This window comes from Liolophura sinensis, chromosome 12 (genome assembly GCF_032854445.1).
Source record: "Liolophura sinensis isolate JHLJ2023 chromosome 12, CUHK_Ljap_v2, whole genome shotgun sequence".
Lineage (NCBI taxonomy): Eukaryota > Metazoa > Mollusca > Polyplacophora > Chitonida > Chitonidae > Liolophura > Liolophura sinensis.
The window spans coordinates 2,046,158-2,176,678 of record NC_088306.1 but is presented as its reverse complement, the minus strand read 5'-3'; the positions used below and the strand labels follow the sequence as shown (position 1 = coordinate 2,176,678).

Here is a 130,521-nt window from a genome sequence, read left to right as displayed (position 1 = left end):
TGGCCTTTTCATTTTAGTCAATATATATGTAATTGTAGCCGGACTGATGTGTTTCTTTTTTCTCACATGGTTAGACCATCTAATGAACAACATATCTTTACTTTTCCAACAGGCTGGTAAAGAAATGTAATATTCTACTTTCAACACTGCTAATATCTGTCCCAAATTTTAGAAGAATTGGGGTGCATGTAGCGACACCTGAAGCCCTTCTACTCTGGAGTTGTGGCGTACACGCTTGATTGCATTTTTTTACTGTAGTTTTCCACACACATGTAACATAATATTAATCTCAACAGCTTTAATATGTAGGTACAGACAGCTGATTTTACGGTATAACCTTGTGGTCATTGTGACATGAGCAGTCAGAGCAGGAAAGCCACAGTGTATCTAATACATTATACAGGGTGTCCCAGAAGTCGTACACCATCCGGGTTGAGGTTGAATGCTTGAGCTACAGAGCGGTGTGTTGCCCCATCTCTTCCAAACACAAAAACCAGTTCAGCTCTTTCTTGTACTGTTGGTTTATTAGCCTTTACATAACTCTTAAAGAAAGAAAAAATTTAAAATCAGTATTAAATCTGAAACACAGAAAAAAAAAATGAAAATCAGGATGGTGCACAACTTCTGGGACACCCTGTATATGTCATGATGTTTTGTTAAAAAATACCTCCTTGCCATACTTATTTTTACCACACTTTGTTCAGCAGTTTCCGAAGAGGGTATGCTCTTGAATATGCAGATGTACATGTAATTGAGCATTTTATCACTGATTGATTTTCATTGTTTGTAAGGGCCTTTGTGACAGTAATATATGAGGGCACTTGTAGGGCCATTTTGTGCTGTCTTACCTTTGTTCAAGATCGCCTGGCGCTAAAATATTTCCTTTAGAATTGTTGAACAAAGAAAAGAATTTATACTTGCCGTTTTATCAACCTGGTATGCACTGGACTTCCATTCCAGTGTTTGGTAAAGTTTAGCCACTGTAAAAAAAAGTACATGTAAGTCTAGTTCTTCATGGATTGTAATTTGAACTAAAACGGGTACTTGTTTCCAAGGTGACCCCCGAGAGCAAGATATGTAATTACAAAGTGCAATGATTCAACATGCAGTATATGATCTATTTAATGTGGGGGTTTATGCGGATACCGTAAATATTTAATGAAGCAGCATGTGATTTACATGGGCAGTAAGTCCCGTCCTTTTTCTCGACCACAACAAGATTAGCTGTTGAAAATTTTCATCAAATAATGATACATTTTTTAGTAGGGTTACCATGGTTACTGTATGTATATTCACCAGACATCTGCTGAAGTCTGATTTCGCCTCCCTCAAACTGGTTATATGATATAATATGATGATGGATTTGAAGGCCCTTAAAACAGGTGAATGTGCGCTGAGAAATACTGTATGAAAACTCCAAAATTCAAAGGTGAAAAATGAAGTTGTATGATGAACACCAGGTTATAAATTCTGTCTCAGATAATTCCAGCGGTAAGCTAACCTGGGCTCGTGCTGTTGTTGTATTTTCTGTGACTTCTTGTTTGTTTGTTTTTGGTGATCGTTGTGTTAAGTTTTGTGAAAGCACTATATTTGTACATAGAAATGTTTCCTTGAGTATGACTGTGAAGGACTGTGTTACGCTAACTCACACATATTTTGTGACAGTTTTGTGATACTTTGAATCAGAATATTGCGGTACCTGAACATTTCACTTGTGATAGTTTTTTTGTTTTTTGTTTCTTGACCAGTTCTTACGTGTGGTTAATATTATAATTATAATGAGGTGGATGTCAATTCGTTATGGTATCAAAGTGCATATACAGGGTTGTTTGAAATAAGGAATCAAAGATGTGCAATGGCTGACTGAAAGTTTTAACAACTTAACATGAAATAGTTTGTAAACTTCCATGCTATCAGCAATATTTTGTACACATACATGCACTGATATGTCAGTGTCGTAGTCTCCAAAAAGGAAAAGCAATTGAGCAATATCAAATATAGAAATAACTAAAATTAAATTTACCATCGGCATTTACATTAAAGTACAGTACAACATGTTTGATAAACACCTGTGCCAAAAAAAAAAAAAAAATAGAAGTATAGATTATGACAAAAAAAAAGAAATTCTGAAACCTCCAAATTTTGGATACAATTTAACAGTACAAAAGAACTATACTGAAATGTACATTTTAGAAGTAATTTGTGCATGCACATGTGTGGCCAGCACTATTTCTTTTTGTGCCCTTGGCTATCAGCCCAATTCGGCGTCTGCAACTTCAGTACAAGGTTGTCAAAGTTGTCAAAAGACGTCATTTAGAAGAGAGTAGCAGAGTCAACAAGTATAAACCAGGCTATAAGTACTGTCTGGCCACACTTACGGCATGCCAGTTGCTTGCCAGCAGTGTGTCTGTGGTGCGCATGTGGAGTTGGCAGAAAAATTGCTTAGTTTGTGATTCACGATTAATCATAATGGTCGACTGCAGGTAAGCCAGTGCTGAAAATGCACACTTTTATCCAAATTAATGTAAAAACGTTTCTCAATAAAAATTCCTTAATAAAACATGTAAAAGAGAAAATTGTAACACTGCAGTAAATTTTGGATAACTTAATTTTGCAGGCATAGAAGATGGAGAAAGGCGTTTTGTATTTTGTGAAACCTTTTACCCAAGAGAACTGTAAACCCCATAACACAGATATAATAACATGTATGAAGTAGACTTTTTAAAACTTCACAAACCTGCTCATTGCTCTTGATCAATCTGTTATGTCACGCCCATTTCATCTGGTGATTATATTTATGCTTATGTCATCTTACATGAATGTTCTATGACAATGGTTGAAATGTGTCAGATTTGCAAGCCCTAATTGGGTGTGCTTGTATATGTGTGCTACTTTTGAAAATACCTGTATTATTAGGGCTTTCTGAGGAAATATACATGTATATTTTTTTACCTTTTTCAGACAACAATCATCTTTATGCCTTTGTGCACAGCATGTTTATAAACTCTGTTTAAAGTTAGTTAATTTAACAATAATAATGGTAACAGAACATTCACGTAGCTCTAGTTCGAACAACGATTCTTCACATCAGTATTCAGTCAGTTTTCTGTTTACGACACTTTTGTTGTTGGAATGGCAGAGTTGCTTATGTTGTATAATTTCTGTACCGGTACAGTGAAATGATTCTGTTAGTCTGTGGCTTGTTAGAATTCTGTTGTAAAATCACCAACTGATGACAGCATGTATGCTGCAGCGGTGATTTTGTGGCTCATTTTGCAGCTGCATGATTGTCTTAAGAGACCTGTATTTAATATTGTTAATATTTTGTCCATTTCTTTTTCTTATCACAGGGTCATTTATGTTAGTTTAGCTTTTTTGATTGAGTGCTTCATTTGTTCTGTTTTCTAGTTTTCATTTGCATAATTTTGATGTTTTGTAGCGGGGAACTTGTAAAACACCTTCATGCATGAACCAAGATGGTCCAAAGCTGTGAGCTCATTTGTTCTTTCCTTTATTGTGTCACAGTTATCGGTTTACGTGCACTTATAGCACACATATGAAGTAGACCTACACACCCACTGACATGTCACAGAAGAAAACAATGTGTTCTGCTGTCATTTGGACGTGCTGTGTATCTTGTCTTCGAGTCCCCCATTGGCAAATCACTGCTCAGTGTTAACCTCCCGATAATGTGACGTGAATGGTTTGTGCTACCTGTATTAAAATGTCGTCGTATTGTGTTTCTGATGAGAATGGTATTAGTCTGATGCTTAAATGCTTTTAGCCTCTTGTTAATATTGCTAGTTTTTATTTAGTTATTTTGTATCATGGGGATGGGAGAAAACACTCCTAGATCAAATGGGCTGGACATCAAAAAAAAAAATCAGAAAAAACTGTCGTGTTAATTACTGTTGAAATTTGAACCAGAATCGTCGGGATATGTTATTTACTGGGCTGCGTGTGTTAAAGTAGGGCTGCTAATTTCCAGTGTTTTTCTCAGAATTTAGGAAATTGTGTGGTACCAGAGTGTTCACAGTGTGCTTGTTGGGTGTTCGAGATCGGCATCCCTGTAGCCCCCTACGCATGGTCGGGTTTTAGAGTGAACTCACAGTCTGTGGCATAGCAAGCTCGTATTTTAAATGCAACGACAGTAAGATCCAATTTCAGGGATCAGTTGTAGGCAGAGTTGATTGTAGCCAACCTGACTTTGTAATCCTGATTGTCCTAAACATATGGATGTGTACTGGCAATTATAACCAGCTTAGTCTGTGATCACTTTCTGATCAGTTATAACCAGCTTAGTCTGTGATCACTTTCTGATCAGTTATAACCAGCTTAGCCTTTGATCACTTTCTGATCGAGTCCTCAGGTAATACACCACCACAGCGGTTTCCATCTTCACAGCTTCCAGATCTTTTAGTTGTACGTCAGTTGACATGCCTATCCCCAGTTGTAGCTACATGTAGGTACTGCTACCCCAGTATTTTTTTTTGGGTTTTGCTTTTTTGAGTAACTAGCTCCAACAGAAGACCACTAACAGCAAGGTTATCTCCCCTTATTGTTCATGCCAATACATACTACTGGAAGTGTGAAAGCGTGTGCGGATTGCACATGAAGTTTGCGCACTGACATTGAGAAGGTGGGTGTGGTTTCATGTATGCATGACGAGGGTCTATGTATTGGCCAATGAGATGAAGTTCCACTCCTCTGATGCAATGGTCGTTATCCATAGATATATGTGAGGAGTTGTACCTATAGCTGTACCCTAGATCTGTGTCTTACTAGATGCATGTCCGTACAATCATAGAACTAGACAAAAAAAAAATTTTACAAATATTTTTGTCTGCTTCTGTGGCTGTACATGTACCTTAATGAAAATGTACCAAAATCCTGTGTGTATTATTATGGTGTATCTGATACCGGTGCTTCGTCGTCATGGGCACCTCGGTACATGTATAGTACTACGTATTTCAGTAGTGTGCTCATTATCTACAACACGTGGGTTGCATATTACCATTTCTTTTCCGACTGGAACTGTATTATGTATGAGGGAGAATACAGGTATCTGTCAGATAAATACTGTTGTGTTGTTTTTTCAATATGTAATGGGAAACTGACTTCCATACATGTCATAAATCAGGTACGTGTGCCCTATGATAATATAACAAACAAAAAACTTTCAAATCAATAAATGCACAAGACCGTCATCTTTTAGACATGGCTTGTGATGATTGTGCTACTGAAGGCAAGATGTGCATGGTTACTCTCATTATTGATGATGTTGAATGTTGACGAAGCTGTTGACGACACCTGTGGGCCCTTTTTACCCTAAACTACTTGTAGAACTCGTCTTCCACCAATAACTAAGGTGTGCATACCTATAACTCTCGTGATTATGGAAAAGTTCACCACAAACTTACCAAATGTTGGTGGTTTATCCTGGGCTATCTGGTGGTTTCTTCGTGAAAAATTTTTTAATAGGGTATTTAACAATCATATTAAAGTCCACAAATTTTGGGTAATTCAAGAACAGTGACGTCTAAAATATAGAACCTTTCTGCACCTTCTTTTTAACCTAACTCTGCTTAACCCATGGTGCTAGGGGACATGTATTTTGCGACTTTTTATGCATTTGCATGAACATTTAAAATAAAACCCTAACAGGTAAAATGACAAGAGGCCGTGCTTCACCGGTTTTGTATGACCGCTTGCCAACTATCACACTGTCGTCACTGCTCTGGTTTTTCTCCTTGCTGTAAGTCGTTCAGTTTACATGTATCAATATGATCATACATATAACTCTGGAGCACAGCACTGGCTCAACAATTTTAAAAATTCACACTTTGGTGCTTCTCACGTCTTTGCAGGGTTTTTCCAGCATATTCCGAAGGCCTGTCTCTGTGGAGGCTGATAAAATTATACTATTTGTGAAGCCCTGAAATGGGCCATTCCAACCAATGTAGTTTTGTCTCCCAAAAGCAACTGTAAATGTGCTTAAATTATCCTAAAAGCTGCTTTTTCATATGCAAAAAAGTTGAGGAATTAGGGTACCTCTTTGCTGGACGCTTTCAAACTTGTGTGAGGATTTACATTTGGTGTCTTCCGTCCTTGAGATACAATTCATGCAATCCTAATTCCAAAGTATCAACGTAAATTTTCTGCAAACTTAAAGGACTAACATTTGACAAGGAGTGTACTCGATAACATGCAAATCTCTCTGTAAAGTGTGATTTTGTCTGACGTCCATTTCATACCAATTGACCTGTGCAGTGACCTGAACACATCCAGATTTAGATATGAAGCTGCAGTTCTCACACTTCAGATTGATCGAGGAAAGGAGGTTTTCCAAGCTTGGATAATATGCAAAGTAGATTAATAAGCTTGAACTTGTCCGTTTGTCTACAGCCATGTGGAAGAGGTATGTCAAGAGCTCAGGCTGCTGAAGTACAGTGGTTCTCTCTGCACTCAGCTGTACCTGGTTTCATCCCAAATCCAATGTAAATAATTGAGTTAGTTGAACAGGAAACTGAACAGCAAGGATAACTAAGAATAAAATAAATCTATATGTAAAAAAGTTACGTTTTAATTTCAGTGCTTTGCATTTTGTTTTGAACTCATTTTGGAAGGATCTTCTCCCGATTACGGAAGACTAGTAAAAAACACACTCCCAGGTGCATATGTACATTTTGCATGGCGGTATCTCACATATCACTACTTTACTATTTTTTTGCTTTCTGGAACAACCAGCCCAACCTTAAGACCATTAACAGCAATGTTATCTCCTTTGCAAATATTGTATCAACTTGTAGGTATATAGTATAACATTTTTTTGTTGACTTTGCACATATAAATACAATTTTGCTCGAGGAATTGATCATAAACAGGTTCCTTACTTGCAGCTCACCCCACCCCACCCGTATTCCCCACACCCACACACGATATAAAGTCACATGTTAATACAAACAAAACATGATATAACATTTTTATATTACATGTACATTACTTCCTCCTACTTAAGATCATAACATTTTTATATTACATGTACATTACTTCCTCCTACTTAAGATCTATACTTCCGTCAATAAAAATGTTGTTGTTGTTGCATTGTAATGCATTGCACAAGATGTCTTCCTTCAGTTATGTTCACAACATGCCATTTGAAATGCCAACTTCTAGTCAAATTTGATGACATCAGAACCACTCCACATTGGAATCATTTCAGTCCACATGCTACACCTCGTTTTGTAATCACCTTGTTCACATTTCACAGACTAGTTGACAGAACAAATGGTCGGCTATGCCCAAAGTCTGAACGGTAGAACATGTCGTAAGAGGTCATGAGTATACAAAGTTTGTCACAAAGAATGCTCAGCTTTTATATTTAAATGTATCCAGCTAATAATATAGCGAGATAAACATCAGCTTAAGTTTGATATGTTACATTTGCACAGTTAATTCACACAAAACAGCATGTGGGACAGGACTGCATCCACTAAACTCCCTCACACACAAACATAAGCAAACACAAAAATAATCTAACATTCTCCTGAGAATATCTTTGATCACATGTAGAACATTTGTTTAAATGAGCGACATTTAGCCCTGAGGAATTGTAGATCGAGCATTTTTATAAATTGGCTACATTAATTAACCTTAAATGTAGGTGTCATAAATGACTTTGTATGTCTACAACATGAACATTAAATGTACAGTACTTGCCTAATTAAAGACACATCCATGGTAGGAGCTCTATAAAGCTTTAATTCGCTTGTATAAATAATACATATCAGCAATGCTTGCTTGTGTATATCACATATACTACAGACACCTGCATGGCGGCAGCCATCAAGCCTTCGGTTGTATAAATAACATGTATCAGCGATGATTGCTTGTGTATGTTACATATAGTACTTTTACAATTACAACTATTGTACAGCTAAGTTCTTCTGTCTCAAAACCCGAGGGGGTGAGACTGAACTGTGCCTCCGTTCTGAATGACGTCATCTGAGATCTCCGCAAGCCGGTTAAAGTTTGTGATGGATGAGGAGCTGTACGTGGCTTTGAGATTGTCACGAATTCTGTCCGATGCCTGCAAAAACAAGAGGTTAGTCAGTAAACTAGAAGAGTCAGAAACACCTGCGGCACATACATGTATTTACTTAGCACACAGCTCCAATACACTCAGCATTCTGCTCATAGCCACTGAAAAATCACAAAGGGCCTAGGTGCAGAACCCATGTACAATGGGTGTTACTTATTGCTTAGTGCCTTGTTTCTCACCTTAGCACCTTCTTTAATATCTTGAAATGTACTAGTATAATTTACAAGAAGGTCTTGTGAAAAAAATCTTGAGTATGGCTTTAGCCGCAATCCAAAACATATATACCTTAATTCCTCAACCTTTTTGCATATGAAAAAGCAACGTTCAGTGCAATTTATACATGATGAATAGCCTACGTGAGTTTTTGCTGTTGAACAACGGGGTATTACATACATATAACTTAACATACTTCATTGCTGATGCATTTCTCACTTGTAATTAATCCGCATGTGTAAAATGATGTCTACTTCTTTTTCTTTTATTATCAATCTACGAGACATTGAAAAAAAAACAAAACAAAAGAAAAACACTAAGATGGCCTCACCTCATCACAGTAAACCTTGCAGATATTTGCCTCATGACTGGCCGAGCTCTGACCTTGACTTAACGACCTTGAAGCCCGAGACAAAATGGAGACCATGGCGTAGATGTCAATGGCGGAATTTGCCACTCGATTCAGAATGAACTGCTCCTCTGAAAAGACAAAAAACGCATATTTACATGATGCGTTTTCTACAGGTACCAGCTTACATGTGTGATGGTAGCCAGCTGCAAGGGTAGAGAAGTTGGCTGTTCCTGTTGCAACTACATGTATTTGTATGACTTTTACTAACCTTAAAGAACTACACCAGTTCCAAGACAAAATGGACTGAAGTAACGTGAAGGAAGCCTTTTCAACATGTTCATGATATGCATGTAAATGTATAACACTGTTTAATGGGTTTGACTGACGTGTCCGCAAAAACAAAGTCTTTGGTAGTCTGTACACAATTTGCCTAAAATTGGACGTCTACTTATTCCCCATAAAACTAAGGCAAGTTTTCTGGAAGGATTTAAAAAGTGCTTGTATAGGATTATTTGTGCCTGTTCGTTGTTGCTTGATCAAAAAAGCGAAAATGACAATAACAAAAAAATACCTTTTGTTTTCACAAAATCTTAGACAAAGACATACAAAATGTGCAGTGATTGCCTGTAAATTATCATTTAGCATTGTACAAAATTGCAGAAGCTTAAGACATTGGGCACCCACCTAAACGATAAGAACACCATTATGCTATAAACAAGCCTAAAAAATTAGAAGCCTGCTTTCCTTTTTTTGGGTTGTCTCAAGGGAATGAGCTCCTCCAGAGCTATCCTCCACACCTATTGATGAAATATAGTTCAGTCAATCGTTCAATCACTTGTTCATTATCTCGTGAAACTCTTCAGGATATTCTTACCCACAATTCCCTTGCCATGCTTCATGAGTAGGTCTTCAATGATGCCTCCAAAGTCTTCAATGGATTTGGATGTCTGAGTAACAAAAGTTTGAGGAAGAGATCAGTGCATGCAATACGTAACCAATATGGGCGTGCTAAAGGGATACAGAATCACTTCTTATTGGCTTATGTGAGAGATGTGCAGTCCAGGCTATGCCTTGCCTAAGCTAAATTTTTGGTACATTAGTTTAAGCATGACCAAGGCAGCAATACGTAACCCATGCAACCATGTCTCCACTGTCAGCCAATCAGCGTCGATTTGGTATCTGTTTAAGATACATGTACATGTCGAGGTACATATACAACTTCTACCATGTAACGTGACTTTAACACTGGCTAAAACTCTTTTTTGCTGATGGGCATAACCCTACACTAGCTGGAAAAAAAGATGGGTGAAGATGGGTATTAGGAAAGCTTAATATTTATAATAAAGCTAATGACAAACTTCAAGATTTTAAAGAAATGAACATTGAGAGAGAGGGAAAAAAAACCCTCAAAATTCAAAAAAATACTTTAAATTAGGATCAGTGGGGAATACATGCATGAGGATACAGAGGTATATGTACAGCGCTACGGCATAACACCAAACAAGTATAACTGAACATGTAGATCTTTGGCTTAGAGAGGTAGGATGAGCTATTAAATCAGGGTGAACAATACACTGACGAAGAAAAATAGTTGAGCCAGATGCCTACCTGACTAGCTGGTTTTGCGAGATCAGCATGAACAAAACTCCCCAAAGCCTGTCCATTGCTCAGTCCAACAAACCTGTGGATAAACACAAAGGTCACACAAATCAATTAGGACATTCAATATGTCATACATGTATCCACATCCTGCAGTTATATAAGTACATGGCCATCAAAGTAGATACATGTAAAATACATCCTATAAACGGTATAAACGGCATATAATTCCACAAATATGTCAGAGTAACTTAGCTGATCACTTACTGTCAGCAAGGCAAAACAAATGGAGAATAAATTCCAAGTCCAAGGCCAGGTTTGAACCCACATTCCAAGGCCGGGTTTGAACCCACATTCCAAGACCATGTTTGAACCCACATTCCAAGGCCTGGTTTGAACCCACATTCCAAAACCATGTTTGAACCCACATTCCAAGACCATGTTTGAAACCCACATTCCAGGGCCAGGTTTGAACCCACATTCCAAGGCCGGGTTTGAACCCACATACCAAGGCCAGGTTTGAACCCACATTCCAAGACCATGTTTGAAACCCACATTCCAAGGCTGGGTTTGAACCCACATACCAAGACCATGTTTGAACCCACATTCCAAAACCATGTTTGAACCTACATTCCAAGGCCAGGTTTGAGACAACATTCCAAGACCAGATTTGAGCCCACATTCCAAAACCATGTTGGAACCTACATTCAAAGGCCAGGTTTGAACCCGCATTCCAAGGCCAGGTTTGAACCCACATTCTAAGTCCGGGTTTGAGCCCACATTCCAAGACCAGGTTTGAACCCACATTCCAAAACCATGTTTGAGCCCACATTCCAAGACCAGGTTTGAACCCACATTCCAAGGCTGGTTTTGAACCTATATTTCCAAGGCTGGTTTTGAACCCACATTTCCAAGGCTGGGTTTGAACCCAAATTCCAAGGCTGGGTTTGAACCCACATTCCAAGGCCAGGTTTGAACCCACATTCCAAGGCCAGGTATGAACCCACATTCCAAGGCCGGGTTTGAACACATACCTCAAGTGTCCTAGCGACTGAAAGGCAAACAGCTTGACCACATGAGCACAGCCCATTCCCAATCTTGCCTTATCAATGTGCCATTTTTGTGTTACATGCAAAATAAACATACTGAAGAATGATAACACAGAGTATTGGCAACCTTACTACATCTATGTATTAAACTAATGGGGGACTCATAAAACTCTTTCCTGCCTGTATCAAGACAGTCTACTACCTGCTAATTCTCCAGAAAATGGACCAGATAGCCACCCACTCTGACCAATTCTCCTTTTTTCACTTCATCTAATTCTCTGTCAGGTAGCTGACTACTTATCCAAGTTAACCTTCTGCTCAAAATGATAATGATAGTCCAATTTTCTCTTCCTCCATTATCTTTTAATTTATATACATTTCACCTCCTCAAAGCATAGTTGGATTAAAATTACAGGTACTAGTAAAAAGATGTACCGTTTTGCTCTCTTTGCTCCTGCATCAAAGATTAGTCCCAAATTTGCAGCTGGATTCTGGAATGCGCGCTGTAGTTCTTTCAAATGTGAGCCGGCATACTGGAAAGAAAGAGCAGAATATAAAGCACAGTCACACCTGGAGCGCTGACAGTCACACCTGCAGGCTTACAGCGCCTAAAGTCACACCTGCAGCGCATACAGTCACACCTGCAGTGCCTAAGGTCACACCTGCAGCACCTACCTTGAGTTCATTTACATATTTGACTGAACATCCTTGAGCTCATATCTATCAATCCCGATTATACATCGATCACACTTTGCTCTGAATGCGTGATTGTTAAAGGCATCTGTTCTCGAAGAAAAGTATTTATTTTAGCATATAAGCTGTTATTCTTCAACCTTTTCCCATGTTTACAAGGTGTTTGTTTAAGTATATTCTGAAGGCATTATTCTGTGTAAACTGATAATATTACACTTTTTGTGAAGCCCTGAAACTGGCCAATCCAACCAATGTAGTTTTGTCTCCAAAATCAACATGAAAAGGTGCATAAATTACGTTGCTTTTTCATATGCAAAAAGGTCAAGGAATTAGGGTATATATGTTTTGGATTAGATTTTTTCACTGACTCATATGATGGTGATCAGGTTGAAGAGATCCGGAAACCATAAGGAGCAAAATGTTCGTCAATTTAATATATAGATGAACATTTTGCACCTTCGCTTTGATTTGATTTGATCTGTGTTTTATGCCGTACTCTAGGAAACCAGTATTTCACAAATGACCGTAGGCAAGTTGCGGGCAGACCCTCCAACATGAAGAGCATGAACTGGACTTAAACCTTTCAGCGACCACATTGGTGGCCCTCTGGATTCCAGCACACTAACCACTCAGCCCAGGAATCCCCCGCAGGATGCAAACTGTGTTTGACACGTCAGTTTCAACATCACATTCAATTTCTGCATCTACTTACCTGGATTCCTGTCAGAGCAACAAACAGCCTCAGGATGTCATTTGTTCCCTCAAATATACGGAAAATTCTAAGATCCCTCATCACTCTCTCAATGCCAGCTGACTGAAAACACAACAAATCACATCAATGACATAGTTTTACATGTATATATATTGCAGTATATGCACAGACATGAAAAGAATAAAAATGTCTGCGTTTAATTCTGATAAAGTTACCTAACACAATTCAACACTCTACACATGCATACAGTAACTTAATTATTTTGATTTTTATTTATGCCATATTCAAGAATAGTTTACTTTTACACCAACAACCAGCAATGTGGTTGAAGGAAACCAGGAAGAGATCAAAAGAAAGCACCAACCAGGGAGAGATCAAAGAAAAGCACCAACCAGGAAGAGATCAAAGAAAAGAACCAACCAGGAAGAGATCAAAGAAAAGCACCACCCAGGAAGAGATCAAAGAAAAGCATCCAACCAGGAAGAGATCAAAGAAAAGCATCCAACCAGGAAGAGATCAAAGAAAAGCACCAACCAGGAGGAGATCAAAGAAAAGCATCAACCAGGAAGAGATCAAAGAAAAGCACCAACCAGGAAGAGATCAAAGAAAAGCATCGACCAGGAAGAGATCAAAGAAAAGCACCAACCAGGAAGAGATCAAAGAAAAGCATCCAACCAGGAAGAGATCAAAGAAAAGCATCAACCAGGAAGAGATCAAAGAAAAGCATCCAACCAGGAAGAGATCAAAGAAAAGCATCAACCAGGAGGAGATCAAAGAAAAGCACCAACCAGGAAGAGATCAAAGAAAAGCACCAACCAGGAAGAGATCAAAGAAAAGCATCAACCAGGAAGAGATCAAAGAAAAGCACAAACCAGGAAGAGATCAAAGAAAAGCACCAACCAGGAAGAGACAGCTCACCTTCATGTAGCCTGTGCCTGCCAGGATCTGAATTCCCTCATCAGCACAGAACCAAGCGGCTTCCTGTAAATATACCAGTATCAATACTTGGTGTAATTTATGCAAAAATGGCTCATAGTATATGAAATTACATGTACATACAATAATGCTCACTAACAGTTTAGCTGGCAGATAAGGAAAAACACCATCATACCCAGCATATATACGGCAATTACCAAAAGGTTTTAAGCAAAATGGCAAGCACTGGCTGTTACACAGACTTCACTGGAAACAACTGGTGAACATCATGAAACAACAGACACAACCCAAACTTAAGAAACAAGGAACCTTTCCTCATGCAGACTTACTGAGGCATATATTTTGCTGATGGCAGCTTCAATCTGGAATTCTGTGGAACCCTGGTCCATGTTGGCTGACACCATGTAGGCCATCGACTGAAACGAAGAGCAACATAAAAAAAATGAAATTTGGTTGAAGAATTGAGGTTCCCCTTTGGGGTCATTCTTATTAAGACTTCTCCTAATACTGATAAAGGAAATTTAATTTAACTACATGTATTTTGCATTCATGTAAAAACCTTAACACCTGTACATGTAACAAGAACAGCTGTCCAGTGGCTATACTAGCAGTTGCTAGTGAGGGAAATCCGAATTCAAATCCCATAAAGACCCAAAAAGTAAGTCTTTCAACTTTTACAAGCATTCATTGTACATATATAAACATGTGCACGTATGTACAGTTCACATTAGAGACAACCTTGTGGTGTTTGAAGAATTTCTAAATTCACACAATGACCATGTATGGGAAACTTGTCCTTGTTGCTTTTTGTAAGAACATTTAATCCAAGAACGAATTATGTTCATCTTGAGTTTTTCTAATCTAAAGCCAAAGATTTGGCTGGAATATTCAGCTGTCCAAGTCACTACCCGTTTTCTACAAGGCAGCAAATGGTTCCTCCTCATCTAGTCGCCTCATCCTCGACTCCTTGTCATAATATGACTGAAAAGTTGTACAGTACAACGTGAAACCCCAAGTATAAACCACGTGCATATTACACGTACAAACATCCCTTATCTCGTCTTGTCTGAGCTCACCTCTGTCACATACTGAGCCATCACCATCCTTGCAATCTTCTCCTGAATGGCTCCAAACTGGTGAATCTTCTTCCCAAACTGGTTTCTGTTTGTTGCATGATCCACCTGAAGGGATATATATGTATATATTTATATATATATATATACATATTAACTTCAGTGAGGAAGATATACATATATATATATCCATACATGAAGGCTGATCTACTGCTGACTGACACACTGACCTGTCACATTTATTTAGATGAGCATGTGGTTTAGAGAGTCACTAAAGGTGAGGACGTTTCAGTAACTTGTATCTGGGGATCTGGGCCCAGTTTCATAAAGCCAGGTACAATTTCTTTTATCGTACATTTGTCATACAATATTTTATACATCACTATTACCCTACCATTGTCCTGTATGTGTCATTATCGTACATGTACGACGTCATTGTGAAACTGGGCCCAGCTGTTCACAAGTGTATTAGCTCTTATTTATTTACATGTATTTATTTATTTCATTGGTGTTTAATGCTGTTTTCAAGAAAATTTCGTTTCTACAATGGACGCCAGCACTATGCTGGGATGTAGCCCTGCACAAAACCAGCCAGAACACGGGGGGAATTCAGGATCAACCGCAGGCTGCTGCAAAACTTCCCACATTGGCCGGAGAGGAAGCCAGAATAAGCTGGAATTGAACTCAGAGTGACTGGTGAGTGGCTCCTGGATCATTGCACTATGCTAGTGTGCTAACCATCTCGACCCGCCTATTAGCTCAACTCAAATCATAACAGTAGTAGATTTAGATCATATTTAACATACTGTTTACACAATCATTTTAAGGTCAAGTGCAACAATAAAGACTTAGCTTACAGTTAAATCTGGTATTAAGCCTTTAGACAGTTTGGAACAAGTTCATGAGTATGGAAAACCAAAGTACCTTGGAGAAAACCACGATTGACCTCTGGTACCCAAACAACGGGTTGGTGCATACCAGGAAGCTACCTGACAGGGACTGAAGCCTAAAAGGATCTTACAGGACAGCTGCTTAAAAGTTCATCCACAGTATACATGTAGAAGGATGCTCTTATAATGGTAGCCGAGGAAATCATGAAATCATGGTTTCATGAAATGGTACCGACAGGGTTGAAATAGAGGCATTTCAGGAGCCAAAATCTCCTAAATTTCTTTGCTGGCTCCTAAAAAATTTGAACAGTTAAACCCTTATATTTCCACTCCTGACCCCTACAAATCCCCCCCCCCCCCCCCACCCCCTACACACCCACACAAAAAACAAAGGCATTATTTATTTATCTATTTGATTGGTGTTTTACACTGTACTCAAGAATATTTCACTTATACAATGGCAGCCAGCATTATGGTGGGTGGAAACCAGGCAGAGACCTGAGGAAACCCACGACCATCCGCTGGTTGCTGGGAGACCTTCCCACGTACGACCCGAGAGGAAGCCAGCATGAGCTGAACTCACATTGACCACATTGGTGAGAGACCCTAGGGTCATTACGCTGTGCTAGCGTGCTAACCAACTGGGCCAGGGAGGCCCCTTACACAGGAATTATGTGCCAAACTTACTGCAGAGTTGATGCAATACTTCATGGTCCCAGAGAGAGCAGCAGCCATCCCAAAACGACCGTTGTTCAGAATGTTCATGGCCACTTTGAAGCCACCTCCAACACCTGCCAACCACAAATCAGTCATCTGTATACAGTCAATACAGGTATCTAACACTGGAGCTTAACACTTAACCCTAGCGATTTTTTAATTGCCTGACCCTGTAATTAATTGATGAATCTCACGGTTTTAAGCTCTAGCCAATCCAGAGACAGCTGGAAACCCTAATGACCAGGGACCAAGTAAACTGAACAGAAATACATGTATGGTGGTTTACTAATAACAAGTTAAGTTTTCATACAGATTTCTTTAATACACTGACATGAAACCTCTTAGAAAGCATCATGAGTTGCACTTATATAATTTCTTAGTTATGTAGTTATAATGTCACCTTCTGGATCAGGAACTTCATTTTTCTGAAAATGGCTGCTATGTACATGTACCCCTGACTTTCCACTACGATCAAAAATGTGCCACTAAACATTTGATTCCCAGGAACAAAGACACCAAAAAACTGACAAAATTGTCAAAAATTTTACATGAGACAAAGAGCTTGATCAGCTTGTGATAGGTCAGTCATTAATCAGGCAAATTCCTCGCAGAACTCACCCCCTAGAACATTCTCCACTGGGATCTTCACATCCTCAAAGTACACCTCAGCCGTGTTAGAAGCCTTGATACCCATCTTCTTCTCTGGGGGACCACTGTAGAACAATCACACTTCATGTATCATACAGGACACCCAAACTTCTCAATCTTAGTATACATGTACATGTGTGGTGGCTGAATTATTTACCCTTTGGGCTCTGATCTGCATATCAAAAATCCACTGAAAGTTCTACCAAGTGAGCTAAAGGGAAAGTCCAACACACTTTTGGTCACCACAGGATTTGAAACTCTGATCTCCATATGACAAATACAGCACTCTACCAACTGGGCTACAGAGATATTCCCAAAATAACTGCCCTAATTCTTCAATCATTTCACATACTTTCAGTACAATTTATGCATGTTTTTTATTTGCTTTTCCATACGTGGGAACGTCTGTCAGCAACCTGTGGATGATCGTGGGTTTCCCCCGGGCACTGCCTGGTTTCCTCCCAACATAATGCTGACCGCCGTTGTATAAGTGAAATATTCTTGAGTACGGCGTAAAAACACCAATCAAATAAATAAATAAATAATTGATTTTGGAGACAAAACCACATTGGTTGGATTGGCCAATATCATACATACATCCCTTGACCAAGTATAATTCAGTCCATCAGTTTCACAGAATAATGCCCTCAGAATTTGCACGAATAAACACCTTGTAAACATGTGAAAAGGTTGAAGAATTACAGTACATTACCTGCTAGTGTAAGCACTTGAAAAGGGGCTCCCATCACATGCTCCCATTTAACTGACAAAATATGGGGTAACCAGGGCTTGTCTGTACCTTAATCTCTGAAGCTCCCTTAAATCACCGTTCTTTTTCGAATTGAACGTATGCATCATATTCCCCTTTTGATAATGTTCACGAATTTATTTATTTCGTATATTGGAGCTTTACACCCTAGTAATTGGTATTTCACTCATAGTACGCGACGGCGGCCAGCATTCTGGTAGGAAGAAACCATGCTCGGGAAACCACGACCATCTGCAGGATGTTTTTTGGCCTTCCCATGTACGGACTTGGGCCTACAGTGATCATAATTGTGAGAGGTTCCTGGTTCATTGTGCTGTTGTAGCACCGTAAACACTCAGCCACAGAGGCCCCCATATTCTTCATGAAAGCAGTGACTCACTTGGAAACTCCCCAAACTGTCTCTCCACAATGAAAGCCGTCACCTTATCCTTCATTTCTCCTGTCTTCTCATCTTTGAACGGTGTCTGGAAAAGACAATATGTCAACAACCTGATGATTCAATATTTAAAATTGACAGCCATATGAAGATAATATAAAAAATAGTCTCATTGTAATAGCTCTTACTGAGCTTGTACTACAGTTTACTTACTCTCATACAGGTAAGGGTAAACTACATGCATAACTTAAACACTATCAACAAGGAACGCTGTGACACACAACCTGAAACCAGAAATTTAATATCACAAGTACACATAAATGTACAATACTTCACTTCTGCAACATTGTATATAAACACACATCAATGCAATGTAACTCTGATATAAAGTGATATAACATGATAGACAAGGGCGACCTTCTATTCAGATTTTACTTATCTGTATAAATATCTTCCAGTAGGCAGGGTGGAACCTAACTGCAAAAGCAGCAAGCGATTTCCGAAGAAGTGGGGGGAAGGAGGAGTCTAGTGGAGGAGGGAAAAGTCTAGCGGGGGCGGGAGGACTCTAGTGGGGAAGAGAAGAGTCTAGTGGGGAAGAGAAGAGTCTAGTGGGGGAGTCTAAGTATCAAATCAGTCCAGTTACACCTAAATATAGGGGACTGTTCCACACAAAATCTTCCCACATGCACATGTATCTCATCAAGCTCCTGAAAAACCCTCTGTTCAAGAGCCTGAGGTGTCAACTAAACCAGACTACCCTAATACTTCAACTTTTTCATCCAGTATTTTGCAACATTCTGACAGAACTATAGGGTGGGGAAAAATACTTTGCACAGTTTTATGAAGCTTTCATCATTGTAATGACACAAAAAAATCACTTTAACGTCATTTCCATAATACAAGCTGTGTGCATAAATTATACTTTAACAATGTGCTTTAGTGGTTGAAAAAGTTGAAGGTTTGCAGTATATGTACACTGATTGTAAAACAACAGTTACAACTTTCAATCTCCTCTGTCCCACCCTACCCCCAAATACCACAACAGTGTTCAGCTGAGGAGGTCCTACGAAAATTACTTGTGCAAACACTGTGAACATCTCAAACAGGCCTCCATTACAGATCCAGATCTTAATGCTCAGGGTAAGAGAGCTAAAACTCCCACTCTGCCTGTGCCCCACCTACCCCTGCCCCCTCAAATGTCACAACAATTGTCCTGTGAAAATTACCTGTGCGAACACCGTGAACACTTCAGCCAGACCTCCATTACAGATCCAGATCTTACTGCTCAGGGTAAGACAGATAAAACTCCCTTTCTCCTCGCACCCCATATACCCCCCCACCCCCTTCTCCTCAAATGTCACAACAATTGTCCTGTGAAAATTACCTGTGCGAACACTGTGAACACCTCAGCCAGACCTCCATTACAGATCCAGATCTTACCGCTCAGGGTAAGACAGATAAAACTCCCTTTCTCCTCGCACCCCATATACCCCCCCACCCCCTTCTCCTCAAATGTCACAACAATTGTCCTGTAAAAAATTACCTGTGCGAACACTGTGAACACCTCAGCCAGACCTCCATTATAGATCCAGATCTTACTGCTCAGGGTAAGACAGATAAAACTCCCATTCTCCTCGAGCCCACCTCAACCCCCCCACCCCACTCCACCCCCCATGTCACAATATTTGTCTTGTGAAAATTACCTGTGCGAACACTGTGAACACCTCAGCCAGGCCTCCATTACAGATCCAGATCTTACTGCTCAGGGTAAGACAGATAAAACTCCCTTTCTCCTCGCACCCCATATACCACCCCCCCCCCCCCCCTTCTCCTCAAATGTCACAAACAATTGTCCTGTGAAAATTACCTGTGCGAACACTGTGAACACCTCAGCCAGACCTCCACCACAGATCCAGATCTTACTGCTCAGGGTAAGACAGATAAAACTCCCATTCTCCTCGCGCCCCACCTACTCTCACCCCCTCAAATGTCACAACATTTGCCCTGTGAAAATTACCTGTGCGAACACTGTGAACACCTCAGCCAGACCTCCATTATAGATCCAGATCTTACTGCTCAGGATAAGACAGATAAAACTCCCATTCTCCTCGCGCCCCACCTACTCTCACCCCCTCAAATGTCACAACATTTGCCCTGTGAAAATCACCTGTGCGAACACTGTGAACATCTCAGCCAGACCTCCATTACAGATCCAGATCTTACTGCTCAGGATAAGACAGATAAAACTCCCATTCTCCTCGCGCCCCACCTACTCTCACCCCCTCAAATGTCACAACATTTGTCCTGTGAAAATTACCTGTACAAACACTGTGAACACCTCAGCAGGCCTCCATTACAGATCCAGATCTTACTGCTCAGGGTAAGACAGATAAAACTCCCTTTCTCCTCGCACCCCATATACCACCCCCCCCCCCCTTCTCCTCAAATGTCACAACAATTGTCCTGTGAAAATTACCTGTGCGAACACTGTGAACACCTCAGCCAGACCTCCACCACAGATCCAGATCTTACTGCTCAGGGTAAGACAGATAAAACTCCCATTCTCCTCGCGCCCCACCTACTCTCACCCCCTCAAATGTCACAACTTTGCCCTGTGAAAATTACCTGTGCGAACACTGTGAACACCTCAGCCAGACCTCCATTACAGATCCAGATCTTACTGCTCAGGATAAGACAGATAAAACTCCCATTCTCCTCGCGCCCCACCTACTCTCACCCCCTCAAATGTCACAACATTTGCCCTGTGAAAATCACCTGTGCGAACACTGTGAACACCTCAGCCAGACCTCCATTACAGATCCAGATCTTACTGCTCAGGATAAGACAGATAAAACTCCCATTCTCCTCGCGCCCCACCTACTCTCACTCCCTCAAATGTCACAACATTTGTCCTGTGAAAATTACCTGTACGAACACTGTGAACACCTCAGCCAGGCCTCCATTACAGATCCAGATCTTACTGCTCAGGGTAAGACAGATAAAACTCCCTTTCTCCTCGCGCCCCACCTACTCTCACCCCCTCAAATGTCACAACATTTGCCCTGTGAAAATTACCTGTACGAACACTGTGAACACCTCAGCCAGGCCTCCATTACAGATCCAGATCTTACTGCTCAGGTAAGACAGATAAACTCCCTTTCTCCTCGCGCCCCACCTACTCTCACCCCCTCAAATGTCACAACATTTGCCCTGTGAAAATTACCTGTGCGAACACTGTGAACACCTCAGCCAGACCTCCATTACAGATCCAGATCTTACTGCTCAGGATAAGACAGATAAAACTCCATTCTCCTCGCGCCCCACCTACTCTCACCCCCTCAAATGTCACAACATTTGCCCTGTGAAAATTACCTGTGCGAACACTGTGAACACCTCAGCCAGACCTCCATTATAGATCCAGATCTTACCTGCTCAGGATAAGACAGATAAAACTCCCTTTCTCCTCGAGCCCACCTCAACCCCCCCACCCCACCCCACCCCCCATGTCACAATATTTGTCCTGTGAAAATTACCTGTGCGAACACTGTGAACACCTCAGCCAGGCCTCCATTACAGATCCAGATCTTACTGCTCAGGGTAAGACAGATAAAACTCCATTCTCCTCGCGCCCCACCTACTCTCACCCCCTCAAATGTCACAACATTTGCCCTGTGAAAATTACCTGTGCGAACACTGTTAACACCTCAGCCAGACCTCCATTATAGATCCAGATCTTACTGCTCAGGGTAAGACAGATAAAACTCCCATTCTCCTCGAGCCCACCTCAACCCCCCCACCCCACCCCACCCCCCATGTCACAATATTTGTCCTGAATTACCTATTACCTGTACAACACTGTGAACACCTCAGCCAGGCCTCCATTACAGATCCAGATCTTACTGCTCAGGGTAAGACAGATAAAACTCCCTTTCTCCTCGCACCCCATATACCACCCCCCCCCCCCCTTCTCCTCAAATGTCACAACAATTGTCCTGTGAAAATTACCTGTGCGAACACTGTGAACACCTCAGCCAGACCTCCATTACAGATCCAGATCTTACTGCTCAGGATAAGACAGATAAAACTCCCATTCTCCTCGCGCCCCACCTACTCTCACCCCCTCAAATGTCACAACATTTGCCCTGTGAAAATTACCTGTGCGAACACTGTGAACACCTCAGCCAGACCTCCATTATAGATCCAGATCTTACTGCTCAGGATAAGACAGATAAAACTCCCATTCTCCTCGCGCCCCACCTACTCTCACCCCCTCAAATGTCACAACATTTGCCCTGTGAAAATTACCTGTGCGAACACTGTGAACACCTCAGCCAGACCTCCATTATAGATCCAGATCTTACTGCTCAGGGTAAGACAGATAAAACTCCCATTCTCCTCGAGCCCACCTCAACCCCCCCACCCCACCCCACCCCCCATGTCACAATATTTGTCCTGTGAAAATTACCTGTACGAACACTGTGAACACCTCAGCCAGGCCTCCATTACAGATCCAGATCTTACTGCTCAGGGTATGACAGATAAAACTCCCTTTCTCCTCGCGCCCCACCTACTCTCACCCCCTCAAATGTCACAACATTTGCCCTGTGAAAATTACCTGTGCGAACACTGTGAACACCTCAGCCAGACCTCCATTATAGATCCAGATCTTACTGCTCAGGGTAAGACAGATAAAACTCCCATTCTCCTCGCGCCCCACCTACTCTCACCCCCTCAAATGTCACAACATTTGCCCTGTGAAAATTACCTGTGCGAACACTGTGAACACCTCAGCCAGACCTCCATTATAGATCCAGATCTTACTGCTCAGGGTAAGACAGATAAAACTCCCATTCTCCTCAAGCCCACCTCAACCCCCCACCCCACCCCCACCCCCCATGTCACAATATTTGTCCTGTGAAAATTACCTGCGCGAACACCGTGAACACCTCAGCCAGACCTCCATTACTGATCCAGATCTTACTGCCATTCATTATGTAGTGTTTGCCGTCATCTGATAATACAGCTTTTGTGCGAATAGACTGTAGACATAAACCATAAGCGCATATAAATGCACATCCATCTTTAATAAAAAGAATGAAGAAATGTTACTGACAATGCAATACATTGTATAAATTTATGTTCGTTGCTTGCCACCTTTAAGAATGTGTGGAATAAGTCCTCCAGTTAAGTACAACCCGTTAAGCCAATGTAGCCCATATTAATTACAACACACATGTTAAATATCTCAGGTAATTTCTTACAAACAGAAGTCACTTTTCTTCAAAAATCTCAAACTGTCTAACAATTCTTCCATCTAGGCCTGAAATTCATTTTAATCACAAGGCAAAATGATGCGAGTTCACATTGAGAAAAGGCATTTCCCAGTAGATGATAAGGAGCATGTATCACTCACGCTGGCATCTGACCCACTGGACGGCTCTGTCAGGCAGAAGGCAGCCATCCTCTCCCCCGAGGCCAGCGCTGGCAGGTACTTCTGCTTCTGTTCTGGTGTTCCAAACAACAGTATGCCCTTAAACCCGATTGACTGGAACGTAAAAAGATGATGGAAGTTATTGGTTAGATGTACCTTATCTTAGGGTGTCAAGCTTCATGTAGAATACTATCAACTGTACCAGCATGTTGCATAGGTATACCACCCAATACTTCATTGATCAGATCACTATTTTCACGTTGGGCCGCAATGTGAACTAAAAATTTGAAGAGCTTTTAACACAGAAATCAACGACCAATCAGAACGAAGGAAATCATTGCATACGCAAACTGTATGCACTGATACTGCATGAACTTGATCTGAGGTTACAAAATAAAAATAAAAAATAAGGAAAATATTTGGAGGAGTTATTTTTCGGAAACCAAAGTATGACAGACGTACAGACTCCTATCAATATTCTTAGCATTTCTGAAGCATGGAAAATAGCAACATTTTAACAAATCCTGTAATTACCTGGTGAGCCCCAAGTGTTATGCCCACCCCCAGGTCATGTGCTCCTACGATCTCCACCATACGGGCATACTGTGTATTGGACAGCCCCACACCACCTGCAGCAGCGAAACATGACCAGATTGAGTTGATCTCATTGATTGGTATTTATTGCTGTACTAAATAGTCTGAACATCAATATACAACATCCTCCATGTGACTTTAAACACTGTGATACACTTAATTCACCAAAAGCCTCTACGTGCTTTGTGTATTAAAATAAATACTGGAATCTCCGTGGCCTTGTGGTTAAAGTGCTCGCTCAGCACAATGACCCATGTGATCACTGGGAGTTAATGTCAGCCTACGCTGGCTTCCTCTTGGGTCGTACTAGGAAACATCTGCTAGCCCTGCAGATGATCAGGGGTTTACCCCAGGTTCTCTGCTTTCCTTTCACCTGATCATGATAATGCTGGCCGCTGTCATACAAATGAAATATTCTTCTGCACAGCATAAAACAAATAAATAAATAAATGAAGTACTTGTTCCTCCATCATTATTTTTAGCTCCACACAAACAACATGTATCTTTCTAAAGAGACACACTCACCCAAATCCTCGGGAACCTGCAGACCAAAAGCTCCCATTGCCTTCAGTCCCTCCATCGTTTCATCTTCCACTTTCTCCAATTCATCATTTTTGAACGCATTGTTTTGTTCCTGTGCGAAAGAAATCAGTTTAGATCATAGAGGGTAGAGGTATCTGGTGTGACCTGACCTGGGTATGACCTCAGATTCCCCGAGTTCCTCTTTCAAATAGGCTGAGCAAGATTTGTATATACATACACATGCATTTATCCCATAAATGTTCATTAACTCCGCGTAATAAATGCATGACACATTGTGTTGATATATACCACATGTAATATAAATTTCAACATTTTCATTGGTTCGTATATCTTTCCATTCATCAAATGAACCAATCAAAAGTTACGACTCAGTTGTACAGGCACTACATTTTTTTACAACTTTTTTCATTGTCTGCAAATGTCAACATGGCCGACGTGTTTGTGTAATTGAATCGTCATCCGAATCTTTTAAAAACACTAGCTGACGCCTAAATTTGTCTATTTTGTGAAATCTGTTTAGTTTTAAACAGTAATTTTTTCTGTAGTAAAATGTATATTTTTTTGTTATAACTATTAACATATTGAACGATATCTTGTAGAAAGCAAACTTTTGGCATATCTGTTGTGTAAAAAAGCCGTTATGTAAGTAAATTTTGTCTGCACTATATTACACTCCGCCATGTACGTGTCACTTACTGATGACACTTCACTTGACCTATATATGTGACATCACTGCACGCTTAGACGTTGGCGCAGTTTCTGAAAAGCTTAAATCGTAATAATTTTTTTCCGCTATAAATTTACAATAAGGCACTTATGGGATACATGTAAATAGGATATGAAATTTGTGACCCTCGATATCCAATTTATTAAACTCGAGTAGTAGTTTTCTTTAGAAGTTGAATACCGCTTAATATTATGTTGGGTTGAGGTTGGTTAACTATTAAAAGAAACCTGGATTGCAAGCAGGGCATCACAATTTTGGGGCAATTTTTGGTGATGTGAACACTATACAATACATAAACTTGGAGCTAATGATGTGTCTCCTCTTTGTATTGGGTACATTTGCGCACTGTGGCACATGTCCTTTGTGTAACAAGGTACAGTGAACTGGATATCTACAACTGGAGTAATGTCAAATTCCTTTATGTCTAGCGGTAAAAGTGTAGGCTGCAGTCACAAAGATTGCTGTTTCAAGCTCAAACAGATGTTTCTGTCACACATGTTTTGCATACAACCATGACATAACTGGGTTTGTGAACCCCTACATATACCTGTACACGTACAGTATACAATGAATGGTTTGATTGTGTAGGGGACCTAACCTAACTGCCTAATCCTAGACCAGTGTACACATATACATGTTACTAGCAGCCTGTACAGCTGGTTTTATCATGCTGCACACTGTTGTGTAATAAAACCGGCCACATATGTACATGTAGGCTATACAGCCATGAATGAGCCAATTCCTGTTTTCAGGTACATGTATGTGTACATGGATTATCTTTAATTCTAGTCCCAGTGCATTACAGTATAGTGCTAATCCACTGACCAACAGCCAGACAACACCTGTTGTGTAACAACCATGACAACTGTACTCTTGTCAAGTATGCCAAGGGAATCAAGCCAACCTGCTTTAACACTGAGTGATTTGTTACTGTTATGAACAGGTACTTGTAGCCCTAAGATTGGCTGAGCTGGGAAGGTCATGCAAGACTGACATTGCTCTGCCCAGCTGTTGTAACAGATGAACTAAACATGTGCATTGTTTGCAACGATTCATACATCTGCTCTGATCTGAACTAATCATCAGTAGACTACTCTGGTCCTGTGATTAGGGTATTACAGGTGAAATGAAAGTCAATTTAGCCTGGGTGAAACATGCCCTGTGTAAGACTTTACGATAAAAACTGAAAAATATCCTGGACAAGTAATCAGTAGCCTGGGTGAAACATGCCCTGTGTAAGACTTTACGATAAAAACTGAAAAATATCCTGAACAAGTAATCAGTAATGTGTCTATCCTTCAATATGCTAGTGTCAAACTTCTATAGGAATTGGCAAAAATCACCATTTAACTTTGTTATTTATCACCATCTGCTTTGTAAGCAGTCTGGATGATCAAAACCACAGACTGTACATTAATATCAATTTTAGTTTATTAACTACAAAATTAACATATATAATTATATACATATAGCTTGTACACAAGCATATGTACATAAAACACAGCTCTTTTACTTAACCGAGTCGCTTGAACATGGTTAAGTACGAACAAGAAAACGCCTCCACCCCCATATTTTTCTCCTCCACCTGTTGTCTCAGCTCTGATTATACCATGACTGGGTTAGGCTCTGAGGGCATGAGCTGTCAACTTTTCAAATCTCTTTTTACATGTACCTGCACAGTCATAAGGAAAAAACAAACTTGGATTACCCAATACCATTTTGGGCTACCATTATTATAATGTTTACATTGTTACATGTGTGCTGACCACTGGCCAGTCACAGCTGGTTTGTTTTGTTAAAGGTAACATTATGTGAGTACACAGTATGAGGCATCAAACCATGGCTCAGCAGTCAAGAAACTTCAGTATACATGTATGTGTTTAAATTTAGATTTAAAAATCTACCTCCATTATTTACTTTGGCAATAAGTTGTGAATTTTGTAAATAACAGTAATTAATATAACTGAGAGCATTTAACTCAACATTGTTTTCACTGCATGTGTTAAATATGTATGTGGGTAAGAGGGAGAAGGTATGGGAGGTGGTAGTGTTGGTAAGGGTGGGGGAGGGGGGGGGGGGGGGGGGTGCTGAGGATTACAGGTAGCTTGATTTACTTCCTTGCACTTTCCCACAGTAGATAATGTTCACCATTTTCGTTCAAGTACACATGTAGAAATTCATTTGTAATTAGTCATACATACATGTAGTAATAGAGAAACCAGAACTGAATAAGAACATAACTCCTAGTTCATGTTCTTCACTGCAGTTATGCTCACGCTCACATACAGCGTAGTCTGTCCCTAAATAAAGCCATTACTTGTAATTACATACAACAATACATCGCATTTTCTACATGCAGAGCATTTCCTGTTTTACTTAAAGGTACTCATAAGTTATGTTTTTGTGTTCTATTTTTACCTTTATCACGTACATGCACAGGTGTGTATACTGTCACATAAATGCACATGTACAAGGAAATGTGGTCATGTTTTAGGTAGGGCACTTAGTGACCTCAATAGTGGTTAATACGGTGAGGTCAGTCTGAGCCTCTTGAGGGTACTGAGCTTTGTCCCATTAATGCACAAGAAGCCCAAGTTGAAATCAGGGAAAACAACGTACACATGTTTTTTTACCCGGATTGCTATAATAGCAAACGAACAATAGCAAATAGTGATGATCAACTTAATCCTACAGCTACTTTGTGGAACAGCACTTTGTAATGCATGAATGTTTGAGCCCGTCAGCAGAAGAATCCCAGCCCAAACCTTACCAAAATGTGATACTACTACACACTGAACTGTCCAGCACTATGGACATTATGTAGTAAATGACAACTGTCCACTATTAGATCACACTGGACACTTGCAATGCCGCTACGTGACACAACTGGTCGAATGGCCTACTCTCTGAGATTTATTTATTTATTTATTTGATTGGTGTTTTACGACGTACTCAAGAATATTTCTCTTATACGACGGCGGCCAGCATTATGGTGGGAGGAAACCAGGCAGAGCCCGGTGAAAACCCATGACCATCCGTTGGTTGATGGCAGGCCTTCCCACATACGGCCGGAGAGGAAGCCAGCATGAGCTGGACTTCAACTCACCACGACTGCACTGGTGAGCCTACTCTCTGAGAAGACGTTATGGTGTCACAACCAAGAATGGTCAGGGCAAGCCCATACAGAGCCATGCACGCCAATATTCTCTATGTATTTACATGCAAATTTTCCAGCAACAATTAGTGCAATTACACTGTATGCTACAGGTTATGGATTGTGCTAAGTGGGCCTGTACAAAGAGTACTTTTCCTCATACCAAATATTATTTACAAATTATGCAAAAGTTACACTGAGTTCAAGAATGCTTAATGTAAACATGTACATGTAGCCTAAACTGAGAAATGTCAAAGTTCAACTTTATCCATCTCACTGAAGGGAAGTCCTCACATACTAGTGCATGTATTATAATGGATATCTGGCTGCTCAATGAACCGCACATGTCCACTGTATAAAAACATGTACAGAAATATGGCCTCACCTGGAAAAATTTGTAGCATGGATCCACCAGAAGCTGGAGGGTCTCTCGCTGTTCTTCAGACAGCACTGAAAGGTAACGGTGGACAGGACATTCAGCTCATTTTCAGGGTGAGAGAAAATGATTAATATTTTTGCCAAGATGTACAAGAAACATGTTCTTAACAATTTAAATGTTCTTCAAATTTTAACGATTTAAATAATGAAATAAACTCTTAGCAGAACTGTGCCAATAAGAAATACTTAAAGAAGTAGAAAATATAAATATCAAACAAATAACACTGAAGAGAGTATGCACTTCCTTGCAGGTGCATGCCATAAAAAAATTCTAACATGTACCTCCAGTTGATAAATTATAAATAAATTCAGCGCCAAGCGTGAGACTTCATTTTGTCTAAGGACTAGTCCTGAAGTCTTCAGTGTTAGGAAGAGAAATGCCGTCGGAAATGGCCAAAGTGCAGTTCGTACATTTCCGGTAATACTCTTCTTTCCAGAAGGTACTGAACAGTACAGTTCGTTTTCTGCTCGACCATCCGGAAACTGAAAATGTTGGACGTAGGCTCCGAGTTTACACAAACAAGCCAGCAGTTTTAACGACTCTCATTGGCTGAGATGCAACACACCCCCAGCATAAATTACAGGGTGTTAAAGATGGAGGACGTGATGGACTCAGCCATTTATGCCAAATTTGCACTTTTCGGGCTTTACGTGTATGGCAAGGAAAAAAAAAAAAAAAAAAAATATGCAGCAGGCATCGTCAGGAAGAAAATATGTGCTCTTTTCAGCATATAGTGTCATCTTTTAAAGTTTTCTTCTCCTTTTAGGCTTCCAACAAAGGAATTCAACAGTGTAGTTTTACACTGTCAAGACTGTAATTCTTCAAGGTTTTCCCATGTTTGCAAGGTGTTTATACAAGCATTTTTCTGAGCAGACTGACAAAATTATACTTTTTCTGAAGTAGTGAAATTAGTCAACTTAACCAATGTAATTTTGTCTCTAACAGCAAATCAGCAAATCTTACTAAAAGTTGCTCTTTCACATGCGAAAAGATCGAGGAATTAGAGTACGCATTTGTAACTGGATACATCATGTCATTTTTTTAACAAATATGTCTATATGTTACAGGAATATATTTATGATTTTTGAGTTTTTTTTGTGGTAAAATATGGTAGCATGTTAATGGTAATGTAATTTAATTATTAGACTGATGACAGCTTGGAAGATCAGTACAAATAACACACCTTCAGGGAAAGGGAAAACCTGATCAGCATTGACTTCTCCCCTGAACAAATTCATGGCAAAAGATTTTGACTGAAAAAAACAAAGAATTGGGATTAAAATATGAAAGAAATGATTCTATCTAAAAAACATCACCAGGAATGAGAAGGAAAGTTTCTGTTTTATTTACTATACATGTGGCACGTGTTGAATAACTGCACTGCGAAGTTTGAAAGTTAAATATGAATTACTTATTTCATGTTGTAGCAGTTGGACGATGAACTCTTTAATATGTCTGGAATGCGTGTATCAAGAATTCAGAAATTACCAAATATTTTTATGTCAAGCATGATGAGGGCCACTTACAGGTTTTTTCTCTGATGAGCTATCCTCTGGCCTTTGACAAACACCAGTGACCTGGCAACAAAAGCATGTATACACATACATTACTCACACTGATACAATTCTTGTAAGATTTCAGCCTTTTTGAACTGTGGCCGAGGGAGATGACCCAGGAGCCTTCGCAACCTCAAGATATATGTGGGCTTCCCCTGGGCTCTGCCCAGTTTCCTCCCACCATAATGCTGGCCACCGTCGTGTAAGTAAAATATTCTTCAGTATGGCGTAAAACACCCAACAAAAAAATAAATAAATTTTACAACTGCACGTAAGCAGAGTAATTGTGAACACATTATTAAAATGCATGAATCAATATAATTTAACAAATTTCACACTCTTATGCTTATTTCATATGGGGCCAGTTGTACTGAATGTTTCACGACTTCTCATCAATTTTTTAGGTGCAGAATTCTAAAGTTATAAAGTATAAAATGTATATGATAAGCTTCTATAAAAGGAAACTACATTACTATTCAATTTTTGTCCATCACTGAACTGTTCTACAAAATAGTCGCAAAAACACGTCTGGTATAACTTCCATGACAACATACAATGCAAAGATGTGTCACCATGGTAAATAGTACCTTATCAGGAATGATCAACTGATGCACTTTTCAAAAGCTAACTACATGTATTTAGTGTTGGCATTATCATAAAGAACACCAGGATCAAACGATATGAAATGTAATATCCTTATAACTACAAGCCTAGATGCTTTATGGAAATGCACTTAATATAAAACAGGTAAAAGTTTATGTAACTGAATTACTTAATAATCAGTTAAGGTTGGTGAATCTAACTTACAGCTTGTAATGACACTTCCATGGTAAAATAAAATGATAAAAGTTGCAACTGGTTAAGTACTACAGCACTACCTCAATTGTCCTGTTCAAAGTCCTTTTCTTACCCCTATTTTTCGTTTCGCAGTTAATTATTTTCTAAAAACAGTGCAGTAAAATGAGGAGACAATAACCGATCTCAACTGCAACAATAACCGTTCTAGCAAATTATAAACAGTGGAATGCCTAAGTTGCATCTAATTTTGTTAGTTTGACATATACTTGACATAGCAGTAACTTTTTTCTAGCAGACGATTATGTAAGCCTCTTTATGCCATTTTCAAGCCTTAGGTTTAGCAGCCGACGCGGGCAAACAGTTCGATCTCAGACATCTTACCCCGTTTTTGACAGAAATTTCTCCGTTCCGGACAATTTCGTCAAGGCAGGAAGTATTCTCACTGATCTCAACATGATTTCTGCTTCGTTCACAGTTCCTCAATCGAAGAAATGACGGCCTGGTTCCTTCCAACTCCGCTACGGCGCTGTTATGGTGAACTTTGGACCTCGGCGGAACGTGCTGTTGCGTAAACAGAGACGTACGCATGCGCTTGTTGTGACATTTCCTAAGGAGGCTTAGTGTAGAACGTCATCAAAAACAGGGTATGTCATTGCAGTCATCAATCTTTGTGTATTATTCACATGGCGGAAGATTGATTTTAACTTTCACGTGGTGAGAAAGCACAATGAGTTTAATGGAAAAAATTCGTCAGCTTGAGCTGATTGAGAAGGATATCGCTGCAGCAATCAGTAGCGCTGGTAAGAATTCTACAGTTGTAAGGCTCTGTGGCTTTGTGTGCAGTCCGGAAAATCACGCGAATCAAAGGCTTTTGTTGATGTTGTTGCCTACAATTGCAAAGGAAGTCTGCTTGCCAATTTTTGCATAGTTTGCAAAGGGAATTAGTAAAGTTGGCGTGCTGTTTTGGCAGAGGATAATATTAAATAGGCGAAGTCTAGTACGCACGCAATAGATTTCTTAACACAATGAGCTAGTTATGTAAGCCCAGTCGGCGTTTCAGGAGTCTCGCGAGGTCACGTGGATGTCTTCGGGACAGGTGGAAGGCAGCTAAACGACGGGATTTTACGTTAGGTACCAACGGTGCCATCCGGCCACACACCCCAATAATTTCCCATAAACGACAATGTTAACGTTTAGCGCTGTAGCTCAGCGCCAAACATTCCGTGGCCAATAAGCTGTGGTGAATACCTGGCCCAGCCGGTGAGAAAGAAGCCATAAAAATCTTGACATAGGTGGACTGTCAAAATCTGGACCTTTCCATGCTGGCAGCTTGGAGGGGAGCTTAGCAGTGCCAAGGGGATGTCATTCGCAGCCTCATCACCACCTGTCTCCTTGTGTCCCTTCTGGCAGAATTTCAAACTTGCATCATCAAAATTCATACCTGCCCAAAGCTTGGACAATTTCCATCATTTTGATACCAAGCATGCATATGTACACCAAATTTGGCAGGCTGACAGGGAAAAAAAAATGTAAACCCTAAAATACACAGAATTACATTCGCAGGCTGGCAGCGAAAAAAAGACTGTACACCCTAAAGTACACAGAATTACATTCATCCCTCTCAAAAAATGGAAGTTGTAATGGGGTACTGTGTCCATCCAGTCGACAGACAGACAAACAGGAGTGGTCACATACTCCTTACAGAGCATGCGTCACTCACTACATTTCGCCTTACATCACTGCCATCAGCAGAAAAGCTTGAGCTCTAGAGCCTGGGAGATGCACGTTTGGACTTAGCCTCATCACCTGTGTCCTCCCATGGAACTATTTAATCAGCATTCATCAATAAAATTGTTTTAGGTGTTGTTTAGAATCATGTTGCACATTCTGTAGATAAAGAGAATGCATGTAAAGAAAGTATTGTTACAGACAAATGTTGAAACAGATTGTTTCGTTTCTGGCATCATTTCCTGCCTCATCACCTTGACCCCAGTGACCTCGGCGTTGCTCAATATTTCTGTACAAATTTTGCTATTGGTGGCAGTATTGTAAAGCAAAAGTTAGAGAGTGATGCATGCACTGTGAGGAGTGTGGTGTATTCAATCTAGCAACTACTATACATTAACTTCTGTTATTTTCGTTAGACTGTGAGATCTTCCATCTGTCTATCAGGAGCGGTAGATCCAGGGTCAATCCTGGGTTGAATCACACCTAAGTCCTGAAAAGGTTATAACTTCCTCGCTTGGCGTTCAGCATGAAGCAGATAGTACGACTGGTTGACCCGTATCAGTATAATGGTTCGGGCAGGGCGGCTTTCTTGCCTTTGGTAAGGCATCTCAGTGAAGCAGCACTAGATAAAAGAGCGGTGGAAATCTGTCCTGCAACAGGAGGCACATTACATGCACTTTAAGGAATCCTTCGTCATCATATGACTGAAAAATTGTTAAGTACGACGTTAAACCCAAGCACTCACTCACTCACCTGTCTTGCTGATATCTGCGCAAAGACCCCTGAAATGCTGATGGGGCTGTTGAATTTAATGTTCAGGTCAATTTTCATCAATTTCTGATATTTAATTTACCTACCTCAAGCATCTAATCATTGAATTAAAAGATCGGACCTTTAAATCCACACGCCAATTTCTGTGTGTATTAAGGAGAATAGGGGCTTTATTACAACTCCTGCAAATGTGAATCCTTTCATGGCTCAAATTGTTGTTGAAATCCATCTAAGAAGACAAGACGGATACCATGTAACCAGTCTAAATGACAAGTTTAGTGATGATTTCATCAGGGATCGTGGATGTAGAATAGAAACAACAATTTGACTAGACAGTCAAGGGAGAAAATCGAAAAGCGGATATAATCGTAACCTGAGCAGAGTGTGCACCAGTTAAGGTGTATCGATGATGTCATTGCAGAATATTTCTGAACATAAAATATGCCTCACAAATGAGTTTTTTTCGTCACATTTTGTTTAGCATACCTTTCTTCATGTTCCTTGAAACCTTGGTGTTTGTTGGTGCCTTTTAACGCTTTCTTTAATTTGTACATATAAATGGTAGATGGAAGTCCTGTAAGGAGAGCTTCTAATTTATTAATTAATTAATTGAAGCAGTCAATTAAAGACATGTATTTTGAACCTAATGTCAAATACATCCATGAAAAAAGCATATTCAGTTCATCTGTGCATTTTTTCTCTTGGTGTGTTTCTTGAATAGGGCAAGGCTTACAGGAATTATCAAAAGATAAACCTGGAAACAAACATGTGGAAACTCATACTACCAACTTCCTCAAGACACTGGAAGGTGTGGAGACGGGATTAACAAAGCAAATTAATTATCTGACACAGGTGTCTACAGGTGGGTGAAAACTGTGAACAACACAGACCTGTTCTTTTGAATATCTCTTGTTTTAACTGAAGTTCATGTATATGAAGGCATTTATGCCACCTGTCTAAATACAGGGAAATGAAAAGTAACATCCAGTTGGAGTTGGTTTATCTCCTCGCCTTAGACTAAATTATCCTATTAGTGCAAATAATAATAACAATAATAATAACAAATGAACATTGTGTGACTACTTGTACTACACCTCAGAAAAACTTGTGCTTCAGCTTCACTCTCATACTCCTGACAGAGCTGGTTTTAATGACTTCCCGAGTTTCAGCAACCGCAATTTTCTACCACGGTTCTATTCTCCTTGCAAAGATTGTCAGTGAGTGTCCAGTTTTCAACAACTGCTATTTTGACCACACTTCCATACCCTACATATTGCAGATTTCAGCGATAGTCTAGTTTTCAACAATAGCTACATGTATGTTGTTCAAACTTCCATTCTCCTCTCAAGCGGGAGTTGGTGACTGTCCAGCTTTTAATGATTTTGGTCAGAGTTCCATACTCCTCACAACGGAACCACTGTGAACGTAATTGGCAAAGCAACATATGTTCATGTGATTACATCAACACAAGAAAGTGTTCAAAGTTTGACTGATTATTAACGTGTACCCTGTACATATATATCTAGGTCAACCTCACGAAGGCTCTAACTACGCAGCCCAGAAGGATCTCCAGATGGCCATTCACCGGGTGGAGCACGTCAAGTCGCGTCTCAATGAGCTGGAGAAACTGAACGCTGAGCACACACGACCACGACCACCTAGTGTTGGACAGAGGAGCTTCTCAATGCCACAGACGGATCACATGACCTGAGATAGTGGTGACTTTGTGGTTGTAGCACGTGATGGGATAGCTCCACCGTGCAGGTGTTGAATTTGTGGTTGTAGCATGGAACAACTCAAGTGCACAGTTGACTTATTGGTTGTAACATGGAAGATCTCGAGAGTGCACAGTTGACTTGTGGATGTAGCATGGAACATCTCCCCATTGCAAAGTTGACTGTGAGGCTCTATATATGTAGTATGGAACAACTCCACAGATTGTGATTGTCTTGTGGATGTAATATGGAACATCTCCACGTTGCAAAGTTGACTGTGAGGCTCTATATATGTCGTATGGAACAACTCTAGAGATTACAATTGTCTTGTGGATGTAGCATGGAACATCTCCACATTGCAAAGTTGACTGTGTGGCTCTATATATGTAGTATGGAACAACTCCAGAGATTACAATTGTCTTGTGGATGTAGCATGGAACATCTCCACATTGCAAAGTTGACTGTGTGGCTCTATATATGTAGTATGGAACAACTCCAGAGATTACAATTGCCTTGTGGATGTAGCATGGAACATCTCCACATTGCAAAGTTGACTGTGGCTCTATATATGTAGTATGGAACAACTCCACAGATTACAATTGTCTTGTGGATGTAGCATGGAACATCTCCACGTTGCAAAGTTGACTGTGTGGCTCTATATATGTAGTATGGAACACCTCCAGAGATTACAATTGTCTTGTGGATGTAGCATGGAACATCTCCACGTTGCAAAGTTGACTGTGTGGCTCTATATATGTAGTATGGAACACCTCCAGAGATTACAATTGTCTTGTGGATGTAGCATGGAACATCTCTACATTGCAAAGTTGACTTTGAGGCTCCATATATGTAGTATGGAACAACTCCAGAGATTACAATTGTCTTGTGGATGTAGCATGGAACATCTCCACGTTGCAAAGTTGACTGTGTGGCTCTTTATATGTAGTATGGAACAACTCCAGAGATTACAATTGTCTTGTGGATGTAGCATGGAACATCTCCACATTGCAAAGTTGACTGTGTGGCTCTATATATGTAGTATGGAACAACTCCAGAGATTACAATTGTCTTGTGGATGTAGCATGGAACATCTCCACGTTGCAAAGTTGACTGTGAGGCTTTATATATGTAGTATGGGACAACTCCAGAGATTACAATTGTCTTGTGGATGTAGCATGGAACATCTCCACATTGCAAAGTTGACTGTGAGGCTCTATATATGTAGTATGGAACAACTCCAGAGATTACAATTGTCTTGTGGATGTAGCATGGAATATCTTCACATTGCAAAGTTGACTGTGGCTCTATATATGCAGTATGGAACAACTCCACAGATCACGATTGACTTGTGATTGTAATATGGAACATCTCCACATTGCATAATTGACTTTGTTACTTTAGTATGGAACATCTCCTCATTGCAGAGTTGACTTTTGGTTGTACATGTAAGATGGAGCATCCCAATAGGGAATCTGTATATCTGGCCTAAGGCACATTCATACATTCCCATACATCTGCTGCGTTGTTCCCACAGAGTTGCTGCGTTGTTCCCATACAGCTGCTAAGTTGTTCCCATACAGTTGCTACGTTGTTCCCATACAGTTGCTGCGTTGTTCCCATACAGTTGCTACGTTGTTCCCATACAGTTGCTACATTGTTCCCACACAGCTGCTAAGTTGTTCCCATACAGTTTCTACGTTGTTCCCATACAGTTGCTACGTTGTTCCCATACAGTTGCTGCGTTGTTCCCATACAGCTGCTAAGTTGTTCCCATACAGTTACTATGTTGTTCCCATACAGTCACTATGTTGTTCCCATACAGCTGCTACGTTGTTCCCATACAGCTGCTACGTTGTTCCCATACAGCTGCTAAGTTGTTCCCATACAGCTGCTACGTTGTTCCCATACAGTTTCTACGTTGTTCCCATACAGTTGCTAAGTTGTTCCCATAAGGCTGCTACATTGTTCCCACACAGTTGCTATGTTTTTTAATACTGCTGCTGCATTGTTCCCAGAAAGCCCCTACAATGTTTCCACTCAGTGGCCGCATTGTTCCCACGTGGCTGCTACAGTTTTACATTTGCTGGCTTCACAGTGTGGGCATTGCATATTTTTTTTTAATCGAAATGGTATTGAATCAAAATGTAAACGGGGACAGTGAATTGGTCAGCCTTGTGTACCCAGTAGTAAGTCAAGACATGAACACCAGGTCAAGATGTGACTGAGGATGTGACCTGATAGAAGGCTTGTAAGGGAGAATATTACAAGCCTGTAGGCCTACAGGTACATATGTACCACGGAGTATGGTGTACATGACTCCGTAAATGTTAAGGACTTCTCATTTGTATGAATGTTCAAAGCAGAGAATGGGACAATAAAGTCGTTTTGGAAAAAGCAAAAGAAAGTGTCATAAGGCTGTAAACGCGAGTGTGGAATCCTTGATTGTAAGGGAAGCAACATATTAAAGTACAATAGTTTTAGCTGAATGATGTGAACACAAGAAATCCATGACTTTAACATGAAATAACTTAAAATAGTAATGTACAGGTATAACTGTATAAGTCAAGATCGAAATCACTCCAATGAAATTAAAATGTCCGATGAAAAATCAAAACCAATGCCTTTGCTTGTAATGTAATATGCCCTCAATATGACTGTCACCCTGTGTCGGGAACCTGTGTCTGTAACCTGCGTCGGTAACCTGTGTTACATAGTCTGGCCACCTCTAAAGTGTTGATGTAGTGTGTGTGTCCTATGTTAAATGTTCACGTACGTAAGCATGCTAAATTCTATCATAGCTGTGACTGGGGTATCATGGTTGGTGTCCGTATACTTTGACACCATCATGTTTGATGTTAATACACAGTTTGGGGCACTGTACACTGTGTAGTCTCAGTATACTGTGACTTGGTGGGGCATCATGCCAGGTGTCCGCAGACTGGCTAGGTGGGGCATCATGCCTGGTGTCCGCAGACTGGCTGGGTGGGGCATCATGCCTGGTGTCTGCAGACTGGCTGGGTGGGGTGTCATGTTTGGTGTCTGCAGACTGGCTGGGTGGGGTGTCATGTTTGGTGTAAGGTTAGTGTGACAGTTTGGGGCATCAAGCATAGTGTCAGTATAGTGTGACTGGGTGGGGCATCATGCTTGGTGTCTGTAAATTGACTGGGAGGAGTGTCATGTTTGGTGCCTGTAAACTGACTGGGTGGGGCATCATTTTTGGTGTCACTATACTGTGACTAGCTGGGATATAATGTCTGGTGGCAGTATACTGTATACATATTTGCCATCTGTATACTGGACTGAGTTGGACACCATGTCGGGTGTCAGTACACTTCAACTTAATGGTGCATCATGTTTGGTGTTCGTTAACTGACTGGGTGGGGTACTATGTTTGGTGTCTGTATACTGTGAGTCTGTGATTGGGTGAACCTCATGCCTGGTGTCAGTATGCTGTGATTGGGTGGGGCATTATATGTATGTCTGGTGTCAGTATAATGTGATTGTTAGGGCATCATGTTTGATGTCTGTATGCTTGACAGGGTGAGGCCTTCTTCTCTGGCACTTGTTCACAAAGACATGATGGGGTCAGGACTTGGTGAGGCATCATGTCTGGTGTTTGTACACAATGACACGATGGGGTCAGGACTGGGTGAGGCATCATGTCTGGTGTTTTTATACAATGAAACGATGGGGTCAGGACTGGGTGAGGCATCATGTCTGGTGTTTTTACACAATGAGACGATGGGGCCAGGACTGGGTGAGGCATCATGTCTGGTGTTTTTATACAATGACACGGTGGGGTCAGGACTGGGTGAGGCATAAACCCCGTAAACCTGGTGGCCATTTAGGTGAATGATTTGTGAGTACTGCCTTAAGCACAAGTCGAATAAATACATATATACGTTTAAAGGGAAAATTTAGCACACATTTAAAACTTTGTAGATAAATTTACACTGGACTAATTGAGCTCTACAGCTTGGTGACAGGCTGGTTAGAGCGTCTGTCTTGCACAACAATGTTTGCACAAGGAAGACCAATGTCCAGCCCACACTCCAACACTATATAATCTGGACAAGGCGTACACACACACAATCCCGGGCGATAAACGTGCAACAGTTTGACAAGGCAACACAAAAATGTATAATTGACTGTAATGTCTTCAATTTGTACACTGACAGTGTCTCTAAAGAGTGTCCAGCTGTATATGATTACCTACCGTGACCTATATATACACAGGAAATCTTTGCAAATATCTGAAGAAAATATTTGTAAAGATAATACAGGCATTATGATAAAGGAAAATGGTTTCATTTGGTTCCGCTTCATTGAGCAGACAAATGCCACGGGGAATACCCTAGTTGCTGTCGCCTGATCCTGTAAGCGTCGTGCGTGACTATATAGAGCTATTGTCCGTCAAACACTGTCCATTCTGTCCGTTTCTTGGATAGAAAAATGCGACACGTGAAAAGCTCTGCATGGGCGAGAGCAATGGCATATGCTAACAAACCCCCTCACCTGCCTCACACAAAGTGTTGTAGCCGGTATATCACGGAATACAGTATGAGGTTAAGGAGTTTACCTAAAATATGATGCAGCTCTACAGACAGGTATAGTAATTAGTCGAACTGACCGAATAGCGGATTAACCGATTTTCATTTCTTGATTGATTTCATTTTATAAATAATGTTTGCAAATGCATGGGCCATCTCGTCTTAAATGGAGAACTGTGTCTAGGTCGTATGTTATTTGTGTGAGACATTCTGTGTGTGTGTGACAGTTGGTTGCGTGTAGAGATATGTTGTGTTTGTGAGTTAACTAGCCCGAGTGCGACGTTCTTTGTGCATGCGACAATTTTGTACGTGTCTGTTGTCCGAAGAAACTACAGATACATCTTGTTTTTATTTCAAAGCGTGTGGCATGGTTTCTAAAAGCAAGAGCATATGTGTGTTGTACACGTGTTACATGGTCGAAAAGGGAACTACACTTTCACGTTATGGACGCTTATGACCTGATCTGAAAAGCATGTACAGTTGTATGTTTTACGCATTTCGCCTGATCTTCATGTTGTACTCATATGACATTTTTTGGAAAGCTTTATAATGTATTTATCTGATTGGCACTTTTACGCCATAAAGGAAAATATTTCATTCGCTTTTACGACGGCGACTAACATGATAGTGAGAAAAAACGACATAGCCCGGGGGAAATCCACTAGCACTCCAGGATTAACGGTAGACATTGGTGCTTTCCTTCGGTAAGTCGTAACTCAGTGGAAGCAGCACTAGATAAAAGAGCGGTGGAATTCGTCCTGCAACAAGGAGGCCCACTACATGCACTGTAAGGATTCCTTCGTCGTCATATGACTGAACAATTGTTAAGTACGACAGTAAACCCCACGCACTCACTCACTCACTCATTCATAAAGCCACGCCCTATTATCGAGTTGGTGACCCAGGAGTCTCTCACCAATGCGGTCTCTGTGAGTTTAAGTCCAGCTTATGCTGGCTTCATCTCCGGCCGTACGTGGGAAGGTCTGACAGCAACCTGCGATTGGTCGTGGGTTTCCCACGGGCTGTGCCCGTTTTCCACCCACCACAATGCTGGCCGCCGTCGTATAAGTGAAATATTCTTGAGTACGGCATAAAACACCAATCAAATAAATAAATAAATAAATTTTATCAAGTTGGTGTAGAACTCATGACGCCACACAATTTTTTTTCCCGAGTTTCCGTAGTACTCCTGTTCATTTCCATCGTTCTCGTGTTCATTATCACGTTTCAAAGTCACTGTAGAATTAATTCCGTTATTTGTAACAGATTGATCCATATAATTTATTTACAGGTGTTCATCGTCTTGAACATCTTCAGCCTGGCCTTAATTCTGGTCTACCTCAGCACGTACGTGGAGCGACTCGTTCCAGAGAGAGCATGTGGATATGGGAAGAACCTACTGTCCAAGCATCTCCATAAGCTGTTTGGGCAGACATTCAGGAAATACCTAGTATATCTGTGTGACAATGGGCCGTGCGGGGAATGGACGGATCGCCTACAGGGTATCGTCATGTCCTACTTCCTGGCGAAACTCACCAAGCGCAAGTTCGCCATCATGTCTACGTCACCGATCAAGCTGGATAAGTTGATGGAGCCGGTTTTAGTCAATTGGACCTTCGACCGAAGCAATGTCATCCACGGCTCATGCGCTGTTTACGACTTCCTGTCCAACCCTTCCGAGCTGCTCCAAAAACTGGAAAGCGTTGATCTCGACCAGGAATTCCCGGAAGATGTTGTCTACTTTCGTCTGTCAAAGTTCTCCTGGTCGCGATTGCACACGAACCGAAAGTACCGCGAGCGCGTGGACCACATTGGTAACGGGACTGCTAAAGCCTTCTATCAACTCATCCACGATATTCTCCGTCTTAACAAGCGGATGTTGTATCAGTTTATCGTCTACAAGAACCAGTTCAAACCCAAAGCTGTGGATCGTCTGGTCTGTGCCGTGGTGGAGGGGATAGAGGGGCCCCTTGGGGAAGCAAACACAAAGGCTCTTTGGGGGTTTCTGGACCAGTACAAGCATGAGGCTCGCACCAAGGTTGTGGTGTCGTCCACAGACAATAAGTTGCTGGACCTTGCTATTGTCCGCTATACTGACCACTTCATGTCCATGCCGGGTGTCCTCAGCAAGTTTGACACTGGGGAGGAACTCCGCTACCGGATACTAGACAACCTCAGACAGATTATCCTCGACTTCTACACCCTTGTGGAGTGTAACACGCTGGTCCTGACGTGTGGTAGCGATCTAGGCAAGCTCTCCGCCATCACCCGATATGCCCACGCAGATGTCCACTACCTCCACAGCGGCAAGGTTTGGCCAACAACCGTGGAAACTCTGGGCAGGGATTTTGAGACCGGAAAGTGTACAGTGATTTAGGTGTTAGTTTTTCTCACAGTGGACCGCACTTAAAATCACAATTCGGGAGTGGTAACGTCACAACAACAGAGCGAGCTCTCTTTGTTGTATAATATAAGAGATACAGCTTGGGGAGTAAAGCCAGAGCAGCGACGACAGTGTGATAGTTGGTAAATGGTCACACGTATGACATCGCTTTGCCAAAATGGATCTTCATGCAACCAGTTTAACATGTGTCAGCATACAAAATACTGGAAAATAACCAAACATGCCCACAGAAGATATTTAACAAAATCCAATGGTGACCTCAAACTGATAATGTGTGATTGTATGATGGAGGAGATGCCTCGCCTCGTCCCTTACACCTCGACCTAAAACTTGTAAATTGTTCCGGAGCATTGTCTTCTAAATCGAACGACAGAGGGCGTTTTCATGGACATACATTCTGTTCCTTTATTTCAAATTGAAGAGACCAAGCTCACGCGATGTCCGTGAACAAATGTCAAAAACTGCTGACTTTCAACATGCAGCTCTACCCATCTTCACCAAAAGACGACTTGTTCAGAAAGTAACGAGCCCTGCAACTGTCCAAGAAAATGGGCATTACATTTTGGGCGAGCTAATGTTGTACATGTAGGTACCTTTTAGGTGGAATATAGTGGTCTAAAACAACTGGAATAAAAAGCCAGTCGCAGATAAATTGTTAAAATATTTGATAAACTGGAGTCATGAAGTAAATTATACTAATCGTCGTTGTTCCTTGTTTTGGCTCAGGTGAATTTCCCACACGTTTTTTCCCCAAGAAATTCAACCGTGTCTTCAAATTATCACTAATACGTAGCTTTTTTTGCGTCTTCCCTTTTTGCCACTGGTCGTCGTCATCCTAGTTGCTCTATGCTTTGTTTTGATTTGATGTTTTAAATCTTTTAAGGGATGTTGCATATTTTTAACCAAATTCAGCAAAATCCACGGTGCTAGGGGGCGTGTAATTTGCTACTATGCAAATATTTACATGGGCAGTTAGACTAAAACTGTGACTGTCGGACAAAACAAATGCTCTGAAGTAAAACATAAAACCAACAACGCACTCATTCGTGTATCGGCCAGTAAGCCTGTTGTTGGAAGATAACTCTTTCTGCATCAAACACTAAGTATGTGCACAGCTGTCCTACTTTTTCCATCTTTTACTTGCAGTGTGTAGACACTATCGATATTATTTCGTTCGTATCACTTTGTAAAAGGCCGTCCCGAAATGTTAAGCGCAGACCACCACAGTACTCAAGAATATTTCACTTATACGACGGAGGCCAGCATTGTGGTGCGAGAAACCCGGGCAGAGCGCGGGGGAAACCCAAGACCATCCGCAGGTTGTTAACATACCGTCCCTCGTACGGCCGGGGAGGAAGCCAGCATGAGCTAGACTTGAATTCACAGCGAACGCATTGGTGAGAGGCTCCTGGGTCATTACGCTGCGCTAGCGCGATTTCAATCAACAAATGTTTGAACAGGACAATCATTTTTATTGAAGAATCATTTTACGGCTGCATGCGAGAAGGGCGTTTCTTCAGACTCACAGTTAATGACAATGCTGTAGCTTATGTATATCTTATTTATTCATTTGATTGGTGCTAAACACCGTGCTGAATTGTTTTCATTAATGTGATCGCGGTAAAGTTGATAAGTGGAGAAAACCGGAATGGCCAATGTACAAACCACTGGATCACTGCCACATAAATAGCTCACAAACGTTCTAACTTAAAGCCCCAGTGGAAGCGGCGAATCTGGGTTCGAACAAGCGACCTTAAACAAAAAATAAAAATAACGACTAGGAAGCGAAATATATAGGAATATAACCTATCAGAAAGCTAACACAACATGCATTCCAGTTAATTACGTTCTGAGCACTGAGCACTTGGAAAATAAAAACAACACCAACGACGTGAAAATATGTAACAAGTGTAATAAAACAGCCGTTCTGAAAGACTGAGAAACACAATTCTTAAAGGTGGAGAAAACATAAAAATGACAAAGTACAGATGAAAGAGTGCGAAAAGTTGTCCTTAAATGTGGTCTTCAATGTTTTTTTTCCTTAAGGAGAAAAAGAAACTTGTAAATAATTTTTGTTTGATGGGTATTCTGGACCATTTTTTGGTATTTATAGGCTTTGTTTAATAATGTCATACATGAGGATGAACACAGGTTTAGCCAATATTTTTGCACTAGAATTTGTTCTTTTCAGCTAACAAATGTATTAAACCTCAATTTGGATCATATTTATTTTTTAAATATGTTCATAAATATTATCATAATTTAGGTTAAATGCAAATGTTTCGATATAAACAACAAATTTACATTGAAATAAATTATTAGACAAGCATCACATCCTTATTTAGAACATTATTATGCAACAACGATGAATACGAAAAGTTGGTCCCAAATATCCACCATACAAAAATATTTTCAAATACCCTTTTCTATTGAAAAAAAAATATTAAAGGTCATATTTGCAAATAAGTTTCGACGCTCTTTCATCTGATTTTGGCATCATTTTAATGTTTCTTCTTCCTTTAAGTAATCAGACGAAGGTCATACGATTCCTATATAGTGTCTGAGAAATGATACCAGACAACAACAACGTTCCAAACTGTTACAAACGCTTCAGAGGCCTAAAATAAGTGTTAATGCAGTAGCGTATCGGAAGTGTTCAGAAAGCGAACGGTACGTTCACAGACAGATCGGAACAGTTCTCAGGCCGAAAAAAGTATTTGTTGGAATTGCTCAGTGGCCAAAAAGAATGGTTCAGAAATAAGAAGAAACTGTTCAACGGCCGTAAATAGACTGTTCATCCAGGTGCCGATTTAAATTGCTCAGCTATGAGCCGATTGGAGCTGTTCGTAAGCCCACTGGAACTATTCATGAGCCGATTGGAACAGTTTAAAAGGTGATTTCGGTGTTGAGCACAATTTGGCACATATCCACGTAGCTCTGTACGACCTCCCGAGCGAGCAAGGCGGCCACGGTGGAGTTGAAGCTGAAGCTACAGGCATCAAACTGACAGTCCCGGTAGTAGTTCAGGCTGTTAAGGCGACGATCTTGGATGCAGTTCCTCAGTGGACCCGTCCCGTCGATCAGAAGTCCGCAGTAATTGGCCTGCGTCACGTCGATTGGCTCACAGCAAGGGATGTTGGTGCGCGCCGCCGGCCACCTGGTGGGCAAGAGGAGATAACCGTATTAATTGTACGAGTGTATGTATCAAAAGTAAAATGGAATCAGTGAAACACAACCCAAATTCACATTCCAAAATCAGTTTCATGAACTGGGTTAGTGTTAGTACAAATCTTTTTTACCTGGTTTCCTATTTGTAAAGACACGAACCATTTTCAATAACTACTTCAGTCTTTACTTTAGAGATATACAGAAGCAGTGATCGAACACAGAAAAGAATAAAAAGAGTATACCTCTTGGATGAACTTGTTTTAGACAGGCAATGTTCCCTAATGTTTAGTCATAACTTGCCTAAATGTCTAATGTTACAACTTTACGAATTTGACCAGTGACATTTAATAAATTGTAATTAACATCACCGCAGCTTTTTAACCTAATTCGTCTTAAGCCATGGTGCTAGGGGGCGTGTAAATTGCTACTATTTATGCATTTACATGAGCAGTTAGAGTAAAGCGCTGACTGAGGTAAACTGAGAAGAGGGCGTATTTCACCGGTTACGTGTGACTATTTGCCAGCTATCACAGTGTCGTCGCTGCCCTGGTTTTACTCTGTATACATCTTTAATTATATTTCTTGCTTTTTGACTAGATGTTTTCGTTACAGTAATGAAGTAAGAATTCGATGTACTAGTATTTCATGCCAACATATAAGACACCACTGCAGACGGTCCACAGGACATCGTCTCTTTTCGAAGTAAACCACAGACCTTCGGCAAATTACTGACTAACTTGTGCACGTGTAAGGTAGATATACACCATTTTGGTGGAAGAAAGGTGTTGTTCATGTAGAGGCAACAAATAATCGAACATTTCCACTTACTGGATGGGAATGTCTCTGAGATCGGGAAAGTCCGGAGCTCCCGGAGGAACATCCACTGGGTTTGTCAGACTGGTGATATTACACAGGCCGTCAAAAGCCCGGAAGTGACGTGTGGACGCTGGATAACATATCCTGGTCAAGCTGCCGCCATTGAAGCAGGTCCTTGAAAACACAAAAGATAACAATAGTAAGTTGACGGACGGTAGATTTACAACAATGAGTGTTTGTAGGGAGCTTTGCACAGATGGTTCATTTACTCCATTTTACTTCTCATTATTAAATGAGGAATGTATTTTTCATCGATCCTGCACACGGCGTTTTCATTACCTGTAGATACATGTGAGTAAAACTTGTAACTTTCGAAACTGTTATAAGTGCACGGGGCTATTGTTGGCAGGCAAGGCTGCCTAGTATAACGTTATGATCGATAGGTGTTGTAGAAGAATTTTTCTAGATCAGTGGCATCTAAATAAATTGCAAGTAACATCCCCGCATTTATTACCCAATTCTGCTTAAGTCATCGTGCCAGGAGCCATGTAATATGTTGCTTTGTACGTTTACATGGACAGTTATTTACCCTGACTGAGGTAAATTGACAAGAGGTTTTATTTTACCGGTGACGTACGACCATTTGCCAGATGCTGGTATCACACTGTCATCGCTTCTCTGGGTTTGCTCTCTGTGCTATAAGTTTTTTTATAGTGTACTTTATGTTTTGGCACCTTGGTTGTTAACCCTCTGCCATGCTTGTCAATGAACAAATATTCACGACCAAGCCTCTGAGTGCTAATTCTGGAGGCTCTCGTGAGATTCTAGAGGTTTTCGTCAATAGCGCCCATCGGTGTAAAGCATGTTCTAGACAAGGTACCGTTGACAAATTACCAACATGGGGTAAACCCGTAACTATTTATTCAGTGATGCTCATTCACAATACTTACAACAACTAAGTAGAGACCTGATGGACACTTCTGTGCACGCTCTGTTATTGAACTGCGTGTTCTAATGAGGGAGAGATGTATAATGTGGGTACAGGTTATTGCTGGTATTACCTAAGCCCCCAGATGGTATTGACACAGACGAAATTGTTGCGGTAGTTATACACCCGGAATGTCTCCGTGTTATACGGTAACCTCCGGATAGGGATCGTCCGGCCGTTAATCTGAAACCGGAGAACAGACAGTGTATTCACTATACTCTGGAATATTTCACTTATACGACGCCGTCCAGTATTATTGTCTTCACTGAATCCAAGTCTCTTACATGAATACGCTAGACATTTTGGATCAACCCTTCTTGACGTCTTGGACGCTGATGAACAGATAATGGTTTAACTGAATCGAGACGTCTTACATTAGACGTCTTACACCGATCCCTCTTGATTTCTTGGACAGGGACTAATAGATGTAAGTTAAACCGAATTCAGGCGAATTAAAGCTATACAACAGGCTAGTAAAGGGCTTTAGAAGGCAGTCAGAAAGAGGCTGGGATCCTGTCTGTGGTTTGTATGTAATGCATATGTGGAATGACAGAGGAATGCTCGTGGATATATTATACTTCTTTGTTCACAACATCAAAAAACATGCGTCGAAACAGACACCCGAACACAGCCCGTTTTAAGACGACTATACTACATTACACATCTCAGGCCCCAGAACCACGAAGCGATCTTGAACTTATGTTTGTGCCTAAAAACATATATTTACAGTCAAAATGTATATGTATTAATGTACATTACACAAAGTACATTACAAGTGTCAATAAGCACAATGAAAGGTTTTCAAGATCTATAAGTATCAATATGGTTTACATCATCAATCAAATATTTAAGTGAATTTAATTCGATTTAAGAAGGTTTTGTCAAAGTAGCGAAAGTAGAGGCAGTTTCCAGCAGAGGGTCTAATGGAAACGACGACTTCTTTGTTCTTGACGTCTTGTAGTCTGTTTATTTTTACGCCATACTCAGCGATATTTTACTTATACGACGGCATCCACTTTGGTGAGAGGAAACGGGGAAGAGCCCAATAGGAACCCACGACCCCCAGGAGGTTGCTGAAAGACCGGAGCAGAAGCTAGTATGAGCTAGACTTGAACTCACAGCAACCACATTGGTGAGAGTCGCCTGGGTGATTTTGCACCTGTTGGCACGTTAACCACATCGGCCTCGAGGCCCCGACGTCTTTTAAGGCATAGAAAACAATGTAACCATACCTACATTGTTGCACAGCATGTAAAAGAAAGAAGCAGTTATATGAATCCACCAAAATGAATTTACCGCTACCTGTACGCTGCGACCTTGCCCGAGAGTTACGGCGTATCCGAAGATATAGACGGTGACCGAATCCATGTATGTAACGGTCCTCAGTCCGTATCGGTACACGTTGTTCCCGTAGACGGAGAGCCGCGGGGTGCCGCAGCAGTTTCCCGCCATCAGGTACGTTCCCTCACCCATGAAATCAAACCGACGCCCGTCAAAGGAGAGATAATGCGGGTCACCGCTGGCCTGACAGCAGATCTCATCGTCAGTGTACGGGCTACCTGGAAAGACACCAGGAGCAAACGTATGGTGAATTTTAATTAATTAGTTCTTTATTTGACTGATCCTTTACGCCATACTGAAGGATGTTTCACCGATACGATGTGGGTCCAGTTTCTTGCTTGTGATGAAACCGGAGTGCCCGGGGTAAACCACTGACCTTTGACAAGTTACTAACGAACTTTTCTCATGTGACCTACAAATATGCACACTATATCGGTGGGACACAAGGGGTCTTCAATAGATGATGTACCACGAGCGTCATCGACAGCTTATTGTCACTGACGCCCCACAAACAGTGAGAGCGAGGGAACTACAAATTCCCTGTCCAAGGCCGGGTTTGAATCCGCACCTCGTGTGTGCTAGTGGTTAAAAGTCAAGCGCTTCCAACCACTAGAATTACGAGGTATTTTATACTATTAAATGCTTTCTGTGGCACAGCAAAAGAGAAAAAAAAACATCTCGTAAAACTTAGAATGGCCTGGAATTCGTCTCCTCATTTCCATTCACTTCAAAGCACGTATCGAAAGTATAGGAAAAACAAGTGTATCAGCTAAAAAAAGGATCTATACACCGATAAACAATACTCACTTTCCTTGATGACAATTGTTGCTGAAAAAAAGAAATATAACAAACTATTAGCACTATTTGCAGATCAGATTTAAAGCCATGTTCAAACGACAGTCTTAGAGGTTCTCATCTACGTACAATATATCAAAATTAGTCGTACGTGGGAAGGTCTGTCACCAACCGGCGGATGTTCGTGGGTTTCCCCTTGGCTCTGCCCGATTTCTTCCCACCACAATGTTGACCGCCGTCGTGTAAGTGTAATATTCTTGAGTACGGCGTAAAAACACCAATCAAATAAATAAATAAATCAAAATTATTCGCATGTATTTTTCAGAAGAGGTTATTGTGTCCGAAGAGTCCGATAAAAATGAACCATCTCGTGCAAAAAAGTTTCTCTCTGGAATGTAAAACTTAATGATTTTTGTGATGAAACGCCTTGTTTTCTTATCGTGTTTTCTTCATGGATTTGCATTTATTTATTTCATTGGTTGCAGTTTTAATCTATATTTAAAAATATACGTGGACTCAGTTGTATGTGTTGAGAAAATTAGCACAAATAGAAATAGTTTAAGTACGGCGTGATTGCTTGTGTTTGTTATTAGAGTTCCAAATAAGGCGTGTCACAATTGTGTAAAGGTATATCTTTATGTGCGTAGGTATACAGTAAGGTATACATTATTTGTGGAGGTATGTCAGGCCTTACCTTGTCGCTTTTCTACCGATGTAGCGGAAGTTACACCCCAGACCAAAGTCGCAAAATAGAATAGTAGTAACATGCTGAAGCCCTGAAAGGAAATATTGCAGTATAGTCCATGGGCCAAGGCCCAAAATCACACTGGGTGGCCAAATCTCCTCCATATTTATAAGTCGGTACAGGACTTTTGTTCATGTCTTGAAATGATAGCCCTCGCCGATGGGTAGCTTTGTGCGGGTTATGCCCCCTTTAATAAACATACTTATCATTCAATGTGCTAACTAATATATTACCAACAGTCATACACTAACAGCATCATCCGAACCTCCAGTCAACTCAGACACAGAGTGTTTACCTTTAGGAATACTTCACTAGTTCTAATCTTTTAAAACATAATGACAAATTTGTTGATCAAAGATGATATTTTAGCACTCTCTGGGTTGGGACAGGGGTGAATTACAGGTGCTAGAGGGACTGCATCAGCAGATTTCAGAAAGAACAGAAGACATAAAGTTTATGTTGAGTAACGTTTCAGGGCATTCCATCCCGGTTGTGTTGACAAATAACTGTTGACTTCAGGTCTAAATATCCAGATGGTAATTCTAAATGGCACACTTTCTTTCCATGACCTCACCCCCTCCCCCCCCCCCCAAAAAAACAAAGGAATGATGAAGAATTTTGATTCTGTCAGAGGGACATTCGCACTCTTATTTGTCTGTCAGCGGGTGCCATGGATGTTTAATCAATACCTTGCTCCTTATTTTGATATTTTAATTGCATCGTGGTTTTAATTACTGAATGGCTCTGTTCAAGCAAGTTTGTACATTTTAATGTAGTTGTTAGAAGACAGCATTTATGAGTTTTAAAAGCAATTTACTAAGTTGTAAAAATTTGATGAAAAATTATTTCGTCTGACATACATTTCATAACAGTGTTTTTTTTTTGTTTTGTTTTGTATAACATCAAAGTAGACATTTACATTCTGCAAAGAGTATTACGGAATAATTTATCCCTTAATCTTACTATTTAGCAGAACATTTAATTACCAGTATTATAGATGGAAAGTCTAAATATCTGATCAAAGGTTTGCTCTGACATTGTAGTTTTCAGACTTGTAAATCAGAGGTTTAGGAATGACACGAACGTTTACTTACCTGAGCTAATCTACCTTAACTCATGGTAATAATGCGTGTAAATAAAAGTACGCAGCTGGGCATATAAACTGGGCATGTAGATACTGTTATCAACCAGCTGAAGGCCTTTCAAATCTTACATGTAAATATACAGGACAATTGAATATTCATCTAATAACGTCTATGAAATATAGACAAAATGTGGGCTGCTCATGATATACTGACGTTTCTCTTGCTTTTTGTAATTTGCGCAACGCCTTGTAAGGTGACTTTTCATTTTATCTTGGTTCAGTTTTGCCTTATGGCTTAAATGACAATGTTATGGGGAATGGCAATGTAACATCTAGTCAACCACACGATTCTAATATAACACAACTGTTTAAGAGCCATCAACGCAACCATGCGAGGGTGAAGTTTCTCGCGTCGATTGATAGCAACATAACTGGCAGCTATGTGGTAGGTTTCTCTAAAACAGCAAACAGCATGCACGCTCTACGTACAGTATTATATACACTTCCTCTTAAAATATTGAGTGAAATAGGTACAAAGGTAACATTCCCTTCTACATTTTCTGTACCAGCCCATAACACCCATGGATGTCAAGACATATCCTATTTTTGACTTTATCATCCAGTCAGGCCAGTCCATACTGCTAAAAATAGACTGTTCCTAAAATTTAAGTACCTAGATAGGGGTCTTGATTTAATAAACGTACTACGGATTTTAAATGATCGAGAGGTTTGCAATCATTTCAACATGCGAGAGCCCCTATGCATTTCCTACCAGTATACAAAATTAATGGCATCCAAGATATTTGATTACACGAAAGCAATTAAAGATTTTAAGATGTTTGTTTATACATCTGGTAGATACATTTGTGACTGTGAATCGTCAGACTTCATTTACAATCCATGTCAACATGTGATTACGGGTAACCTTTATATTGTAAACAGCGATGATCTACGAATTCTTTTGGTGAGAAGTGCAAAGTATAGAGAGCCGATAAAGATAAATATGACAGCTAATAAGATAGTCCTTTCAGCGCTGGAAAATTTGCAATAAATCTGGTCTAGACGTGGGGAGGCAGAACTTTCAGTCCTCGATACTTTGCTTGAGCAAATTGAGACAACGATTGTCCACCACATCAATGCTAATGCTCATGTGACAGTCAAGCAAGTTCTGAAGGATCCTACCGTGCGAAAAGGTACTTAACCGCCTTCGTCATTGTTCCTGCGGACCAGGCCTCTAATAATATTGTATTTGTCTGGAAGAACTGTTAATACCAGGTTCTTGTGGAGGAGCTTAATATCACGACAACTGCCGCAACATCAACATATTCCATGACAACCTATATTCTGGAGGAACTATTTAAGAAACATTAGTCCTTTCTCAAACACAGGAGTTTTCCAATACCTCCCCGTCACACCGCCTTACCACAACTTTACTAGATTCCAAAAATGCATAAATCCCCATACAAAGCTCGCTTTATTGCCGGGTCAAAAAGCTGTACCACCAAACTTGTATCAACTTTCTTAACGAAAGCACTTCAAGAACAAGTACAGTTGTGCAATTGCAAAAAAAAAAAAGTTTACAGAGTGGATTTCTCCACTCTGTAAACTACACTTCTTAACGCGAATTTAATAGTTACAATTTCATCGTTAATTGTTTTGGTGTTTAATAAAACCCGTCATCGCTACATTAATGTCAAAGGCAAAAAAGCCTTCCTCAGTTCCACAACATGCAATGGTTGCCATCTATAGCATCTATGTGAAATTCGGGAAACCATATATCAACGGTGTATAGGTATTCCGATTGGTACAAATTGTGCCCCCCAACCCCACCTTTTGGCCTACCTATACCTGTTCTCATATGAATACGACTATACTCAGAAAATTTTAAAGAGTTATGGTCACCAGGCTTGATCTTTCTCATTCACTAAACGATGTATTGATGATCCGCTGGCTTTAAAGAATCCATGTATAACGTAGGCTGTGAAATATATTTACCCACCTTCGCGGGATTTAAACGATACCGCAGACGCTCCAGATAGTAGCTTTTATCTGGATCTATATTTGTACAAAAACCAAAACGGTTTCCTCTCTCGTAGATTTTTCGACAAGCGGGATACTGTCAATTTTGACATTGCAAATTATCCTTACTTGGACAGCAATATCATAGTGCCGTGTGACGATTTTAATCAACGTCACAACATATAACTGCAAAAACGTGCGTAAAGGTTATTGCGTCAAACGATAATTCGAGAACTGATATTCTATCATTTGAATGCTCACTTCACTCAGTCACCCAGAGCGTACCTTGCGTCTTTCCAACATCATTTGAAAACTGTTGACTACTTTTCTTTTCATGATTCCGTCCCATTTTTGTATTTAATATACTTTTTTAGTTCTTTGGTGGTTTGTGTTATGCGTCCTTTTTGGTAATTGGCCTTTCGATTATTGACCTGGAAAGTCCTTATTGGTTGACTGTTGGTATACGAATGTCTGTTTCGACGCATTAATTCATCGCACGCGTAACTGATTTGGTAAGACGAGGAGGTGATTCTCACTGGACAGGCAACTCGTTGGTTCGATGAGAAAGTAATGCTCATTGGGAAAACAACTCATTGGTTCAACGACAAGGTAATGCTCGTTGGACACCGCTTCGGTGACCTCATGGTTAGAGCGTCCGCCTCGAAGTCGGGAGACCCCGGGATCAAACCCAGGTAGGGTGATACCAAAGACTTTAAAAATGGTACTTGCTGCATGTTGCCTAGCTTGGCGCTCAGCACTGAGAGGCTGGAGAAAGTAAAGGTGACTGGTGGACCCGGTGTCAGTATAATGTGACTGGGTGAAGGTGGTGTCTTCTGCACGGTACTTCAGTGGCGGCAGCACCTTGGCGATATGGACTCACCGTGACACAAGAAAAAAACAGTGTATGTACACAAACATAATGATTTCTCGTCGTCATACGACTGAAAAGTTGTTAAGCACGACGTTAAGCCTCAAGTATTCAGGCATACGTATATGTACATTGGTACGATGAGAATGCGATACTGGCTGGACACGCCACTCATCGGTCTATCAGTTTACAGCCAAAAATTCGACTCCCATGAAAATGGAATCCAGAAAGAAAGTGGGCATTTGGTTCATCATTTCTATTACTGGGAGTAATAAAATGATATCGAAAAATACCATCCTTGAAAAAAGTATACAGATAGTTCAAAAACAGCCAAGATAACCAGCAAATCACGGGAAAACAAACCTGTCTTACCTGCAGTGTGACGGCTGATCTAAGCGATGAGGCCGGGGATAATTCGTCTTTCACGAGCGACGTTACTTTCTGCTCGTATACACTCTTATATATCCGGCTGTTCTACGTTACAGAAATTCATATGTTAATCAGTTGCTAATTAAAGGTGTGGTTGTCTCAGTACCTAGCACGTACTTGTGGCTGCTGTCCATCGGTTTCTAACATAACGAGAACAATGAGGTCCTTCCCACTCATGGGCGTTTATCTCTTAGAGAAAAACAACGGAACCGCCCACCTGTCTCTGTCTAGTCCAGAAGTTCACGAAGTTTCTTCTCGCCTTTGTTTCCAGTTTGAGTGCATTTAATGTTGATTACAAAATCAATCTTTGGCAGTATTTAATGACATACTTGAATTTTCTACGGTAAAGGTTTTATGTACGTGAATCCGCCGTGACATATGTAGCAATGAATCAGCTATTTAGTTAAATTTACACAAATATTGCACTCAGCAACGAAGAACAAATTACATTGATATTTATCGGAATATACCTGAATATAACACACGATTATCTTTTCAAATCTAGCCATCCCTCCAAAATCTTAAACGTCGATTCAATCGACTTCAGCTCCTTCAAATACATATATAAAGCTGCATTCACATCAAAAACGTATCACGTGAGCGCAGATTTATTCAATGCTTTATGAATGACTTACAATGGCATTCGAAGAATTTAGACTTTCTTTCCCACCACATACTTCTTGATTTCAGATCGAGTATCACGTGAAGGCAGATTTATTCAATGCCTTGTGAATGACTTAGAATGGTATTCGAAGAATTTAGACTTTCTTTCCCACCATATACTTTTTGATTTCAGATCGAGTATCACGTGAACGCAGATTTATTCAATGCCTTATGAATGACTTACAATGGCATTCGGAGAATTTAGACTTTCTTTCCCACCATATACTTCTTGATTTCAGATCGAGTATCACGTGAACGCAGATTTATTCAATGCCTTATGAATGACTTACAATGGCATTCGAAGAATTTAGACTTTCTTTCCCACCATATACTTCTTGATTTCAGATCGAGTATCACGTGAACGCAGATTTATTCAATGCCTTATGAATGACTTAGAATGGCATTCGAAGAATTTAGACTTTCTTTCCCACCACATACTTCTTGATTTCAGATGGAGATTCTAGTCATTGGTGATACAGATTTAGTTCAGCTAAACGTCGATTCATTTTCAGCATTCATTTCTTCCAAAAACGTCAATTCATTTCGGAAAAATGCCATTTTATTTTCATCCGTCATTTCCTCAGCAAAACTTGCTTCCATTCAGTTCCATTGTGAAATGGTTGAGCAAAACATTTCAATTCCAATGTTTAATTCTTCAGTGAAATGTTGATTGTAAGCCTTTAATTGATGAGCAAAATCTTGTTTAGTTATCTCTGCACTGATTCATCTCACTTAATATTTTCTTGTGGTGAGGACTGGAGCCTGTAAGAGGAAAACCTTATTCAGCCCCATTCTCTTTACTGTCAATGTAACTAATAGTCTGTTCATGTTCTCCTGGCAGTGAACCCAAGTGCTGTTGAGTGGGAGAGAGTAAAAGTCACGTAAGTCAAGGAAAGTCTCGTGTTAAATCACGAGAAGACAAAACCTAGGGGGCAGTAACAAATACGTGATTAAGATTAGCGAGTTAACATCAGAGGTGGAGTCCATTGTTATGGACACTGCGGGGCATGTCGTACATCGGACGTGGAGAGAAAATTGTACAAGAGGTGAACTTGTAGGCGAAGCTTGCGTGACGTAACAAATCCATTATAATAGGATCACAAAGAACTGTGTGACTGAGCCTTGGAATTTATTCGATTTCCGACACAGATTTTACAATGGGACCTTAATCATGATTAAAACTTAGAGTGAATGATGTCAAATAAAATGAAAAGAGCATGAGCAGAAAGACCACGTATTAAACATACATACTTTTCCTGCTTCAACAGTGATGTGTAACAAGAATACTGTCGTTATTGCATGTGTCATCAGCCATATGTAGCCAGACGAGTTATTACATTGTCTGCGCGGCTTCATCAGCTGTGTGTGGCACGATTAGAGTAATCACACTGTCTTCGTCAGCCATGTGTAATCATACAGAACGGAGTTATCACACTGTGGTCGCTGCTTCGTCCGCCATGTGTAACTATATAGAACGAAGTTATCACACCTGTCGTCTCTGCTTCGTCCGCCAGGTGTAACTATATAGAGCGAAGTTATCTCACTGTCGTCAATCCTTCGTCCACCAGGTGTAATCATACAGAACGGAGTTATCACACTGTGGTCGCTGCTTCGTCCGCCAGGTGTAACTATATAGAACGAAGTTATCACACCTGTCGTCGCTGCTTCGTCCGCCGTGTGTAGCTGTATAGAACAAAACTATCACACTGCCGTCGCTGCTTCGCCAGACATGAGTAACTACAAAGAACAGAGTTATCACACTGTCGTTGGTGCTTTGTCCGCGATGTGTAACTCAGTAGTCCAGAGATATCATACTGTGGTGGCTGCTTCCTCTGCCATGTGTAACTATATAGATCGGAGTTATCACATTGTTGTATTTCCTAGACCGTCTACGTGTAAGTAACTTATCACACTCTCGTCGTTGCTTGGTCGACTAGGTGTATAAACCAGAAGGTATAAAGATTGTCGTCGCTGCTTCAGTTATGTGTGGCCAAAAGAGAGTTATCGACTGTCGTCATTGTTTGGTCGGTTAGGTATATAAACCAGAAGCTACATGAGATTGTCGTCGCTGCTTCAGTTATGTGTGGCCAAAAGAGAGTTATCGACTGTCGTCGTTGCTTGGTCGACTAGGTGTATAAACCAGAAGGTATAAAGGTTGTCGTCGCTGCTTCAGTTATGTGTGGCCAAAAGAGAGTTATCGACTGTCGTCGTTGCTGGGTAAGCTAGGTTATAAACCACAAGTTATATGAGATTGTCGTCGCTACTTCAGTTATGTGTGGCCAAACGAGAGTTATCGACTGTTGTCGTTGCTGGGTAAGCTAGGTTATAAACCACAAGTTATATGAGATTGTCGTCGCTACTTCAGTTATGTGTGGCCAAACGAGAGTTATCGACTGTTGTCGTTGCTGGGTAAGCTAGGTTATAAACCACAAGTTATATGAGATTGTCGTCGCTACTTCAGTTATGTGTGGCCAAACGAGAGTTATCGACTGTCGTCGTTGCTGGGTAAGCTAGGTTATAAACCACAAGTTATATGAGATTGTCGTCGCTACTTCAGTTATGTGTGGCCAAAAGAGAGTTATCAACTGTCGTCGCTGCTTGTTCGGCTAGGTGTATAAACCACAAGAGAGTTATTAGTTGTACCATGACGTTTTATTAGTTAAGTGACTGGAGGAAACCGGAGTGCCCCGATTAAACCACAGACCTTTGGTGAGTTACTGTCCTGAGGGGTGTTGTCATGAACATGCAGTTAGAAGACAACAATTGCCTTTTTCAATAGTTATGTGTGACCAGCATCTAAATGTTGGTTATAATGGCTTCGAAAATGTTTTATTTATACAATGACGTTCATTTTGCAGTTGTTGGAAGGATGCGAAGTAAACAACGGGCCATTGGAGAATTACTGACTAGCTCTCTCAATTGTGTCTTACTGTATTCCTTCATAAACCAGGAGTCTGTCGGTGGACTGAGCATCACCGAGGCCTGGTCCCTTTGCATTGTTTTAATGCTATCGTATGTTAAATGTGATGACAACACAGCATCTTGAGTAATTCTAGATCAGTGACGTCTAATATATTTTAATTAACATCCCTGCATATTTTTTCCCTAATTCTGCTTAAGCCAAGGGGCTAAATTGCTACTATTTATGCATTTACACGCACGGGTACTTACATACCTCTTTGTACTGTAATTCTGCCAATGTGCATCTGACTTCTTCTCTAGTTATGGTATAACACATCAAATATATTCCTCCAAAAGCTTTAACTTTTTTGGTGTCAAAAATTTTACTCCAACAATTTATTGCCCAGGTTTTATAACAGTGTCACATTCTAATGTCAAAGGTTACAGCTCAGAGGACAAAACCAGAGCAGTGACGACATGGTGACAGAATGTCTTAGAATGGCTCTAATTCTAGACCAGCCACATTGAATGAATTACATATAATACCAATTTATTCTTTTGATATTTCGTTCTACTTTAGTCATGGTGCAAGATGGAGTCTAAGTTGCTACTTTTAAAGCATCTTCAAAAAGAGTTATATATAATGAAACCCAATCGAGTCAAATTGACGAGACCATATTTCACCTATTACGTGTGAATATTTGCCAATTATTACACTGTCCTTACTGCTCCATGCTATAAGTTTTAGATATCGATGTCTTTGATAATCGGCTGAAGCCTATTAAGGCTATACTTCAGATGTGTTCCATGATTAACATTTTCCAATTCTTGCTATTAACTCATGCTAGAAAATAAAATCTCCTTGACATCCGATTGCCAAGTCCTAAACCACTTCCACTAAGCATCGCTGACCTTTAAACCTCGAGCGAGAATCGCGGTCTTGTTTACTTAACGTTACATTACTGCCCATCGCTATGTTCTTGAGCGTATCTATTTTCATCGTCCATGCATATCAAATGCTTTAATGGGTCTGTTTGGACTGAAAGCGTACAATAAGCGAACAGTTTTCTATGACTTGTCGTCTTGCCACAGTTCGAGCTTATAGTCCGTGGTCTGCTTGCAACAACAGAGGCGTGAGGCGGGTGTTGATAGCTGAGCATGCATGGTAAGCAGTTTGAGTCAATGTTTAATACAAATAAGGGGCCCCTTGGTGGAAAATGAGGAGTGTGGGAATGGGCTATAACACTGAAAGGTCATTGTGTTCTAGACGCTTTTAAGTCGATAATAAACTTGCGCAGCAAGAGGATGATGGAGTCGGATTTCACACATAATTGCCAGACGTGTGTAGACACCGCGCAGGCAATGTCCAGGTTCCCGCGCTCTCATTACATTTGCGTATATGATAGGGACTTAGTGACAATAAAGGGTGGAAGACGTTCATCTGGATCATTGTGCAGTCGCACGCTCGATAAAGTCTATCTGTCGGCCGCTAAATGAACACGGCGTGCCAGTAAGTCACACGTGTGGAGAAGTTCGTCAACATCTTGCCAAAGGTTGGTGGTTTACCCCCAGTACTCCGGTGTGTTCCACCCACAAAACTGACAAAGGGCAGTCAATCAGCCACTCAATCAGTCAGTCAGTGAATCAGTTCTGTGTCAGTTTTGTTTATTTCCTCGAAGCTTAACGTCGCTTTCATCAATACTTCTGGCCCTATCGTGACAACGTCTCCCTGTAACAGGCTTGTCTAAATGCTAACATCATGCTGCAGCCTCACTAAACTGCTACGCCGAGAACATCAGTCATGGCGTCTAAACGCTATGCTCTGAGGACATCAGTCATGACGCCTGAACACTACGCCGAGCACATCAGTCAAAACGCCTCATGCACTAAGCGCAATATCCTGCGTCAGATTCCCACAAAGCTGTTTCTGACTTCAGACAGAATCTACAGTACGACTTAAGGCCGATTCCACAAAGTTATTTCTGACTTCAGGCAGAATTTAAAATTCGACTTGCAGGCCGATTCCACAAAGTTATTTCTGACTTGTACGTGGGAAGGTCTGTCATCAACGTGCGGATGGTCGTGGGTTTTCCCTGGGTTCTGCCCGGCTTCCTCCATCGTAATGACCGGCCCTCGAAATGTGAAATATTCTTGACTACGGCGCAAAACACCAATCAAATAAATAAATCAATAAATCAATAAATAAATTAGTTAATTAATTAATAAAGAAATTCAAGCAGAATTTAGAATGCGACTTAAGGGCTAATTCCAAGCGGCCATTTCTTACTTCGGGCAGAATGTAGAGTATGACCGAAGTGCTTATATTGGACCCTAGAAAGCCTCTTAATTGTCAATATAAGACAAATGCCTTACAATTTCATCATAGGCATTATGACGAGATTTTAAAATCGACTTAAGCACGTACAGGAAAGGATTTATTGGAAATGGCTCTAGGAAAATATCAAGTTTTTGGGTTGTAAAATTTGCCAAACTCAGGATTGAACCGTTGTTTCGCATTTACAAGAATACATTTTTTGTTGATTTATCTGTTTCTGAGTACATTTGTACATTTCCTAATAGTTTTGTTTCACGCCATACACGTACACACGAAGGCGGAGCGTATATAGTATAGGTGGAGGAGGCGGAATGTCCGGTGTAAACCACCTAACTTGATACGTTACACTGAAGAACTTTTCCACGTGTGACATATGTCATACAGGTGGAAAGCTAGTGGCCTTCACGAACTGTATGTAATTCTACTCCAAACTAGATTTACATTAGTAAGTATTATTCATTCGTCGTACATACCTGTGCACATCTATTTAAAAAAATTAATTTAATTTTTATTTAATGTTTGATGATTTATTCTTATCATATACTATTTTGTAAATTTTGTAACTTTGTCAATTTGACTGAGGAGTCCGGACTCCTCGTAGTAATACACAAAAAGACGGTTGGGAAAAGGTTTATCAGTACGACAATGACGGAGTCATACAGTTAACAAAAGCCTGATCTCGGGTCCACGAAGCGATCTTTAATAGGCTTTCAAATCGCTTTTAAATTATTATTTCTTACTCAGCAGGGTTAAAATATTGCTTGACAATGTAAAATCTTTGTAAGTGTATAAAAATTTTGTGCTAAAATAAAGGAAAGGAACATACCAAATTTAATGATTGAAATTTTGACCTAAGTCTAAGATCGCTTCGCTGTCCCGGAATCAGAACCCTGAGTGTCCTATAGCACGTAACCAAGTAAATATTTATACACTTAAAACCATTAATCTGTCACAATATGTCTGAGTGAAAAGAATTCTATGACATACATAACAGAATTGTTCTGCATGTTAGTAGTAGAAAATGTTGCAAACTTGTCGCATTAGGGAGGTGGGATTCGGGAGCTGAAGGCATAACATCAGCGCATGAGCGTACGTCACGCGAGGAGGGCCAACGGACTTTGTCAGGAAAATTCAGGCACCAAGACCGACCACGTGATCACCCATGGGTCAATTTGGGCGCCGAGGAGCTGAAGGAGACGATATTAGTTTGGCGCGACATGGAGCTTAACCATGGGTCCCTTTTGGTGCGACATAGAGCTGATGGCGCTGCGCTCATTGGTCCGTTGGCGCTTTGCGTGACGTGCAAGCATGCGTTGACGTCATGCCCATGCGCCTAGGGAAGCGCGGACTTTATGACACACCTCCACCTCCCCAATCCCAACTCCCAAATGCGACACGTTTGCAACATTCTCTACTACTCCAGCTATTCTCTACCATTCTGTTGTTCCAACAGAATACCCATGTTGAAGTACCAGAAACGAGGCATGGATTTATTTATTTATTCGACTAATGTTTTGCATCGCACTCAAGGTTTTCACATATGTGCATTATCGTGGGGAGGAAACCGGGTAGACCCCACGGGGAAAACCCACAGCCAACCGCGCAGACTTTGGGAGAAACCCACAACCAAACAGACATTAACCGTGTGGCGAATAGAGGCGGGTAAACCGTGTGCCTTTCGTGACTTGTGTGGGATTGATTGAGAGATATGCACGGGAGGGTTTGGTAGTTTACTGATATTAACACCACTTACATTTAGGTCAGATTAAAGTCGAGTATTGACTGAGCATCCCCGTGATTTGTACTATATACTAGTATCTTTCCTTCTCCTCCCACCTACCCTTAACCCCCGAAGTTTATCACCTACTTGTCCATATATATCACTCGATATACAAGTACCGCCCACGACCCGTTGATTTCGCTGAACAAAGGTCAACGGCACGTACTATGAAAATCGTGTTAGCAGTGGAGCATATGTAGACGGGAGATCGTAGAGATTAAATAAACATATGTATCTCTTTGTACGGTCAGCCACAGTGGCTATATATACAGTTACAATTCTATATACAATTATAACGTGCAACTGCGTACAGTCCTGGCTGCACATATACTAGTACACAACCAGAGTAGTGAAGCAAGCATAAACGTACGAGAGCACATCTTTTCTCGAATACTCCCGCAAGACCAGACGTCAATGTCTCTGTATGTTATTTTAACATGGTCCCCACAAAAAACACTTTTCATCGTTAACTTCATGTATTTGATGTCGGGATACATTAGAAATATGTATTTCTCTATTTCATTTAATTGTAGTTTGAGCTCATTTATTCCTTCTTATATATGACTGCATACGAGGAAACCGAAGCAGCACTGTAAGGAATTGTCCGTGACTGACTTGCTGGCTAACAGACACCCTGATTCAAAGTCGCAACAAACTATGGCAGGAGCTGGTTTAGAACTCACGATCGACCATATGGACCAAAGGCCATCTTGATAGTCCTTTTGTGAATATCAGACGCCTTGGCACGCTATGTATTGTTCGAAAAGTAGAACAGGACGGTTATATCCGGTCTTACTTTGGGTAATTCCCGGTCGTCTTGTCATGAAGACCGATCAGTCACGTCACTGATGGCCTGTTCCGGCTTCCATACTGTAAGGCCATCCGGGTTGCAACCATTGGTGCAACAGGCCTATATAAACATGATTTTCATAGTCATTTTTACGAAACTGGAGCATGGGCGTATTATATATATATATATACCTGGGGTGTTTTTAAAGTATCTAGTCGTAAACTCTAAACCGACGGGATATGAAATCAAATTTAACTTGAGCTTTAATAAGGCTCTCAGTCATTCCTAAAGCTCCGGTGGTATATTCCGATCTGTTTGCTGTTGCCAGCCGCATCAGACATCCGAAAAGCTTACTTAATTCAGATTAGAAATAATCTACAAACGCGTCTTCTGTGAAGCAGTCTAATCGGATTAACTTCTTTCCCCGGGATGCTGTTCGTCGTGCTGACCGCCTCGCTTCTCGTGGGGAGTAGCCTGGTACCCGGCGCCCAGTGCCGCAGTTGCGGTCAGAGCCTGGGCACGACCAAAAACTTCGAGGATATCTTTAAAGGTCGCTGCTATGACTATGTGGAGAAGATCAACCCTCAAGCGTTCTGCGGTAAAAAGTAAGTAAAGGAAGCAGAGTTTATGCCACCGCCCATGTACCTTAACGTGCGTCTTTTTCCCCAATTTATTCATTTTTATTCGTTTTCGTTGAGGGGGGTGGGGGGGAGCTCCGTGGCCGAGCTAGGTGGTTAGCCAGCCAGTACGGCGCATTGACCCGGGAGCACTCACCACAGCGGTCGCTGTGAGCAAATCCAGCTCATGCTGATTTTCTCTCCGGCCGTATACATGGAAAGGTCTGCCAGAAATTTATACGTTGAGACTGAGTTTAATTTATCATAAACTGGAACAACGGTTAATGTTACCTACTCAATATCCACCCACACCCCCATATAGCTTATAATAGCATAGCTCTTGACAAATCCCCCATATCCTATACTTTTCATCGTGAGTCCACGTATAGCCTATTTACGCCTTTTTTTACATTCAGACAGTCCGCTTCATGGGCGATAGATCCAGGTTCAATCCTAGGTCGGGTCACGCTTAAGACCTTAAAAGAAGAAGTTGAAGCTTCCTCACTTCACTAAGGGGGAGTGCAACGACTGGTTGACCCGTATCAGTAGAATGACTAGGGTGGGGTAGCTTACTTTGCCTTCGGTAGGTCGTCTCAATGAAGCATTACAAGAAAAAAAGAGCAGTGGAAATCCGTCCTGCAACAAGGAGGCACATTACATGCACTCTAAGGATTCCTTCACTCCATATGAATGAAAAATTGTTAAGCACGACGTTAAGCCCCACGCACTCCCTCACTCCCGAATTGAAGAGTGCTGGGGCAATCATTATAAAAAAATACTGCCACGCACTTGTTTTAAGCAAGTCAAATATAACCAATTTCTCAAAAATTGATCAAATTTTTACCTGTTTTGGATAGACCTGAAATACCCACCTACTACAAGAAGATATCATGGTGACAAAATGCTGACTTTACCTTTAAAAATAGAGCTCAAACTAATTTGAATTTTTGTTATGTTGTATGTAGAGAAAAGTGCATGTTACTATAGTGTTAACACACAAGAGGTTTGGGCACAACTTTGAGGTTACTGGCAAATTTACAGAGAAAATCAATGCGCTCGTATACTCAGAAGCTAATAGTAACTGCCATAATTAAACGTGTCAGTGGCAAACGTTGTCATGGTGATTACTGTTAATATGGCTGGCATGTTAGCTTTGTGTAACAGAGAAATAAAACTATAATCTGCTGATATTCACGGACACATCGAGCGTGTGTTATAGCCTACCACAAAAGTTCTTACATTTGAGCTACATACAGGAAGTTATTATTGGGCAAAGTTCAGAATGTATGGAAGCCAGTTAGTGCCAAGGTTAAAACAAATAGAAAAAATATCTCGTAATTACGTAAGCCCCAGAATAATTTTCTCGTGATTACAAGATTAAAATAAAGAAATGTAAGGTATGCGTGACTTAATAGCACACGATAGTTGGGATACAAACAATTATACCGGTAGTTTTGTAGCTGCTAGCTAAACAGTTAGAAACCTTAAGCATATATGGAAAAAGATATGTGTATAGCATACGTTGATGTTGAATTCACAGTTTACTTAGACTATATGTTAGCCTTATTAAGCAGAGTCTTACTATAAGATCTATTTCTTTATTTATTTGGTTGGTATTTTGCGCCTTACTCAAGAATATTTCACTTAGGCTTGTACGACGACTATTAGCACTATGCTGAGACTAGACTGTGCCGGTTGTAATGGACTCATTATATACCATTCAGTGAAACACGTTTATGACAGCACAAAACGAAGTTCTTGGACTAGGCTGAAAACTCAGGAAGAAACTAACTGGAAAAGTTCACACTGCACCTGTGGTGCATCACAATATGCATAATCCTTTAATGAAGCAGGAATTACGCAAATTGGCATAAAACATAATGGAATACACAATTGTGGAACAAACATGGTGAGTGAGTGAGTGAGTGCTTGGGGTTTAACGTCGTACTCAGCAATTTCTCAGTCATATGACGACGAAGGAATCATTAGGGTGCATGTACGTGTAATGCGCCTCCTTGTTGCAGGACGGATTTCCACCGCTCTTTTATTTAGTGCTGCTTCACTGAGACGACTTACCGAAGGCAAGTAAGCCGCCCCGCCCGAGCCATTATACTGATACGGGTCAACCAGTCGTTGCAGAACAAACATGGAAGAAAATTTGACTCCAATGGTCTTTACAGAAAACAAAGCCTTTAAAGCAAAAATATCAGAAATTCTTGTCCCGTATTCTGACAACGGCAGAATTAAAATGTAATGACAAATGGTGTAATAACAAATGATGTAATAACAAATGGTAAAATAACAACAAATGGTGTAATAACAAATGGTGTAATAACAAATGGTGTAATAACAAATGATGTAATAACAAATGGTGAAATATCAAATGGTAAAATAACAAATAAATTGAAATTAACATCAATGCATTTTTTTAACCTAATTTTGCTTAAGCCGTGGTTTATAGGGGGCGTTTAATTTGCCACTATTTATGCATTTATATGAACAGTTAGAATAAAACCGTAACTGAGGTACACTGACTAGAGGCTGCATTTCACAGGTTACGTGCGACCATTTTACTCTGTGCTGTAAATACATGTAAGTCTTTGGTTGTGTAATGTTGAGAATTTGTTTGTGGCTACTTAATGTTTGAACATTTAAACGAACTGTTGGAATAAAACCATGACTGAGATATACGAGTTACGAGTTACGAGTTACGTGTTACCATTTGTCAACTATCACAATGTCTTCTCTGCCTTGGTTTTACTCTCCATGTTGTGGTCATTTTAACAGGAAGATTAATTTTTTTCAGTGTAGCATGAAAACGAGGCACAGGGACCAGGTCACTGGGATGTTTAATTTGATATATACTACATTTTAGGATTTTATGTCTTTAATGCATTAACAGAGTCAATGTTCCCTGAAGGGCGTTCAATGTGCGGATTTTTTCTTTTGTGTTTCACAGAAACAAGAGTTGTGATGAACTCTGGGATACTTTTAGGAGCGCATTCACGAACACCAGTTCCTGTAACACGAGCGCATATATGTACTCGGCCTTTATCAATGCCTCTACACATTCTCTACCCCGAGGAAAGGTAAGTCATGCACTAATTATGTAACTCCAGGGAAATATGAAATACTGAAATATTCTTGAGGACGGCGTAAAACATCAATGAAATAAATAAATTATTTAGCTATTAATTACTTATTCGGGACCCAACTGGGCCACATGGTTAAAGCTCTGGCTCACTACGATTGCCCCTGATCAATGAGGGCGCAGGTTCGAATCCAGTTCCCACTGCTTTAGATTCGGCGTTAAGTCAGACGGTTTGTCATTTACTGGACGAAGGGCAGTGGTCTACTTTAGTCTTCTCTACAGACATGTATATAATCATGACTGCCGCACTCCAGAATATTTCACTTATACGACGGCGGCCAGCATTGCGGTGGGAGGAAACCGGGTAGAGCACGGGGAGAAACCCACGACCATCTTCATGTTGCTGACAGACCTTCCGACGAGGAAGCCAGCATGAGCTGGACTTGAACTCACAGCCAACGCAGAACCAACTGAACCTCAGAGACCCCCCCCCCCCTCCCAAAAAAAATTTGAATCAACAAATTCTTCAATCAGTTATGGTCTGGATTTGTATTGATGTATCTTTTGCTTCAAGGGCCAGTGTTTTTGTATGCAAGTAGTTTGAATGAGAGAGAAACTACTTTTGTAGAGAAAATAGTTTATTTACTAAATAGGCCCATTATTAGCTGACAAATGTTTTCTCTCTCTCTCTCTCTCTCTCTCTCTCTCTCTCTCTCTCTCTCTCTCTCTCTCTCTCTCTCTCTCTCTCTCTCTCTCTTTCTTTCCTTTACAAAGTCATCTTTTGGCAGCCGAATTTTGGCATATAGATAAGATTAGTTAATTAAAAGATTGATTTAAGTTAATTGGAAGAGGAAACCTGAAATGCGCTCGGTAATGCTGCGTCAGATTAAATACATGTATCCTGTAAATAGGCACGATCCGAAAACTGCGCCTAAATCCTGGTTTTATGTGTATATTTCTGTAAAGTGTTTCATTTATTTCAGCAAACGGTTAGGTGTCTTCATGTTTTTTTCATGATTTTCTTGATCTTGGCCCTATTATATTGTATTCCTGCATAAACCAAAGTTCTGCTGGTGGACTAAGCATCGCCAAAGCCTGGTCCCTTTGCTTGGTTTTGATGTGATTTTATGTTATATGTGATGACAGCACAGCATTTTGAATCATTCTGGACCAGTGACCTCTAATAAATTGCAATCAACATTAGTGCATTACCTAATACTGCTTAAGCTATGGTGGTGGTGGTGGTTGGGGGGGGGAGGTGGGGTTAATTTCTATAATATTTAATAACATCTTTTACATGAACAGTTAGAATAAAACCCTAACCGAGGTAATTTGACAAGAGGCCGTATTTCACTAGTAACCTGTGACTATTTTCCAACTATAGATCACACTGTCGTCGCTGATCTGATGTTACTCTCTATGCTGTAAGTCATTTCCACTGCAATACTGTCGAATTACCCTAATACCCTACTCATTCCCTTATACTTCTTGACCCCAGAGTATGTTTTGGCAAGGTGTCTCAGGGTTTGTCCACGAACTGACGTATCGAGGAAAGCGCTACTTCGCCTTAGAGGACACACTTTACGGTGAGTTCCTAATTGTCGCTTCTTATCATATCGCAGATGCCACAAATAAATAAGATAGCACAAAATTATATTTCTCCAAGAGATTGATGCCAGATGTAGTACCTGGGTCAAGAGATTGTAGTCCCTCCCAAATTTGTGCGCAGGCATCGTTGGTGAAATGTAAGCGGTCTATTTCCGCAATGGCCCACCTATGTATTGGTAAACAAAAGCAAGAAGTCATGTTATCCACCTAGCAAATATACTGAATGACAGTTCTCTCCCCTTACTTGTTCCACGTCATACAGGTTACACTCTCAATCAACTAAACTGGTGCTGGTCAGGAGAGGCCGGAGACTTTAATTACACACTGTGTCCCAACCGAAACGTGTGTCCCAGTGGCCCCAAAACGACATACTGGGAGGCTGCCTCAAGGGAGGTAAGTCCAACAATGCGCATTTTCTTAGAATTTATTTTAAGAGAGGTTGATCGGGGTTACAGGTTCGTCGTCCAAAAAAGTGCAGCCTTTAGTAAATACAAGAGGAAAACCACTCACAGAGCAGAAGTGGCCAATCAAATAAAATTAAACAGTGAAATGATTAGTTGTTAACGTTCCTAAAGCATGTTCCTGTTCGTCTTTCACAAAAGCGCAGCCTGTAGTAAATACAAGAGGAAAACCCCTCACAACATAACGTATTCACTCCAGTGATTAAATAGACAAATGTTTAGTTCTAACTGTTTCAACATCAGGACAAAAATGCAGAAGTTCACATGTATATCCAGCGATCACCCACCTGTTTCTCAAAACTTGCAGAGCAGTCTCTGCCACAGCAACAATGAAGTTTTTCACGCACGATATGAAGCTTACGAAGAATTAACAAAGAATTAAGAATTAACAAAGTCGCCTTTCGGTAGTTCATTTCCTCTGAGACCAGTTATAGACGTCGTATTCAGCCTTATGACTTGCTCAGCCAAAATTTGTTTCACATGTGAAAATTTACAGAAAAATAGAAAGACTACATCCATGCGTGATGAAAATGTATAGCGCACCCTAAATGTAAAATAAAATGTGAAAAAGCCATGGTGCTTGCAAAAATGACGAAACAAATCCTTAGCGCTGATGTGCATGTTTCGTAACGTTTCATTTATCTTTCATTTATCTACTGTAGCCTCTTTAGGATAAAGCAAGCTGGAACATTACGCCACCTTCATTTATCTACTCTAGCCTGTGTGGGATAGGACAAGGTGAAACAATACACCACCTTCATTTATCTACTCTAGCCTGTTTGGGATAGGGAAAGGTGGAACATCACGCCCCCTTCATTTATCTACCCTAGCCTGTTTGGGATAGGGCAAAATGGAACATCACGCCCCCTTCATTTATCTATTGCTAGCCTGTGTATGATAGGACAGGATGGAATATTACGCGGCTTTCATTTATCTACCCTAGTCTGTTTTGGATAGGACAGGGTCGAACATTACGCCACCTTCATTTATCTACTCCAGCCTGTGTGGGATAGAACAAGGTGGAACATGACGCCCTATTCATTTATCTACTCTAGCCTGTTTGGGGTAGAACGGGGTGGAACAGTACGCCACCTTCATTTATCTATTGCTAGCCTGTTTTGGATAGGACAAGGTGGAACACTTCGCCACCTGCATTTATCTACTCTATCCTGTTTGGGATAGAACAGGGTGGGTTATTACGCCGCCTTCATTTATTTACTGTAGACCTGTTTGGGATAGGACAAGGTTCAACATTACGCCACCTTCATTTATCTACTCTAGCCTGTGTGGGATAGGGCAGGGTAGAGCAACACACTGCCTTCATTTAGGATAGGATGGAACATTACATTGGCCTTAATTTATCTAGCATTTGGCTAAAGCGTTGATTTTTCCCACAACCCATGAAAAACTAGGTTGTGGGTTCGATCCCATCTCTCTCTGGTTCGATTGCGTGGCTTTAATTCAGGTATCTGTTGAAGGGGGTTGGTATACCCTGAGAACTCCTGTTTTCCTCGGCCTATATAAGAAAACTCCTATGTAAGACGTAAATCACCAAAGAGATATATTATAAAAATTAATAAATAAAAATAAAATAAAAATTTGTTTTTCAGTTCGCCAAGGTGGCTTCAGGTACGGTTCAGGTCATGATCAATGGAAGTCGGTTCCCTCCTTACAACAGGACGGGGTAAGTCAGCGTGTACATATACACGCACATCTCATAATCGATTGCCGCATATTCTGTTAAATGTTAAAAAAAAACAAAAAAAGAAAGAAAGAAACCCCATAAAACCCTGACTGAGGTAAAGTGGCCGTATTTCACCGATTACGCGTGAACATCTGCCAGCTATCACACTGTAGTCGCTGCTCTGATTTTACTCTTTATGCTTTACGTCTATCACACTGACGTCGCTGCTCTAGTTTTGCTCTGTATGCTGTACGTCTATCACACTGTTGTCGCTGCTCTGGCTTTACTCTTTATGCTCTACGTCTATCACACGGTTGTCGCTGCTCTGATTTTACTCTTTATGCGTCACGTCTTTCACACTGTTGTCGCTGCTCTGATTTTACTCTTTATGCGTCACGTCTTTCACACTGTTGTCGCTGCTCTGATTTTACTCTTTATGCCTTACGTCTATCACACTGTTGTCGCTGTTCTGGTTTTACTCTTTATGCTGTACGTCTATCACACTGTTGTCGCTGTTCTGGTTTTACTCTTTATGCTGTACGTCTATCACACTGTTGTCGCTGTTCTGGTTTTACTCTTTATGCTGTACGTCTATCACACTATATGCTGGTCATGCTGTACATCTTTAATTATATGGTATTGTTCTGCTTCGGTGTTGCCAATGAATTCAGTTAATAGTCTAGCTTTTAATTCGGGAAAAACGTGCACGACAAATCTGAACGTGTCTCCTGGCGTAATGATCGTTGATTACAATGTCAGAGGTTCGTGAAGCAATTTGATCCACGGGATATTCACATTTGTCGCAGGTTTTTCGGCAGAGTGGAGTTACCGGCCATGAATACATCCAAAGTGGACAGGATTCGTATTTTACTCGCCCACGATCTAAAATTACATGTCGTGTAAGTATGCTCTTGGAATTTTTCGTTAGAAGATACAGATTCTTTTCACATTTGCCACGATGTTATCTAAAAATTTATTAATGGAAGGAAATAGGCTGGACCAAGTTTGGTTGTATTTACAAACTCCAAGGCCGGCGTCTAGTGCAGTTTACAAAATCGTCGCCAATGGGCTATCTTGGATTTTTCTGGATTAAATAAAATAAATGCCTATTTCCGTTCGTTATGATAGTTAATTACACAAGTTACTTTCCTTGAATGATGCACACTTCATTAAACGACTGCTGATGCGTTAAGTACGTGTGCCCTACTTGTTCGCTCGTATGTTCGATGTATACAATCACTATGTTCGATCCAGTAAAATAATTTAGCAGACACATTTATCACATATTCTGCATGAGTGTAGCCTAAATATGCATTATCGTTACCCTTGGTTGTTTTTGTATAAAATGACGATCACGACGAAAGATACTTTCACATATTATTCCTGGTACCGTTGTGGCACACTGACGTCGGGATATTCTAAGGAAGTGCGATCATTACAGAATAAAGATTTTTTTACAATTTTGCAAGGTAAACCTTTATTTTTTGATTTAATAACTTGCTGTGTCTTGGCAAAAGCGGGGATTCCCCGAAGCTATAGATACAGGCGACAACTGATGGCCACGCCAGACTCCGCCTGCCTTGAGCTGCTCGAGTTAAGGGAATGAATTCGTACACACATAATGAGCATTAAAGGCCATGGTGTAATGTATGCTGATCTGCTTGTTAACAAGGTCACGAGGAGGGAATCACCCTTCTCATGTAATACCAAACGCATGTTAAAGTTGTGCAGATAGTTATTACCAGTTTGCATGAAATGTGACTAATGCCATTTTTCAACACTCAAGACAAAGATCTTTCAATAACAAAAAAAGTCTGGAGAATGATAATTTTCAATGACACCTCTACGGTTTTCTCTGTCCAGTGCGGGCCACTCTGATTACCCTCTAATTGGCGTCTTAGATTTTTTCTGTCCGTGTGGGCCATTTTGACTACCCTCATTCAGCCTCTAGGGGTTTTCTTTGTCTGGTGGGGGGCTACATTTGGGCCTCTGGGGTCAAGTGCGGGCCACTTTAACTACCCTCAGATCGGCCTCTAGGGTCCAGTGCGGGCCATTTTGACTACCCCTCAGATCAGCCTCTATAAGGTTTTCTCTGTCCAGTGCGGGCCACTTTGACTACCCTCAGATCGGCCTCTGTGATTTCTCTGTCCACTGTGGACCACTTTGGCTACCCTCAGATTGACTTCTAAGGGCACTTTAACTACCCTCAGATCAGCCTCTAGGATTTTTTCATCCCAGTGCGGGCCACTTTAACTACCCTCAGATCAGCCTCTATGATTTTTTCTTCCCAGTGCGGGCCACTTTAACTACTCTCAGATCAGCCTCTAGAATTATTTCTGCCCAGTGAGAGCCACTTGGACTTTTGACTACCCTCAGATCAGCCTCTATAAGGTTTTCCCTGTCCAGTGCGGGCCACTCTAGCTACCCTCAGATTGACCTCTAAAGGGTTTTTTTTTTCCTGTCCACTGCGGGCCACTTTGACTACCCATAAATCGGCCTCTAGGATCCAGTGCGGGCCACTTTGACCATTCTCAGATCGATCTCTATAGGGTCTTCTTGGTCCAGTGCGGGCCACTTTGACTACCCTCAGAACGGCCTCTAAGAGTTTTTCTCTGACCACTGGGGTCAACTTTGGCTACCCTCAGATCGGCCTCGCGTGGGGCGAAGTCTGCTTTTGACAACAGCAGCAGTTTAGTTTTAATTTTTTACATTCTGTATTTTAACATGAGCTCTTCATTTAACGAGGTCCTGGGCACCGTCCAGTATCAAATCTCTGCTTCATTCAGTATCAAACCTGAGCGCCAAATCGTCATTGGCGCCTAACGATATAAATAGGGCCCTTAAAACTCACTTAAGGTCCAATTCAAATATTTAAATGACACAAGTTTGATATAATTTTTAGCAAGAGAAGAAGGTAACACTTCAGTGGTGTGTCTAATGATGGGATGTCTAATAATGAGATGTGTAATGATGGGGTGTCTAATGATGGTGTGTCTAATGTATCTAATGATGGTGTGTCTAATGATGGGATGTCTAATGATGGGGGTTCTAATGATGGTATATAATGATGGGGTGTCTAATGTGTCTAATGATGGGGTGTCTAATGATGGGGTGTCTAATGTTTCTGATGATGGGGTGTGTAATGTGTCTAATGATGAGATGTCTAATGTGTCCAGTGACTGTGTGTCTAATGTTGGGGTGTCTGATGTGTCTAATGATGGTGTGTCTAATGATGGATGTCTAATGATGGGGTGTCTAATGTGTCTAATGGTGCTTTATCTAACGATGGTATGTCTAATGATGGGTGTCTAATGTGTCTAATGGTGATGTGTCTAATGATGGGATGTCTAATGATGGTGTGTCTAATGATGGTGTGTCTAATGATGGCGTGTCTAATGATGGGGTGTCCAATGATGGGGTGTCTAATGATGATGTGTCTAATGATGGGATGTCTAATGATGGTGTGTCTAATATGTCTAATGATGGCGTGTCTATTGATGGAGTGTCCAATGATGGGGTGTCTAATGATGATGTGTCTAATGATGGGATGTCTAATGATGGTGTGTCAGATGTGCCTAATGATGGTGTGTCTAATGATGGGGTGTCCAATGGTAGGGTGTCTAATGATGGTGTGTCTAATGTGTCTTATGGTGGGGTGTCCAATGATGGGGTGTCTAATGATGATGTGTCTAATGATGGGATGTCTCATGACGGTGTGTCAAATGTGTCTAATGATGGTGTGTCTAATGATGGTGTGTCTAATGTGTCTTATGGTAGGATATCTAATTAGTAGTAGTAGTTTCATTACAGTTCACGGTTCATTTTATTTTCGCTATTTTCATGTTGTATGGAATATAAGTACTGATGCAATGCTTCAGAATGGTAAACTAATGGACTCAGGATAGTGTGATGCTATAGTGACAAATGCTATGCTAACGTATAATGTACAAATCTCATTAATTTTGGCTCCATCTCAATAAATATCTGGTTTGTTGTGTGGTTTTCAGAGAAGACTGTAACGGAAAATCAATAACAGAGCTGAAGGCAGATATAAAGGCCCGTGGTATGGAAGTGGAGTGTACTGACGACCCAAAGTACGTTACATTGCGTTATTTATTTGATTGGCATTTAACGCCGCACTCAAGAAGTTTCTATTAATATGACGGCGGCAAGGTTATGAGTAGAGTGAGTGAGTGAGTGCTTGAGGTTTAACGTCGTACTCAACAATTTTTCAGTCATATGTCGACGAAGGAATCATTAGGGTGCATGTACGTGTAATGTGCCTCCTTGTTGCAGGACGGATTTCCACCGCTCTTTTATTTAGTGCTGCTTCACTGAGACGACTTACCGAAGGCAAGTAAGCAGCCCCGCCCGAGCCATTATACTGATACGGGTCAACCAGTCGTTGCACTATCCCCTTCATGCTGAACGCCAAGCGAGGAAGTTACAACTTCCTCTTTTAAAGTCTTAGGTGTGACTCTGCCGGTCCCGAAAGGTTATGAGTAGCGGAAACCTATGTGGTTCGAATAAACCACATCAAGTTTGCTAAGCACCTAAGAAAGCTCCTGACTAAAACCACGGTCGAAACAGAGAGAACTGCATTCGAACACACGACTTCATTGACCACGTCTTTGGCAGCCTCTGAGAACAAGAGCTTTAAAATGTCATATCAGAGATTCTTGGGAAAAACTCGATCAGCGCATGCGAATCCCAATGCATTTTGTTATTATTTTAGAACACCCCAAACACAAAAAACCCACAAAACTCGCTTTGCCTTTGCACTTGTTACCATTCAAAATCGGTTTAAAAATTCCTAAAATTTATAAAGCGGGTTGAATTATAACCTTATCACACTTTATAGTGATGTTGACAATATACATAATACGCACAACCTTATCACATTTTACAGTCATGTTAGCAATATACTTAGTACACATAACCTTATCACACTTTATGGTAATGTTGATAATATACTGAGTACACATGACCTGTTCACACTTTACAGTCATGTTGACAATATACATAGTACACACAACCTTATCACATTTTACAGTCATGTTGGCAATATATATATATATATATATATATATATATATATATATATATATATATATATATATATATATATATATATAGTACACATAACCTTATCACACTTTAGAGTCATGTTGATAATATACGTAGTGCACACAACCTTATCACACTTTATAGTCATGTTGACAATATATATATAGTACACATAACCTTATCACACTTTACACTCATGTTGACAATATACATAGTACAGGCACGAGCGTGATGTTTACTGAAAGGGAATAATTTGAGCCATGCTCAGTAAATACAGATAATTTGATTGGGCTAGCAATATAATATCTTTCATTATCTTTCATGCAGTCAAGTAATCAGGAAATAAATAAATAACCTCTTGGTCGTTTTTCAGGTGGGTCCGATTTTACATGTGTGTGGATCATCCAAACCACCCCATCTGCAAAAATTTAACCTCAAAGGCTCATTCCAACACAGCGTTTGGAGTTGTACTATATATTTTGTTGTTCAGTATTAAAAACATGGTCAGCAGGTGAAGCATCCGATGTAACGTGGATAGAACTTTGTCGTCAAACGATGCGTGTAAGGGCAGCATGGTAAATAATTACATAGACATACTATAGTCTTTTTGACTCATGTATATATACAAAAAAGTCGCGTGAAACGCCTAGTCAAAAATAAAACTTATTTGTTTCTTTATTTTACTGATACTTATTTATTTTTCTAATTAGTACTTCACTTATAGGACAGTGATTAAATTTATGGGTGGAGGGAACCGTAAAAATGCCGAGGTGTCTTTCACCTATGCGGTCGCTGTGAGTTAAAGTTCAGTTCATGCTGGCTTCCTCTCCGGCGGTACGTTTGAAAGTCTGCAAGTAACCTGCGGGTGGTCGTGGGTTTCTTCCTAGATCTGCCGATTTCCTTCCACCATAATGCTGGCCGCAGTCGTATAAGTGAAATTATCCTGAGTACTACGCAAAACACCAAGAATGTTACCATGTTTAATCTCATTTTAGATGCCTGAAAATTTAAAAAAAATTTAAATTATAATAGTTTCTTTTGGACGTTACGAACTGTCACTACTTGGTTTTATCGTTCACATTCAGCTTAAGATGATAGATCTTGTAAGAGTTGTAACAGAAGTCATATGACCGTATAACTGAGAATTCCGATGAATTATCGAAAACAATCAAAACAACACAAGTATAGAAGATGGGCTAAAAATTTATTCATTTGAAGATTTGGGTCCCAAACAGAAAAAGTAAAATGGTTTCTACTTTAAGGATAACCATACATATTCGTCGATTAGACCGACAACCTCCTCCCCAGAAAAACCCTTTAAAAGGAAAAAAAAGTGTTTTGTAATATAATGGCACATTTTTATGGTGGCTAACAGCGGCCATCTAGACCGCGACCTTATCGAACCAGTGGAAGACAAAGAGGGCGTGGATGGGCGAGGGCTGGATACTTGTAAATGGCAATATTGGGAGTGAGGGTGGGAGTTAGATGAGGGGTAATCATGACACTAACCGGCATCCGTATCAAAATGACAGGTTGTGTGAAGAAACTGGTGAGAAACGAGAGGGGAGGGGGCTGAGGGGCTCCGTGATGTTGTAATTAGCGTGGTAGACGCCGCACAATGCCAATGGGATCCTGTGAGTTCAAGTCCAGCTCATGCTGGCTTCTTCTTTTGTCGTACATAGGAAGGTCTGCGATCAACCTGCGGAGGGTCGTGGGCTTCCCCGTATACTCTCTCTGATTTCCTCTCGCCATATTGATGGTCGCCACCGTAAAAGTAAAATATTCTTGAACACGACGTAAAGCATCAAAGAAATAAATAAATGAATATATTAACATATATAACCCAGCCGAATTCAGTACAAAAGCCCCACGGACGAAAGCCCCACGGACAAAATCCCTGGTGGATATTATTATATTTCACAAGAAAAATATTATTTTTGAATACCCTTAAAAAAAAAATAATACTTTATTTTTATAGGCTACTGTGTATTTTCCCCCTATTTTATATGCCCTACATGGATGTATATGATATATCAAACGACTCAGTGATCTTAGCATTGAATTGGAAGCATTCTGTGTGAATTCGGTAAATTAATATTTATGAATTATTCCCTGAAATCCGGAAAAATAAATGTTGGCTGCAAGCTTCTGAACATCTACACTCGGAAAGATGTAAACGTTCACGTTTTGTTTCTTTTGGTTTCTGAGGTTAAAACCATCACTCCTACAAGTGTTTGGATTCAACCATTTTCTTTAGCGGTGTTAGGCTATAGCACGTAAATTATATTTTTGGTACATATATGCATATATATTTGTGTTATTAGATTTGTGTTCTTAGAATAGGAAAAAAAGTCTAACTCAAGCTGCAATACAACAAATGTTTACCATACTTGTGGACTTTTGTGGTTTTCAGATAAGTCTGGAATGGAGGTCGGGCATTCATGCCGCCGAGAGATATATAACTCTTTCCCATGTCGTCCAAAACGATTAGAATACATGAGATTGAACGAGTAAGAAAAGGTTCTATTGTTTGCAAACATGTATTGAAATCTGAAACGGCATTTCAGGGAGAAGGTTTCAAGTTTTCTCAAACAACCAAACAGCTTATGTCATTTTCCATATACACTTAAATACTGATCGAGGGGCTTATGTCCACCCGAGCTTTTGTCCGCCGGGAGTTCTGTCCGCGGGGTTTTTGTCCGAAGGGGCTCTTGTCCGTCCCACCAACCCCAACAGTACGGCATGAGTCGACGGACTTATCCAATGTGCAAACACATTCTCACTTGCTCAAAGATCGCTGAACAATGTTGCAAACATATTCTCACTTGCTCAGCGATCGCTGCACAATGTTGCAAACACATTCTCTCTTGCTCAGACATAACTGCACAATGAGAAAGACGAAACACAGTGTGGTAGAGCCGAGCTCTGGAGGTACTGTACTGAAGCAGGCTGTACTCGCTCATATGCTACGTGGATCTATGTATGAACAACGTAACTCATGCTTGCGAACTATGATAGGAAGACACACATACTGCTTTATATAGCGCATGCGTCGCTCTCTACCTTTCGCTTTACATCATTGCCACCAACAGCACATTTTGTACAGAAATCTTTAATAACGCCGAGGTCATTGGAATCACGGTGATGAGGCAGGACGTGATTTCAGAAATGTGTCTCAACCTTTGTCTCTAATAGTACTTCATACACATGCATACTTTTTAGAACAAAATTCTAACATGATTCTAACAAAAACTAAAACAATTTTATTGATAAATGCGTACTAAATTGTTCCGCCGGAGGACGCAAGTGATGAGGCTAAACCTATACAAGCCTACAAGCGTCTCACAGGCTACAAAGAAAAGCTTGTCTAATAGTGGCAGTGATGTAAAGCGAAAGGTAGCGACTGACGCATGCGCTATGAAGAGTATGAGGAAGACATTCCGACTAGTTTAAAACCCGTTACAGTGTCAACAAGACCAGCCCTCTGAGCAGAGATTTGGGAGAATTAATCAAACAATGGCATGCTTACAAATTTTATCCGTGGACAAGAATGCATTCGCACTTGCCCAGTAGGCAGGTTGGCGCGAACGCCGTCCAGGTAGAGCCGTACATATTTTGGCAAAACTTGTCACAGTCTGAGTTCCTGGAGCAGCCCAACACGACTGTAGGGAATGGAAGAAGATAAGAGAAATGGGGTGATGAATGTGACTCCATTGGAGGAAAGGCCAGAAAGTAGGCTACTCTTCGTGCCGGTACTCTGCATGAATTTATTTGATTGGTGTTTTACGCCGTACTCTAGAATTTTTCACTTTTACGACGGCGGCCAGCATTATGGTGGGGGAAATCCGGGCAGATCCTGGGGGAAACACACGAACACCTGCAGGTTGTTGATAGACCTTCCCACGTATGGTCGAAGAGAAAGCCAGCATGAGCTGAACTTTAACTCACAGCGACCGCATTGGTGGGAGGCCCCTGGGTCACTCTCTGCATGAAAAAGACACCCTTGTTCCACAAAGCGATTTTAGCCTATATACAGCTGAGGGTATGTATTGAGGGTATGTATTGAATACTGAATTAAATCCCCAAGTTTCATATATGAACAGATCAATCAAAACCCGATACAAACACATAATTTTAAATGACGACAAATTATAAACAAACATTCATTCGCCTGGTATATTCCTATCGTCTTCGAGAACTGCTGACTGCTTCTCTTTACACGAATCCATCCTAATTTTGAAAATAAAAGTAATTTACTTAAAACTAATTAATTATTTAATTATATAAATTAATTTATATAATTTAATAATATCATTTTAAATGCTTACTTTATTTGCTTTCTTTTTTGGTTTTTGGTGATTTCTGTTGTTCTGGAAATTGGTTTTTGCGATTACTGATCTTGAACGTCCATTACAGAGCTGACCGTTGATATACTGTATCTGTTTGGACTCCAAGCAAGGTTTACAATCATAAACATCTAGTCTATAATCGCTTTGTGTAACAGGATTCTGATAGGCATGTAGTTCAACTTCTAAATAAAGAAGTGAAATCGAAAAGAAATGAAATCGAATTTGAAAGTTTTGTTAATGTTGCTATGGCTGGAATTTTTTTTCTGTTGGACAGTCTAACCGATTTAGAAAATTGGATAGAAATGTCGTATTTAGTACAAGCACAAATGCTTTTTTTCCGTAGAGTCGGGAATTGTTTACCTTATCAAAATTATTAAAATTATTAATTTTAATTATCAATATTAATATTAATTTTAATTATTAATTAAGATTATCAAAATTATTTTCTAAAAGATATCTTGTATTAGTTATATACTTTTGTAAAAACTCATTTCTACGATTGAAGATGGCCGGCGGGTCTTATGGATGGAAACGAAGTGACAGGTTAAAGGATCGACCTTTGGTAAGTTACTGACAACTCGACTAGCACAATGGATCTCAACGAAGGTTAGACTACGCCAAGTGTTTGTCAGGCCACTTTTTGTCACAATGCCCACTACAAACAATGCATGAGTGTCGGGAAATAAACAGCTCTCTATGCTAGACTGGGCCTGTACCCGCACCTTGTGTATTTATAGCGATTTAAGGAAGCATATTAACTACTCGGCCACGGGCCGGTCTGTTTGTTTCAAGAAAGATGAAATATCATAATGTCTGTCAATGAGTCATCGCTTGAAAATCACATTTTGTTCTTCAAACTGTACCAACGAAAATGAACTCACCAGCTGCACAGCAAATCAGAACGAGGACGAGCAAAGCAGTTCTCAGCATACTGGATACAGGTTTTCTCGAAGATAGATAGATCTGTATGGCGTAATGGTGATATCGAACAGGCTGTAATGCTGACAGCTGAATCTATGTGACGTCGTAGCCGTGGGAACCACGACTGCTGCCACGGAAGTTTATCAGACCTTAGAAAACCGGGTCTCGTCACCAGTGTCTCGCACTACTCATGGTCCACCTACACAATTGTACATATATATATTCTGCATGCAATTCAATAAACAATCAGGTTCAACAATGCCCCCAGCCTATTCTAGACTAAGTTTGGTTTAACCTGAAACCTACAGCTGCATGTCTCTGACAGGGCGACGTTTTTGTTGCTATAATGTATTTATTCTTCTTGTTGGCGACAGTGTTCTTTGTGTGTTTGAGCGTGATGTGAATTGTTTAACAAAAAGCACAGAACTCTCATAACGCTGGTCGACGTTACATTCTTGAACTCGGCAACAGTCAAATAATATACAATTTGTAAACAATAGTAAGTATTACTTACCAGCCAAATAACTAACCCAGTAACAGAGAAATTATTCTGTTCATTTTAACAAAAATTCTGTTAGTGATGGGTGATGTTCGAATGTATTCTGTTAATACAACAAAACAATGTGTCATTCAACATGAAGTCCCGTTTGATAGAATCGTTCTGTTGAATTAATGCAATATGTGTCTACAACAGAATAATATGTTGCAATAGAATCCATTCTAGTATCACTCAGACAACAGATCTTCTATTCAATTTAACAGAATATTTCTTGAAAGTATAAATCAGGAAAATTGCTTATTTGCTTAAATTTGCATTTTACACTATTGAGGTCTTACGTTATCGTAAGTGCTGGACATTGGAGAAATATGATTACTTACCACATTTCTTACTTACTTTAATTTATTTTTGGGATTTCTGCATGTTTTTATGCACTTCATTGTGCGCTTGGACAGGTGTTTAACATGATAAATCGGTTTAAGGTAAAACAAGGATAAGATACATGTGAGGTTCAAGGCACGAATCTCATCGGTGTCCAGAAAGCTTAACCTTGGCCAAGGCCTGATAAAGAAACGTTTGTCTGATAACACGGCATTTCTGCTCAACACCTGACATAGGTCAACATGTGGAGAACTCTGCTATACCTCGCAATCCTGGCTATCTCTATAGGTAAGAATTATTTTCAGGTTGGTCACATTATTCAGTTTTGTCAAAGTGAGATGATTTGCCTAAAATGTAGTCCAGCGAGTATTTTTGGACAAGGGTGTAGTAACAGACACGAGTTGTTTTTTACCAGTATATACCAATATAAAGTCTTAAGACTAATATCCAAAGCAACGTTCAGCTGAGGTTTATGTGGTTTTAGCTGGTTTTAAAAATGCCCATCGATTTACGATTGATCTGGGATGCTTATATCGCATCAAAACTACACGGAACGCTTCTATCCTTTTTTAAAACAGGTTATCGCCACGGTATGGCTAATTGATATTGTCGAAGTGGTGTTAAGCCATAATCATTCATTCGTGCATCATACGAGAAGAAGTAGCCATTTGAGAACAGCAATTCTTTTGTATACATACTTTGTAACTTTGTTGATAGGGTCGTACTGGGCTGCCACACGAATAACGACTCTGTGAAGCACTGCATCACGCTTTATCGTTGATTGGTGGTGTAAAGCACTGTATCACACTTTCGTGTCGATTGGGATCGCGCTGGGCTGCCACGCGAATAACGACTGTGTGAAGCACTGCATCACGCTTTATCGTTGATTGGTGGTGTAAAGCACTGTATCACACTTTCGTGTCGATTGGGATCGTACTGGGCTGCCACGCGAATAACGACTGTGTGAAGCACTGCATCACGCTTTATCGTTGATTGGTGGTGTAAAGCATTGTATCACACTTTCGTGTCGACTGGGATCGTTCTTGGTCTGCCACACGAATAACGATTGTGTGAAGCACTATCACGCTTCCTTGTTCATAGGGTCGTACTGGCCTGCCACACGAATAACGACCGTGTGAAGCACTGTATCGCGCTTCCCTGTTGATAGGGGTCGCACTGACCTGCCACACGGATAACCTGTTACACGGGCAATAAATATGTGAAACACTGTGTCACGCTTTCTTATTGATAGGGGCCGCGCTAGCCTGTCACACGAATAATGACTGTGTAAAGCACTGCATGGACGAATGGGGCCACGGCTGGACAGCCACCCGCCCAACCTGCCTGATCGGCAGGTGTACCTGTCCACTCGTGAACGGTTAAAAGTATAAGTAAGTGAACCTTTTTAACAGCGAAATTGGGTTTGGTGCTCAGAAAACGTCCATTTCAAGTGCTGTTTCAGTATACTGCTTTAAATGGCGTATATAACAAAAAATCAAATAAATCATTGCTTTAACTGTCAAGAATATTGCACTTATAGGTTGGTGGTCAGTTTTACGGGTGGAGGAAACTGGAGTCTCTAGGGCTCATCATATGGGTGGAAGAAAAGTTATCTTCAACAGTAAGGGTGCGAAGCCAGTCAAAGCGGCGCAACAAAACGGAATGAGGTTTCACAATAAAAGGCAAGAAAGTGGCATTGCTAGACATGGCCCCAGATTCGTATACATGCCTAGATACGTGGTTTGAAGGGCTCCTGTTGGTTCAGTAGTAGGCCTACAACGTGCCTCACGCGAGGTTTTGGTGATCTGGGTCGCGTGTTCGAATCTTGATCTCGCTGGTTTGTCAGAGGTTTTTCACTTGCTTTGACCTTAGCTGACAAGGTACGGATGCATTTTAATAACAAAGAAATGGTTCCTTCTATGAGCATTTATATATATATATATATATTCATATATATATATAACAGGTGGTGGTGCTGTAAAAGTGAAACTTTCTTAATTTACAAATCATATAATAAACAAACAAACAATAAAACCTTGCTAATTTATTGGTCGATTAACCCCGAGAACAAACTCTGAATATACGACAATAAAGGCAATATCTAATATTACAAAGAAATGCTGCTATTTTTTTTCAGAAGAAACCATGGAAGGAAGCCAAAATATCCCGAGGAGATAATTCCGCAGTGTGAAAGACATCGTATACTAAAGTAGCTACAACCAAATGATACCAGATTTGTCGTTATTTACCAGGTTGTGAAATATTTCGTACATTTGATTAGAATATCAATACTGATTTCAATATCGGTAGTAAATCCTCGACAGGTACCTAGTAATTTTGGAATTCAACCCACAACAACTGAAGAGAATAACTTGGACCTGAAGAAACTGGCTTAAAAGTTGTGTACATTATTTGTCATTTTCTGTAATACATCGCTGTTTCTGTATTGTTCTTGAACGTGTGAAGATAGAAAAAAAAGACCTGAAGAAAACATAGCGTCAGGCAGATCCGCTGACACGAGAACAGCCGTTTACATAGTGGAATATAAACTGATAAGGCCCTCGTAAGATTGTGTGAGAGAAGCGCAAACGGGGCATTTTATTCACCGGAATGAAGCTTTACACCGAACGCAACAATATTTCTCTGCCATCAGTTATATGGGCAAAGGAAATCTAGATGTAGCTGGCAGAGAGCGGTGAAAAACCATCCCACTTATCCAGGTATGCACGACACACCGCCCGGTGAAAGATTACTGCCGAGCTAGCCAGGGAGGCCTAGATTCAGACACACAGCGTTAGCCACACGCAAATGGCCTTGTGTTCAACATAATTTATGGCATATTACGCCTTTACGAGTATCTGCATGGTCTACGTGGCGTCATTCACCCCGTTTTCTTAATTTCCTAACGAAGACTGCAATTCGAACATTTCCGTACTCATCCGAATATAAACTAATTTCTTTCATATAGCTGCTTTTATTTAACAACGTCGCTGTGAACATTGACTGAAGGAGTCGGTGCTTGGGGTTTAACGTCGTACCTTAATTTTTCAGCCATATGACGACGAAGGAAACCTTATAGAGCATGTAATGTGCCTCCTTGTTGCAGGACGGATTTCCACCGCTCTTTTATCTAGTGCTGCTTCACTGAGACCCCTTATCGGAGGAAAGTTAGTCGCCCCACCCAAACCATTATACTGATACGGGTCAACCAGTCGTTGCACTATCCCCTTTATGCTGAACGCCAAGCGAGGAAGTTACATCTTCCTCTTTTCCTGTCTTAGGTGTAACTCGACCCAGGATTGACCCTGGATCTACCGCTCCCGAAGTGGACGCTGCTATCGGGGCCGGTCTGTGAACATTGAAAATTCGCCATTTTCCTTTCCACAAAGTGGTTTAAACCCAACGAGTCGATGTTAGAGGAATGGGGTTTAACGTCGCTTTTAGGGGTTTAACGTCGCACTTAGCAATTCGTCGGTCACATGACGACGAGGAGTTATGTGTGTGAACATATACTGTGTCTCCTTGTGGCATGGCGAGTCCATGTCGCCACTGAAGTATCATGCCGAAGACACCAGATATGATACTCCACCCACTAAAATTATACCGACACCAAGTTTGATCCTGGGTTTCCCAACTTTGAAGCGGACGCTCTAACCAATGTTAGAAGAAAAACTAAAAAGACAAAAAGTTTTATAAGGAGTACATATTTAATTTCTCAGTCAATATCAAACCCATTACATGCATGAAATTGAAATGTCACAGTAAAATGTATGATACATTACCGATTTGGGCACAAAGGATATGTTCATACAAACCCCACTATTTTCACTTGGAGTGGCAATCAGCAACACCAGACACGCAATAACATTATAAGATGGGGAATAAGACCCAGTCATACTGGAGATATGCCCCACTATCAAACCGAGTAACAGCCATGACACAGGGACGATGTAATGTTTGATTCCAACAGTGTAAATCAAATTACCAATATAGATGTAAGAGCCGCAACCACGGATGAAAACCACAATGCCATTTGATTTACAGCATTTTTGAGGTTTTCATGTTATTTGACGTAAAACCATGAAGAAAGCACCTGGTTAAATTTCCAATTATTATCAAATAAAATGACGTAGAGGTGTACACACCTGGTTGTGGTTTGAAGCTATGGTTGAGACTGTCGCCTTAAACCAGGCTGCCATCCTTTGGCAACCTCTGAAGTCGCCATTCCAGAACCACAAAAGCTGTAACCACTGGGCATCCTCAAAAGTCGGAAACACTCCCGAAAACTCAAGAGGTCCGAACAACATGGGTAACTAATAAGCCGTGCACCAATTTGGTTCCTCTTCATAACTCACATCCAGACCGATTGATGTCATATTTCCTAATCTGTCTGTCATTGATGTTTTTAGTCAAACGGCTGTCAAACTTCAATGACAGCCAGATATCGCTTAACAGGCTATTCCAAAAGATACATGCACTTGAAGGATTGTGAGCTCCTTGAACTCTCATGCACTACGTTGTTCTACTTTACCGGTGGACAGCGGCTATATCTACCTCTCTCTTAATGGCGGGTACTCCAATGTCCGTCCAGTATTTGCCTTCAAGGCATCACCACCGCTGACGGTTCAAATACGGATTATGAATTTAAGAACTACATGAACTATGGTTTACCAAGAAATAATGAATCCAAGCCACAGCTAATTCAGTTTCAATATGAGAAAATATTCAAAAGAACTATGTCCCGTGAGAGTCATATCGCGGAGGCATCTCATCCCGTGTTGTGTCATTTTGCCTGTTGACAGCATACTAACGATGGATTGTAGATGCAACATTATACAGGAACCGGACTACTTTGTTACCAGTTACTAACACTTAACATACATGTACCCTGGCAACATAATGTTTCATACAGGCAAGCATTACCACTACGCTATAAATCTGTACCGATAATCCTTGTGTACTGAAGGCGATATTAACAATCACGCACATGAGCACACCACAAGTGAGATAAAACTGATCACAGGTGTAAGAAAGATAGGGGAGCGTCATTGTGTTAAGTGGGTTATCGCCTATATATATATATATATATATATATATATATATATATATATATATATATATATATATATATAGTGGGGCAGCGGCCCTATATACAGGGAAGAGAATGTTTTCCATCAAACTCAGTTGAAATTTTATCTACTAGCGCAACGTCATTAGTAAAACAATTAGTCTGGACCATAATAACTTTTAGATACTTTAAAAATCCTGGTCAGCGTTACAATCAGTTGATCAGCTGAAAATTCTCATCTCTGTACGCAGCCTGGAACATTTAATTCCATGCATCCAGGTATTCGATTAAATGTGTTGGAGCTATATATATATATACTCGCTGGAACAGGCAACGATCAACTTGATCTGTCGTCGTTCAGAAAATGATAATCAATGTACCATGAAGACCCCGTTTTCAAAAACCAGTAAAGAAAATGTTACATGTAAGTTTGAGGAATATACAAAGACAAAATCCTTTAGCAGATATTTTTTGTTTTTGTTTTTATGGCGTTAGCATGAAAGGGCAAAGCTGTCATCAAATATTGCTTTTCAGCATACAATGAAGTGGCAAAATTCAAAATATGGTCAAACTACATCAGTGTAAGGCAATTTGTCAATAAAAAAGCAAAAAAGCAAAAAAACAAAAAAAAAAAACAAACAAAAAAAAAACATTTCTACCTCATGGGTATTTTACAATATCTCTTGATAATAATGTACAAATCATACAATACTGGATCTCCACGTGCACCAAATTCTTTACAAGACGCTACGGTTTAACTGGCAAAAATGTATACAACTGCATAATTTACACATAATTGGCGAATTCCATGTTTCAAAGCTTTTCTACCTCACACAGATTAACAACTGATAACCTGTCAGTTTAAGAATATATAAACATTTACATATATATATATATATAGATATATAGATATATAGATATACATATGCAATATCTAGTCCATTTATCACTCCCCAACATATAATTATCACCCACAAAAATAACGCTTGATATCTATGTACACGTCAAATACAGCTGTTTTTACCATTTTCATTGTCCATACCCAAACTAAGCTCATAACTCAGATGCATCTGCACTCAGGGCGACTTCATAATACAGGTACAATATTTTTGTTGGAATGCCAAACTTCCCTGTAGTAGACATGCACTGATGACAGTGGAGATTACCGTTCTGTCCGTTGAGGGCGATCAGGGATGTCTTCTACCGCCATCAGGACCCTGACAGGGTATCAGATTCGCTTACAATTTACATTTCTGACAAGGCTCTTGGACCGTTTTCTGGTATCAATACAGAGTCTTGAGAATCCACAGAAACTTTTAAAAAGCGAATAATATAGCTCTGAAGAGTATTTGAGGTGTGGTAATTACCTTGCTCTAAGGTTAATGTTTCGAATGAAGTCCTGCAGTTTCTCTGGTGAAAACCTCAGCACCTCAACCTGCTACACGCCAATCACCTTTCCATGTACACCATGGATCCATCTGTACATTTACAGTCATCTTTGGGCCCCAAATAAGACCTCTTGTAAGAGCCCCATACTACCAGCTCACCGCAAGATGTCCATCTTCCCATTAGAATCCTTAAATCCTTGACATAGTAAAAGCTTTGATCCCAAGTGGAGCATTAGACCCATAACATATTCCAATTTCTACTTCAAGTCCCCTTGTTTTTTTTGTACACTATCCAGAGGCCTGCAGCGACAAGCTAAGATCCCTTCACATGAAATTATGAAACCCACATTACCAAGACCCTATAACACTCCCCCCTCCCCTCAAAACTGTTTAGGGTTCTCTCCTATCTTGGAACCCTTGTTATCTAGTCCACTTTCACGCTACTGTAGATCTTAGAGACAAACCAGAAACAGGCACAGAAGCCGATGGAACCTGCAAATAAACATGAGAAAAGGTCTCTTTACTTTATTAATTAGAACCCTAAAACATCTGGAATAAGCCCATGTATGCAGTATACATGTATATACCTGTCAGATCCTTAATTAAGTGCAAGGGGTCATAAACTTAATACACCTTTACTTCATTATAACAAGCTTCATTACAGCACACAATTCAGAATAAAACCATCATAAATGTGAAAGGTGATTTTCAGCTTTATTTTAATTGCATTGAGTGCACTTTTCAGCATCATCCCACCCATACAAAATAAAATAAAACTGGCGTCCCCTGACCACCATATGACAAAATTCCAGGTTAACTTACCTGTCAGCAGTGAGAAAAGGAACACAATAATGAGGGTGTAACCAAAGTAGAGGAAGGCACTGGCTGTGCCCTGCATTTCCAGCTTGGTCATGTAGTAGTGGATACAGTAGATGAAGAAATAGACGCCTGTAAAGGCACTGGTCAGGTACGATCTCCACCACCAATGGTAGTCCTATGGCAACGAAACAAAACAGGAATACAGTACAAGTGTACCTATCAGTTACAATAATGACTGGAGGAAACAGGTCAAGAGTGACACTGGAAACCACTGGATGGTGGAAACAGGCCAAGCATGGTTCAGGAAAATGCTGGATGAAGGAAACAGGCCAAAAATGATCCAAGATACCACTGGGTGGAGGAAAGAGTCCTAGACTGATCCAGGAAACTAAGGATGGAGGAAAGAGGCCAAGAATGGTTCAGTAAACTACTGGATGGAGGAAAGAGGCCCAAGAGTGATCCAGAAATCTACAGGGAGGAGGAAACGGGCCAAAAATGATCCTAGAAACTACTGAAATAGAAAACAGGTCAAGAGTGATCCAGGAAACTACTAGATGGAAGAAACAGGCAAAGCATGGTTCAGGAAACCACTGGATGGAGGAAACAGGTCAAGAGTGATCCAGAAATCTAGTGGGAGGAGGAAACCAGTTAAAACTGATCCTAGAAACTACTGAAATAGGAAACGGGTCAAGAGTGATCCAGGAAACTACTACATGGAGGAACAGGCCTAGAGTGATCAAGGAAACCCCTGGATGGACGAAACAGGCCAGACATGGTTTAGGAAACAACTGGATGGAGAAAACAGGCCAAAAATGATCCTTGAAAAACCGAATGGAGGAAATAGGCCAAGAGTGATCCAGGGAGCTACCTCACCTGCTAATTATAGATCTTTTTAGTTAATCATTAAATTAGTGTTCAATGTCGGTTTGATAAATCTTAAAAAAAGCTTTTGTCAACCACAGCCATGTTTATGTAAGGAGCAAACCCACTGCATCTTGTCAGTTACTCAGAAAAAATGACAAAAATGAATGCCTGAGGACTATAATCACCTGCAAAAAAAATGTTTTTCAAAGACTCTATGTTTTCCATTACTGTCAAGAATCATTCAATTTTTAAAATAAGCTGAGCTGTACTACTAAGCCCTTCTTCCTTTTTTCCAGCCTGAAAGTTTTACATAGGACCCTAACATTTATTCTCGATAGGTCTACCATATTTTTTATAAGGATGAGTTAAATCCAAAAAATAATTGTTTCAAGATGGTCTAAACCAAGACAGAGCTTGCAAGGTTTTCAAGAACCAGCCAGAGTAGTACATGTGCATAGAGACATCATAAACCTTACCTCTGCACAGAGGTGGAAATAGCAGAGTAGGATGGTGGCCTCTGAGCATGTGACCACAAGGATGAGGAATACCAGAAACAGGAATCCAAACATGTAATACATCTGGTTAGACCTGTAAACATGGGAATACATCTGGTTAGACCTGTAAACATGGGAATACATCTGGTTAGACCTGTAAACATGGGAATACATCTGGTTAGACCTGTAAACATGGGAATACATCTGGTTGGACCTGTTATCATGGAATACATCTGGTTACACCTGTTAGTATGGAATACATCTGGTTACACCTGTTAGCATGGGATACATCTGCTTAGACCTGTAAACATGGGAATACATCTGGTTGGACCTGTTATCATGGAATACATCTGGTTACACCTGTTAGTATGGGATACATCTGGTTACACCTGTTATCATGGAATACATCTGCTTTGACCTGTAAACATGGGAATACATCTGCTTAGACCTGTAAACATGGGAATACATCTGATTAGACCTGTAAACATGGGAATACATCTGATTAGACCTGTAAACATGGGAATACATCTGATTAGACCTGTAAACATGGGAATACATCTGGTTGGACCTGTTATCATGGAATACATCTGGTTACACCTGTTAGTATGGGATACATCTGGTTACACCTGTTATCATGGAATACATCTGCTTAGACCTGTAAACATGGGAATACATCTGCTTAGACCTGTAAACATGGGAATACATCTGCTTAGACCTGTAAACATGGGAATACATCTGATTAGACCTGTAAACATGGGAATACATCTGATTAGACCTGTAAACATGGGAATACATCTGATTAGACCTGTAAACATGGGAATACATCTGATTAGACCTGTAAACATGGGAATACATCTGGTACATGTATATGTACATGAATATTGTCAGCAAAGTTTTTTAGCAGTTGCTTACACCTTTCCTTATGCTATCAGTCAGTTCCTGTGACTCGGAAATGGTCCGTGCTAGATCAAAGAAGTCAATGCCATACCACTAAATCCTATACTTCATTACCATCATGACTTCATTGCCATCATGACTTCATCATGGACAGGTGAACACCTTCAAACACCTTCAAATAGCTGAAAACAGCTTACCAGATGCTATTCAAGATGAAGAACAGCTGAATGAAGATACACCCAAAGGGCAGGACTCCACCCATGACGATTCCGGGCAGGGCCTTGGTGTAGATCGACTGATCTGGGATCTGGCGCGGGATCTGGTTGGTGCGGACTGGGTGCTCAATGGCCTGGAAAGAGTGAGCACTCGTTACTGCCACTAAATAATAAACCATGTCACTAAAACTAGAAAATACCACTTGTTACTGCCACTTTACAGGCAGTACGAGTTAAATTGGCAAGGTTTCCAAGTGTTTACATGTATCTCAACACAAATACATAAATTTTAACTCCTGGGGCAACAGACTGCAAATTATATCCAGGTTTTACCTTCTGACTTATGCTTAATAAGTTTTCACACCAAAAAATGCATTTTTACTAGTTAATGTCATAAAATATTACTTCTGATGCTGAAACTTATGTGTTTGAAAGGGGGTACACCAACTTGGGTTCCAAAGAAACCACAAGACTCTAAGGTAACAAACTTAGTCATTGAGCGCAATGTCAAAAATCACATAGTGGATTCAGCCCAAAGCTTACGAATGTCAGTGATTTACCCCAAGGCCTTCATGTTTCAGTGACTTACCCCAAGACCTACATGTTTCAGTGACTTACCCCAAGACCTACATGTTTCAGTGACTTACCCCAAGGCATACATGTTTCAGTGACTTACCCCAAGGCCTACATGCTTCACTGACTTACCCCAAGACCTACATGTTTCAGTGACTTACCCCAAGACCTACATGCTTCAGTGATTAGACCCAAGACCTACATGTTTCAGTGTCTTACCCCAAGACCTACATGCTTCAGTGACTTACCCCAAGACCTACATGTTTCAGTGACTTAACCCAAGACCTACATGTACATGTTTCAGTGACTTACCCCAAGACCTACATGTTTCAGTGACTTACCCCAAGACCTACATGTTTCAGTGACTTACCCCAAGGCCTACATGTTTCAGTGACTTACCCAAGGCCTACATGTTTCAGTGACTTACCCAAGCCTACATGTTTCAGTGACTTACCCCAAGACCTACATGTTTCAGTGACTTACCCCAAGACCTACATGTTTCAGTGACTAACCCCAAGACCTACATGTTTTCAGTAACTTACCCCAAGACCTACACATTTCAGTGACTTACCCCAAGACCTACATGTTCCAGTAACTTACCCCAAGAGCTACATATTTCAGTGATTAAACCCCAAGACCTAGATGTTTCAGTGACTTAACCCAAGACCTACATGCTTCAGTGACTTACACCAAGCCTACATGTTTCAGTGACTTACTCCAAAACCTACATGTTTCAGTGACTTACCCCAAGACCTACATGCTTCACTGACTTACCCCAAGACCTACATGTTTCAGTGACTTACCCCAAGACATACATGTTTCAGTGACTTATCCAAGGCCTACATGTTTCAGTGACTTACCCCAAGACCTACATGCTTCAGTGATTAGACCCAAGACCTACATGTTTCAGTGTCTTACCCAAGACTACATGCTTCAGTGACTTACCCCAAGACCTACACGTTTCAGTGACTTACCCCAAGAGCTACATGTTTCAGTGACTTACCCCAAGAGCTACATGTTTCAGTAAGTTACCACAAGACCTACATGTTCCAGTGACTTACCCCAAGACCTACATGTTTCAGTGACTAACCCCAAGGCCTACATGTTTCAGTGACTTACCCCAAGGCCTACATGTTTCAGTGACTAACCCCAAGGAATCCATGTTTCAGTGACTTACACTAAGCCCTACATGTTTCAGTGACTTACTCCAAAACCTACATGTTTCAGTGACTTACCCCAAGACCTACATGCTTCAGTGACTTACCCGTTTCTTAAATCCGAAGTAGGCTCCCACAAATGTGAGGGGCACTGAGATCCCAAACCAGAGGGCTAGGAGAGCCAGCAGAGTGGTGAACGGGATCGCCGCGCTGCTTTGCTTGATCCACAGGATCAGGTTTAGCAAGAAAAAGATGCCAAAGATCACCCTGAAAGATCAAGTAGGAAACAGGTGAGCTATACCTGCTGGCATCGTACTGGTTACAGACATCACAGATGCGCACAATGAAAATGAATCTGGTCAGGCTGAATCCCACAAGACCTCAAACAGATAAGGTTACACGTCAATAGGCTGCCCACAATGTCAAGCCAAAGATTAAAATTGAAAAAAAGGTGCCTGTACACATGTATGTTGCAACCATTGTAGGTATATGTAGAGGCCCTTGAAGTTAACATCAACATTTACTCAGTTATACACATAGCATAATCCCACTCTGTGTTAAAAAGCAATTTATTACACATAACCTAGCCCCATATTAAATTCTTTTGTCCAAAATAGTGCTCGTTTAATACAATTCCATTTATCCAGCCAAAACATTCAAATTATACTGATTTGATTGGTGTATTAAAGGGTACTCAAGAATATTTCACTTATTCGATGGCGGCCAGCACTATGGTGGGAGGAAATCCGAAAGCCCCTGGGATAAACCCACGATCCTCTGCAGGCTGCTGCCAAACCTTCCTACGTATGGCTGGAGCGGAAGACAGCATGAGTTGGACTTGAACTCACAGCCACCTCATTGCTGAGAGGCTCTTGGGTCACTGCACCACTCTGGCCCACTAAACACCTCAGTCACAGAGTTCATAGTATATGGATTCAGCACAACCTTCATAAATACACATTACTTACCCTGGGCATAAGAAAGCTGTCAGAAGCACATTGGACTTCCATTTCTCACCACCAAATGCTGCACAAATATAGTATAAAAACATACATTTCCATGTGATTGAAACTGTACCCATCTTAAGCAATAAAACATGTAACTAACATGTTTATTATGTAACCCAAATAATGTTTGGTAAAAATTACACTCAATGAAGGGGCACTCATGGGATTTACTTGAAAATAGGCCATTGTTAACAAGGAACCAAGAAAGTCTACCTGTCGTGTCTAACTTACACAAATCTCACTGTGAAGTATTAGGGCAGCCTTACAGTGCTACTTCAGTCCCAAGATTAATCCCTAGTGTAATCAAAAGTAGTGGAGGCGAAAATATTAAAATGATATGAAGGACACCCTATGGAAGAGAACTAACAGCGGTTGAAAATGATTTACGATGAACAATACTGTGTATCCTCTACTTAAGCTTTCCTGATGCGGCATGATAATATTTCTCATGTGACAATGAATCGGGCAAATATGACATCGAGCAAGGCAGTTATGCTGGAATAATGTCTTTCGCATTTGAAAATACGACGTCATTTGAGGCTGTATGTCAGTGATGGGTGACACTGGTTTGGTGATGTCTTACAGCTGAAATCACCTCCAATGCTTACTTTTGTAAATCCTGGCCGAAACATAACCAGCTGGTGTTCCCAGGCACACATACAGCACCTGTAAACAGTCCACACACACTCACCATGAAAACAAGGCAGCATTTACAACTTAGATCTCAAAAGTTCTTAATAAAAATATCTCTGTTTTCCTATAACTGTTCCATCCTCATTTTAGCTGTAGCTTTCAGCAGAAGAAGAAGGCACAAAATGGTAATATTGCGACATTGCCTCTTTTTGCTTGATTGTATTCTTTTCAACAATATTTCAGTCATACCATGATGACAATCTCATGATGCCACACATGGTTTATCTCAGTTTAGTACACTGTCATGTACAAATAATTAAACAAATAGTGCCAATAACTTTCACAATTCCACCACCTGAGGGCTTCATAAACTGAAACAAATCTGGGTGAAATAAGTCACTCCGTGTCTTAACTGAATGAATGCGACTGAAATCAGACTATACCTCCACATAGCAATCATGTGCAATCATGCACCAGGTACAAAACCTCAGATCTTCCACAATCACTGTCAGCTGATCAGTTTTAATTTCATCTTCATGCGCTCATCCATGTGAACATCATTCACTAACATCATATGTATGTAGACTAAGGGACACAACTTTTGATGGCAAAAATTTCATTAGGTTACATTCCCTCAACACAGAGGTATTCAGTCTACCACCATTGGTTACAAATTATTCTGAATGCTCCCTGAACAGACAGCAGTTGCATTTCATCTCCACAAGGTTTAGATAGTTTGAATACTGAACTTACCAAAGCGCAAGTCATTAATGCTCCCCTGTTGGCTGGGGACAGAAATCCCAGGCAAGCAAATACTGAAACAACACAAACAATATATCACTAAATACACATACAAGTGTTTAAACTAAGTATTATTACCACTTAAAATTAAATTTCAGTGGACTTTCAACTTGAGGCATCAAAGGATACTGCCGAAGTGCTACACCTAAAAGTTTATTTTAATTTTTTTTTTCTGTCTTTTAAACTGAAATTTGAATGCTATTGAAAAAAAAAAAAAAAAATTCCACCTGTTAGGTGTCAGGCAACTTTTTAATGGTTTGATATTTCCACTGTTTAAATCACATTTCAAATTTTGAATCCAGATGTTAAGGCACCTGCATCCAAATATATATACTTCCTCAAAGCAATAGCTGAGAGAGCATGAGCTGGATTTGAACATGCGATCACAAGAGCCTGGTAGCTGAGCAAACCAGAGCATTAACCATCCTGATCCTGCGAGAATTAGCCTCGGAACGAATGATTACCATTTAATGCCACATCAGCAATGTATGAGCAACAATTACGACAGCGAAGAGATTCTTTTCCATCAAATTCCATTTTGGCCAAAAATTAGATACTTTGAAGATCTTGATTTCCCTTGAAATTAGCTAATTAGCTATAAATTCTCATCCCTGACACAAAGACGGGGGACACACTACTCACCCAGTGTGATGAGGGTCATGAAGAAGATCTGAATGCCGTTCCCGTTGAGCACTGCCAGCATCATGCCCTTTCGTGGAGGACGGAAGACATCTCCGTGCACCAGCTTCCATCCAAACTCTTCCTGAGCGTCCTCCTGGGGGGTGGGGAAAATGTTAGTCACAAATCAACCACTGGTCAGTATTATCACTCAAAGATGCATTGAACACTATATTAAGACCCTCCCTCCATAATGCTGGCTGCCATCGCATAAGTCAAGTATTCTTGAGCACAGTGTAAAACACGCATGAAATAAATAAATAAACCAAATGTTGACTGGAGGTAGACACCTTTTTGAGTTTCCTTTAATATGTTACATGTGAACTGTAACTGGGTTGCAGTCAATTGGTTCAAGTGAGAACTGGTGAATTGTCACTGATGTGCGTTCTAACCTGTGATTCAGATACTTGCTGTTTAAATCGTTGTCTTATAAGTGAAATGCTGTTCACTACATCATGAATCATAAACATATTCTTATATTCATATTACCCATGAAACTGACAAATGTAGTGACAGAATGTTTCATGACAGCGTTATGCAACAATCAATTAAATATTATTATTGTTCTTGATAAGAATTTATTTATTTATTTTTTGTGCTTTCCCTGGGCTGGGGGTGGGGGGTGGGGAAGACACAACCATCCACAGATTGATGACAGATCTTCCCATGTACAGCTAGAGAGGAAGTGATCCTGAACTGGACATGAACTCCCCATGACCACATTGGTGAGCGACTCCTGGTTTACTGCAATGCACTAGTGGGCTAACCACCTTGGCCACAGAGGGCTCCTGTGAACAATTAGTATTGGCTTATCTGATCAGTTGTTTTCTTCAGATGAAAAACACACATGTAGTGAGACAATTCTTAAGAAGACACTGGATACTCACAGCATTGTCCATCTGATTATATCGAGCCAGGTCCTTGTGGAGAGTCCTCAGCATGATCATGGCCACCATGCCAGACAAGAAGAGCACAATGACTACTGAGTTCATGATGCTGAAACATACAACACAGGCACAGTGACCAATAAGTTCATGATGCTGAAACATACAACACAGGCACAATGACTACTGAGTTCATGATACTGAAACATACAACACAGGCGCAATAACTACTGAGTTCATGATACTGAAAACATACGACACAGGCACAATGTCTACTGAGTTCATGATACTGAAACATACAACACAGGCACAATGACTACTGAGTTCATGATACTGAAACATGTGACGCAGGCACAATGACTACTGAGTTCATGATACTGAAACATACGACGCAGGCACAATGACCACCGGGTTCATGATACTGAAACATACGACGCAGACACAATGACTACTGAGTTCATGATACTGAAACATATGACGCAGGCACAATGACCACCGAGTTCATGATACTGAAACATACGACGCAGGCACAATGACTACTGAGTTCATGATACTGAAATACGACACAGGCACAATGACTACTGAGTTCATGATACTGAAACATACGACGCAGGCACAATGACTACTGAGTTCATAATACTGAAACATATGACGCAGGCACAATGACCACCGAGTTCATGATACTGAAACATACGACACAGGCACAATGACTACTGAGTTCATGATACTGAAATACAACACAGGCACAATGACCACCGGGTTCATGATACTGAAACATACGACACAGGCACAATGACTACTGAGTTCATGATGATGAAACATACAATGCAGACACAATGACTACTGAGTTCATGATACTGAAACATACAACGCAGACACAATGACCACCGAGTTCATGATACTGAAACATGTGACACAGGCACAATGACTACTGAGTTCATGATACTGAAATACGACACAGGCACAATGACCACCGGGTTCATGATACTGAAACATATGACACAGGCACAATGACTACTGAGTTCATGATGATGAAACATACAATGCAGGCACAATGACTACTGAGTTCATGATACTAAAACATACGACGCAGGCACAATGACTACTGAGTTCATGATACTGAAACATATGACGCAGGCATAATGACTACTGAGTTCATGATACTGAAACATATGACGCAGGCACAATGACTACTGAGTTCATGATACTGAAACATACAACACAGGCACAATGACTACTGAGTTCATGATACTGAAACATACGACGCAGGCACAATGACTACTGAGTTCATGATACTGAAACATATGACGCAGGCACAATGACTACTGAGTTCATGATACTGAAACATACAACACAGGCACAATGACTACTGAGTTCATGTTGTGACGGAAACGTTATGATGCAATGTACAACTATATGTATCTCTCAGTTTAGGAGATTGACAACCATTGTTGTACATTTATTTATTTGATTGGTGTTTTATGCCGTGCTCAAGAATATTTCAAACTTCATCAAACGATCTTGAGTGGGTCAACATGGTGGATGGATCAGTCAGGGTCAACATGGTGGATGGATCAGTCAGGGTCAACATGGTGGATGGATCAGTCAGGATCAACATGGTGGATGGATCAGTCAGGATCAGCATGGTGGATGGATCAGTCAGGATCAACATGGTGGAGGGATCAGCCAGGATCAGACAAAATGTCTCCCACTACCCTGTGTCTCCAGCTGGTTGGGACAGCTGCTAGCATAGCAGTACTCGTTACTTTGTTGTTCTTTTTTTCTGTTCACGTATGAATGTATTTAAGTTCACCTTACAAACTACATGATGTTTGCTTATTTTATACATTGATGTATTTTTGACAGCACTCTGGAGTACATGTTTCCTATTCACTGTTTTTCTCTCTGTAGGCCTGAGGAAGAACAGTTTCGTTATAAATTGAAGGAGCTCCCTTAAAGGTTAATACCTTAAATAAAGGTATTATTATAAATGTAAGTTTTAACATGAAAAGGAATATTTTAACACATTGCCTTGCCTCCAAATATAAGTTTTGGGAAAGGGGAAAATTTAACGTCATTTTAATACCACTGATTACTAGGACAAGACTTTATTCCTACACATGATCTCCTCCACGTATCTCACCTGAACCACTGGATGTTTGTGTGCTGCATGGACTCCAGGATGTAATCCCAGCGAGAGGACCACTTTACATTATTGTTCACCTACAACAACAACAACAGCATTGAGTAAGAGCGTCAGCTAGCAGGTCATCCACTTCACAGCAGGAACCTTTTGCATCGGTTTTTGTCACAGTGTAATACCTCCCATTAGCAGTACATGTATATGGAAGCTGTCAGGTATAACTAGCTTCACATATACCCTGAAAAGTGGTACAAGACGTATCTTTCTGAAAACAATTGTCTTTACTTTCTTTCTGTCAAGTCTACCAAAGGATCTGTGGTGGAGCAGCTATTCAGGGCTTGCTTTCTGACGGGAGCCCGATAACTGTTAGTAATCCTGAAATATCACCTCATCATCTCATCCAACTGGATTTCAGCAAAATTTAATCAAATAACTTAATAGACTGTGATTTGAGGCCATGAATTGCCAAGCATACTGTGATTTGCACCCAGCGAAATGTCAAATATACTGCCAGAAACATTTTTTTTATTTCAGAAAAACAGTGCATATTCTGTGTGTTGAAACAAGTATGAGTAACAAACACAAATTAATGGTAATTCAACTCAGCTGATTATTTGGATCTGGACTTCCACGAAACGTTACAGTGGGAATTCAAAACTGAATTTGCACGGATTCCTGTAGCCAATATTTGCCTGAATCCAGTTAGAGTCTTGCAAATTCGACGAAAACCAAGCCATGCCATAGTTTCCTGCCTAAACTGGATAACCTTTCTCTCCATCACCGTGTACAAACACTCGACAAGAACTAGAGATAGCAGATGTATCCAGAAACATTGTTAATAGAATAAATGTTTATTATTTATTTGATTAGTTAAGGAGGGAAACGTGCGGAGTCACGACCAGGACCATCTGCAGGTTGCTGAAACCCCTTCCCACATATACATGCATCAGTACATTTTTTCAGGCTAGGCATCTACTGAGCTGAATTTCTTGTAGTTGGACAAAGTTACCCACCACAAAGCTGACTGAGTAGGAATATGTGATGTCCAGCTTCTTCTGTTTAGCGCCCAGCGACAATGGACCACTTCCCCCACAGTTTGGAGAATTCTCTGTTACCTTTGAGAAGCTGAAAACAACAACAACAATCGATGAGGATCAATGGAGACTTGTCCAACACCCTGCAACTCCACTGAATGGAAGACTCAAGGTCGAACTAAAGAAACAGACAATTATCGATAGAACACATCGGTTTCTTCTGTGACATTGCAGTGTATGAGCTACACATCTATGGTGTTTTATGAGCATACATACCCCAAAAATTATGACGCAGTAAAGGAAAGAACAAAAGACTTCATAAGCTTGGACTGCATTGTGACAGCTAGGTGGGAAGGAGTTTTGTGAGTTGCCCACCGATATCAAATATTCCTTTCCCAGCTCATCATGACCACGTCACATTACAATGTGAATGACCTTACAATAAAAACTGACATGTTGTACTGAACCATTGTAGACGTTGTGCTACAAACCATTTTTGACGTAACAATGGCTGCAGTTCTGGCTTCATACTTGTGCCGCCTCTTGAGATTTCAAAAATCTGCCGCCTTCCCATCACTGGTACTTCCCAAATATTTATACTTCAACCCCATGATGTTGAGTGAGTGAGTAAAAGAGTGCTTGGTGTTTAATATCATACTGAACAATAACAAGTCCTATGATGATGAAGGAGTTCTAAGTGTGCATGTAATGTGCCTCCTTGTTGCAAGACGTCTTTCCATCGCTCTTTTATCTAGTGCTGCTTCACTGAGACGACTTACCGAAGGTCAGTAAGCCGATTCGCCTGAGCCATTATACTGATATGGATCAACTGTTGCATTATCCCCTTAATGCTGAACGCCAAGCAAGGAAGCTACAACTTCCTATTTTAAGGTTTCAGGTGAGACCCGACCCCTAAAGCAGACTCTGTATGTTGATACTTTGATAAACAATTATTTACTGTAAACTTCACCAAAAGTCTGATATTTAAAAATGAACTTTCAGGGGCACAGAGTCCTTAAAATATTACTTTTGATACCACCACTAAAGTTTTTCTGGTGAGAAATTAATCTCACTTCACATAAAACTCATTGAAAGTTAAAGGAGAAGAAAATTTAAATATCAGACAAATACCATTGAAAAGAGTATGCATTTCCTCACAGGTGCATGTCATAAGAAAATCTAACATGTACCTCAAGCTGATAAATTATAAATAAAGTTAGCGCCAACATCCACTGTGGGCGACTGCATTTTGCCTAAGAACTAGTCCTGAAGTCTTTTGTGTTAGGAGAATTGCCGTCGGAAACCGCCGAAGTGCAGTTCATACATTTCCGGTAGGATTCTTCTTCCCAGAAGGCAGCAAACAGTACAGTTCGTTTTCCGCTTGACGATCGGGAAACCAGAATGTTGGACGTAGGTTCTGAGTTTACACGACCAAGCCGGCAGTTTTAATGACTCTCATTGGCTGAGAGGCAACACACCCCTAGCATAAATTACAGGGTGTAATTACAGGATGGAGGATCCAATGGACTCAGCGATTTATGCCAGCTTTGCCGTTTTTCAGGCTTTACGTGTATGGTGAAGAAAAACCGCCAAATTATGCAGCAGGTACCACCAGATAGAAAAAAATGTCCTCTTTTCATTTTTTTAAGTTTTCTTCTCCTTTAACCTATAAGGTGCACAATTTGATCCAATTCAAACAAAAACATGTCGCTTGATAAATGCCGTGCAGATGGTGAAACACACTAACAACACTGATTAATCAGGGAATGAAAATCTCAATGTAAACTCTTCTTTAAAACAGAACTACCTGAATTATTCGACATTTTCTACCGCCTCTGCAACCAATATCTGGCAACATTTTGAGAGATTTGAGAGAAAAGTAGAGAAATAATTTGCCCAGACACAAATTTTGGCATCATTTTCATAATAATTGCATGCACAAATTACACAGAAAAAAAGTGCCTTTGTGGTTGAAAAGGTTGAAGATTTACAGTGTGGGGAGTATTTATTTCCATGACTGGTGTTTTTATTGCTGAAGTCTTCACTCCTGCCACGACAGTCAGCTTTATGCGTGGGGGAACTTGGCCTTAACCAGCTACCTTTGGAGTGAGTATCAAACTGACCAACTTGTCTACCTGTTGTTTACTGCATTTCACCTGAAGTCTGGTGTGTAACAATCCAATCTCAGAAGCACACAAAGGCCTTAAAACGACACTTTTGAGCTCGACACTTAAGACTCTCTGATAGGAGATTAATCAAATTAAACTTCACCCCCCAAAAAATTATTCGGGACAATAAGGTCAAAGAATCAATAAGAATTAGGCGTATTGTGACTCTAAAAAGGCAAAACTTCGTATGAAATACAGCGCTTATTCATTTCAATGATGTGGCGTTTTTTCCGGGCCTGAAAGTAAATGTCTCTCTGATTACTTACATGAGGCCTGGGCCTGTTTCACAAAGGGCATATTGAGGATCATTCAACTATCTACAATGACGTAATACCTACAGTACTGGTTGCCATGAAAGTTAAGTGAACGTAACGTTACAAGTCGGGGTGGGGGGGGGGGCCCAATGGCTTAGTTGTTTAGCGCACTAGCGCAGAGTAATGACCCAGGATCCTCTCATCAATGGGGTCGTTGTGAGTTCAAGTCCAGCTCATGCTGGCTTCCTTTCTGGCTGTAAGTGGGAAGGTCTGCCAGCAACCTGGCAGACCTGGTTTCCTCCAACCATAATGTTATTAGTGAAATATTCTTGAGCATGGCGTAAAACACAAATCAAATACATAAATAAATAACATTACATGTTCTTCGTGAAATGGACTGAACTGGACTGGTATGGACTGGTCTCACCTCCTGGGGTGAAGGCGTGCTGAGATAAGGTGACCACCAGATATCAAGGTGCTGGACCAGTCCTCTCCTTTGCCCTCGTTGTACTGGATGACGATATCCACATGGTTGAAGATGTAGTACGTATCCTTGGCACTGTATTCAGGCTGCAGTCAAAACAGAGGAAATGATCTTAAGTTTGTATAAAGAAAGTTTGTATTTATTTATTTATCTGATTGGTATTTTACCCCGTGCTTAAGAATATTTCACTTATACAATGGCGGCCGCCTTTATGGTGGGAGGAAACCGGACAGAGCCCGGGGGAAATCCACGACCATCTGCAGGCTGCTGACAGACCTTCCCACTTACAGCAGGAGAGGAAGCCAGCATGATCTGGACTTGAACTCACAGCGACCACATTGGTGAGAGGCTCCAATGTTATTATGCTCCGCTAGTGTGCTAACCAAATGAGCGATAAAGGCCCCAAGAAAGTTTGTATGAAGTTTACTTGCTTGCAGGTTTAATAGTGTTTTCATGTTTTCCACCTGAATGAGATTGTATTTTCATGTATGCCATAGTGATGAGCTATGGAAATATAGGGGAACTCAGTCGCCCCATCTTACTGAGTAGGGTTTCGGGTTGTCCAGAGTTCGATCTATTTATTTGATTTAAGAATATTTCACTTATACGACAGCGTCCATCATCATGGTGGGAGAAAACTGGGCAGAGCCCGGGGAAAATTCACGACAATCTGCAGGTTGCTGGAAGGCCTTCCCATGTTTGACAGGAGAGGAGATGCTGTTTTTTTTTTTAGCTTTTTTTTTAAGAAAAATTAATAACACACTGAATAAAAAAATTATATCGGATATTATTTAGAGTAAACATTATAGTTCAGGTGATTCTTTAACAGTTAGTCTTTTGAAAGCACAGAAAACATCAAAATGCTTTATCGAAATGCACAACTTCACTCAACTTTTTTTTTTTTACGTCAAAATTATTGGCTCGATTTTTTTGGAAGAGTTTTTCTGAAGGACACAACGGGAGCTTGTATCCAACCTGGTATACACTGAAAAATCATAATGGTAAAAGTAAAAAAACTCCCAGTTGTCATATGACTGAAAAACTGATAAGTACGATTTTAAACCCAAAGCATTCATTCATTCATTATTTTGTGTGATGAAAGCCCTACATTTTGGTCATCTTAACCAATGAATTTTTTTATCCAATCTTAAATGACAAAAATACATAAATGTCTATCTTACTGAAAGTTGCCGTTTCATGTATGAAAATCCTAAGGAATATAGTGGTATTGAACTCACACTGATGACGCAGGCGTCTCTAGGGTGCCCCTTTATTGTCCACATAGCAACCGATGGGGAAACCTGTAGAGCAGTATTTCTCTGTGGACCCCTCCACGTGGTAGCACCATGTCACCGGCATGTTGTCTATGATCCTATAAAGGGGGGCAGAAGCAAGCGATTTTTTAGAACGTCTCAAAACTTGTATTTCTTTACTTGATCACTGCTTAACATCCCATTCAAACATTTTCATTTATACGGTTTGGTCAGTGATATGGCTTGCAGAAAACCAGAGTGCCTGAGGTAAACTACCAACTCCTGGCAAGGTACTGGCTTACTTTCCCACGCGTGACAAATGCGTGATAAATGTACATGTAAGCTCAGCGTAGTGGCAGAAGACAACCAGTCGTCACTGAATGTGACATAGAGCAAACGGTAACATCAAGTATATCTAAGCCTAGTGCACACAGACAACATTTGTTGTCGAAATGTTTCAGATCCCTGTATCACTGATTTGGGATATCTGTTACCCGCACACCAGCAACGTTTGTTGTCCATGTTTGAAGATACCAGCAACGAAGGAAGGCCACATGCTACATTCCATAGACGAATGGTAGATGAAGTAGGACAACAATGATCTCACAAGATCCCGATTGCCCACAGATAAGTGAAATCTTGTGGCTGCCTTATTTGTTTCTGGATTTTTTTGTTGCCAAAAATTAAACAAGCTCAATCATCGGATGAAATGTTCCAGATTCAGGAAATCTTCTTGTGGTTTCTCGAATATAAGTAAATTTCAAGCTTTTTTTTTTTTGTCTGGATCAAGAAATCTCGTTTTCCACAACACATGTTGTCCGTGTGCACTGAGCTTTATTGTCACCACGACCACATGAACAAAGACGGCTGTTTGTCCAAGGCCAAACTTAAACCTGCACTTTGTGTGTCCTACTGCTCAGAATGCAATCACCTTAAAAAGTGTAGCCTGGAGAAAAGTTAAAAATTTACATTAAGTTCAGATGGATTAGGTTAAAAAGTTAGTTATATAGTCTTTAATAAGAAAAAGACATTTGAAAGTAAGTTTTTGTATGGTGGGCACTTGGGACCACCTCTTGGAATATTTATGTATGGTGGGCACTTGGGACCACCTCTTGGAATATTTTGTCTGAGCACAATAATACTCAAGAACATTCCACTTATGATCAGCATTATGGTGGGAGGAAACGGGGAGAAAACCACGACCACCTGCAGATTGCTGGCAGACTTTCCCACACACAGCTGGAAAACTTTTCTTCTAACAAATCGAAAAAATATAAGCTTTTCAAGCCTTTTCACCTGATATTTGCATCATTATTTTTTTTTTGACCGATCAGTCTCCGAAATGCTAAATCTATCCTAATGCTTTAACCTTCTCGGATATGAAAGAGCACCTCTCAGCACACATTATGCCCATTCATAATCAGATTTGGGAGACAAAACTACATTGGTTATACTGGCCAATTTCAGGGCTTCATAAAAAGTATAATTGTATCAGCATACACGCAATAATGCCTTCAGAATATGCATGAATACACACTTTGTAAAAAGGAGAAAAGGTTGAAGAATCACAGTAACATGTTAATTGTTGTCTTTTCTTTCAAGCCTCTCAGCATATACACAGTTTGTGAATTACCACGTTAATAATCCCCAACTAGCAAGCTGGCACAAATATGTCTGCATTTCATCACGTTGATAATCCCCAACTAGCAAGCTGGCACAAATATGTCTGCATTTCATCACGTTGATAATCCCCAACTAGCAAGCTGGCACAAATATGTCTGCATTTCATCACGTTGATAATCCCCAACTAGCAAGCTGGCACAAATATGTCTGCATTTCATCACGTTGATAATCCCCAACTAGCAAGCTGGCACAAATATGTCTGCATTTCATCACGTTGATAATCCCCAACTAGCAAGCTGGTACAAATATGTCCGCATTTTTATGTTAAGGGATCAAACTCACCAGTGATGCTGATAATTCAAACGAATGCCTTTGCGGAGGAAATTTAGTTTCTCTATAGACTCTTTATCATCCTTGTACGACTTCGTACATGCGGACTTGCATGTCACATTTTTATCGAAGGAAAACTGAGGACAATAAAGACAAACACAAAAACATACAGCAACAAGCTTGATAAAAACAGAACTACAAATTATACAGTTCAACTGTGAAATTAATTTATTTATTTGATTGGTGTTTTACCCCGTACTCCAGAATATTTCACTTGTACCGCGGCGGCCAGCATTATGGCGGGAGGAAACTGGCCAGAGCCCAGGGAAAACCCAAGACCATATGCAGGTTGCTGGCAGACCTTCCCACATACAGCAGGACAGGAAGCTAGCACGAGCTGAACTCACAGCGACCGCATTGGTGCTGAAACGAACTAGCCACTGCCTGTCTACAACAGGTCATTTTTCCGAGTAACAGGTGGAAAGGTTCATTTAAGCTCAGGGTTCTCAGAAATTTATGAAATACATGTATTTTAAGGCAAAAATTCAACAGATTAAGCTAGTCTCAAATTTAGGTATTTACAGCTAGGGGGCTGTGTCCCATATGGCGCTTAAGGTTTGGGCCTGTCTGAAGGCATACTGTTTAAGACAAAACAAATCTATGCTCAGGACAGGTTGTAAATTTTGCACTCTTTAAACGAGAGAGGTGGCATAAGTCTGGTCATGTCCATGCAATATCTGCAAATATGACGTCAAATGTCTCTATGTTAGCATTTTTTTTTTAAGCAAGACTTTCACTTCTTGTCAATAATTAGGTCACTGAAAGGTTGCAGAGGTTAAGAAATGTATTTAGACAAAGTTAGTCGCCATAAATGCCCTACGCTGTAGTAAAGCTAAGTCACACAATGATGGGCAGATGAAGTTTAGTGGGTGTTAGGAGGCAGGTACAATAACTATGATCTCACCTTGTACCGGGAGGGGCGGATCCTCTCCCCAAACACGACCTGTCCCAGGTTCTCCACAGGGCTATGCTCCTCATCATCCTCAGGGCAGAAGTCAAACCTGTGAGTGCAGCATTTATCATGTTAGTCACATACATATTTATTTACTTTTAAAACGGTGAGTGTACTAAACTACAGAACTGTGTAACTGTGCCAAAGCTGTCCACAGTGAAAAAGTGAATAGCTGAAAGACTTGCCAGTATGTCCAGCACCAACTCAAAAATTATTTACAGCCTTGGTCAAGTATAAATGACAATCCATCGTAAGCAAGAAAACCATTTCACATATTTGTTTATTTACTTGCTTATTTCTTTGTCCATCTCTTACAATGACATTCGGTTTATGGGTGAAACATACTGGGATGCCCTAGCCCCTGGGTAAACCACTGACTTTTGGCAAGCCACTGGCCAGCCTTTCAAGGTGTGATGCAAAGTTTATTAAATAGACATAAAGACTGTATTCTACATTGAAGTCATCTGCAATGAACATTAGACAGTGGCTGATTGCTTGTTGTCACCAGGTCCCCACAAATATGGAGATAAAGGACACGCCTCCTGTGCCTCAACACAGGCCACTTGTTAAAGTTCTTTACCCTAATTCACCTATCTTTTCGCACATGAAAGAGCAACTCTAATACAATTCATGCATGTTTCACTTTTTGGATACAAAACTATATTAGCCTGGCAGATGCATGCAAACCAGTACAAGTACATGCACACATTACTCATACAACTGTTATCAAACAACCTCGTGATTAGCTTACAGAAAATTCAGGACTGTCTCTTGATATTTCAAAATATTTTCAAAACCAATGACATCACGATGACTTCTTTATATTTATCCTTGGCAACCGTAAAAGGAATTTCACCACTGCAGTGTGGCAAGTTTGCATGAATATGCCCACTGCGCTTGCTGCAAGATTAGAGCTCAACTGTAAATTGTGTATACTGTAACCACTAGCATATGTGCATAATGAACAAGCTAATCTTATTTCTCTTCATTACCTAAATACTGTACTTGGTTCAATGGACTGGTGTTGCCGTTTCTCTTCAATTTTTGTTTCCCTGACTTTTCTTAAACTTGGGACATATTACATTTCTTTACCAGCATTTTGGAAAAGTTAAGATACGAGTACATTGTTCATAAGATGGTCTAACCATGTGAGAAAAAAGGATGTCAATATTCCTATTAGAATTATATATATTGGCTCAAATGAGCAGACCAAGTGTGACATAATTTTAGAAGAAACAGGGTAACTAAAAAGTGCATGTATAAGAGCGTGGGCGGTTTTAGGAATGTAAATCGACAGAACAGCTTATCACTCCCTCAAGTACACGAAGTACTGACAAATGTTCTGATTTAGGGTGCAGTCAAGCATAAACTAAAAACATCCTTCAAACTTTTGTTCTTATCTTACAGTTAAAACTACTTAGAGTTTTCCTTTTTTGTATGATGTGGTGGTGCCTGGTTTCCTCCCACTATATTGATGGTTGCCATCATATGTGAGGAATATTTTTGAGTGTGGCGTAAACACGAATCGAATAAATAAATATATATGATGATTTTAAGCACGATAAGTTTTTCCCTGTGCAGATACCTGCTGTATTCAAATGGGACGACGGTCTCCAGGGAATTCAACCTGTTCACGTATACCATCACATCTGTCTAAAAAACAAAAACAAAGCAAAATTTATCATAAGTATCTGTAAATATGTATGATACATTGCTGACGTGCTGTTACACTGTAATCATTCATTCGTAATGATGCTTTGGGGGATATTATTATTATTATTATTATTATTATTATAATGAACTTGAGATAGGACTGTGTCAAGTCAGAACTATAAAACATAGCCTAAATAATTAGAGGACCCTTCCCAAAATGCTGGATCTCACTTAAAACATTCGCAGGGTTTCCTACCAGACATTATCTCTATAAGCAAATCCTACATTAGCCAATGAGACCGAAAACACATTGAAATGTTGAACAGGCAGAAATGTTTGCCTTCTTGGAACTATGCAGAGTATCTCCAGGATGGAGACATTACCTCAGGCTGATGCTGTTCTCCAAAGATAAATATTGTCTGCTGTGCGGGACAACTGATAAAATCCATATTGTGGAGAAGTCCACTTTACCCTCATGCCCGTAAAGGTTAAAGATGGAAAATATGGCTGCCTGTTTGGACTTTTGCTGGCTAATAAGCCAGAAACGGTCGATAAGAGCCTGACAGGAGCCCACTGTGGCCCAACAAGAGTGCGAAGCCCTCGGCCATGGATTCCTGCTCGAGACAATATCGGGAAGGAAATGCTACGAATGATTTTAAATGCGGATAGGAAAATACCTAGTGCTTTTGGAAGAGACCTCTGTTACACAGGACATATGTTCTTGTTAGCGAAATAACATTTAACTCATTAGGCTATATAAAACACGGCCATCCTATATAAGACTACTCCTTGTCCATCTAGATGAAGTAGATTTTATATGTACATACTGTGCTGCCAATGGCCACTGTTGCATTTTACAAACTAATTCCAGCTTGGCAAAATTACTGCCAGCGAACTCTTTTGGGGAAATAAGAAGAGACCAGGACTTTATATAATTAACTTCAAAATTATATCATATACTTATTTGACTGGTGTTTAGCACTGCATTCAAGAAGATTTCATTTATCTGATGTTGGGCGATACCCAGAACCATCAGCAGATTGCCGACGTACGACCAGGGAGGAAACCAACCCTAGCTGAAGGAACTGACAACAACAAGCGTTAGCAAGAGTCTCCCAAGCCATGCATGAAACTTTACATTTTGACTGATCCACTACTTTGCTTTGAATTTCTGTTTGCAAGGTGTAAATTTTGTTGTCACCAGATGTTGGCTACAACATTTCTGCAAAGTTTAGCCACACTGGCAAAAGGGAAAAAAAATCTGATGCTAGTACAGACATATGTCTTTCAACTCCTTTCTTTGAAGATTGAATATAATAAACATAAATATGCAGGCTACGAAACAGACTGGAAAGATAAACAGTATCTTTGCTTAAGGAAGGTCTATAAACCTTTACGTTGTCACCTCTCTTTTTTATATTTGTACTGGTGCTCGAATTTCAGCACTGGATCCCATTCACTACTGGAGGAGGCATCGGAAAATTTCTGAAACAGTTGATTACAGTGTGTCCAATTACTCCTTACAATGCTTAGGGTCCTAGACCGTCAGACAGATAAAACCTTGAGCTGTCAACCATCCCAGGTAAAAAAAATAAAAAAGATGGCCGCCCATCATATACACTACCGTCCCCGATATCTCAGTTGGTAGAGCGTCTGCTTCAAGAGCAGCAGATTCAGGGTCAATCGAGTCACACCTAAGACCTTAAAAGAGGAAGTTGTAACATCTTCCCTTGGCGTTCAGCGCGAACTCGTTAACCAGTATCAGTATAATGGCTTGGGCAGGTCGTCCCAATGAAGCAGCACTACATAAAAGAGCGGTGGAAATCTGTCCTGCAGCAATGAGGTACATTACATACATTCTATGGTTTCTTTCCTTGTCATACTGAAAAACTGTTAAGTACAATGTTAAATCCTAAGCACTCGCTCACTCATGTACACCATCACCATTCCTGGGCCACACATTCCCACAATTTGTAGTCATAAAGCCCAGCAACCACGATAATTGCTGTATCCAGAAACATAACAGACGAAAGACAGTGGCCATTTTTGGAATAAGCGACATTCACATTTCGGGAAATGCGCCGCTCCACTCACTACGACAGAGCAGCTGTGATCAAATTATCACCCATTCGCAGATAGTTGCCTTTGAAATTTCTGCTTTTCATGGCCCATAAAACCGCACACTTACAAAAAAAATACTTTTTACTTGATGTTTTCAGTTTCTCCATTACGATAAGTTACTGCAAATGGGGACATGATTTCCAATGCATAATTTCAATGAAACCAATATTTAATGTAGCCAGAATGCTGTCGCTAGGTTAAAACATAGGCTGTTGAGAGAAAATTAGCACCCAGCTCCTGTGTAATGTGCCGCAACATTTCTGTTAAAAAATGGCAGCCTTCTGAAATGCAAAGGTGACTTATTTGGAATGAGCAGACAGGTTGACCTTAATGAGAAACGGATGCATATGTTTTGTTTGAGGATGATTAACAGCTCGGGATTTTATCTGTCTGGCGGTCTACAGTATATAGGCCCAGGGCCCAATGCACAGTAGAGGAATAACTGAACACACCGAATATGTTAAGTAATAGACCGTTTTTTATTTATTTATTTTTTTTCCGATGCCTCCTTCAGGGATGAATGGAACCCAGCCATGACGCCAGAACAAATATAAAAAGGCGAAGAGACAGTCAACAAGTCATGTCATGTGAACGCTTTGTAAATGAACCCATTTTAAACACTTTGACAGTAATTGTCAGAACAGAGTCCATCCTCACAAACCCGCCAGACTGTTGACAGTCACTCATGTGACATTCATCAAGCACCAGCTTTTTTATTACCTTGCAATTTTTTTCGGATCCTTCCTTCTTTTGGGTACAGTAAGCTACTGGGGCCAGTCCCGGCAGGTAAAAACTACTGCAAACATTTGCTAGGAAGAGTGCCGTTAACATTGTTATGCCTACAGCTGTCATTTCTACAACGAATTATCTTTATCTGCAGCAGAACCACTAGCCACAAATGTCAAAGTCGGAGAGAGTTCCACAGAAAATTGCCACTTTGTTGATATTTCCAACGACGACACGCCAACCTGGCGAAAATGGCTACTGTTGTCGTACACGTCATGCGCGGGCATGCTGGGTAATACGCTCTCCAGGACACGGGTATTTTCGCCACCTGGAATTCCCCGCAGCCTGGGGCGGCTTGCCTGCATATTCAGGGCTCCCACTCTACCTGGAAATCAGGGAAAACCTGGAAAAAATATTTCAGTTTTTCCAGTCAGGGAAAAATCAGGGATTTAAAAAAAAAAATGAATAAAATCAGGGAAAAATCAGGGAATTTTGTTTGCTGAAGGTGTCGAGGTTGCATAATGCTGAAGTCCCCATTATACACACACACAGTCCCGTATTGTATGCTTGGTTATGGTGGCTTTTTAGTGTGGAAACTTGATCCTCTCTACATTTATTTATTTCTTGCTTGATGGCTGTGTTGCATGAACTTTCGGTACATTATAACCTATCAACACCTTCTAACACTAAAAGTCCAAAAGGGAGTAGCGCCCCTTGCCTCCAGAGCTGCAGCTGCTGTCTCCTGCTGCATATATGATATAGCCTAGGCCTGCATCATTGCGTAAGGAGATTGTAAGTTAAAAATACTACATATCACAAAGCGTTAATGCCAGTATGCATGGAGAATGACTTACATGTAGGTTGATTATGTTAATTATATCCCATGCTTCTGTAAAAGCAGGGTCAGGGATATTAATTTACAAGTACATGTAGGTCTGTCCATGCACCCATCATTCTTGCTACATATATATGTCTGTCCACCCTGATTTCACACTTCTGTTTTCAAACAGTACATGCAATTTCCCAACTTATTTCATTTTGACTAAAATAGGTATCCACATTTATTTCAGGAGTCCTCACAATATGTTTGAAAACAGAAGAGTTACATGTTTTGCATATCTAATGACCCCATTCATTTTGATTGGTTCTGTGTCAAACCAAGATTGCTGAGAAGAGTGGATGCAAATTTTTTATATAGGTTGTAAATTTATTTTCTACTTTCTGATATTTGGTCTTTAAAATATGATCAGTTATTAGTGAAATGCCCAGTAGATCATTATAAAACCTGCTGAAACCACCATGCTTGCGTATAACACCGATTGAGACACGATCCTGACCGTTCCAAAGTATAAACTTCCATTTATGTGTTTTAATCAAAGATGAAATAACAACAAGAGGATGAACTTATTTAGAATTTCATTCGTTATCTATTAGCTTGTTTGCTGCTTGCTACATATGTGTTGTTATCCTGTTGTAACTTTTGCTTTTTGCTATGGGTCCTGTGGTGTTGGTATGTGCTCTCTCCTAGCTTTGGCCTGATCCTGTCCTAACATACTGTACATATACTGACGAACTAAAACCCTAGTCTGTCAATCATCATGTCGTGCAAATTCCGTCTGGTTGCAAAAGGAAGAGTATAAAAACTGGATAAAGGAAGTTCCTCAAGATAGTAGCAAGGCCTTCTGTGAAGTCTGCAAGAAGACAATTGATTTAAGCAGCATGGGGCAGACAACACTCACATCTCACATGAAGGGGAAAAAACATGTTCAAATTCTTTCCCTGAAATCTGGAGCAACATCCCAGCCGTCTATAAAACTGTTCTGCGCAGGCGACAATCCCTCTGATACAGTACCGTCAACGTCATCTGAACCAAGCAAAACGAGGGATGATGAATTAGCAACAATGGATGTTAAAACTCCTGGAAGGAATCTGATAACCTCTTACATCAGTTCTAGGGATGTCAAGAATGCCGAGATCAGATGGGCTCTGAAAACAATTATGTCTCAATTCTCCTACAACAGTAATGCAGACATTGGGGATGTGTTTAAGGCAATGTTTCCTGACAGTAGCATAGCTAAGAACTTCAGATGTGGGCCACCAAAATTGACATACCTTATTTGCTTTGGTATTGCTCCATCCATGGACAAGCTCCCAAATAATGTGAGAGCAGCAGTAGGCTATGTTGTCAGCTTTGATGAATCACTTAACTCTGTGATTAGGATGGGACAGATGGATATCATAGTCCGCTATTTCTATAATGGTTAAGTTGTCTCTCAGTACCTAGACAGTCAGTTTTTGGAGCATGCAACAGCAAAAGATCTTCTGTCTGCATTCAAACAAGGCACATCAAACCTAAATCCAAGTAAACTGTTACAAGTATCCATGGATGGGCCAAACGTGAACTTCATGTTTCTAAATGACTTATTGGATGACAGGAAGAAAGAAGATCCAGATCTCCCTGGGATCCTTCAGCTTGGCAGTTGTAGTTTACATGTAATCCATGGGGCATTCACTACAGGCATCCAGAAAACTGACTGGAATTTGGAAAAACTTCTCCGCGCCATTTGGTACCTTTTTGCCGATTCTCCTGCTAGGCGAGCAGACTTCAAAGACATCACGAAGACCGGGCTATTTGGGCTCCAGTTCTGCAGCACAAGGTGGGCGGAAGATGTTTGTGTCGCTGAGAGAGCTGTAAAGATATGGCCTAACCTGGTGATGTATGTGAAGGAAACTCTCAAGGAGCCCAAGCGGCAACTACCAACAGTTGCATCCTTTGTTAATCTCCAGGAATCTGTGGTCAGTGATCCACTCATCCTGGCAAAGCTAGAAGTTTTCATCTCCACAGGCAACCTTGTTCAGCCATTCCTGAAGAAATACCAGACGGACAAACCAATGGTACCATTTATTACAGAAGATCTGTGTGATATCTTGAGAAGTTTCATGGGCAGGTTCATCAAGCCATCAGTTCTAACAGAGGCCACTACATCCTACAAACTGGCATCTGTTCATGTTGATGACCAGTAAAACCTGCTAAACCCTGACAAAGTAGATCCAGGCTTTGCAGCAAAAAGGCATCTTGATGAAGCATTAAAATCTAATGCTACTTCTCCCCTAGCCAAGAAGGAATTTCTTGTGGCTTGCCAGAAACTGTACCTTGCTATGACACACAAGATCTTGGAGAGATGCCCACTGAAGTATTCCTTCGTGCGTTCACTCCAGGCTCTTGATCCTAGGCTGATGGTTGCTCACCGGCAGTCTGCTGAAGAGAAGTTCAAAAAAGTGCTAACCAAACTTGTGGACAACAAATGGCAACAAGACTGTGAATGTGACGAGATCCTACGTCAGTATAAAGAACTCCTTGGGTTACTCCAGAGACACCACAAGTTGGAATGTGAAAACTTTGCAGTTCACACTGATCGACTTGACGACTTCTTCAATTCAGTGATTGACCTCCCCCACAAGCCAGAACTAAAGGAGCTGTGGGAATTGATGAAACTCCTTCTTACACTGTCTCATGGTCAAGCTGCTGTAGAACAAGGTTTTTCTATTAACAGTGACCTCCTGGCTCCAAATCTGAAGACCCAGACAGTTGTGTTGCAGAGAATGATTTATGACACCCTTACCCTTGCGGAAACTCAAGTTTCCGACTTTGAGGTTACTCCTGGGTTACTGCAGTCTTGCAGTCACGTGCAATTCCAGATACACAGCTCACCTGCAGGCAGAGAAGGACGAGCATGAGAAGCAGCGAAAACTGCAAAAGAGACAAGCAGATGAAAGCAAGATGCATGATGGTAAAAAGAAACTCAAGATGTTGGAGCAAACCCATGAAACACTAATCTGTGATGCTGACAAACAAGCCTTGCAGGCAGAACAGAAGAACAGCTTCTCTCTCCTAGCAAAGTCAAATGCTCTGAGACACAAAGCCAAGGAATTGGAGACAGACATTCAGCAACAGAAGGACTTTGTTAGCAACCTATCTGCTTCTCTACATCAGGTGCAATGTGAAGATTTGTGCATGTGAAGTGACATTGATTATGTGGACAACAAATCAATGTGTAAATACACACATGTGCTTCCAACAGCTAAAGTTTGATTCTTTGCTCACGTTTACATGTATGTTGAATTTATCAAAGTTCATGTACAATTAAGTATTGAGGCTTCCAGACACTTTCAGTTGTATACTGTGTCAAAATAAAGCAGATATTTTTCACATAATGTTCTTGCTGAAAGCAGATACTTCTCAGATTATGTTCATGCAGGCATTTGGTGAGGAGAGGATGGCTATAAGGGGAGAAGGGAGGCCATTACCTGCCTGTTAGCACACCAAAAATACTGAATAAATAATGAATATAGTAACATAGCTTTCTTTTGTTTCTTTATATTCTCTACAACTTAGAGCTACATATTATTTTTTTATAAGAATAATCATCGTTTTGAAAGTGAAGTGTTATTTTCAGTATTTATGATATCACATGCTGGAAGTGGTGACACGGTGGTCTTAATCATCAGAAGATTTATTCAGGGTGATTGGATTCCTAATTCTGGGACCTAATCCTCACTAATTACGTCCCACTCCAATAGGGATTCCGTCAATTTTTAACACTGGAATCTGTGGTCATTTCATGAAGTGTAGTCATAAGTACATTGTAACATAAAAGAAATCCTTATTTATCAATAATTAGAGAGAAGATTGTATCCTGGATTGATCAGGGAAAAGTCAGGGAAATATCAGGGAAAAGTCAGGGAAATATCAGGGAATTTTGTTTTTTTGAAATAGTGGGAACCCTGATATTTAGTCTCTGACCTGCTGGTCTCAGCCTGCAAAACTAGGCGACTATGATTTAATTATTGCAGTATTCATTCTTCAGTGCTTGGCTAGCTTCATAAATGGGTACAATTTTTATTCTCAAGTATTTATCTACTCACTTATTTAGAAATTGTGGCCTGCTTATTCTTCTGATTTTTCACGTCGATGACAAACAGACGGCTCTGAGGTGAAAGAAATGAACAACTTTGGACGGTATTCTGAGAATTACGGCTGACAATAACCGGATATTACATTATGAATATAGCAGAACAATCTGCACATGATCTGGATAGACTGAAGCTGGATAGACTGAAGCAGAGTTGTGACAATGTTTTCACCACCTTGTCCGCACGAGCCAGGCAAGTTGGCGCGAGTATAGGCGGTCCGACTGTCACAGCACAACAGGTGAGGGTCCAGGGGACGCCTTGGCCCTGGAAGGTCTTACAGTCTGGAAATTAGTTTGGTTTCTGTGTCAGGCACATCGGAAGCAATTTGAAATTTGTAATGCAATCGATAGACTATCCCAGCACAAGAGGCGAGGGCACAGAGGCCGCCTAGGTCCCGGAAGCTTTGGGATGCAAGACAACTGAAGATGCCCTGAGTCTATTCGTGGAAACAGACATTCGTATTCCAACCGTCAATCAGTAAGGACTTTCCGGGTCAATAACAGCAAGACCAAGTCCCAAAACCACGCATCACACAAACCACCAAATATTCATTTTAAAACTTAACAAACTTGGAGAGAAGGAGAGTCTGTGGTTTCCTATAAATACAGGATACAAATTCTGTAGGCCTATAAGTACAGCGAAGGTGGGTAAATATCTTTCACAGCCTTTGCTGTATATAGATTGGTCAAAGCCAGCAGACCATCAACATACCGTTTAGTGAATGAGAAAGATCGTTCTTAGCAAGGATTATTCCTTAATACTTTCTGGGTCTACTGTTTTCCTGAATTAATAGATGTTATTAATAAGAAATTCAAGCAACACGATAACTGAATCATTAACACGGGGAAAAGTCGAAAAAATAGAATTATGAAACTATGGCCCTTCCGCGGTTCCGTTTAATAGTATTTCTTGCAAACAAATATAATATTATCATGAGCTTTGTCCACAGGAACAATATGACGTATTCTCTGTAAAGGTCATCAAGTACTTTTCGCACATTAGGATCTTTCAGATCACGTTTGGGTGTCAAATGTATGCATGTATATATGCTTAGAGTTTAAAGCCGTACGTAACAATTTTTACGTCATATGACGACGAAGGAATCCTTAGAGTACATGTAATGTACCTCCTTGTTGCGGAATGGATTTCCATGCGATGAAGTTACAACATGCTCTCTGAGGGTCTTATGTGTCACTCGACTCAGGCTTGACTCTGGATCTAGCGCTCCCGAAGCGAACGCTGTACCAAATGTGTTATTGGGGCTGGTCATTAGGTGTGTGTGTACATATATATATAGTGTGTCTTCCTGTGGCAGGACCAGTCCATGCCGCCACTGAAGCATCGTGTCGAAGACACGAGGCATGACACCCCACGGCTGTCACGTATGACCTTTGGTATTGATATGGTGGATTGCATACACAACCGCTTTCTTCAATCAAGGACTGAAGGCTCTTTCTTCTCCCGTTTAGGCCATTTTTTGCAAAGTTTTCAAGCGCTTAAAGGACTATTTTCTGTTAGCTCACATATGTATGATATTGTTTACAATGTCAAGGTTACCAGTCATGGCATGTGGACATGGATGATAAACGAAGCCTGACGATTGGTGTTGGTGGTGGTTTAAAAGTCTATCCGAGCACATTAGGAGAGGATCCAGGGCCAACGTAGGCCCCAGGAAGCTCCGCGACACTAGATTTTCGTATGTACGGGTTTCGGCCATTCCAAGTTAATTGGGGCCCAGAGACGTAGGGTTGACAAGAAAGTAAAGGACTTAAAACTCAAGTGCGCCGAGTTTAGGGGTCGTGATTCCAATTATGTGCAACACTGAGGCCTGGTGCGCCGAGTTTAGGGGTCGTGATTCCAATTATGTATAACACTGGGGCCCCGATTTAAATGACAGCCTGAGATAACCGCCTTTGGTGAAATTTTTTCACGGTGTAATAGGCTTGGCAAAAGGACCTGATCTGATCGAAAAAAAATTTCCAAATTGTTAATATAATTTTGAATACTTTCTGATATTACGTTATTTTTGAAAACCAAAAAGAATCTAGTTAACAATTGTACAGTGCTGTGTTTAACTAGGCGCAGCTATAGATAAATAAAAATCAATCATGCATGCACTTAATCTGTTGTATTAACGAATAATGATTTCTATCTAACCATTTATATGTGGCATAGAAAGGTTAATCACACGTGGATGATGGTGTAACGTTAAACGTCGACAATACACCCTGCATGCGTGCTTTCTTCAGGTGTCAAAGCTTGTTGAAGATTGCAACACACAACGCTTTTGTGTGGGCCGCGGAGCTGTACAAGGAGAAAGCTCAATTCATTCACATTTTATTCAAGACATAAGGTTTAACTGGTACAATTTGCAGAATTGTAATTGCAACAAATTTGTGGGGTAAACAGTAAATGTCGTATTTAGAAGAAAACTTTGACTGTTTTTTTTTTAATCTACACACTGATAGGCCTACTAAACAAGCTTTTATATCTGTGTAATTTCCAGTTTGCAGTCTTACCTCAGACAGAAGGCTGCTTGAAACGCCTTTTGTGTGGAGGACTGCTGTAGTCATTTTAAATGTGACACCGTGTGAATTTCACCACGCGCAACCGGTAACATTTGAAATCTTAACCCACATCGTTATCACTAGACGGTTAATTTTATTTTACGTGCTGTCCGAACATCTTGCAATAATCTCTGTGTGGATATTTCTCAACTGATGTTATGATCAAACAAAATCCATATGTACTACTGAATAAAAAAGGCAAATTCTGTAATTAGCATAATTTTTTTAATTAATAAAAATTTGTCTTTCTTCCATGTAGGCCCATTATAATATTTTTCTTTGGTGATGTTGGAGGTGTGGGGGTGGGTGTGGGTAGGTTGGGGGTTGGGGGGTTGGGGGTAGATCCGCCTCTGCTGTAGGTCGCAGACGCTTGTCAAAGCATTGCGTGTAAAGGAAGTCAAGGTATTCAACTCAAGTCTACTGATCTTGTACAGTTTTAAGTGTAGATATACGTTTAATATGACTTGAGGACGACCATTACCATTTAATACAGGCTGATATTTTTCAATAAATAAAATTTCTTTAGTGCCTGTTGGGTTTACAGATTCTAATGTAGAATGTCATTAATTGCATCATGAATACCTTTGACACGTGTGTCACGTGAGTGCGCTCCATGTTAGCGTGCTGGCGCAGCACACCCATTCAGAAGCCAATCACCAGTGCAGCCGCTGTGAGTTCAAACGCTCATGCTGGTTTCCTCTGTGGTTGTACTTGTGGTCTTCCAGCAAATTGATGATGGTCGAGCGTGTTCGATCAAATAAATAAATAAAGCCATCACAAGATTCATAAGACGTTCATGTTTGACCATGTGTAGAATGAAATGCATCTTCAGTTATTCATCGACCGGCCCCGATAGCACAGTTGGTAGAGCGTCCTCGTCGGGAGCGGTAGATCCAGGGTCAACCCTGGATTGGGTCACACATGAGCCCTTAAAAAAGAGGAATTTGTAACTTCCTCGCTTGGCGCTCAGGAGGACGGGGATAGAGCAACGATAGAGCTGTCTTCCCGCGATGATGCTGACCGCCGTCCAATAAGTGAAATATTCTTTGGTCAGCGTAAAACACGAGCCAAATTAATAAATAAATGAACAGCATTCATCACATATCACGGTTTGCTTTTCATCTGGTAAACTTTTAAAAAAAGGAAAGACAAGAAATGTTCGTAGTTGTTCATACTTCAGGACGCATGCCAGTGCATCTCAGGACAAAGCCGTAAGTGTATGCTATACTGCCTGTCACGAAATGCCGGTGCGTCACGAAACAAAGCATGTCTTATATTCGTACAGCTGCATGTAAGTTAATAGATATCGGTGTGTCTCGGGGCACAGCATGTCTTTGTATTTGTAACACTGCATATGAGTTAATACGTATCTGTGCGTCTCGGGACAGAGCATGTCTTGTATTCGTACAACCGCATGTGAGTTAATACTGGAGGTCACATGCCGGTGTGTTCTGAGACACAGTGTGCCTTGTATTCGCATAGCTACGTGTTAAGTTAATACTGGAGGTCACATGTCGGTGCGTTTCGGGACACAGCATGTCTTGTATTTGTACAGCTACGTGTAAATTAATACCGGAGGTGACATGTCCGTCTCCGGACACAGCATGTCTTGTATTTGTACAGCTACGTGTAAATTAATACTGGAGGTCACATGTCGGTGGGTTTCGAGACACAGCATGTCTTGTATTTGTACAGCTACGTGTAAATTAATACTGGAGGTGACATGCCGGTGCGTTTTGGAACACAGCATGTCTTGTATTCGTATAGCTACGTGTAAATTAGTACTGGAGGTGACATGCTGGTGCGTGTCGGGACACAGCATGTCTGGTATTCGTATGGTACACGTATGTTAATACTGGAGGTCAAATTCTGGTGCGTCTCGGAACACACCATGTCTTCTACACGTAAGTTCATACTGCAGATCACATATCAGCACGTCTCGACGCGGAGCATATCTTGTATTCGTATAGCTAAGTGTAAGTTAATACTGGAGGTGACATGCCGGTGCGTTTCGGGGAACACAGCATGTCTTGTATTCGTATAGCTACGTGTAAGTTAATAGTGGAGGTGGCATGCCGGTGCGTTTCGGGACACAGCATGTCTTGTAATCGTATAGCTACACGTAAGTTTGATACTGGAGGTCGAATTCCGGTGCTCTTGGGGCACAGCATGTCCCTGTATTCGTATGGTACACGAAAGTTAATGCTGGAGGTGACATGCCGGTGCATTTCGGGACACAGCATGAATTGTGTTCGTATAGCTACATGTAGCTATATGTGGATACTTTAAGCCACCGGCTGGTGCGTCTTCGGGCTGGGCGTTCCTTAAAGCGCCGTGCAGTGCTTATTTGAAGCGTCTCAAGGCATTCTGCAAGATTTTTGTGGAAAAGCATTTTGCCTTCCTATATTCACACTTGCGTTTATTATTAGTCATCAGTATATACACTATGTAAGGTACGCATTATATGTGATTTGAAAATCATTTTAATCACGATTGTCCATTTCCCCCCGTGCACAGTGTATCTGATGGCGATTTTCGTACAGTGCATCATGTTTAGAGCTATATTTCCATGCACTGTAAAATAAAGGGACTATACATCTGTTATCTTCCCTAGGGGAAAGTATTTGTAATTTTCCGGCCTCTTTGCTGCTGCCTTGATTTATTTATTCATTTCACTGGAGTTTTACCCGCTACTCTATATTTCTAATATTTCACCTATAAGACGGCGGTCAACATTATGGGGAGAGAAAACCGTTCAGAGCCCGGGGAAATCCACGATCAGCCGCAGGCTACTGCAAGGAGAGGAGGTTAACATCAGCTGGAGTTGAACTCATAGTGACTGCATTGGTGATAGGCTTTTCGGTCAATGCGTCGCGCTGGCGTATATACGCGCTAAATACCTCGGCCACGGAGGTTCCGTGCAGCCTTTTTGTATCTGATATATATTTTAGCGGAGTTGGTAAAGAATGTTCATTAAAAATATTTATTTCTTAACTCGATTTTATATTGTTTAACGCCATTCTAAAAAAATTCACTAATACGATGTCGATCAGTCTTATGACTGCTGGCTGCACAGGGTATCACCGATCTTTAACAATTTAGAGCTTGACAAACCAGAAGTCCAAAAGTATACGAAAGTGCGAGGTTTGAGGTCCTTTCGACCTTTTGCCTTCCGGCTTATCATGCGCACAGCGATTTAAAAACAGGAAGGTAAAAGTACAAAAGTGCGAGGTTTGGTGGAATCTCGTCCTTTTGTTGTTTCGTTGTTTCAGGCTGTTGCATGTTTTCTATGATTGAAAACTGGAAACGACCAAAGGACGAAGGAAAAGCACGAAAGGGCGAAGCGAAAGTATAAATCGCGAGGTGTCTAACCTCGTCAGTGTGTCCCATATAGCAGTCGATTGTAAGGGCATGCACATGCACGATCACTTAATCACAGCCCCGCTGTCAAATAAAAAAAATGTAAAAAGTAAAAAAAAAAATTAAGACATAAACACTGTTTATTTTAGTGATATGAAATCGAGGCAACATCACGTAAATGTAAAATGTTTCACAAGTTTTCAATCAACATGACGAGATCACTATATAGGCTTCCACGTACCGGTACTCGGGTTAGTTGCTTTGCAGTTACCTCCCCTGACTTCCCCTTCTGCACTGCCCTGACACACCCCGTGCACAGAGACGCATCATCTGTGGCCTGCAGTACACTCTTAATGAATTTCTGTGACGTTAATGAAAATTCATTATGTAAGGTCGACATAGGGGAATGAGGTGTTAAAGGTTTCACGAGCGCGTTGATTTTCCTTACTACTTATGTAGTATTTGTCAACTTCAGTGCCCAAAATATACACCTATATCCTCTAACCCTCGTGTGGTACCATATCATACCACCACATGCAATTTGCACTTTTCTCTACAGCATATAAAAAAAACTCAACCTATATAGCCTGACCACCATTTATTGAGCTGCATGTTGTTGCTGGAAGTGAAGTCAGCATTTTGTCACCTTGGTTACTTTCCAGGGGGTGGGTAGTAAGATGTTGCAAAAACTTTTCAGTTGTATAGAAAACAGACAAAATTCTGACATATTTTAGGCGCATGAAAAACAACAGTGCTAAAATTGACGGATTATCAACTACCTTCATGTATAATGGCAGTATTAACCAAGCAGTGCCCCTTCAGTCTTCAGTGCGTGCGGACCCATGCAAATGCACCGACTGCGGACGTCAAAATGATCATTCATCCCAGTGGTGTGGTTTTGTCACAGAACTGGACTGGGCGGTCCTGTAGCTTGGGGCACGAAAAGCGAATGTGGTGATTGACTCATACAATGCTTTCAATGAATATGGCAAGTCATTCGTCTTGTGTCACCGTTTTTATGTTTTAAGCTGAAATTAAGGAGTTCTCCAAATTAAAAAATAAATACTATCAACGTAACACTTCGATTGCATGCTAATTGGCTTGTAAAACTATATATTTAAATAATTTAACAAGCCCAAGAAATTCTCGGAAGCAATGCGGTAAATTACTGACTTCTTATAGAGTCAACTCGTCTCTGTATACATGTATTTCTTTAAAGATGTCTATATATGCGCTATTGATGTGCTTTTAAGTGTGCAAGAGCCTCTCCGTGCGTTTTCCATTACATTCCATGGTTCCGTAAAAACGGATCTCTTTATTTATCTGTTTGATTGGTAAGTTACGTCGAAAAGGGTTCTTTCTAAGAAATATGTATGGGACTGGTCTGTAAAGGTGAATGTGAGTTGGGAGAAACGATAGGTGTATCTTTAATAGATAGGGAAACCGGAGGCTGCGACTCACAATGTCCTTGATTTCGACATTATTATATAGAAATGTAATGTTGAAACACGAAAGTGAGAAATCGAAAATGTAAACCCATGGAAACTTTCAGATGGAAAGTCCAAAACGCGAAAGTGTGAAGGTCGACTGAATCGGAAAATATACTTTCAAACTATCGGGTTTCGCCTTTTCTACCTTCGCGATTTCATGTTTTCGATCCTGTATTTGTAACATCGAAGTTATGAACTAAAACATCAAGTTTCCACATTCATGGGATCAGCTTTCTAGTCCTACTATAGCAGAGGCCAGCGAGATATTCCCATTGGCTCAGGTGACTGTGAATAACAATTACCGTTGTAGAACAGGGGAGGTAACAAGGGTATAGGTACTGGACTATCTCACCAATAATGTTGACATCAGGGAGGGAAGAAGTGTTTTGAGTTGAGCATCTCTGTGGCCACTCATGCTGTATTATCAGTCGCGTAAAATGGGAAAAGGCTGCAGGAAACGTCCATCACAGTTTAAAAAAGTGACTGTAACCATATCCTAGTCGACATCTAGTTGTCTGCGTTACACTTGCATTAATTGAGTACAAAGTTAAATATGGGCGAAAACATGGAAGTAGTAAAGCGGACTTATCTCTACTTGGAGTTGGGTGGGTGGGCAAGCAGAACATCTGTGCCTACTCATCTAAACATAACTATGAGTACAGGTACATTGTCATACATGATTCCTAACCCTTCGTTTATCCTCTGGTTTCCAATTTAGGATTGAGCTGTTTCGCTCCGCCGCTAGATGTCGCTGGAGAAATGACCATATCCTAGTCAACATCTGGATCTCTGTGTTATACTTGCATTAATTGAGTACTGGGTTATATATGGAAGAAATCATACAGATCGACCTCTCCCGAAAATGAGTACATTTGGACATACATGTATAACCTCTCCCAGCACTCAATAAATACAATAAGAAGGAAACGCCCAACACATGATGTGTACTGAATTCAAAAGTTTTATTGAACTCCCCAACAACGTAAATCTGTCCCTAGTTTTGTAGCTATATATATGATTACGTGTATACAAAAATATAGTCTTACACTCCATAGGATGTATGTTACACCAGCTTACAATATTTAAAACACTGCATATAAATGACAAACAGCCTCGAGTTTTCAACTCACTGTCAAAAGATTTAATACAACTGTTTAGTTGCAAAATGCCCCCTCCACTTAACTTACATTCGCGTTTACATCACATGTCCATTCAGCTGTATCGGTACTCACAGAACCTTTTAACTAAGCCAGATGAGAAGCAGCACATGGTGATGTGCGACTATAATATCTGGCGCTATCTGGAGTCCACCGTCCTACATGCTGCATTACATCAGTCATTTTAGTTACATGGGGTGAACGTGTAAGAGATATAGCACAACCACTTCGAAAACTATGAGTTGTTTCGGCTTTAAAGATCTATAGTGTCACCAAATATGTACATAAACGGTCATATGAGAAACTTACGTTATCATCTAACGCACTTCCGGCGCTTAAAACAGTCCTGAGCAGATAACATGTACCAAGATTAATACCACACTGTCTAGCATTCTTCATGTCCAAATCTAGGTCCTCAACTGAACACAGAAGCGGGTCTTGTTAATTGTTACTTTCCCGTCGCCCCTCAATGTCTTGCCAAATGTGTGGATGAATCCATGTGCGGATTTATCCGGCAGGGCACAAACTTCCTGTGTTACAACTGATGCTAAATCAGTCTCCGCTAAAAAAGCTTAGCTTTGAAGAAAGCTTCATCCCAACATAAAACAAATCGCTCTCTTACAGTGAGATCCGGACAAAATAGATAATTTTGGATATAAACAGCAATTTTTTTAAGTTTTGGTGGAAAAATTGGCTTTGCTTGAATCGGGAAGACATGAGCTTTAGCTGTTCTTCTTTAATACATCTAGTGTACTGTTTTACGCTTGGGGCAGAGGCCGGGTTTTCAGTTTCTTTTGCTATATACCATGCTTTCCCCTCCGAGTTCCATAAATGCATCTAAAAGATGTTGAGCAATGTCATCAACAATAGTTAGAGGGCAAGTCTAATCGGACATAGACAAATACAAGCAAATCTTTCTGCGATGTCCTCTGTGCACTCGCCAAATATTCGCAATGCAGTTCATGTATTTTCGTTTTACCACTTTTGTCCTTCCATACAAGAAACCTTGAGAGATCCCAAGGGCTACAAGAGGCCAAAGACGGCTTATGGGGTAACATTGTACAAAATTCCACGAAGGTTTCTACAACTTTTTGACATTTCCGAACATATGCATTTTGTGCCTTTCTTCTTTCTAACAATTGCAACCGGTCGTCGATCGCGGCCAGGTCTAGAACAGGTTTGGGAGCTAGTACTGTTTGAAATCATTTACAAATATAATCCCTTAGAAACCTAGTTGGCATGTCCTTAATTCCCAACGCAAACCCTTTGGTGCCGACACCAGATCAGTTTCGCTAGGTATTCTTAATATTCCAATATCTCCCTGATTACCCGAAATCTACGTAAGATCGATTGTGACCAACAAAGGTTGGCCGTCATACAGGTTGGTCGTAAAAGACAGAAACAACAGCAGCACATAGCTTTACTCGCTGATCTGACATGAAATTCAACAGTGGGAAGAGGAGTGAAAATGGTGGAAACACATGTGTTTATTTCTGATATATATTGGACATATTGTCAGTGAAAAAATCTACCCTCTTACTTGAAAGCCTCATTGATTCATTTACTTTTAACAGAGCCTCGCCCTCCTTCAAATCAAAGGGTTTCTTGTCTCCAGGGTCCTAAAAAGACTGTTAGCTGTACGCCATTGACGTCACCAGTCAAGACTCTCACTCCATACTTTACGCCTCGTGCATCTGTAACAATACACATTTGTTCATGATATTCAGGCTCCACGTCATACACCTGTCCCAGGGCCTAGGTTCAATCCCCATTTTTAACTTGCCCTCAACTGTTACTCCTACTATTTCAAATGCCCTATCCTATCGCACTATTTACAACCTTTAGGCCGGGATAGGCCCATTGAAACAGATTTACCAGCAAACCTCTGGATTGTCTTTACTTCTACAGTGCTACATCCAAGAAATGATTCCCTGGACTATATTCGGGGAGGATATAAGCCTGTTTCTCTTAGTCTGTGATAAATTCCAAATATTTCACTTGGAAATAAATACTTCATAGTGATGTAGAAGGACGTATGACAGATTTTCGCAAGTTCAGAGCATAACCTAACCTGGTTAAAATTTCAAGGATAACATATACCACCGCCAGGCTAGAACATGTTTGGCCAGTGCGGGGCACTGATTTTGTAACTGCCATGCTATTATCTAAGTACTGAGTGACATTTACACCAAGCGATCTCAAACAGAATGTGACAACCATGCCTATAGACTGATATAGGGCAGGGGATGCCTTCTAGCCAAAGGACAGGGTGGTGTAGGACACAAACCGTCCCCCAAATTGGACTCCAATGTATGTTTGTGCCTCGACGGTAATTTTTACATGTTCCTAAACAGACTTTTCGTCACACGTCACCATTTCCACACTTTCCCCAACATTTCTGTGTACAGCTTTTAATGTTTCAAATCGAAACAGGACCATAAATTTAAATACCTGTCATAATGGCACAGGCGTGGTTTTGAGGGCTTCACACTAAGGGGCATTATAACTTTAGGGAGGGCACATTCACCTAATTTCCCCCACACCTGAATAGACCCATTCTTAATTCATTTATTAAGTTCGGTGACGATGAACTCCGCGTGGGCCTTGCAAGACTTTGAATTCGGTAGATATTGTTTCGGTGGAATAGCACAGCTATAATGTTTCCTTATCAAGTTACCCTTAAAGTGCTGAGGAAATGAAGTTACATCAACTCCCTTCTCCAACCAATCTTTAACATTTCCCTTATAAGCGTCATTTTTTCCCATTCATCCAAATGTTCATGCAGCTAGCCTGATTTAAATTCTAGGGTCTCTCAGAGGTAAACTATAATGAATGTCAAAAGAGTGCCCCGTGTCTAATACAGCCTCAACAGGTACTTGAGTCAAGGGACGGGAACCGACTCTACCATTAACTGTCACCCAGGCTTGGGTTATGGTAGCATTTCGCATAATATGTCAAGCGTTAAAGAGTAAACAGGCTTCCCACTCTGGGACCTTAATTTCAAGACATGAAGTTTTCTTTTAACTCAGCCTGAGAATAACGCACATTTCACCATAACCCTACCTGCAAACAATAATAGCGACATTTGGATACCGTGCCCCTGGTCCATGTGAACGTAGTTCACTAAGGGAGTTAGTTTTCTTGTGAACGGGTGCAAAGAATCTAAATATCAGTAAAAGTACACAACAAACATTTATAAACCCAGAAAGAGAACAATACAACAAAGACACTCATCGGTCTTACCATCTATAAGTTACTTCCCTTTAACCTGTTTCATCTTCTCTCAGTCTCTAACGTAATGATCAGGTGATGAACGAAACAGACACCCAAGCGGTTTGCTAGAGGAGCGACTTTGTCCCCTTTGATATCTTCCTCCGCCACAGCCACCAATATTGGAAGACCCACCGACATAGACCCCCGTGATGTAAGCACACCGGCCTTGGGCAATGGGTAAAAGGAGAGGTGCTGTGTCATGCTTAAAAACTGGCTAATCAACACTAACAGTTTCAGTTTGTCTTTCCTTCAACCATTTTGACAGAGCCTTAGATATTGTATTGCCTTTCCAGCAATAACTGACAAACAGAAATTAGGTATATATATATATTTTTTTTGCACTGTTATCTATTGGCTTTTCGTTATAGCTCTTCAAACACTGTTCGAGTCCCGGTGGCCTCTTTTTCATTGCCTCTCTGGCTAATTCATCTAAAATCCTGAGAATTAAAGGCTGTCTAAGTTGGGCTTAGAGTGACAAAGCCCTGACCTCATTCAGTTGGTGTACCACATATGTATCCTCTCGACTTTCCAAATTTTCTATCCACAGTTTAAGAACCTGTGGTTCCGGTGATAATCTTTCACGTTTTGCTTGAGTCTCCTTGTGGTTAACAAAATATCCATTTTACCCATAACTGTTTATTGTACTTGAAACAGTATAAATTTTACCCCATACACTTCTGTGTCATCAGTCATGTTACCCTGCTTACCAACTATGACACAAGGGTCACCGCTTTGGGTTTACTCTTTGATCTTGGGGGCCTCCGTGGCTTTCTTGGTTAGCTCGCTAGTGCAACGTAATGATCCAGGAGCCTCTTACCCATGCAGTCAGTGTGAGTTCGTCTAACTCATGCTGGATTTCTCTCCGGCCGTACGTTGGGAGGTCTGCCAGCATGCGGATGGGTCCTGGGTTTCCCTAGGGCTCTGCCCGGTTTTCTCCTACCATAATGCTGGCCGCCTCGTATAAGTGAAACATTCTTGAGTACGACGTAAAAACACCAATGAAATAAATAAATACTCTGTGATTTTTATACATGTATCTGCATGTACATGTATATACCCCATATATCTAACAGTGTATTTTCTATAACGTATATACATTGAAAACACAACGCTGTATCAAATGTTTCAGGCTTGGAAGTGGTAATGCATCAACAGAAAGCATCCAGTGTACATTGTTGACTATCACAGAGTTGTGCAACAACCTTAAATATTTCCCCAGGCAAAGAGAACTACCACTATTAATAAACGAACATTATTTCTGAAATGAAATCATTGCTTTCCCTCACATCCGATTTCTTGCTAAGATATAAAGATATATACTATACACTGTGGAATACCGCAGTGCTGAACAGCCAAATCCAGAATACAAAGCACATGACGTAGTATATCGTCAGACGATGGCATCAGGGGAAATAGCGACACCCCGCTCTAGCGATTTCGTATCCATGTTCTAATTATGAAATTTTTACACAGATTTTACTCG

General features: G+C 40.6%; 5 protein-coding genes, 2 long non-coding RNA genes and 1 pseudogene across 7 annotated transcripts; 4 read left to right on the top strand and 4 right to left on the bottom strand.

Moving 5' to 3' along the window:
* Window positions 1-7,027: 7,027 nt before the first annotated feature.
* LOC135479326 (very long-chain specific acyl-CoA dehydrogenase, mitochondrial-like) lies at window positions 7,028-31,958 on the bottom strand. Its single transcript, XM_064759149.1, has 21 exons — window positions 31,752-31,958; window positions 30,543-30,593; window positions 30,200-30,269; window positions 28,963-29,027; window positions 24,679-24,787; window positions 24,094-24,188; window positions 23,542-23,673; window positions 23,075-23,167; window positions 19,832-19,852; window positions 18,128-18,216; window positions 16,954-17,048; window positions 16,306-16,409; window positions 14,732-14,836; window positions 13,985-14,071; window positions 13,638-13,700; window positions 12,720-12,821; window positions 11,750-11,847; window positions 10,275-10,347; window positions 9,541-9,613; window positions 8,646-8,794; window positions 7,028-8,089 (listed from the first exon to the last, which is right to left on the bottom strand). The coding sequence occupies exons 1-21, from the start codon at window positions 31,956-31,958 to the stop codon at window positions 7,952-7,954; spliced, it is 2,019 nt and encodes a 672-aa protein (XP_064615219.1). The 3' UTR covers window positions 7,028-7,951.
* A 78-nt stretch (window positions 31,959-32,036) lies between these two features.
* On the top strand, window positions 32,037-38,223 carry LOC135479433 (mediator of RNA polymerase II transcription subunit 11-like). Its single transcript, XM_064759260.1, has 3 exons — window positions 32,037-32,170; window positions 34,591-34,731; window positions 35,396-38,223. The coding sequence occupies exons 1-3, from the start codon at window positions 32,098-32,100 to the stop codon at window positions 35,578-35,580; spliced, it is 399 nt and encodes a 132-aa protein (XP_064615330.1). The 5' UTR covers window positions 32,037-32,097; the 3' UTR covers window positions 35,581-38,223.
* A 3,058-nt stretch (window positions 38,224-41,281) lies between these two features.
* Window positions 41,282-43,279, top strand: LOC135479325 (uncharacterized). Its single transcript, XM_064759148.1, has one exon. It carries the CDS (start codon window positions 41,282-41,284, stop codon window positions 42,509-42,511), a length of 1,230 nt encoding a protein of 409 aa, XP_064615218.1. The 3' UTR covers window positions 42,512-43,279.
* Window positions 43,280-63,488: 20,209 nt separating this feature from the next.
* Window positions 63,489-76,460, top strand: LOC135479597 (ADP-ribosyl cyclase/cyclic ADP-ribose hydrolase-like). Its single transcript, XM_064759486.1, has 8 exons — window positions 63,489-63,865; window positions 66,837-66,966; window positions 68,467-68,554; window positions 68,839-68,969; window positions 70,648-70,721; window positions 71,528-71,620; window positions 74,729-74,815; window positions 76,162-76,460. Exons 1-8 carry the CDS (start codon window positions 63,690-63,692, stop codon window positions 76,301-76,303), a joined length of 921 nt encoding a protein of 306 aa, XP_064615556.1. The 5' UTR covers window positions 63,489-63,689; the 3' UTR covers window positions 76,304-76,460.
* A 513-nt stretch (window positions 76,461-76,973) lies between these two features.
* Window positions 76,974-81,148, bottom strand: LOC135478997 (uncharacterized). The gene is made up of 3 exons (XR_010445800.1): window positions 81,019-81,148; window positions 79,318-79,450; window positions 76,974-77,103 (listed from the first exon to the last, which is right to left on the bottom strand). It is a non-coding gene; the product is annotated as an uncharacterized LOC135478997 (long non-coding RNA).
* Window positions 81,149-82,144: 996 nt separating this feature from the next.
* LOC135479263 (uncharacterized) lies at window positions 82,145-84,211 on the top strand. The gene is made up of 3 exons (XR_010445842.1): window positions 82,145-82,226; window positions 83,191-83,329; window positions 84,076-84,211. It is a non-coding gene; the product is annotated as an uncharacterized LOC135479263 (long non-coding RNA).
* A 3,706-nt stretch (window positions 84,212-87,917) lies between these two features.
* On the bottom strand, window positions 87,918-112,479 carry LOC135479028 (transmembrane 9 superfamily member 2-like). The gene is given in 19 exon segments (XM_064758737.1): window positions 87,918-88,886; window positions 89,217-89,388; window positions 90,554-90,665; window positions 91,666-91,817; window positions 93,521-93,680; window positions 94,382-94,439; window positions 95,029-95,086; window positions 95,807-95,868; window positions 96,497-96,629; window positions 97,420-97,528; window positions 99,560-99,639; window positions 100,573-100,684; window positions 103,443-103,585; window positions 104,738-104,776; window positions 104,778-104,871; window positions 106,718-106,842; window positions 107,670-107,766; window positions 109,303-109,370; window positions 112,212-112,479. Coding segments are annotated over 19 exon segments (1,974 nt in total). The 5' UTR covers window positions 112,344-112,479; the 3' UTR covers window positions 87,918-88,818.
* A 15,114-nt stretch (window positions 112,480-127,593) lies between these two features.
* The window catches only part of LOC135479322 (uncharacterized), a 3,282-nt pseudogene continuing 354 nt past the window's right edge, over window positions 127,594-130,521 (bottom strand).

Coding starts and splice junctions, on each gene's coding strand:
- LOC135479326 (XM_064759149.1), bottom strand. CDS start 31,958: ATGCGTACGTCTCTGTTTACGCAACAGCACGTTCCGCCGAGGTCCAAA. Junction 23,674..24,093: donor TAACACTTGGGGCTCACCAG/GTAATTACAGGA, acceptor TTTACGTTCCAG/TCAATCGGGTTTAAGGGCAT. Junction 16,410..16,953: donor AGTGGAGAATGTTCTAGGGG/GTGAGTTCTGCG, acceptor TGTGGTTGGCAG/GTGTTGGAGGTGGCTTCAAA.
- LOC135479433 (XM_064759260.1), top strand. CDS start 32,098: ATGAGTTTAATGGAAAAAATTCGTCAGCTTGAGCTGATTGAGAAGGAT. Junction 32,171..34,590: donor TGCAGCAATCAGTAGCGCTG/GTAAGAATTCTA, acceptor TTTCTTGAATAG/GGCAAGGCTTACAGGAATTA. Junction 34,732..35,395: donor TCTGACACAGGTGTCTACAG/GTGGGTGAAAAC, acceptor ATATATATCTAG/GTCAACCTCACGAAGGCTCT.
- LOC135479325 (XM_064759148.1), top strand. CDS start 41,282: ATGACGCCACACAATTTTTTTTCCCGAGTTTCCGTAGTACTCCTGTTC.
- LOC135479597 (XM_064759486.1), top strand. CDS start 63,690: ATGCTGTTCGTCGTGCTGACCGCCTCGCTTCTCGTGGGGAGTAGCCTG. Junction 68,970..70,647: donor GGGAGGCTGCCTCAAGGGAG/GTAAGTCCAACA, acceptor TTTGTTTTTCAG/TTCGCCAAGGTGGCTTCAGG. Junction 71,621..74,728: donor GATCTAAAATTACATGTCGT/GTAAGTATGCTC, acceptor TGTGGTTTTCAG/AGAAGACTGTAACGGAAAAT.